General features: G+C 36.9%; 2 protein-coding genes across 3 annotated transcripts; one reads left to right on the forward strand and one right to left on the reverse strand.

Moving 5' to 3' along the window:
• Window positions 1-3748: 3748 nt before the first annotated feature.
• CASD1 (CAS1 domain containing 1) lies at window positions 3749-67885 on the reverse strand. Of its 2 annotated transcripts, none has more exons than XM_082633007.1 (18): window positions 67540-67885; window positions 60085-60181; window positions 59421-59541; window positions 42390-42434; window positions 41301-41363; window positions 36957-37001; window positions 36407-36530; window positions 34982-35196; window positions 32711-33133; window positions 31589-31678; window positions 25588-25707; window positions 24429-24585; window positions 22985-23064; window positions 20610-20711; window positions 17690-17830; window positions 17097-17174; window positions 14242-14334; window positions 3749-5220 (listed from the first exon to the last, which is right to left on the reverse strand). In XM_082633007.1, exons 1-18 carry the CDS (start codon window positions 67670-67672, stop codon window positions 4954-4956), a joined length of 2394 nt encoding a protein of 797 aa, XP_082489133.1. In that variant the 5' UTR covers window positions 67673-67885; the 3' UTR covers window positions 3749-4953. The 2 variants fall into 2 exon arrangements, with proteins under 2 accessions (XP_082489133.1, XP_082489134.1); XM_082633008.1 differs by lacking the exon at window positions 67540-67885 and adding an exon at window positions 66206-66236.
• Window positions 67886-105045: 37160 nt separating this feature from the next.
• LOC309810750 (large ribosomal subunit protein mL51-like) lies at window positions 105046-105540 on the forward strand (the record flags this gene model as incomplete). Its single annotated transcript, XM_082632973.1, has 1 exon — window positions 105046-105540. The coding sequence occupies one exon, from the start codon at window positions 105046-105048 to the stop codon at window positions 105538-105540; it is 495 nt and encodes a 164-aa protein (XP_082489099.1).
• Window positions 105541-144179: the final 38639 nt, after the last annotated feature.

Genomic DNA, 144179 nt, shown 5'->3' on the forward strand with positions numbered 1-144179 from the left:
ATGGTTGAAAAGGGAGGCATTAAATCAACTGTGTCAAATACTGCCCATAGGTCAAGTAGGGTGAAAACTCAGAACTAATCAATGGATTTAGCAATATGGAAGCTCTTGCTGATCTTAACAAGAGCAGTTCAGGTCTGGAGGAGAAGATAAATGAAGCAGTAGCTTTGGGAATGCCAGAGATAGAGGAATTTTGTTTCTAAGATGGGAGAAAATAAAGCCAGAATCCGTTAGCTGATGGTCAAGCCCCTCTATACCTACTTTGTGTATAGCACGTTACTATATCCATCTTGACTCTGGAGTTACAGTCTTACTGAAGGAATGGAAGAAATGACAACATAATGGCACCAGGTAACTAATGCTAGAATAGTTTAAAAGAAGATAAAGTATTGGTGTCACAGAAAAGGCGGAGTTTAAATTCTATGTTAAAGAAGTTGGATCTAGGTAGATGAAGAGTGGGAACAAAGCAATAGTATATTTGGGGAACAGTAAGATTGGTCTGGCTGGAATTCATATTAAAAAGACATAAACATGGAGAACTTTTACCATCTGCTAAATTCTAGTTTATTATTTTGGAAGTGGAGATTAAAAGAATTAAATAATCCATCTGTGGTAGCTATAGAATTTAAAAAATTTTGTTAAGTTTTATGATCCTTTTAAGTGATTTTCATTATTAAAAAATTCTCTTAAATGTCTTCTATATAATAGGACCACTAGGTATTAGTGAAGTAAATGCTAATACAATCAGCTGAATTTAAAAATATCATAAAAGTTACTTTTAAGGATGAAGATTTTGCCTGAACATGACAAACACTTCTAGGTAAGCATAAATTTCCTTTTAAAATGTTAAAAATTTTTATGCTTTGGAATGGTATTTTAAAAAGTATTTTGTAAATAATTGTGTACAGTATCATGTCATCTGCAAACAGTGACAGTTTTACTTCTTTTTAAATTTGGATCCCTTTTGTTTCTTCTTCTCTGATCGCCGTGGCTAGAACTTCCAGAACTATGTTCAATAAAAGTGACAAGATTGAACATCCTTGTCTTGTTCCTGATCTTAGAGGGAACGCTTTCAGCTTTTCACCACTGAGTATGATGTTAGCTGTGGGTTTGCCATATATGGCCTTTATTATGTTGAGGTAGGTTCCCTTCATGCCCACTTTCTGGAGAGTTTTTCTCATAAATGGGTGTTGAATTTTCTCAAAAGCTTTTTCTGCATATATTGAGATGATCATATGGCATTTATTCTTCAATTTGTTAATGTGGTGTATCACATTGATTGATTTGCATATACTGAAGAATCCTTGCATGCCTGGGATAAATCCCACTTGATCCTGGTTTATGATCTCTTTACAATGTTCTTGGATTCGGTTTGCTAGTATTTTGTTGAGGATTTTTGTTTCTATGTTCATCAGTGATACTGGCCTGTAATTTTTTTTTTGTGGTGTGTTTGTCTGGTTTTGGTATCAGGGTGATGGTGGCCTCGTATAATGAGTTTGGGAGTGTTCCTTCCCCTGCAATTTCCGGGAAGTTTCAGAAGGATAGGTGTTAGCTCTTCTCTAAATGTTTACTAGAATTCGCCTGTGAAGCCATCTGGTCCTGGACTTTTGTTTGTTGGAAGTTTTTTAATCACAGAAATTTAAGTCTCCTTAATCTGTTAGATGTATTATAGCTCATAATATATTCAGCTCTACTTTTGGAAAATAGTCTCGTTTATACTACCTTATGGATCTAACTGTTACAGAAGTTTTATAATTCTAATTCATATAATACAAGATGCTAGGAGGGATTTCATTAAAAGATCAATACAGATTTAAACGTGCTTTTCAAGCATGAGTATCTTAATATTTAGAATTTTTGAAGTTGTCAAGATCAATTCTGCAGGAAACTACCCAAGTTGTTGATGTTTTAATCAAGGAAAGCTGTTAGGTTGAGCCCTATGAAACTGCCATGTTTGTAGGTCAAAATGATAGCATATTAGCAATTTAATATTGTTCAACATAAAAATTCCAACTTGGCTCTCAAGTTTACTAGATTGTCCCTCCCCATCTTATCAATCTAAAGGGGGAGAGGCATTCTCATAGAAATTGCATGTTCCTTGACAAACTGTTTTTACTGAGTCTGTTTTATGAAGGTTCTGCCCTAGGTCCTATGGTTTATTTGTTTAGGCTTAATAGTTTATATACATTTTTTTTTTTTTTTTTTTTTTGTGGTACGCAGGCCTCTCACTGTTGTGGCCTCTCCCGTTGCGGAGCACAGGCTCCGGATGCGCAGGCTCAGCGGCCATGGTTCACGGGCCTAGCTGCTCTGTGGCATGTGGGATCTTCCCGGACCAGGGCACGAACCCGTGTCCCCTACATCAGCAGGCGGACTCTCAACCACTGCACCACCAGGGAAGCCCTATATACATATTTTTACAAGCTAGTAAAAAATATACATAATCAAACACAGACATGCTTATCATTAAAGTTAATTTTACCAAGCTTAAAAGCTTCCTATGCTAACATTTGAAATAATATTCACCCATCTTTAAAATTTTAACTGGCCAACTTATCTTACAATGGAATGGTAGGATATAAATGTTATCTTATACCAGCACCTAAAACAAATAGGATCCAGTTCATAGGTACAGAGAATGGTTTTAGGTGAAGGCTCTGAATTTTTAATGCTATGTTGGCTATCCATAAAAATGGGACCGTTTGACAAGGGAAACGGGGAAGGATTGGGTTAGACTGAGTCAAGCAAGTACCTTTTGGGGCCAGATGATAGATTTTTCAACATGATTTATATTACAGAAAATTTGAGTTTTAGAGAATCTGTGGTTTTATCTAAATTTTAGCATATCTAAATATTCTGTTAAACATCTTTTTTCTGAAGAATGGTATGACTGAGCAATGGAAATAATCACTGTGAGTCAATGCAGAAAAAATATTAAAACATACCACAGATGCTATCATTGTGGTAACTTATACCACAATAACCTCTTATCCATAAAGACTCATTAAGAAAATCAAATATAAATAGAATGTATTTTAATGACAAATGCATATTTTGATTTTAATTTTTATGTGCCACTCTTTTATTTTATACATATAAATTAAATGAGAACACGTGATAAAGAAATAGGGCTTACCAGTTCCAAGTTTTAGGAAAAAACTTTTCACTTGGCTTCACTATTAGAAGATGTAAGTACTTCTAAAAAACAAATGGTCATCTTTCTTTTTCAATTGTTTCATCAGGAGGAATCTTTCTCAGATGATAAAACTTACAAGCTAAATTAAAATGCACTCTACTCATTGGCAAGCCACACCAGCAAGAATAATGTGATCACAGTACTTGGAAGTTTTTGATTTATAACTATATTATTCTCTACTTATAAGCCTGCAGTCTAGGAGGCAGGGCAATGAATCATTACAATTGTCTATCTGGGAAATGTCAAAAGATTAAGTAAGGGCAGGAGAAGAGAGGAAAAAGAAAGACCACACATCTGTTTGAGAAATATTCCTCAATTAATGGAAATATATCACTAGCACATAAATCCAGTGCTAAAGAAATAAATTAAAAAAATCTTTAACATGACTAATAAAACAATGTTTTAACTCATGAGCAGAAAGGCAGATTATCCTCTGAAGCACTGATAACTAAATTATTCTTTAACTATCACAGTGACTTACCTATATACGCTAAGGGACTGAAAAAGTAAATTTAAGCTGAGGAAATGAATTAGACATTTGAACCAATCATTAATGGATCCAGCTTTAAAAAAAAGTTTAATTGATACTTTACAATACAAAAATAAGCATCCACAGAATGTTTATTTACTGTTTAAATTACTCCATATTTTTTATACCATGAACAAAAAATATTTTACCCCATACACAGTAACAGCAAACAAGTGCAATCTTTCAAACATTAAAATTTATAATCAAATCTGTACAACAGATAAATAAATTTATACCTCTAACACTTAGCTTGTAACAAAACCAAAAACATACATTGCCCAAGGTCACCAGTTTACTTAAAATTCTACTTATGGTTATACATCTCAAACATAAGTTGAATCTTTACTACACTGCACAAGTTTAGATTGATAAATATTTTTTAAAAAATAGGAGGGAGTAATAGGAAATACCAAAATGGTTATAAAGAGCTTCCAAACATTGGAAATAATATACAAAATTAATTAGATGGGGGAAAGCATATTCAGTGGATCCACAGGGTAACTGGTATTACACTGGTATAGCTTAAAGAAAGGAAACAGGTGAATGTTTGGACTAGAAAGAAAATTTGGCCTTTTTATAAAAAGCTACAACAGTATCAATGACAAAACCCTGTGATGGAGCCTAGAACAACTTTGAGACAAAGTGTACAAAGATTTTAGGCTTATATACCTGAAAACCATAGTTAGGAAGAAAACTCATGTCAGGAAACATAACAATCAGAACATGAACACAGAAGACATACTGTTTGTCATTCCACATCATTGCACATATAAGAAAACAATACTGCTGTCTTTCCAAGTAAGAAAGTTTGCAGCGAAATAGAAGTTCCATGATGAATATAGGTGCATACTATTTTATTACCACAAATTTAGTAAATATCAAAACACTCAGTGGTGTCACTAAGCTAATTATCTGTATTTTTTACTGGAAAGGTAATTATTTCCCTGCCTTCATATGTTAACTTAAAATCACTTATAAAAGGAAATACAGATCCAGTAGAAAAGACTTTTCACATGCAGTCCTATACAATGCACTCTGCTTCAATTTTCTTCAGTATTTCACATCATATATGTACATTTCCAAAATATACAACCACACACGTTGAACAGATGTCACTGAGCTATCTTCTTGTCACACACATTTTTATTTACATATACATTTGTATCTTCAGATAGATGCTCTTCTCCTCCACATAGACACAAAGTTCATATGAAGAGTTTAAGGTTTTAATATCCTAATGTCTTGATTTATCTTGAACAGATGATAAGATGAGGAGTCCACAAAAAAATGCAGCTATACATGCCAATCTTTTCAACAGAGATGAGTTATCTTTAGGAATAATAATCTGTGCAAGATCATTAGTGATCTGAGAAATTTCATGTGCCACACAAACAAATATGAAAGTGCTGACAATGATGTTGAGCATAGGGTTTCCAGGTATGAGTACCAAGATACCCCTTGTGTCTGCTGCCAGCCATATGTGATACTGGCAAATAAACAGCTGAAAGGAAAAATATGTCAAGTTAGGTATGTTCAGAGGGTCCATGAATATATTACAGATGTTCCTAATTTAAACATATGATAGCATAATTATGTCAGAGGGCTTTTCCAAAACCATTTAATTATGTTTCACTGTTGACCTTGAAAAGTCTATTGCAGTCTAGTGTCCTAATTGCTGAAGCACTGCTTCAAAGTCCCCAAGAAATGAACCACAGGAACCTTCTAACTTTAAAAACATTTCTTTGTCAGCTGTCTTCTATATCATGCAATGATATATGAACTTTTGTATTCAGACGCCAAATAAAGAATTACTGTGTGTGTGTGTATACACGTTTGTACTGCATATGTATATTTGTGAATATACTTATGTATATGTATATATGAATGGGAAATGGCATGTTTTTTAAGATGTCCTCGTGTTTGTTATGCACGAGACAAATGTCTTGAATTGCATTTGAATGTTTCAAAAGTGTATTTCAGGGCTTCCCTGGTGGTGCAGTGGTTGAGAGTCCGCCTGCCGATGCAGGGGACACGGGTTCGTGCCCCAGTCCGGGAAGATCCGACATGCTGCGGAGTGGCTAGGCCCGTGAGCCATGGCCACTGAGCCTGTGCGTCCGGAGCCTGTGCTCCGCAACAGGAGAGGCCACAACAGTGAGAGGCCCGCGTACCCCCCCCCCAAAAAGTGTATTTCAACTTCTATGTGAGTATACATATTAGAGGACACAATTACTACTTTTGATTGTGATTACAAATGTGGTTCTACCATCACATTGCTTCAAAATATCAAAGATTAGGAAAATGCTTAAGCTATTTCAACAAATATCAGCATGATGAAGAATGCTAAATTCTATACAATCTCTCTTTTAAAGGAGACTTAAAAAAATAGGACATTCAGAGACAAGATGGCAGAGCAGAAGGACCTTGCTCTTAGGAGAACATCAAAATCACAACTAACTGAACAACTATCAATTTAAAAAAAGACTGGAATCTTCCCAAAAAAGGTATTCTATATCCAAAGACACAAAGAAGAAACCATGAGCTAGTAGGAGGGGCGCTCTCATGATATAATCAAATCCCATACCACCTGGGTGGGAGAACCACAAACTGGAGAATAATTGTATCACAGAAGTTTTCCCACAGGAGTGAGAGCTCTGAGCTCCACACCATGCCTAGGGGTTCAGCATTGGGAGGAGGAGCACCCACAGCAACTGACTTTGAAGGCCAGTGGGGCTCGACTGCAGGAGCTCCACAGGATTGGGGGAAACAAAGACTTCACTCTTGGAGGGTGCACACCAGGACCCAGGGCAAAAGCAGAGACTCCACAGGAGCCTGGGCCAGAACTACCTGCTGGTCTTGGAAGGTCTCCTGGGGAGGGGGTGGAGGTGTGGAGGCTCTCTCTGGGGTCATAAAAGCTGGTGGCAGGCATAGCGGGGACCTACATGAACTTTGGCTAGAGGCAGACATTTTGGGTCCTTTGACTGAGACCTGGTCGCACCCAACTGCCTATAAGCTCCAGGGCTGGGACACCTCAGGCCAAAAACCAAAAGGGCAGGAACACAGCCCCACCAACCAGCAGCCAGGCTGCCTAAAGACTTCTTGAGCCCACAGCCACCTCTAGACACGCCCCTTGACATGGCCCTGCCCACAAGAGGGCCAAGACCCGGCTCCACCCACCAAGGGAAGGCACTGGCCTCGCCTCCCCAGGAAGCCTGCACAAGCGTCTAGACTGGACTGACCCACCAGAGGGGAGACACCAGAAGCAAGAAAACTATGATCCAGAAGCCTGTGGAACTGAGTCCGAAAACAGGTCAGAACTACCGTGGGACCAGCTGGTCCCTGGCCCTTGGGTGACGAGAGGGGAGTGTACTGCTGGGACATACAGGATATCCCCCATAGAGGGCCACTGCTCCAAGGTCAAGAAACATAACTAAACTACAACATATATAAAAACACAAATAGAAAATTAAAATGAGATGGCAAAGGAATATGAGGGAACAAGATCAGAATCACAACTAAGTGAAGTAGCAATAACCAGTCTACCCAAGAAAGAGTTCAGAGTGATAATGGTAAAGATGATCCAAGAACTTGGGAAAAGAATGATGTACAGAGTGAGAAGTTACAAGAAGTTTTTAGCAAAAGTTAGAAAGTATAAAGAACAAACAAACAGAATCGAAGAATACAATAACTTCAATGAAAAATACACTAGAAGGAATCAATAGTAGAATAAATGAGGCAGAGGAATGAATCAGTGAGCTGGAAGACAGAGTGGTGGAAATTATTGCCATGGAACAAAATAAGAAAGAATAAAATGAGTACAGTTTAAGAAACCTCTGGGACAATGTCAAACACACCAACATTTGCATTAGAGGGGTCCCAGAAGGAGAAGAGGGAGAGAAAGGACCTGAGAAAATATTTGAAGAGACAATAGCTGAAAACTTCCCTAACATGGGAAAGGAAACAGTCACCCAAATCCAGGAAATTCACAGGATTACAGGATTAACCCAAGGGGGAACACGGTGAGACAATAGTAATCAAATTGACAAAAATTAAAGATAATGAAAAAAGAAAAAAAAAGAAAAAGAAAAAGCAACAAATAACATACAAGGGAATCCCCGCAGGAGTATCAGCTGATTTTTCAGCAGAAACTCTGTAGGCCAGAAGGGAGTGGCACAATATAAAGTGATGAAAGGGAAAAACCTACAATGAAAATTACTTTACTGAGCAAGGCCCTTGTTCAAATTAGATGGAGAAATCAAAAGCTCTACAGACAAGCAAAACTAAAAGAATTCAGCACCACCAAACCGGCTTTACAACAAATGCTAAAGGAACTTCTCTAGGTAGAAAAGGCCACAACTAAAACAAGAACATTATGAAATGGGAAAGCTCAGTAGTAAAGGCAAACATACAGGAAACAGGAAATCATCTACACACGAACATGATATCTAAACCAGTAACTGTGAGAGGAGGAAACTACAGGAAAGTAATGCAGGATATTTGAAATGCATTTGATATTAAGATATCAGAAACTTAAAACAATCATGTATAGACAGGTATATCAAAACCTCATGGTAACCACAAACCAAAAAGCCATAATAGATGTACACACAAATAAGAAAAAGAAATCCAAACATAACACTATAAAAATAGTCATCAAATCACAAGAGAACAAATGAGGAAAGGAAGAAAAAAGACCTGCAAAAACAAATCCAAAACAACAAACATAATGGCAATAAGGACATACATACTGATAATTACCTTAAATGTAAGCAGAGTAATTGCTCCAAAGACATAGATTGGCTGAATGGATGCAAACACAAGGCCAGTATATATGCCATCTACAAGAGACCCATGTCAGACCTAGAGACACATACAACTGAAAGTGAGGGGATGGAAAAAGGTATTCCATACAAATGGGAATCAATAGCAATACTCGTATCAGGCAAAACAGACTTTAAAATAAAGACTGTTACAAGAGACAAAGAAGGACACTACAGAATGATCAAGGGAGCAATCCAAGAAGGAGATAGAACAACTGTAAATACATATGCACCCAACACAGGAGCACCTCAATATACAAGGCAGACGTTAACAGACATAAAAGGAGAAATTGACAGTAACACAAGAATAGTGGGAGACTTTAACATCCCACTTATATCAATGGACAGATCATCCAGACAGAAAATCAATAAGGAAACACAGGCCTTAAATGACACATTACCCCAGAAGGACTTAAATGCTATTTATAGGTTATTCCAATCGAAAGAGCAGTAGGATACACATTCTTTTCAAGTGCACATGGAACATTCTCCAGCACAGATCACATGCTGGACCACAAAGCAAGCCTGGGTAAATTTACAAAAACTGAAATAATATCAAGCATCTTTACTGACCACAACACTATGAGATTAGAAATTAATTACAGGAAAAAAGCTGTAAAAAACACAAACAGGTGGAGGCTAAACAATATGGTACTAAACAACCAGTGGATCACTGAAGACATCAAAGAGGCAATAAATACCTAGAGGCAAATGAAAAATGAAAACACAACAATCCCAAACCTATGGGAGGCAGACAAAGCAGTTCTAAGAGGGAAGTTTATAGGAATACAATCTTACCTCAGCAAACAAGAAAAATCTCAAACAACCTAACTTTACACTTAAAGCAACTAGAGAAAGAGCAAAACAAAACCCAAAGTTAGAAGAAAGAAATCATAAAGATCAGAGCAGAAATAAATGAAATAGAGATGAAGAAAACAATAGAAAAAATCAATGAAACTAAAAGGTGGTTCTTTAAAGAATCTAAAAAAAAGAGTAGATATATGTATATGTATAACTGATTCACTTTGCTGTACACCTGAAACTAACACAACATTGTAAATCAACTATACTCCAATTAAAAAAAAAACCCCATAAATGACCCAATGAAAAAATGGGAAGAAGATCTAAATAGATGTTTCTCCAAAGAAGACTTACAGATGGCCAAAAAGCACATGAAAAGATGCTTAACATCACAATTAGAGAAATGCAAATCAAAACCGCAATGAGGTAGACCTGGGGAGAGGACTGGGGTTGATTGCGCGGAGACAGCCTGAAGGGGCTGGAGTGTGGTACGGCTGCAGTAGTGGGTGTTCGAGGAAGATGCTTGGGCCTGCCACAGAAACAAAGGGCTATTGTTAAGTGGTGTGTGAAGGATGGGGCCACCATAGCAGCTCATGTGCTGGCCCCTGCCTCACCTCATTGGCCTCCAGGAGAGTGTGCCTCAGCCGCCGCTGCCTTGGCAGGCTCCCACACCAACCGCCACCTTGGCAGGCCCTGGGAGGATATGTCATTGTGTTGCCCACATGCAGAGGTGGGGCTGAAACCACAGCTGAGCCCCAGGGGCCATGCAACTCAGGAAGCAGGGCTGAAATCTCTCACCATGGCTGTGTGAGCCATGGATTTACACCTCTGCCACCGGCTTTGTAAATTCAGTGCCTGCGGGACATCTGAACAGATAACAGGTGCCCTGTGGCTGGGAGGTATCTGGCCTTAGCAGCTGTGGGCTTTGTGGGTGTGTGTGCGTGAGGGCTTGGCTGGGCCAGGGTGAACTGCCTGTGAACTGCCTCCATAGCTCCCACAGTAGATTCAGATGTGCGAGCACTGTGGTCCTGGGACCTGACTTCAGTCAATCTGTGCTGGTGGCCTTGTGAAAACAACACCTGTGGGACACCAGGGCTGACTGCCGGTATTCCCAGCATTGAGGAGGGGCCAAGGGCAGCACCAACAAGTTTACTCTGTGAACCCGCACAGTAGGTGAAAGGTGACACAACAGAGCACATTCACTGGTGAACAGCTCCAGCGGCCGCGGAGGAAAACTCAGTGGCTCCTGTCCCAGTGGGAGTGCTCCAATCCTGACTATCTTGCACTGTAGCTCAGAAATGCAGGTCAGAAAAGGATCGGGGGCTTCTACTCCCAACAATTAGGGAGTAGACCTTGTCCCAAACAGGGCTGTAGCAACCACAGAGCAAAGAGGAGGCCCACTCAATATCCAGTGCAGGTTCTGGTCACCACAACATCAGTCACACCTCCTATCAAAGGGATAACGGCCAGCATACACTGAGGAAAGAGACAGCAGGCATCCATACTGAAAAGAGCCCTTGTACCAAAAAATATTAAACCCATGCAGGCTACACAGGGATGTTCCCACATAAAAATAGCCCTCCAAGACCACAGCATGTAATTGTTTCTCCTAAACTCATAGAGCATGAGAAATATAAGTAAAATGAAGAAGCAGAGGAACCACTCCCAATTAAAAGATCAAGAGAATTCCCCTGAAAGAACAAGCAATAAAATAGACCTCTTCATTTAAACAGACACTGAGTTCAAAAAGGAGATAATGAAATACTGAAGGAATTAAGAAAGGCTATCAACAGAAATGCAGATTACTGTAAAAAGGAATTAGAAACTAAAAGGAGGAGCCAAGACAAATTAGAAAATTCATTTGCAGAGACAAAAGCTGAGCTAAAGGCAATGAAGAGCAGAATGAATAATGCAGAAGAATGAACAAGTGATCTGGAAGATAGAATAATGGAAATCACCCAATTAGAATAGCAGACAGAAAGCCAAATGAAAAAAAATGAAAGTAATATAAGAGACCTACGGGATAATATAAAGCATGCCAATCCACACATAATAGGGATCCCAGAAGGAGAAGAAAGAGAAAAGGGGATTGAAAATGTATTTGTATTGAATGTATTCTGAAATTTTTCAGAAATTATGGCTGAGAATTTCCCAAACGTAAAGAAGGAAGCAGATATCCAGGTACAGGAAGCACAAAGAGTCCCAAACAAGATAAACCCAAACAGACCTACACCAAGACATATAATTAAAAGGGCAAAAGTTAAAGATAAAGAGAGGATTCTAAAGGCAGTAAGAGAAAAACAAAGAGTTAATTACAAGGGAACACCCAAAAGGCTATCAGCTGATTTCTCTGCAGAAATGTTGCAGGCCAGAAGGGAGTGGCAAGGTATACTGAAAGTCCTAAAAGGGAAAAATCTGCAACCTAGGATATTCTACCCAGCAAGATCATCATTTAGAATAAAAGGAGAGATAAAGAATTTCTCAGACAAGCAAAAACTAAAAGAATACAGCAATACTATACCTATCCTAAAGGAAATATTGAAAGGTCTTCTCTAAATGGAAAAGAAGTAAGAATCTATAGGAAAGAAATAATCACAATTGGAAAGTAAATCTCTTAAATAAGCCTGTACACAGATTAAAAAAAATTTTTTTTAATTTCTGAGAAAGCGATGATAACCACAATGAGCAGCAAAAGGATGAACATGAAGATGTAAGAGAGGACATCAAATCATAAAGTGTGGTGGTGGACAGTAAGAAAATGTAGACTTTTTTTTATAATGTGTTTGAGCCTATATGACTACCTGTCTAAAGCAAGTAGATACAGGGAGGGGTATGACTACCTGTCTAAAGCAAGTAGATACAGGAAGGGGTTAACATACTTGAGAAACAGGACAATAGCAAATCAAAAACATACAACAGATTCACAGAAAACAAAAAGAAGAGAACGTAATACAAAAGAAAATCATCAAACCACAAAAGGAAAAACAAAAAGAAAAAGGGACAAAGAAGAAATATAAAACCAACAAGAAAACCAAGTTTAAAATGGCAATAAATATGTATCTATCAATAATTACCTTAAATGTTAATGGACTAAATGCTCTAATCAAGACACAGAGTGGCAGATTGGATAAAAAAAGAAGAGCCTACAATATGCTGTCTACAAAAGACCCACTCTTGGGCAAAGGACACTCATAGATTGAAAGTGAGGGGATGGAAAAAGATATTTCATGCAAACAGAAATGAGAAGAGAGCAGGGGTCGCAATACTCATATGAGACAAAATAGGCTTTAAAACAAAGGACATAAAGAAAGATAAAGAAGGACAGCATATAATGATAAAAGGATCAAGGAGAGGATATTACACTTGTCATATATGCACCCAATATAGGAGCACTCAAATACATAAAACAAATACTAACAGACATAAAGGGAGAAATTGAAGGGAATACAATAATAGTAGGAGACTTTAACACCCCACACATATCCATGGACAGATCTTCGAGACAAAAAAAATCAATAAGGCAACAGAGATCCTAAGTGATACAATAGAACAGTTAGACTTAATTGATATTTTCAGGACATTACATCCCAAAAAAGCAGACTACACATTCTTTTCGAGTGCCCATATGATCCTGCAATCCCACTCCTCAGCCTATATCTGCAGAAAACGAGAAGAAAACCGCAGCCAGAAAACCAGAGAAGATTCCACCCCAAAGTTCATTGCAGCACTGTTTACAATAGCCAAGACATGGAAGCAACCTAAATATCCATCAACAGGTGAATGGATAAGAAGATGCGGGGTGTGTGTGTGTGTACGTGTATAGTGGAATATTAGTCATAAAAAAGGATGAAATAATGCCATAGGCAGCAACATGGATGGACCTAGACATTATTATACTAAGTGAAGTAAGCCAGACAGAGAAAGACAAGTATCATATATCACTTATACATGGAATCTTATAAATAAATAAATAAATAAATAAATAAATAAACGAACTTATTTTCAAAACAGAAAGAGACTCACAGATATACAAAACAAACTTATGGTTACCAAAGGGGAAAGGGGGTGGAGTGATAAATTAGGAGGTTGGGATTAACACACTACTATATATAAAATAGATAACCAACAAGCAAGGACCTACTAAATAGCACAAGGAGCTATACTAAATATTTTGTAATAACCTATAAGGGAAGAAAATCTGAAAAAGAATTGTGTGTGTGTGTGTGTGTGTGTAACAATCGCAGAGAAATTTTCCCAATTTTAAAGACAACTTAATAAATATTATAACTCTATAATGTATCTTTTATGATTATAGTATGAATTCTTCTGTGTTAAAATGTTCTATTTCAAATAATAAAACTCAGAATACTCAGAATGTATTTCATAACCTACTTTAAACTGATTCTGTAGATAATTTCATATTAGGTACTGCACACAAAATAATGAGTTTAAAAATTTTCCCCAAACTTCCAATCATAAGAGTGAATTTTTTAATAAGCATCAATAAACTAAATTCCAGTACTATAATATTTAATTATGAATGAACAAATCAAAATCCTCTCAACTTGATTTCATTTATGTCTATTTACAAATTTCATTTATATCTATTTCATTTTCTCTTCTGATCTCAGCATCTTGTACTTGAAAGCTTAAGACAATGTAAAGAATATTTGAAAGTCATCTATGTCTAGCCATTTAAATAAGGCTTTAAATAATGTAATGTCTAGCCATTACATTCTATAATACTGCTGTTGAAGTTCTAAATTTCTTCCCTATAATTTCATAAATAACATAGCTTTGATTGAAAAAAAATGTCAGACTTACACACCTATATACTCATTCACATATACACCTGCATATAACACTTGGTTGAGTAAGACAGACCAAAATATTAATGTACCAACCTCTAATGAAATTTTTCCAAACCACGCAAAAAATGAACTGTAAACTGAACGGGCATATCCAGGGATATTCCTTATTAGGATGAAGGCTAAAATCTAAAGAAAAAACACAGAGGCAAATATTAGTAACCTGCTTATTAAAAGAATTTTGCTTTCTTTCAAGTGATAACTTTATTCTTTTTTTTTTTTTTTGTGGTATGCAGGCCTCTCACTGTTGTGGCCTCTCCCGTTGCGGAGCACAGGCTCCGGACACGCAGGCCCCGGACGCGCAGGCCCAGCGGCCATGGCTCACGGGTCCAGCTGCTCTGCGGCATGTGGGATCTTCCCAGACCGGGGCACGAACCCGTCTCCCCTGCATTGGCAGGCGGACTCTCAACCACTGCGCCACCAGGGAAGCCCGACAACTTTATTCTTGAACTTGATACATTGACACAATGGCCTTCTTCAACAGATAAATGGTTTTTTTCAAGTTATTTTTGATCCAGAGTCTACTCAAACTGGATTTCTCAGCATGTGGTCTGTATACTGCAAACAAGTGCAGGTTTTACACAGTATAGGGCTGAACAGTTTTATGTATATTAGAAAAAATATAAACTCATCTTGAAGCCCTTTGTGTAGAATGATATATATATATATATATTTTTTTTTTTAATTTTATTTATTTATTTATTTTTGGCTGTGTTGGGTGTTCGTTGCTGCATGCGGGCTTTCTCTAGTTGCGGCGAGCGGGGGCTACTCTTTGTTGCGGTGTGCAGGCTTCTCATTGCAGTGGCTTCTCTCATTGTGGAGCACGGGCTCTAGGCACGCAGGCTTCAGTAGTTGTGGCACGTGGGCTCAGTAGTTGTGGCTCATGGGCTCTAGAGCGCAGGCTCAGTAGTTGTGGCACACGAGCTTAGTTGCTCCGTGGCATGTGGGATCTTCCTGGACCAGGGATCGAACCCGTGTCCCCTGAACTGGCAGGCGAATTCTCAACCACTATGCCACCGGGGAAGTCCAAGAAATGATATATTTATGTAGCAAAATTTAATAAAATTCCATGATACAATTTTGCTTCTTCCATGAAGTATTTGCTTTTTTGGGAGCCGCCCACCCCCATCTTTTTGCTCTCTTCAAAAGTCTCCTTCTACTGGCAGCAATGTAAATGTGGGACAAAAATAACTCAGGAAAGATCAGCATGTGAAGTGGAGGGACTAGGAGAAGAGGTGGTGAGGCTCAGGAGTGCCTGTGTTAGTGTTATTCTGTGTGCAGTCACTCTCTCCCTTAGCTCCCCTTGCGTTGTTCGGTATTAGTGCACTGTTAGTGGAACAACCCCCTTCCTTTCATGTCATTACAAAAATGACATCAGATATGATACACAAAGTGTTGTATCTGGTTGTCTGAAGAAGTCATGAAAGTGTTATATGAATACAGTACAATGTTTAAAATGTCATTATCAATTGTGTTTGGAGAGTCTGTCATATGCTTGGTTCTACTGACTATATAGAGGTTTAAGAGGGATAAAATAGTTTCTTCATTGAAGAGAACTTAGAACCTAAAAGAAGATCCTCCAGAAATCCTCCCTGTTCCTCTTTGTTGAACTACTCATTTTTTAGGCCTCAGCTTAGACATACTTTCTCCAAGAACCCTGCGCTGGTATCAAGATGGGTTAGGAAGAAATCCCATGTGTTTCCAAAGTACCCTGTACTTGACCATCACTACACTAATCACAATACCCTATGATTACCTGCAACCAGAGGTATCTCTGTAAAAGGTAAATCTGATTTGGGTTGCCCCTAGCCTCTGCCCACCTCCCAGGCACTGCAACATACTTCTCTTGACCCTGGGTCTCTGAGCTCTAGCCCCAGTGGCCTTCATTAAGTTCCTTGAATATGCTCTTTTCTGTCACAGGGCCTAAGTTCTCGCTGCCTGCCTTCATTCCTCCATTCTCAGCTTAATCTTATGAGGGAAATCATCTCTGAACCCTAACTACCTTCACTCCAACTCCAACTAGGTTATATCCTTTATTATATTCCATTGTAGCATCATGTATTTCTATTTATAATTACATGGTGATTATATGATTATATGATTACTATCTCTAACAGAAGAATATAGGCTCTGTGAGGGTAGGGACCATGTCTGATTTGGTCACCACTATATCCCCCAGCATAATATCTAGCACCTAGTAAGTATCAAATATTTGTTAAATGAATTTTAAAAATTGTTAAATGAATGAATGAATGTTTACTGATCCATATCTCTATTAGACTGTAAGTTCTGTGAGGGCAGGAGCTACATGTACTTTTTACATGTAGCATGGTTCTTTTATTTATTTTTTTTGTGGTATGCAGGCCTCTCACTGCTGTGGCCTCTCCCATTGCGGAGCACAGGCTCCAGACGTGCAGGCTCAGTGGCCATGGCTCATGGGCCCAGCCGCTCCGCGGCATGTGGGATCTTCCCGGACCGGGGCACGAACCCGTGTCCCCTGCACTGGCAGGCGGACTCTCAACCACTGTGCCACCAGGGAAGCCCAGTAGCATGGTTCTTAACACATAGTCTCACAGTTTTTAATGATCTTCTAAGTAAAAACGTAAATGAAGAAATTTGAATAAATAAATGATGAAAAAGCAAACAGGAGAAAAGAATTAACATTTTCCAAGTGCTTATTAAGCGACAGACACTGATCATTTCCATACATTTAATAACCACCCTTTAAAAGAGATTTTAATATCTCTGTTACACTAGAGGAAGGTAGGCCTTAGAAAGATTAAGTGATATACCTACATTTAATAGAGTTTAATCTCAAATCTCGCTGCCTCTAAGGACTCTGTTCTTATCAAAAATTAAGAAGAAAAATTTCTCTAAATAAAGATAATTACCTGTACCACAGAAACAGATGGGTGGAGTTCATTGCACTCTGCTTTGTTTTTACAACTGCTAGCCCAGATGGAATAGGTCTAAAATAAAAAATATATGCATCAGTTCACAAAAATATATATGCCTTAAAGAGGCAGCACTCAACTTTAAAAATAGTTTTATTTATAACATTATACTTCATTATGCTATTAAAAAAGCTTCAGTAAAAACTGTCCACAGGTTTGCTCATCACTCTTTTTGGTGTGCTCAAATATCAGAAAGTCGAGACAGGGGAGCATAATTCTGTGATTTTCTGGAAGTAGTGATCATAAGGCAGTGATGGCTCTTCCTGTCAAACACCTTATGTTATATTTTTTCCAAAACTTATTACAACTTTTAAAATTCCTATTTCACTGAGATCTCAGTTATTCTTCATATTTAACATACATATATTTATATTCTCTTTAGAATTTATGTTCAATTAAAAAATGAGAAAAAGAATTTCAAAAGTAAAGATTTTATTACTAAAAACAAATGATTAAACTCCTATCTCTTAGAAGTTAATTTTCTGTACCATGGATTTTGGAAATTTAGAAAATTACATTTTGAAACTTACCAAGAAAGAAACTACTGAAATAAATAATAGAAAATTTGAAACTTTGTTTGAAAAAAGAGGTTCACCCTTTCCTTCAGAAAGTACTTGGCGCTTCTGTAAAGCCAGATAAATGAAAGCAAACAACATTCCATGAAAGACTACCTAAAAAATAAGGAGAGAAAACCTGTTTTAAACGGCTACTTTTCAATAAATAGCAAATGTAATTGGAAAAGGAGAACAGTATGTATAAAAGTATGTAGGTAAAAAGCTTAAAGGTCCAAAGTTTCTATGAAGAACTTAAACTTCAAGAAATGAAGTCAATGATTGTTGGAAACAATTTGCAATAGACAAGCAAACATCTCTTGCAATGACACAAGATAAGCTGGTTTTACTCCAAGCAGTCTCAGCAGCAAGTGAAGAAATAAAGACAATTTATATATCCGGAGAAAACCATAATTCGAAAAGATACATGCACCCCAACGTTCATTGCAGTATTATTTACGATAGCCAGGACATGGAAGCAACCATCAACGGGTGAATGGATAACGAAGATGTGGTACACATATACTGTGGAATATTACCCAGCCATTAAAAAAAGAACAAAATAATGCCATTTTCAGCAACATAGGTGGACCTAGAGATTGTCATACTGAGTGAACTAAGTCAGACAAAGACAAATATCATATGATATCACTTATACATGGAATCTAAAAAAATGGTACAAATGAACTTATTTACAAATCAGAAATAGAGTCATGGATATAGAAAACAAATTTATGGTTACCATGGGGGAAGCAGGGGAGGGATAAATTGGGAGATTGGGATTGACATATATACACTACTATATATAAAATAGATAACTGGGACTTCCCTGGTGGTGCAGTGGTTAAGAATCCACCTGCTAATGCAGGGGACACGGGTTTGAGCCCTGGTCCGGGAAGATCCCACATGCCATGGAGCAACTAAGCCCATGCGCCACAACTACTGAGCTTGTGCTCTAGAGCCTGTGAGCCACAACTACTGAGCCCACACGCCAAACTACTGAAGCCCATGTGCCTAGAGCTCGTGCTCCGCAGCAAGAGAAGGCACTGCAATGAGAAGCCTGTGCACTGCAACGAAGAGTAGCCCCCACTCGCCCCAACTAGAGAAAGCCCAGGTGCAGCAATGAAGACCCAACGCAGCCAAAAATAAAATAAATTAAATAAATTTTTAAAAATAATAAAAGAGATAACTAATAAGAACCTACTGTATAGCACAGGGAACTCTACTCAATACTGTGTAATGACCTATAAGGGAAAAGAATCTAAAGATTCTTTGCTGTACAGCAGAAACTAACACAATATTGTAAACCAACTATACTTCAATAAAAATTAAAAAATAAAAATAATGATAAAAACTATTCTGAAGACACATGATAAAATTTAAATGTACTCAACCAAGATAAAATATATTTTATATTGGTACTTCCAAGCAAATAAAACAGTAACATTACCAAGAGCATACTTTTAAAAAGCAGTATATGCACATAAGAATGAAAAAAAGGTGGATCAGAAAGCACAATAGCTTTCTTTTTTTAAAAAAATTAATTAATTTATTTATTTTTGGCCACATTGGGCCTTCATTGCAACGCGCAGGCTTTCTCTAGTTGTGGCGAGTGGGGGCTACTCTTCATTGCAGTGCGCGGGCTTCTCATTGTGGTGGCTTCTCTTGTTGTGGAGCATGGGCTCTAGGAACACAGGCTTCTGTAGTTGTGGCACACAGGCCTGTGTGGCATGTGGGATCCCGTGGCATGTGGGATCTTCCCAGACCAGGGATGGAACCCATGTCCCCTGCATTGGCAGGCGGATTCTTAACCACTGCGCCACCACGGAAGTCCCAGCTTTCTTTTTTAAATAAACACTTAACATGAGCTATCACAGTAGACTGCTCTAATGAGAAAGTTGAGAATTTAAAATTATTTTATGTCAAGGCTTTAACAAAGCTTTTTATTCACATATGGTTTTGAAATGCAATGTACAATTAGAAAAATAGAGAAAAGAATTTTAAAAGTAAATATTTTATTTATTAAGAATAATTGGAGGGCCCGTGAGCCATGGCCGCTGAGCCTGCGCATCCAGAGCCTGTGCTCCGCAATGCGAGAGGCCACAACAGTGAGAGGCCCACGTACCGCAAAAAAAAAAAAAAAAAAAAGAATAACTGGAAAGTGCATAGGTATTAGAAACCAGGAATGGCACAGAAAAGGCACTAAGAAAATATTTGTTGAATGAAAAAAGGGAAGAGTAAAAAATGGAAGTTAAAGGGAAAGAGTGAAGAGGGGTAATTAATATTTATTCAGTGTCTATTATTTTCCAAATGCTGTGCTAGATGTTTCACATTTTCTTGGCCAATTAAATCCTAACCAGCCTTCAAGATAAAATTCATGGAATAATCCATGACATTGCTCTCTTTTCTTTGCACACTTCTATTATAAAATCCATACTGCAGAGTTTAGCACTAATTATAAGTAGTAATCCAGAGTTTTTTTTTTTTTTTTTTTAGTAATCCAGAGTTTTAAACTAGATTATAAGGTTTAGAAGCCTGGTGGTATGTCTTCTTTCTCTAAAATATATCCCTCATAACACCAACATCTAGAGCATATATTGGAGCTTAATAAGTATTGTGTTGAATGGCTGAAGCACATATATGAGAGATCATCTCTAAGTCAAAATTATGACTCAAATAAAGGTCACTTTATAGATAACATTTTTATAGTATTTTCCTACTGATATATGTACATATGCATACCCTTTCTCCACTATAAAAACAGGGGAGGACTGGACTGCTTTGATTTACCAAATCAACATGTTTCCTTATTCCAAAACTAAATAAAAATAGATTAAAATTTTCCAAATTTTTAAAAGTATAATTTGAAATAGCAAAAGATCACAAGGTAAATACATACGTAACGATCTAACCTCCATCTGAACCACCATTCATATACATTGCCTTTCAGTTCGAAACACTTGGACAATGGCCAAAGAGAAAAGATCTTCTCAAATGCACCCTGAGAAGAGGAATCCAGAAAATAAATTAAGATGGTACAAGTGAATACTTGCCTTGCAATTCTATTATAAACTGTCATTTTCTAAAGTTAAGATTATATAAGGATCATTCACAATTTTAAAATTCTACTTAAATATTTCATTTGAAAATGCCATTTCATTTGAAATTCATTTGAAAATAAATATATTCTACTAAAGGCTAATAAAGATGATTTAAAACATTTTTGTTAACTTATTTTCACTGCATATGAAAAGCTACTGAGACTGCAAAATAAAACAAACAAACAAACAAAAAACCCAAGCTGGTAATTGGAAAATTATTCCATTTAAGGTTTTTAATCTAGTATACAAAAGAGTTAATATTTACTGATCAAAACACAAAAATACAAAATACTTCAGCCAACACAGTATCAATAACCTAAAGGATGATGGTTAAAGTTATAGTTTTTCTTTATCTAAATGTCCTTAATAATCTACAATTAACCATTTGAGTTAAAAGAATCCTCTGAATTAGTCACCTTACTCAATCAACCATACTAGCCTTTGAAACAAAGTTTACAATTTTACTCTGGTCGAGTTAGTGAATGTACCCCCTTATTAATCTGACAGCCTGGAAAATCTGGGAATGAAGGGGCAGAAGTCTTGGGTGCATTCCTGCACATTAATGAAGTCTTTCAAAAAAGAGAACAAAAACCTCAATTTCCAGACTAAAGAATGAAGACAACCTCTATTAAGGAAACTCCATTATTAGACATAATGCCACAGCATAAAAAAATGTGTAACATCACAATTTTTAAAAAGGCTAATAAAAATCAAAGCAAAATATGAAAATAGTATTATATTTTAGGTAATACCAAATCTTTAGGTCAAAAGAACTTTATTATTTTTAAAAAATGCAATATTCTCCATTTAACTGCAGAATTTAAAATGCTAATAGCTTATAAAAATAGGTTCTATCAAAGCCTTTGCCTCAGAAAATTAAAGATGATTATTACCAAGACTTGCAATGTAAGGTATATACCTATTATATATTCCTATATTTTATCTATATATATTAGAGATACATGGCCTTGTAGATCATATATCACATATATATTTATAATTTTAAAATTTCTCATTAAAAATTATTTTTTTATGATTAACCATCAAGTATTTAATGAGCACCCATTTTGTGAAAGACACTGGGCTATGTACTTTTTTTTCTTGTCCAGTGGTCAATACTGATCCTAAGCTGGGGAAATCTTCTTAATTCTTTCTATTGAACTGCTGGTCCGCATTCCTTTCTCTCCCTCAGATGAACCAGGGAGTGTTGGGAATTTTAATGAATAATTATCAAGTAATGTGGCAGTTACCTGGCTATTTCTTTATACATTTGCCTATTCCTTATTATTTTATATATTTCCTGCAAAAAACCTTGGAAGTCAGGCAGAAATAAGTATGCTTTATTTCTAAGTGTAAAAATAAGTAGGAAAGCCTATAAAACAAACAAAACAGCTTTACAGGAACACACACACACACACACACACACACACACACACACACACCCCACCCCACCCCCCCCTTATATGGCATTTTTACCTGGCACAGCCAGATACAAGACAGAGAGTGTTGGAGATGGGAGTAAACTACAGAGTATGTCAGAACTATAGGCATTCAAACAAAGTACAATATTTTGTTATAAATATCATGCTGACCAAATAATATGTCTGTCTGATGGACTGACCAGCAGGTAGCAATTTGCCATCCTGCTAAAATAGCTGAGAAAACCTCAACCATCATAATAGGGGGAGATAAGAAAATGACCAAAAGTTTTACTAAGTTAAATGTACTACATATATACAAACCCCTTCACTCTGAAGCTGGTTTTATTAACAGCCAAAATTTTACTCTGTGCAGTTATGGAAAAATCAAGTTACATTTCGGTGCCATGAATAATGCACAAATCAAGTTGCAAATTCTGTCAAGAGAATTTTGATCTTCACTTATAGTAGTGTCTTATAAGAGGCATTCAATAAAAGTTTGATTGATCAAAGTCAACTAAAATGGATTTTGAACAACTGCCAGAGGAAGAGCTTTAAATTGCTCTTACAACAAAAACAGTGGTAACTAAAGTAGATAGGTCTCCAAAGAACCACACTGAGTGGTCAGCTACAGAGTGACACTTTTATTACAGCCATTAAAAAATGAGGCTTAAAAAAAGCTCTGACTTCTCCAATACAGATTTGAACTTTACAATAAAATAGAATGAAATATAAACCAGAAAGACTATACAAACCTGAGAATATGCCAAAAAACATATACATAACAGCAAGAAGGCTAGTTTCAACAGTAAGCCAAAATGCCAGAAACAATTTCCTAAGAGAGAAAATGTTTAATTTACTACGAAATGTAAAGTTACATTAGAAAACACATTAAATGTCTCTATTTAACATATTAATACCCTGCATAGCTCTTAAAAATAATTTAAGGCTGCCTACAGGATACAAAAAATATATCTAAGTAGTATAAATTACAAGTAGGACATGAAGAAAAGGTGGAGGGTCCTTACTAGGAATGAGGCTACAACATTAATCTGATACCCCATATACCTGCTATTTATCCACTATAAATATATTTGAAAATACCCCCTAGATTCAATTATACTACACATTATTGAAAGTTACAACAAAATTTGGAACAATAGGTTCAATGTAACTCTAACAAACACTCATGTTTAATATAATTAGGTAATACTGCTTAAACATTACAGTTCTAAGGAGAGAGCTTAAGAACTCCCTAGTGGACTAATTTAACCATAAGATGTATTTTAACATATGCATATTTTAAATTATGTGTTCACAGTTTATACATACTGATTATCACTTTATTAATATGCTGGGTTTGTGTTGAGGAATGAAACTACAGAGCCTATCCAAAGACACAAATGGACTTTACTGAACACTTTCCTGAAGAATTATTTGATATTATAATAGAAGTCAACAGAAAATGTTTTTTGATATACAATATTTGGTTGAAAGATTTAAATTTAATACATTATTAAAGATAAAAAATTTTCTTTTTCCAAAAAAGGGAGGCTTTTATTTTAATGACATGATCTTGAGGGGAAAAAGCATTAAGATAAACGACTGTGACCTCACTTTGAACATTATCAGACCTGGCTATGTGAAATTTGAAGATGACACCTTCTGGGCACTTAGGTTTCCTTAAACAAAAAACAGGTTTATAATAACTGCTTAAAGGGTTGTCTCGAATATAAACTATATTAGTGATTTTTAAGCTTGTTTGACATAATGTTTACTCAAAATCTCTATATAAGAAATCAAATAAAGCAGAACTGCCAAGATTTAAGCAGGATGTATGGCCCTGGAGCCCTGTTTGGCTCTCCTCTCTTCTGGCTCTCTCCATTCTGACTCCAAACGAGATAGTCTGAAAATGGCTGCACTAGTAGATATGTAAAATGGCTTTGAAACTTTAACTTTAAAAAAGAGAAAACACATACAATATAAATGCAAACTATTGTTCTGCACTGTTATACTACTTGAACTACTTAACTGTAAAATTTTAAAAACATAATTTAAGAACAAAATTTCAAAATGTCAATGCTACACATAAATTTAACCTGTCAACATGTCTCAATAAAAATAATAGCCTTTAGCAACTGAAAAGGAACTTACATTGAAAGAATATATTTATTAACATTAGTAAGAGAGCATATTTACCGTTTGCTTTTTTTTGGATTATCTGTGGCCATAGTGCTAAAGTAACATATATGACCATGAACCATACAGTGACCAAGGGGACAAAGTAATAGAATTGATAAGGCCGATCCATTACTATACATAACACCACTACCAGGAAATTGAGACGAAATAAGACCTATTAAAAAGGAGAAGAGAATGGTTTTCATTCCAGGTATGCATGAAAAGCAGACAGATTCTGACAGAGTATAAATGTTTATTTAAGACTAAAATAATAACTGTACAAGTATGTTTTACTAATCCCTAAAATCACATTTGTTTTAAAATCATTGTAAAGAGTTGAATATAAAATATTTATGCATCATTATATTAACTGAATCCCAGCAAAGCACCAACCTGAGCTGTCCTCTGGCTACAACTGCCATCTTGTTAAATGCAGCAAAAGAATTATAAACCTCCTTCCTAGAGCTACAGTTCATAAACAGAGATTAGATTACCTCAACAAAAGGGTGTCCGTTTCATCTCTGTTTGATGCTGATTTACCTCATTTGGTATTAAATTGAACATTTTAATAGATACAAATAATATTACTCAAATTAAAAATTGTCTTTGAAAAACAAAAGTATCTTTGGGACTTTTGTAACAGTCATTTCAGACAGTGTGATGTCAAAGAACACAGAATTTGAGCAGATTAATATTAGAGCTTTATCACTTACAGTGTGACCTTAGGCAAATTATTTAACCTCTCTGAGCCTCAGTGTCTTTGTCTGTAAACATAAAGATCACAACTCAGGGTTGTAATGAAGGGTAAATAAAATAATGTTTACAAACTTCCTAGCACAAGGTAGAAACAAAAAATATTAATCCTCTTCTTAGAGAAAACATAGCATGTTTTAACAATCCCACATAACTGTACATTTTTACAAAACGAAAGTGAATCAGTAATGTTCTCCCTTTTGCTTTTATTATACATTCATCTAAATTCTATTTTTTCATCCCTCAGTAATAAATTATTTATCTTGATTATTAACCATAGAACATGGAAATAACAAAACTTTAAAGTGCTATTTCATAAATTCAAATTATCCATGGCCTTAAAATGGACATATTTATAGTTTCTCCACAGTTAGACAAAAAAGCATGTTGAAATGAAAGAAAACAAGTAACCGTGCATTCCTACCTGACAAACTCTATGGATTCCAAAGTCTCCTTTGATCCAAAAGTATGAGAAATGCCCATACCCTGTCTGAAATAGATACGCAGCAACCAGAACCCGAATGTGCATGTACACAGGCAAAAACTGTTGACAAAAATAAACAGGTGAAATACATGCTGACACTAACTATACCTAAATTATCATAACCAGTAAATTTAACCAAGATAATGGAGCATCATTATCATTCAGCATTGGCTCAATGAGATTTATTCTAAAAAATAAGCCTTGTAGCAGGGGTTAAAAAAAGTAGACTTTGGAATCAGAGACCTAGATTCAAATTCTGGTTCTGCCACTCATTAGCTATGTGACTTTAAACTTAAATTTGAGTTTCTAAACTGCAAAATGAGACTAACTTCTCCTTCCTCAAAGGGTCTTGTGAGGAATGAATGGGTTAATAAATGTGAGGCGCTTTGTACATTTCATCCAATTTGAATTAAATATATTATATCCATAATTATTAATCACCATATATATGCTGAATACAAGGTCACTCTGGAGTTCACATTTTCTCAAGAAGATAAAAAACAAAACAAAGGGCTTCCCTGGTGGCGCAGTGGTTAAGAATCCGCCTGCCAATGCAGGGGACGTGGGTTCAAGTCCTGGTCCGGGGAGATCCCACATGCTGCAGAGCAACTAAGCCTGTGCACCACAACTACTGAGCCTGCACTCTAGAGCCCACAAGCCATAACTACTGGGCCCACGAGCCACAACTACTGAATTCCACATGCCTAGAGCCTGTGCTCTGCAACAAGAGAAGCCACTGCAATGAAAAGCCCGCACACCACAATGAAGAGTAGCCCCCGCTTGCCACAACTAGAGAAAGCCCGCATGCAGCAACAAAGACCCAATGCAGCCAAAAATAAATTAAAAAAAAAAATCCTAAAGAATTAAACCCCCCCAAAATCCTACATTTTTGGCCCCCCTAAATATACAGAATTTAGACTTGTAAATAAAATCGTCACATGACTACTTAAAATATTTGATTATTTAGCAAAAATTACATTTAAAAAACATATGCAAACATAATTCAGAAATATTATTTCCCTTCTAATCTTATTTTATAAAACAATTTTATTTTACACTCCTGCATCAATGTTTCATCTTTACCATGAGTTTTCAGAGCATCACATCTTCACTTCTGTCTAAGCTGAAAGAAATATAACATATTTCTAATCTATATTTTATGGGAGTCACTGGAAATATTATTTCATTTACAAGTCCTAACTCTCTTAACCTTAGAACACTGTCATGTGTTCTCCCCACCACCTATTAGTCCTTTAGGTGTACAGTCATGATCTCTACAACACAGGTAGTGTACTGCTTTTTAAAATTATCTTTAACAGGCTTGTTTAGTGACATCCAACCTTTGTAATTATAAGGCCATTATTGTAGGAATAATTACTAAATCTATGTAAACATTTTTTGGATTCTATTTTATAGACTCATCTGATCACCTCTGTAATTATCCAGCATTAACACTGGTTACGGCCATTTTAGTTTAACATGTCTTCCCTAAGTGATACTTTGTAGGATAAAATAATTGAGCAGATGCCTTAAACAGATTTTATAAGGCCTCGAACATATGCATCTTTTGTATATATCCTCGAATGCATCCTTGAACACATCTTTTTCTTTTCTGAGGGATAACACTTTTTTCTGGAAGGAAAACCCCCTGAATTATAATGTCATAAATTCTTCAACATAGTTTCCACTCTAGCCAAACTGTTAGATTCTCTGTCTCCTAAACTGGTCTTTCTTGTACTTTCCTGTCACCACTTCTTTGTTTATCTGTTCTTTCTACCCTGGAATGTTCTCCTAATCACGTTTTGTTTATACAAAGCCTATCCTTCTTTAGAGACCTGGTCAAATTTTCCAGTCTTTTACTCTCAGATGAAAGTCATTTCTCCTTTTGAGTTCCTTTAGCACCAACAATCTATATATTAGAGTTTATATTTATTGCTTTTCATCATTAGTTCTTTTTAAATGTCTTATCTCATCATTAGATCAGAAATTTTCAATGAAGGTATAACATATTAGAATCACTGGGATGAAGGTGGGAATACAGTATTGAAATAGCCTCAAAACTTATCTAACCTAAACCTGTATCTTTACCTCATTCTTGAATGCACTCTAAAATATTCCCTTCAAGGGCTTCCCTGGTGGCACAGTGGTTGAGAGTCCGCCTGCTGATGCAGGGGACATGGGTTCGTGCCCCGGTCCGGGAAGATCCCACATACCACGGAGTGGCTGGGCCCGTGACCCATGGCCGCTGAGCCTGCACGTCCAGAGCCTGTGCTCCGCAATGGGAGAGGCCACAACAGTGAGAGGCCCGCATACCGCAAAAAAAAAAAAAAAAAAAAAAAAAAAATCCCTTCAAGTATTTGAGCACTTTTTAATAGCAGAAAACACACAAATTCCCAAGGCAATCCATTCCATTTTCAGATGGTCATTAATTGCTATAAAGTTCCTTTTCATGAAAAGTTGAAATCAAACTCTATGTAAAAGCTACCAAATTAAGCTCTCTAGGGCAGTGCTGTGTGATGAAAATAAAATGTGAGCCCCAGGTAAATTTTTAATGTGGCTGCCAGACATTTAAACAGTTAAATAAGTGAAATTAATTTTAATAAACACATTTTATTTAATTCAATATATCCAAAATATTATCATTCTGACATATACCATGATATTTCATATTTTTTCATACTAATATTTTGAACTTTGTATGCATTTACTGTAATTAATCATACTTAATCTCATATATATTTCACATTTACAGCACATCTCAATTCCGACTAGCTACACTTTAAGTGCTCAATGGCCACGTGTGGCTAGTGGCCACCAAAATGGACAGTCTAACTCTAGAGCCATATGCACACACTTAATCACTTTTACATCTGATAGTTCTATGAATATTTGAAAACAGATGTCAAACCTAGGCTAACCATTCCCAATTACTTGAACCACTCTCCATAACACATGCTTTCGAGTCCCTTCAAGACTGGGTCTGGGCCTACAATGTTGAGATTTGGTTATATTTAAACAGTAAATACAACCATTTAAATTGAATTAAACACTATCACAACAATTTGCCAAGTTTCTACCAATGTTGGATTATTACAAATTTCATGTAATACTTCTCCCAACTTTTTAAGATATTTTAAACCAACAGAGAAGTTGCAAGAATAGTACAACAAACAACTATTTACCATGCTGAACTATTTAAAAGTATTTGCAGACCATGTGTCTGCAAATTTAGACCATCATCCCTAAATATTTTAGCAAGTATCACCTAAGAAGAAAGAATAGTTTCCTGTATAGTTTCTTATATTATCATTATAATACCCATGAAATTTAATATAATAGTATCTACTGTATAATCCATATATGAATTTCCTTGACTGTCCCAGTGATATCCCTTATGATTAAAAAATTTTTTTTGATTTAGGAACCTTGAACCAAGAATCATACATTGCATTTAGTTTTCATTCCGCTTTAGTCTCCTTTAATTCGAATTGTTTTCCTTTTTGTCTTTCAGGAGTCAAGTATTACTTACAACAAAATTTAGTATTAAAAGTGTATTGAGAATCCAATTTCATTAGAATTAATAGGCTGAATGCTGGTTCTCTTCTTTTTCTAGCCCCACAAATTTTCCCTTAAGACCTTTTATTCAGGTCCTTTCATGGAAGTTATTTACAAACTCTCAAAGGAGAAAAAGCCACAATGGAACACAAAATCATCTACTGTATATACCTAACTTGCTTCACTCTCTGTATTTAATTCACAATATTTTATCCATATCTGATATGTTATGTTTAAAAGAATGTTTACACCAACAATTGCAATCTGACAGACCATCTGGATTATTTTAATAATTCTCTCTAATTTTTGACATAGTTTCTATTTTAGTATAAAAACATGGCACAACTAAAGTCTGACATATTTTACTCAAAATAAAAAGCATTAAGATTAGGTAATTAAAATACTCATGACCATTAAAAAGTTTTTAATGAGGGTAATCCCACAAATATCCAAGAATCAAGTCCCCAAATACATTATTAACCCATGCTAACAGTGCTTTGCCAGTGTAGATACAGGTAATTTTTAACCACAAAATTCTATATAAATGAACGGGGATATGTTAATTAATCATAACAACTGATATGTTAATGAAAAGTATGTCCTTCCAGAATATAGATGTTTATAAATTGTAACTTAGAATGTATTGGGATATAGTCTAAGATGTATTAGAATGCTAGCTTGGCAACTAATTATAATAGAATGCCAAATTGCTTTCATCCTTTTATGATCCAAATCTTTTCTGGAATCAATGAGTTGAAGAACTGAATCTGCCATTAATTCTTTCTGAATTTTTTTTTTTTTTACACAGTACTATTACCCTTTATATGTCAGCAATTAATTATGTCTTAAGTGGCATTTTCTTAAAACAAAACCCTCTCCCCACCCCCCCTTCAAATTAAACTAATCTTTCTTCATATGTCAGAGATATTTCTATGATTCAATATTCATCTTTACTTTTTAGAAAATCTGCTAAATTTATCCTACAAATTCTGAACTGGGCTTTTGAACTAATTCTTATTATCTTCATCTCTCCTTGCTTTGGATCTCTTTTATTGTCTTGGTTCTTCCACAGTTACCTGAATTCACTAGGTCCCCTTCAGCTGCAGTGTCACAGGAGTTTTACTGTTGTCACAAATATACATATCATAGCCATACAATTTCAGTAAAAATTATACTTCTTCCTCTGCCTTTTGCCCTTCAAATGAGCCATCCATGAAATCGCCAGTAATTTTTGAAAATGATAAAGAGACTTAATGAAGAATAACATTAGTATTTTCTAATTGTTAGAGATATCTGAAAAACCCTAGTATTATTTATCTTCTTAACTGCTGCAATGGAAATTTCAAAATACTCCTTTCTGGGCAACACTCCCCTACTATCTCAATTTAACATTGACTCAATGTTAAATGGAATCAGTGATTCTATGTTAAGTTACTGTTTATAGACGTGTGCTTTATATAAGCAAATAAAGCAATAAAAACCAGTTCAGTAGTTCCCAAATTATGAAAGAATTTGTTAAATTTTTAAAACATACTTTACAGAAATCAGTTTGTACCTTCCCTATAAAAACTTGTGTGAAAGTGGTTATTAGATACCTAGGTTTACTCTTAAAAGCTTGTTTTAAATGTATGCAGCTGTAATGTTACAATTCCGAACGCATTTTTTCTACCCCTACCAAAGCCAAGATGTCCCCATATCATGAGAATACAAAGTCTAAAAGACATAAAAAGACACCTACGGCTAAGGGAAAAATGATTTTGTCCAGGTACAGAGGGCACTAGGTGAGCAAAGGAAGGGTCCTCCATCTCATGGAAGTGGTAATACTTATGAAGTATGGCACATAATACATGGTCAACAACAGCAGAACATCGGTATCTGAGTACTCTGAATACTGGGGCAAGAGAGTTCTAAGTTTTTAAACTTTAAAAATATAAAAATGGTTGGTCAAACTTCCTAACATACAGTGAAGGATAGAATATAAAATATAATCATCTAATTTGATTTCTTTTAATAGTAACTTGCCTATTCTAAATCCTTTGCAATTAAGTATCATCTAGAAAGTTTCTTGGTAACTTTAGTTGTTCAGCAGAAGGACATGAAACAATACCCTTAGATTATTAGCTGTTCCTACTACCTTAAAATTAAGGCAAAGTAAATACAAATTATTGCTTTATCTTTTAAAAAATAATTATTTTGCTTTTAAGACTATACATTCTCAAAGAGTCAGATGGTAGGAGAAAAATGGGAAGACAGAAAAATTGGGTGGGAAATAAGAAGGGTCTCCAAATGGTAGAGAATATAAAACACAAAAGAACTGGTGCCCTTAAGGAAACATTAAAGTGACATTATTTCCTATATTTTCAGAACTTAAATTCAAAATACTTACTGTACTTGCTCCAGAGATATGATAAATCAAAATCACAAGTTGCATCCAGCCTTTCCATTCATCTGTTTGTTCTCTATTTAACACTTTAGTCTGTGTAAAAGAATCAACATTTGTTTTAAAATTCATCATGAAGCTATTATTTGGACAGTATACATTAAATATGTTAACATTTTTCTCATAGGATATAAAAGCTAATGCTTCTTTCAAAAGAACCTTGGGGGAAAATCAGTTAAAGATTGTCATTTTATTTCTTGATAAAAGAGATAATAAAACTAAAGTATAATATGAATTTGAAAATGAATATAGAAGAGACTTTAAATATTTAAGTTGATACTTATGGTTTTATATTAAGATTACTTTTAAACTATGACAGATGTGTTTGTAAATCTAAAAAAATGGCATTTAATAATTTTCTTTAAGAAAATCTTAGAATTTCAGTTAGAAAAGATCTTACAGTTCTTTTATACTTTATTGTGAAAAAAATCTCCCTTATTATACTTTATTTTCTCTAGAATATTCCCACTGGAAATGAAGAACTGATTAATCATCCTCATATGAAAGTTATATCTTACAATAGAATTTATTAATTCAAATAAATCATGACTTATAAAGGAGTTATATTAATATTCTGAGCAATTACAGCAATACTAAAATAGGAATTCAGAATATTGTGAACAGTGCCCACATTATTATGTAAGTTCTAATTTGTGTGTACATGTCTGACTATATAAACATATAAATGTAACAAGTGTTTATTAGTATATGTTTTTAACTTATAAATGGTAATAGTATCTCATGCTTGAAGACCATTACAAAATTGGGAGCACCTCAACTTTCTCCATCCTCAAGCAGGCAAAATGACACCACGTCATGATATCTTTTTCACAGGTCATTATTTTCCAACTTTTCAACAATCTTTATGAAACTATGAACTTTCTCCAAACTGTTTCAAAAAAGCAACAGTTAAGAGTCCACTAAGTGAAGTACAGCTGCAATATTCCTTCATCCTCTTCTATATATGTAAATGTTTGTATATTATGGCATGATAAATGATATTCTTTAATCTACACTTTGTAATGAGATGAAAAGGATAACATGAACTAAAAAGAAAATGACTCTTACCTCCTTAGTATTTTCATTGTAAAATACTCCCAAAACCAAGATGTAGATAATTGGAATAAAGAAAGTTGAGTGTGTATAAAATTTGTTTTCCTTCATAAATAGATTTGCACGGTCACACATATAGAAATAAGCCATGATCAGGCCAAGTTTGCAGAAAGACTGTAAAAGTATTCCTAATGGAGACACAGGGGGATTGATAATATTTTTCTTTTCTTCTCCACTTTCCAAATCAGTACAAGGCTTATTCTTCCGATGAGCATTATGATGAATTATATAAAAAATTAAATATCCAATAATAGATAAAGTGAAAAAACAAGCAGCTAGCTTCTGTAGGAGAGTAAGAGGAGGCCGAGGTTGACAACAGGAACCATCTATAGGCTTCAAAATCCTATTGCAATACACGTTCATAAGAATCATTGCACTCTGTGAACAAATCAAGTTATTTCGTTATTATCTTGTCAGTAATGTATTTCCCATTAGATTTTCTCCTGTGAATACTACCGTTTCAGCACTGAAACCAAAATGCTTTTGTACTTTTTGCTACCATTTCCCAAACATTCATGTAAATAATGGTATTCCTTCAATCTGTAAATAACTACTTCAGGGTTTTTCCAACTTCTTGGGTTATTAACCATAATGAAAAATTCATTTTATAATGTGACTCAGAACACATATATGGGAAACAATACCTATCCTTACTACTTGGAATGCATCTGACATTTTTCCATTCTATTCTTTAAAAAAAGAAAAAAATGCCGATTTCATGGCTGTTAATGGGCTGTGACCTTTGGTTACAAAAATACTGACAGATGTCAAGGACCAAAGAAATTTAATTAGCAGATTTTCAATACAAAAGATATCAAGATACTTAAGATAGAGTCCCAGTCTTTAGATGTGAAAAAAGAATATAAAATAACTGCCACCAAAAATAATTAATTCTTAGCTAACAGTATTTATAATATGCCCTTCATTTGGTTTACAGTTTATGGACCACTTAGGATTCAACAGTTTTAAGGTTTCTAATTTTAAATAAGGTGTAGAATCTTCAACATGGTTTCATTATAATAAAAATATTCTAGGCAAGCTGTTAAGTATTTCTAGTTGAAGGTTCAGTCAAATCTAGTTTATGAAAACTTTATAGTTTAGGTACCCCTAGAACTCTTAAGATGATTACATTATTTAAGCCTAAAACATTCAAAGTACTCAGTTATTTAGAAAATCTCATTCTCTTAGCTCTGAGACTTCAGGAGACTCTGAGCCTGGAACTCTTGCAGATACTAGCCTACAAACTCCATCCTAAGGTTCTTAACCAGTTCCAGGGAGTCCACAAAGCCCCTGAAAAAATATGGAGAACCGTGTGTATGTGTGCATGCAGACATGCATTTTTCTTCAGGAGAGGAATAGAACCATTACTTTTTATCAGATACAGGGTTATGTGATCCTCAAAAAGGTTAAGAACCACTGCTTTATAAGAAAACAATAACTCTAAGTAATATCTATTGTACTATGTGTGAAAATTTATAATTATGCAGTTCTCTTTTGTACTTAACCTAAAATCCTTTTCCACCCATCAATCTGGATTTGTTCAGTATCTGCTTTGTACATTGAATCATGCTTAGGGTATCAGAACTAGAAGAAAATAATAAAAATCATTCTACATATTAAAAAAATGTGCTCTTCACAGAAGTTGTTTTTTTTTTTTTTGCGGTACGCAGGCCTCTCACTGTTGTGGCCTCTCCCGTTGCGGAGCACAGGCTCCGGACGCGCAGGCTCAGCAGCCATGGCTCACGGGCCTAGCTGCTCCACGGCATGTGGGATCTTCCCGGACCGGGGCACGAACCCATGTCCCCTGCATCGGCAGGCGGACTCTCAACCACTGCGCCACCAGGGAACCCCTTCACAGAAGTTTAATCTTGTAAATTTAAGGTTCAAGGCAAAGAGAATATAAAGCAGTAGTTTTCAAACATGAGTGTGCTGAGAACTTATAAGCTTTATATGAAACAAGGGATATTAAGAGTAACTAGCACTCACTAAATGAAATCGCATTTCCTCCCTTCCATAACTTTCTCCCTTAGAGTATACTAAAACTCTCACTTATATATTCAGCTAGGTGATGGAAAGCAAAATTATTTCTAGATATATGTTTAGATAGAATAACTGCAAGCAATTAAGACTGCAATTAAATTAATTATTTATTACCACGTTAGAGTGACATACAGCTATAACCAATTAGATATTACGGTCTGTACTGACAGATACAAGAATTCTTACAGTTTCTCTGCTTGATTCAGGAAGATGTAAGCCATCCAAAGATTCCATGATGGTTTCTTGAGCAATTAATTTGGAAACACTGAACATCTTAACATTCGATTTAGAATTTCTGGTGCTGCTATTCAAAATACTGATTGCAGCTTCATTGTAGGCATCTATCTTCTCATTAGTGATCATTTTCCTATTTTCACTTAATAGATCTTCATAAACAGGATCTGCACATGAAACATATTTTTAAAAATACCCTTAAAAATCCCTACTGGTAGAAATTATAATCATGCAAGTCAGTTAACTGCATTTCACATTTTGTTGTTAAAGTTCAGAGAATTCCAAGCACTTAATAATTCATTTTAAAATAAAGTTGGCCAAGGTTTGCGATAGATTTCCTATCTTGTATTCAATTTTTGAATCCATAACCCTCTTAAAGTTAAAGAACTTTTATACCTCTTCTCTCTTAGGTACACAGCTTTCAGGAAACATTTTTATGTTCTAGCATGTCTTAAGAGTTTAAAAACTTTGGATGTTGGGTTATAGCAGGTAACTGGAGTTTAAAACTGGATTATGGAAGATGGCCTAATTAAGAATAGCAGCCAATCTTTTTTTCCTCCTGTTGCTGATTCATTTTGCAAACTTTGTTCACACAATTAGGAGGTAATATTATTAAGGATCGAGGTCTTTTATCACTTACCATAAATCATTTAAATTTAACTTTTTCCTCACTTTAGTAATAGAAAGGTTAACAATGAGTCTGTAAATGAAATAGTGATTTTGGAAGAGATTATCACCACCGTGTTGTTTCTCTCAGCTTGACATTAAACTTGGAAACAATCATAAGAGTTTCTGACAAACAACTTGAATTGCTAAAATACCCAAGGCATTTCATATTGTGCTAGGCATTAAATAAGGGACATTCAATAAACTCCTGAAATGACTTGATCTAATGTCACCTTTCTCTTAAAGAATTTCATTACTAAGTATAAACTAGCTGGTTTGAATTTAAATATATTGTCGATTCCAAAGAATATTTACTTCCAGTGAACCTAATATGAACCAGACAATTTTTTCTCTATTTCCCAATCACAATAAATATACTTGGTAAGAAATTAAAAAATCAGAGGCAAACATCTTATTTGCCTTTAGGACTTATTCTCTTTGTTATACTCTGCAACTGTTCTACCTGCTAAGGTTCCTTGGAGAATCTCTTTATTTATTATTAATTTTTTTTACTTATTATATTTATTAGTCTGTCTGTTCCTTAAGTTCAAAACAGGAAAGCAAATAGCTCAAATTTATTCTAATTTTTCAAACCTTATTTCAAAATTTATTCTCACAAACTAGTAATTCTGCTTCTTGAAATAGAAGATAATAGAAACCTATGCCTCAAAATATATACAAAATGACATTTTTTCATTACTTATCCCTTACCTTGTAAGACCCAATACACATCACTAGTCTTTGCCAATTTTTCTAAAAGTGGTGCTATGGAGGTAATGTTCATTTTATATTGGGAAAGTGCTTCGTTGCTTCCATTGTGAATTTTAATAGACCACTAAGAGGAAGTAAAAATTAAGCATTAATTATTTGTCACAGAAAAATTAAAGTATATAATTTCCTCTATTGTAACAAAGGTTATTTTAAGATAATTCCCATTCTTATTCAATATTAGAATAAAGTATGGTCAAATTATTTCATGAAACATATGAAAGCAGTTATAAAAAGCTGATATAAGATTAGACTTTCAATGTATAATGTTCAAGAAGAATGTAATTTTAGATATAAAATAATATTGACATTTACCATCAAATTTCCTAAGTTCCTTCAGATCTTTTTAAAAAATTATCCGTCTAATTAATTGAAATAGGAATTAAAATATAAGTATAATCAAGAATTCTATATAACATAAGTTAATTTTTTCTTAGTATGTTCTTAAGTATGAAACAAAAATCATTATGTAAGAATACAGATAATAACTTACTGTGGCAGCTCCTGCTACAACCACATGGGGCTTTGCAACAGAATCCTGAAGAAAGAAAAATCTTTATAATAGTGCTATATTCAGTTCAGGAAATTAATGCAAGTAATATCCCTTAATTTTTCCCCTTAAATTTAAGTTCTTCTTCCATTTAAATGCATTTTAATTTTCTAGGGTTCCTTATCATATTCTTGTTACAACAAGATGGACACCCCATGCCTAAAACCTTACATGGTTATATGACTATACAGGATGGCATGAGGCTTGTATGGCTAATTCTTTGGTGTTCTTTAAAACAAAAACAAAGACAAAAAAACACTACTGAAATCTAACACAGCCTAATATTATTCTGAATTCTGAGTAAACTGTGTAAAGCTCTAGTATATTATGTCAGCCAATTAAAAAGCCTTCTTGGAAGCCTACAGGGTATACAGTTTAAGTGTTAAATAAAATGCAGTGCTCTAAAGAAACACGATCTTTTGGGAAAGCCAATCTAGTATGTATTTAACAAAGTAAACTGATAATTATTATAGATCATAATGTGGAAAAAAATGAGAAATTTGGTAGAGATCCTCACCTAGTGCAAATTATACTATTAATAATACTACCAGTTATATAGTACTTAGTAATTTACTAAGTATTTCTCTTAAATTAGCTCATTTTAATATAGATTCTTGCCACCTGTTAGATAGGCAGGAAGATATTATACATATCTTATAAAAAAAGGCTATAAACTCAGAAAGGTTTATAGCTATTGCTGAGGCCTGGCAGGGACAAAGCCAGAACTTAAGTCTTCCGACTACTGGGTTCAGTGCATCTTCCACAACATCAAACATCTGATAATACAATCATGTGCACAAGAAACAATTAAAAACAAGAAATCAGAAAGAGTCCAACCCATATATAAAAATAGAAATGACAGTTACTGTCTCATTATGAAGGTAAAACATGCTCAGTGGAGAAAACTATGAAAGCAGAGAAAAGTAATAACAAAATTAATCTATTTCTCATCAGAGATATTCCAGTTTCCAGTCTAGCATGCTCCATTTTACATTGCTACTTTAGTGAAACTTCCTCCTCATCCGTAGGTGGCTCCCTTTCTCACTCTTCACAGTGGTTATCCCAAATCATTTTTTCCTTACACAGGTCCCTCCTGTCCTCCTCCTCACTTTCGGCATAAAGCCTAGTTCTCAAACTTCACAGAGAAAACAGAATTCATCCAGCTTGTGTGCTCTTGCCTTCCTTCCTCCATTCTTATAACTTTGTCCATATGCTCACCCAGTCTACCTTCCTCTGACAGGAGAGTAAACAGAATATGTTCCTATTCTGCTTAATGGCTAACCCACTGCTCTGCATTTATATCTCCTCCCTTTTTACTTCTGGAGCTATATCCGTAAGTTACCTCCTCAGACTCCTGAGTTATCCATTTCATCCTTCTCTAATCTTCTTTCTTCCCTCAATCCACAAAATGTTAAATCATCTTTATCCTCAAAAAATCCTCCTTCAGGGGCTTCCCTGGTGGCTCAGTAGTTGAGAATCTTCCTGCCAATGCAGGGGACACGGGTTCGAGCCCTGGTCTTGGAAGATACCACATGCCGCGGAGCAACTAGCCCCGTGAGCCACAATTACTGAGCCTGCGCGTCTGGAGCTTGTGCTCCGCAACAAGAGAGGCCGCGATGGTGAGAGGCCCGCGCACCGCGATGAGGAGTGGCCCCCACTTGCTGCAACTAGACAAAGCCCTCGCACAGAAACGAAGACCCAACACAGCCATAAAAAAAACCTCCTTCAATCCTGTCTCACTCTCAAATTCTTCCTGTTCACACTTTTTTTTGTTGTTGTTGTTGTTTTTTTGCGGTATGTGGGCCTCTCACTGCTGTGGCCTTCCCCCTGCGGAGCACAGGCTCTGGACGCGCAAGCTCAGCGGCCATGGCTCACGGGCCCAGCCACTCCGCGGCACGCGGGATCCTCCCGGACCGGGGCACGAACCCGTGTCCCCTGCATCGGCAGGCGGCCTCCCAACCACTGCACCACCAGGGAAGCCCCTGTTCACACTCTTGACCAACAGATTACTTGGAAGAGCATTCCGCTTTCACTATGCTAATTTCTATATCTCTCATTTATGCCTCAACTTATCATGTTTTGATTTTGAATTAACCATCCATTAAAACTGCCCTCAGAGCTCATTAATGAACTCTGAACTGCCAAGTCCTGTAGTTTCATTCTACCCTATAGTTCCTAAAATGACACTACTATCCACTTTTTAAAACTCTTTCCTTCCCTGTGTGTGATATTACAGTTATTCTTCTGCTTTTCCTCTTACCCCTTTTACTACCTTCTCTCATGTCTTTTTTATAGTTCCATTCCTACACTCTCTTCTTTAATCTATACTTGCTGCCTTTTCAATTATTTCTATTCAAGTCACCTCAAATACCAACTCACTCCATACCAAGACTCCCCAAATCCATCTAAGTAGCTCAGACTTAATGACTACCGTTCACCTACAGAATTAAATCTAAATTGCTGGTTTCCTTAATTACCTATATCTGCCACTCACCTAGAAGCTCTTTGAGGAGAGGAACTCCGTTATGTTAACCAGGGTATCAACAGTGTTTAGCCTGGTGCCTAAAATATGGCAGCTAATTTATAAATATCTGTTAGATAACAGTAGAGTTGTTTAAATTCAAACTTGCTTTTATGCCTGTAAGTATCTGTAAGGCTATTTCAGTTCATAAGTATATCTTTCTAATCCACTGTTCTTCTAGAAATATTATCTCCTCTGTAAAGCTTTCTTAGATCCTCACTACTCTAAACCACCCTCATCCTAAGTGCCTCTATCCATGGTGCTTTCATAGTTCTTTGCGCTCAGTTCTACTGTTACCCTTCATATTATCATATTTATTCATAAGAAAGTCACTATCTACTAGATTGCACATTCTTCACGGCCTGAGACTGGGGCTAATTCCCAGTCACATTCCTAATACCTAGAACAAAGCTAGTAATAGTACATACATAATAAAAATATAGAACTTTGTATTCTCAGGATCTAGCAGCTTATTATGGAAATATTAAAAAATAAATACATAAATACATGCATACATACATACTCTTTGATTGAAACCAATGAACTAATCAATCTCAGGTAATTACATGGCCATCTATCCAAATAAGTTGAATCTTTCCTCTCCCCCAATAATCATAAGGAGTTTTAACAACAGAACCTAAAGCTCCAAAAACTAGTGTTAGCAAATTATAAGAACAGAAGATCTGAATATGCAATGTATCTCCAGGTTAGTAAATAACAAAGGTTTTTTGTGATCTTGCCTGACTTATAAATTATATTACACTGATGTTTGTTTAACTGTGAATTTCTACTACTTTAATGGATATACTTTCAGGTCCAGCACAAAGGTAAAACACATGTTTAAATCATCTGAAATATACTCATAACATTATACTTCTGGACATTTAAAAACACATCAATAAAAACAAAACAAAATTATGTGAGATCCCAATTTTCCAGAAAGTTTAATTCTAGAAGTTGTCTGAATGTTTGTTTTTTGAAAACTTAAACATTTTCTTAAAGAAACAAAGTTAAATATGTTGACTAGGTTCTCACTGGATCCTACCAAAGTCTATTTGGTTGCCGTACTAAACACTTATTGTGAAAAGAAGCAAAGAAAAATATCATTGCAACACAAGTAATTAAGCAAAACAAGGTCAACAAAATTCAATATTGTTTTATCCATCCCAAATGCAAATACCTCTGGAAAAGAATACAGGTTTAAATAAAGGACTGACAAGGAGCTATATGGAGAGACTGTGGAAGTTCTAAAGTGGACTTGTGAGAAGTTAGGGGTTTTCTAAGGTTAACAGCATACTTGCCTTATATCTAATTTATCTCCAAACATTACAAGCAAAATCACATTAGGCTCGACTTTTAGGTCACAAATATAATGATAAAAGGGAAGAAAACAGGATATTAAAAAAAAAAAGTTTCCTGAAGTATCAGGACATGAGTTTGAAGAACAAAGTGGACAAATGCTCAAGAGAATGTATATAGTGCTAGAAAGATGATCTGAGTTTGAATTAACTGAGCTACAACAGTAACAGAAAGTTTTAAATCAGTAAAGTGTGGTATAAGCACAATCACCATAGGGTTAGAATGGTGATAACAGAGGCACTGAATCAAAACTTTGTTCTCTCAGTAAAGTGATAATCAACTCAGCATGGTCGAAATCAAAAAGGTTGGTATAAAGTACAGGAGAGTGGGACAGGTGAGTACGGGAGAATGAGCTTTCAAAATGTGATTGCTCAAAACCAGCAAGGCCTATATTTTCAAATACAGACCTCAGTCCACACTTTGATACACTGTTTCATAGAACCATTAACCTCTGGATGCCACAGAAAATCCTAAAAGAGAAATGTAAGAAAAGAAGTCAAAGAAAATATTGTATCCACCATTCAAAATAAACTTTACCATATCTCTTATAGAGTACTTAAAAGTAAAACACTACCTTATCTACAATATCTTCATCTCTCATCTCATTTTGGTAAGAGTCTCACAATAGTTCTCCTTATGTCCACTTTTGCTTTTCTCTAAAATATTCCCCACATTTTAGTCAGAGTAATGTTTTAAAATTTTAGATCTGATCTTGCCACACCCCTGCTTAAGTATGCAAGGACTTTCAATCAGTTGCCCTGAGAATAAATTCCAGAGTCCTTAAAATTCCTAAGAAGTTGCAGGATCTGGCCTCTGCCTAGACATTCTGTCTTTTCTCCTGCCATTTTCCCCCTTGCTAAGTGTCCTTTTGGTTCTCATTCAGCTCCTGCAATGCTCTATGTGCTCCTTTTTCTCCAGGGCTTTGTTCCTGTTCCTTCTGCCTATGATGCTAATAAATTCTCCCCCTAAGACTAACTAGCTTGAGGCCTCAGTTAAAACATTATTTCCTCAAGGAAAAAAACTACTTTTAATAATTCCTTGTTCTATAAATTTCTAATGCCCCACTTTTTTCCTTTTTGCCATCCTTATCCCATGTTTAATTGCACATAGAAAACTATAATGACTCATAAACTCCATTAGATCTAGGACATTGTTGTCTTGATCCCCATCTGTATTCTCAGTATCTAGGAGTCACCTGTGACTGGGAATTCAAGAAATTAATATATGTTCTTTTATGAACTTTGATCCTAAATACATACTGGTTTCAAATTAACGTACAAGATTATTTTTTCCTGGATAAAAATCTGAGAGACCAAATTTTCTATGTTATTACACAAAATAGTGCACACATTTATTAAATTATTTTACTCTACTTATCTGCTCCCAATACACTGAAGCACATTTAGCATGTTCAAAGCATTAGCTGATCTGCAAATAAATTAACCAATGAATAGTTTCAACATTATAACATTTAGCTTACTGTTATATGAACTTACCACTTTAACTGATGCAGTCTTGTCTTCAAAAGGAATGTTTTCATGCTGCCATAAAAAAGGGGGAGAGACAAGAGAAATATTAATGTGTAGATTAATGTATGTAAATAATTCCTCCTTTAGCTGCTTTTGTTGACTCATTTATACACCATATCCCAATTAACTACATTCAACCTGAAGGGGAAAAGACTTGCATAGACTGCCAAAAAATAAGTGATATTAAACTGTTTATGTGATCTTCAACATGTAAGATGTAGTTTAAAGATAAAACTCCAACTATGAATAAGCAGGTATGTGAACACGCCTATGTAAATTATCTTTTTGCCAAGCTTCCCATGATTCAAATTTAGTCCTAGTATTATTATCTATGGTAGAGACAGATTGCTGCCAATGTAATATGGCTAGATGTAATATGGGTCATTTCCAGGCTGAAGTTCCCAGGGCAATTCTAGTCTCTGCCTTAACCTGATACAGAGACTGACGAGGTTGAACGTCCCAAATGGTACAACTAGAAAATAGTAAAAATTCCAATAGCAAAAATCCCTGAATGACTGCATGGAGCAAAGCCCTTTGCCAAACCACCTAGGACAAGCAGTGCTAAGTATTAAGATTGTGTTGCTGCAGCAACATCTAGTCTATTCTCACCAATATACTAGTACAGGCCCTGTCTAAACAGGAATGGACATATATGACTCTAGGTTATTGTAGATTTCACTTAGAAGGCAGTAAATAGTCCAGTTGTAGAAAACAATTAAAATCCAGAGACTACAACTTCTTGTAACTAAGTGTTCCATAAAAAGAATAAAAATCCTTTCATAGTTAAATATCCAGGATGGAACAGGGATGGTTAATAAGAAGCTAATTCTCTTCCTAAAACCAAGGTTGAAATGTTTCCATTAATTTAACCAGACAGTATTTGTTTTTATAATGAAATAAAGTTTGCTTTTATCAACAAGCTAAATTTTAAAATTCTTATTAGTCCTGCTTAAGCATCTTTTCCCAAAATGACTTTAAAAAAAATTTTTTTTATTGGAGTATAGTTGATTTACAATATTCTATTAGTTTCAGATGTACAGCAAAGTGAATCAGTTATACATATACATATATCCATTCTTTTCCCATATAGGCCATAACAGAGTATTGAGTAGAGTTCCCTGTGCTATACAGCAGGTTCTTATTAGTTATCTATTTTATATATAGTAGTGTGTATATGTCAATCCCAATCTCCCTATTTATCCCTCCCCACCCTATCCCCTGGTAACCATAAGTTTGTTTTCTATATCCGTGACTCTACTTCTGTTTTGTAAATAAGTTCATTTGTACCCTTTTTCCCCAAAAGGACTCTTGAGGCCATTAATTCAACAGAACTTTAAGGTATGATGTATGAAAAGAGTTTTCTTGGTCAAATAAGTCTGGGAAATACTGGGACAGAGAAAATCATATAGGTGTTCTCTTCCTGCTCCATCCTAACCTTTAACAAATTCTTACTCAGAGAAATCGTGTGTCATGAAATTTTTTTCCTTTTTGCATAGCACAATTAATTCAATCAATTCAATCTTTGTTTCCTTTATTATTTTAATATAACATTTGCTATATACAAAATAATATATCACATATATGTAAGTCACAAGGCATAGTAAAAATAAATAAGCACTTGTGAATCCATGGCACAAATCAGAACGCTACCAACACATGGAATGACCTATGTGGCCCTCTCACTCTCAAATTCCTTGCTTTGCCCAAAAAGAACAACCATCCTGAATTTTATTTTGCTTTCTTTTTTATTATACAGTTTTGTCACATGTATGTGTATCTTCAAATGATATACTGTTCCGTTGTGTTGGCTTTCACTCCAACTTTTAATTTTGAAAAATTTCAGACTTATTATAGCAAAGTTAATACCCTTTACCAGTGGTTAATATTTTCTACACTAGCTTCACGTGTCTCTACGCACCACATGTATTGGGTGGGCCAAAAGTCCAGTTTTTTCCATTAGGTGGCTCTAGTAGCACTTAGTTGTCTTTAACTTCATTCGAAACAATTTTGTTAGATTGTATGTGACAGCTATCATTATCAGCGTGCATTTTAAAAAAAGACATCAAAATTGGTGAATTTTTGTATAGCCATCTTAATATTGAAGATGGAAGAAAAATGACGTTTTTGGCATATTATGCTTCATTATTTCAAAAAGCAAGTGAAATGCAAAAAAAGATTTGTGAAGCGTATGGAGGTGTTGTGACTGATCAAACATGTCAAAAGTGGTTTGTGAAGTTTCATGCTGGAGATTTCTTGCTGGCCGATGCTCCACGGTCAGGTTGAAGTTGATAGCAATCAATTCAAAACAGTAATTGAGAACAATCAGTGTTATACCACACAGGAGATAGCTGACATACTCAAAATATCCACATCAAGCTTTGGAAATCATTTGCACCAGGCCTGGTTATGTGAATCACATTGATGTTTGGGTTCCACTAAGTTAAGAGAAAAAGACCTTCTTTACCACATCTCCGCATGCAATTCTCTACTGAAATGTAATGAAAATGTTCTGTTTTTAAAACAAATTGTGACGGGCGATGAAAAGTGGATACTGTACAACAACGTGGAATGGAAGAGATCATGCGGCAAGTGAAATGAACCACCACCAACCACACCAAAGGCCGGTCTTCAGCCAAAGAAGGTGATATTGTGTATATGGTGGGATTGGAAAGGGAGTTCTCTATGATGAGCTCCTTCAGGAAAACCAAATGATTAATTCCAACAAGCACTGCTCCCAATTAGACCAACTGAAAGTGGCACTTGACGAAAAGTATCCAGAATTAGTCAACAGAAAAATGCATAATCTTCCATCAGGATAACACAAGATTACGTTTCTTTGATGACCTGGCAAAAACTGTTACAGCTTGGCTAGGAAGTTCTGATTCATTCGCTGTATTCACCAGACATTGCATCTTTGGATTTCCATTTATTTAGGTCTTTACAAATTCTCTTAATGGAAGAAAAATTCAATTCCTGAGAAGCCTGTAAAAGGCACCTGGAACAGTTCTTTGCTCAAAAAGATAAAAAGTTTTGGGAAGATGGAATTATGAATTGCCTGAAAAATCGCAGAAGGTAGTGGAACAAAAGGGTGAACACATTGTTCAATAACATTCTTCGTGAAAATGAAAAATGTGTCTTTTATTTTTACTTTAAAAACCGAAGGCAGTTTTTGGCCCACTCTATACATAGTTTTTCTCCTTTGCTGAACCATATGAAAGTAAACTGCAGACATAATAACAATTTCGCCCTTAAATACTTAAGTACACATCTCCAAAGAATATGTACATTCTCTTACATAACTGCAATACTCCAGTCCCACCTAAGAATTTGACATTGATATTATCTAATTTAATATACAGTGCATGTTCAACTTTCCCTAATTTCCCAATAATGTCTTCTCTATAGTTCTTATATTTTATTTTATTTTTATTTATTTATTTATTTTTTGCGGTACGCGGGCCTCTCACTGCTGTGGCCTCTCCCCTTGCAGAGCACAGGCTCCGGACACGCAGGCCCAGTGGCCATGGCTCACGGGCCCAGCCGCTCCGCGGCATGTGGGATCTTTCCGGACCGGGGCACGAACCCACGTCCCCTGCATCGGCAGGTGGACTCTCAACCACTGCGCCACCAGGGAAGCCCTATAGTTCTTATATTTTAATCTAGAATTCAATTAAAACCAGGTATTGTGTACCCGATTGGAGACAAGATGGTGGAGAAAAAGGACCTTGAGCCCACCTCCTCTCACGAGAACATCAAAATCACAATTAACTGCTGAACAACCATGGATTAATAAAAGACTAGAACCTACCAAAAAAGATATTCTACACCCAAAAACATAAAGAAGAAACCAACAAGACAGTAGGAGAGGCACAGTCATGATATAATCAAATTCCATATCCTGGGTGGGTGACCCACAAGAAGAATAATTATATCACAGAAGTTCTCCCACAGGAGTGAGAGTTCTGAGCTGCATGTCAGGCCCCCAGCCTGGGGGTCTGGCATTGAGAGGAGGAACCCCCAGAGCATTTAGCTTTGAAGGCCAGTGGGGCTTGACTGCAGTAGCTCCACAGGAATGGGGGAAACAGAGGGCACACACAAGGTCTTGTGAGGGCACACTTAGAGGGCACACATAAGGTCTTGTGAGCACCAGGACCCAGGGCAAAAACAGTGACTTCATAAGACACTGGACTGGACCTACCTGCTGGTCTTGGAGGGTCTCCTGGGAGGCTTGGGCATCTGTGGCTCTCTCTGGGGGTCATAAAAGCTGGTGGTGTAATATCGGGGAGTGTTCCTCTACTTGAACTCTTGCTGGAGACAGACATCTTTCTTGGGTAATTAGCATCAAGACCAGGTCCCACCTAACAGCCTGTAGGCTCCAAGGCTGGAACACCTCAGGCCAAACAATCAACAGGCTGGGAACACAGCCCCACTCATCAGCAGACAGGCTGTCTAAAGACTTCCTAAGCCCATAGCCACCTCTAGACATGCCCCTTGACATAGCCCTGCCCACCAGAGGGCCAAGACCCAGCTCCATTTACCAGTGCACAAGCACCAGCCTCTCCCACCAGAAGTCTGTACAAACATCTAGACCAGATTAACACACCACAAGGCAGACACCAGAAGCAAGAAAACTATGATCTGGCAGCCTGTGGAACCAAGTCTGCAAACGCAGGTCAGAACCTACCCCGGGACCAGCTGGTCACTGGACCTTGGGTAATGAGAGGGAAAGTGTACTGCTGGGACACAAAGGACATCCCCTATACGGGGCCACTTCTCCGAGGTCGAGAAACATAACTAAACTTCCACATACATAAAAACACAAATAGAAATTTAGACAAAATGTGATGGCAGAGGAATATGTTCCAGATGAAGGAAAAAGAAAAAAACCCAGAAGAACTAAGTGATGCAGAGATAGGCAATCTACCTGAGAAAGAGTTAAGAGTAATAACTGTAAAGATCATCCAAGAAATCAGGAAAAGCATGGATACACAGAGCAAGAAGGTACAAGAAGTTTATAGCAAGGAGTCAGAAAATATAAAGAGAAACCAAACAGAGATGAAGAATACAGTAATTGAGATGAAAAATACACTAAAAAGAATCAACAGCAGAATAAATGAGGCAGAAGAATGGATAATTAGGTAAGTGAGCTGGAAGACAGAGTGCTGGAAATCACTGCTGTGGAAAAGAAAAAAGAATGAAAAAAAACGAGGACAGTTTAAGAGACCTCTGGGACAATGTCAAATGCACCAACATTCACATGATAGGGGTCCCAGAAGAAGAGAGAGAGAAAGGTCCTGAGAAAATATTTGAAGAGATAACAGTTGAAAACTTCCCTAACATAGGAAAGGAAACAGTCACCCAAGGCCAGGAAGCACAGAGTCCCATATAAGATTAATCCAAGGAGGAAGGTGCCCAGAAACACAGTAATCAAACTGACAGAATTTAAAAACAAAGAGAAAATATTAAAAGCAACAAGGGAAAAGCAACAACTAACATACAAGGGAATCCCCATAAGACTATCGGCTGATTTTTCAGCAGAAACTGTACAGGCCAGAAGGGAATGGCATGATATATTTAAAGTGATGAAAGGGAAACACCTGCAATGAAGAATACTCTACCCAGCAAAGCTCTCATTCAGATTTGATGGAGAAATAAAAAACTTTACAGACAAGCAAAAACTAAAAGAATTCAGCACTACCCAACCACCTTTACAACAAATGCTAAAGGAATTTCTTTAGATGGAAAGAAAAGGCAACAATTAGAAACAATAAAATTATGAAATGGGAAAACTCACCAGTTAAGGCAAACATAGAGTAAAGGTAGCAAAACACCCACATGCAAATATAATACCAAAACCAGTAACTGTGAGAGAAGCAAAGTACAAATGCAGGATATTTGAAATGCATTTGAAATTAAGATATCAGCAGCTTAAAACAATCATGTATATATATAGACTGCTATCAAAACCTCATGATAACCACAAACCAAAAAACTATAATAGATATACATACAAAAAAGAAAAAGGAATCCAAACACAACGCTAAGGATAGTCATCAAATCAGAAAAGAAGAGAACAAAAGAGGGAAGGAAGAAAATAGACCTATAAACACAAATCCAAAACAACAGCAAAAAGAACATACATATCGATAATTACCTTAAATGTAAACAGAGTAACTGCTCCAACCAAAAGACGCAGACTGGTTGAATGGATACAAAAACAAGACCCGTATATAGGCTGTCTGAAAGAGACCCACTTCAGATCTAGAGACACATACAGAATGAAAGTGAGGGGATGGAAAAAGGTATTCCAAACAAATGGAAATTAAAAGAAAGCTGGAGTAGCAATACTCATATCAGAGAAAATAGACTTTAAAATAAAGAATGTTACAAGAGACAAAGAAGGACACTACAGAATGATCAAGGGATCAATCCAAGAAGAAAAGATAACAATTGTAAATATATATGCACCCAACATAGGAGCACCTCAATATACAAGGCAAATGTTAACAGACATAAAAGGAGAAATTGCCAGTAACACAGTAATAGGGGGACTTTAACACCCCATGTATGTCAATGGAAAAATCATCCAGACAGAAAATTAATAAGGAAACGCAGGCCTTAAATGACTCATAGACCATTGGATTTAATTGATATTTATAGAGCATTCCATCTGAAAGCAGAAGAATGCACATTCTTTTCAAGTGAACATGGAACATTCTCCAGGAGAGGTCACATACTGGGCCACAAAGCAAGCCTGGGTAAATGTAAGAAAACTGAAATCATAACAAGTATCTTTTCCAACCACAATGCTATGAGATTAGCAATCAACTAACAAGAAAAAAAGTATAAAACACACAAACACGTGGAGGCTAAACAATATGCTATGAAACAACAAATGGATCACTGAAGAAAACAAAGCGGAAATCAAAAAATACCTAGAGACAAATGAAAATGAAAACACGACGATACAAAACCTATGGGATGCAACAAGAGCAGTTCTAAGAGGGAATTTTATAGCAATACAAGCTTACCTCAGGAAACAAGAAAGATCTCAAATGAACAACCTAACCTTATACCTAAAGCAACTAGAGAAAGAAGAATAAACAAAACACAAAGTTAGCAGAAGGAAAGAAATCATAAGGATCAGATCAGAGATAAATGAAAGAGAGACAAAAACAATAGAAAAGATCAATGAAACTAAAAGCTGGTTCTTTGAAAAGATAAACAAAATTGATAAATCTTTAGCCAGGCTCATCAAAAAAAAAAGGGAGAGGGCTCAAATCAATAAAATTAGAAATGAAAAAGGATAAGTTACAATGGACACCACAGAAATATAAAGGATCATAAAAGACTATTGAAAGCAACTATATGCCAATAAAATGGACAACCTAGAAGAAATGGACAAATTCTTAGAAAGGTACATTTCCCAAAGCTGAACCAGGAAGAAATGGAAAATATGAACAGACCAATCACAAGCACTGAAATTGAAACTGTGACTAAAAACTCCCAACAAAATCCAGGACCAGATGGCTTCACAGGTGAATTCTATCAAACATTTAGAGAAGAGTTAACACCTATTCTTCTGCAACTCTTCCAAAAATTGCAGAGGAAGGAACACTCCCAAAATCATTCTATGAGACCATGATCACCCTGACACCAAAACCAGACAAAGATGCCACAAAAAAAGAAAATTACAGGCCAATATCACTGATGAACATAGACTCAAAAATACTTAACAAAATGGTAGCAAACTGAATCCAACAATACATTAAAAGGATCATACACCATGATCAAGTGATATTTATCCCAGGGATGCAAGGACTGTCCAATATCTGCAAATCAATCAGTGTGATACACCACATCAACAAATTTAGGAATAAAAACCATATGGTCATCTCAATAGATGCAGAAAAAACTTTTGATAAAATTCAACACCCATTTATGATAAAAACTCTACCGAAAGTAGGCACAGACAGAACCTACCTCAACATAATAAAGGCCATATATGACAAACGCACAGCTAACATCATACTCAATGGTGAAAAGCTGAAAGCATTTCCTCTAAGATCAGCAAACAAGACAAGGATGTCCACTCTTGCCACTTTTATTCAACATAGTTCTGGAAGTCCTAGCCACGGCAATCAGAGAAGAAAAAGAAACAAAAGGGATCCAAATTTTTTTAAAAAGCAGTAAAACTGACACCGTTTGCAAATGACGTGATACTACACATAGAAAATCCTAAAGATGCTACCAGAAAACTACTAGAGCTCATCCATGAATTTGGTAAAGTTGCAGGATACAAAATTAATACACAGAAATCTCTTGCATTCCTATGCACTAACAACAAAAGATCTGAAAGAGAAATTAAGGAAACAATCCCATTTACCATCACATCAGAAAGAATAAACCTACCTAAGGAGGCAAAAGATCTGTACTTCGAAAACTGTAAGACGCTGATGAAAGAAATCGAAGATGACATGAACAGATGGAAAGATATATTGTACCATGTTCTGGGATGGGAAGAATCAACATCTTCAAAATGACTGCAATACCCAATGTAATCTACAGATTCAATGCAACCCTTATGAAATTACCAAAGGCATTTTTTGCAGATCTAGAACAAAAAAATCTTAAAATTTGTACAGAAACACAAAAGACTCCAAATAGCCAAAGCAATCTTGAGAAAGAAAAATGGAGTGGGAGGAATCAGGTTCTCTGACTTCAGACTACACAACAAAACTACAGTTATCAAAACAGCATGGTACTGCCATAAAACAGAAATACAGATCAATGGAACAGGCTGGAAAGCCCAGAAATAAATGCAGCATCCATGGTCAATTAATCTATGACAAAGGAGGCAAGGATATACTATGGAAAAAAGACAGTCTCTTCAGTAAGTGCTGCTGGGAAAACTGGACAGCCACATGTTAAAGAATGAAATTAGAACATTCTCTAACACCAAACACAAAAGTAAACTTAAAGTGGATTAAAGAACTAAATGTAAGAGTAAAGAACTAAATGTACTAATAGCTCTTAGAGGAAAACATAGGCAGAACACTCTTTGACATAAAGTGCAGCAATATTTTTTGGATTCACCTCCTAGAGTAATGAAAACAAAAATACACAAATGGGACCTAATTAAACTTAAAAGCTTTTGCACAGCAAAGGAAACCATAAACAAAATAAAAAGACAACACATAGAATGGGAGAAAATATTTGCAAATGATGCAACGGACAAGGAATTAACCTCCAAAATATACAAACAGCTCATGCACCTCAATATAAAAAAAAAAAAACCCAATCAAAAAATGGGCAGAAGATCTAAATAGACATTTCTCCAAAGATATATGGCCAAAAAAGCACATGAAAAGATGCTCAACATTGCTAATTGTTACAGAAGTGCAAATCAAAACTACAATGAGGTATCACCTCACACCCGTCAGAATGGCCATCATCAAAAAGTTTACAAACAATAACTGCTGAAGAACGTGTGGAGAAAATGGAACCCTCTTATACTGTTGGTGGGAATGTAAATTGGTGCAGCCACTATGGAGAACAGTATGGAGGTTCCTTAAAAAACTAAAAATAGAGCTACCATATGATCCAGCAATCCCACTCCTGGGCATATATCCAGAGAAAACCATAATTTGTAAAGATACATGCACCCAGTGTTCATTGTAGCACTATTTACAACAGCCAAGACATGGAAGCAACCTAAATGTCCACTGACAAAGCAGTAGATAAAGAAGATGTGGTACATATATTCAATGGAATATTACTCAGCCATAAAAAAGAATGAAATAATGCCATTTGCAGCAACATGGATGGACCTAGAGATTAGCATTCTGAGTGATGTGAACCAGACAAAGACAAATATCATATGATATCACTTATATGTGGAATTTAAAAAGTGATACAAATGAACTTATATACAAAACAGAAATAGACCCACAGGCATAGAAAACAGACTTAATGTTACCAAAGGAAAAAGTGGGGGGAGGGATAAACTAGGAGTTTGGGATTAACATATACACAGTATTATATATAAAATAGATAACCAACAAGAACCTACTGTATAGCACAGAGAACTATACTCAGTATTTTTTTTTTTTTTTTTTTTTTGCGGTATGTGGGCCTCTCACTGTGTGGCCTCTCCCGTTGCGGAGCACAGGCCCCGGACACGCAGGCTCAGCAGCCATGGCTCACGGGCCCAGCCGCTCCGCGGCACGCGGGATCCTCCCGGACCGGGGCACGAACCTGTGTTCCCTGCATCGGCAGGCAGACTCTCAACCACTGCGCCACCAGGGAAGCCCTCAGTATTTTTTAATAACCTATAATGTAAAAGAATTCTGAAAAAGAATATATATATCTATTCACTTTGCTATACACCTGAAACTTACACAACATTGTAAATCAACTATACTTCAATAAAAAAGAAAAGAAAAAACAACAGGTATTGCATTTAGTTGTCATGTCTCTTTAGTTTCATTTTATATATCAATTTATTTTATCAATACACATCATATATTCGTTATTTTTTTAGAATCTAGGTTAATTGATAAAATGCACCAAATCTAGGTTATAAACAGCACCAATAGTTACCTTCTTGAACATCTCTTTACATGAGTCACTTTCTGTAATAGTTCTAAATGTTCATAGACTATACAAATGTTCACCCTCACATAATAATGCAAATTATTTTTTGAAGTGTTTGTAACAATGTACCCTCACCAGTGGTTTGAGACACAGCCTCTCTAATACATCTTGTTAGACTTCATACTTTTTGCCATTGTCAAACTTAATTTTGCCACTAAAGTAGGTATAAAATGCTATCTCACTATGGTCTTAATTTGCATTTCCCCTATTACTAATGAGGTTAAACATCTTTTAGATTTACACTGGGATTTATGTTTCCTTTTCTGTGAAATGCCTGATCATGCCTTTCCTCTTTTTATTCTACTGGGTTGTCTTTTTTATTAATTGGTTCCTTTTATCTCTTGGATATATGCAACAAATATCGTCTCCCAGTTTATAGTTGTCTTTTTTCTTTAAGGTATCTTTTGATGAACACGTAATCTTAAAGAGTGTGAATTTATTCATCTTTTATTTTATGGTTAGCATTTTTTGTTTCTTATGTACCAAACTTATCCCTACCTAAGGTACCAAAGATATTCTATATTTTTTTCTAAAGGTTTCAAAGTTTTGACTTTCACATTTAAGTCTAAATTCATCTAGAAATGATTATACTTGATGGTGTGAGGTAAGGGTCCAATTTCACTTTTTTCCGTTATATAACCAATTGACTCAGCATCATTAATTGAAAGACTTTCCTATCCCTACGGATCTTCAATGGCATATCTGTTAAGTTTTTTTTGTATATGACTGTGTCTATTTTAGAGTTGTATATTCTGCTCCATTGGTTTCTTTGTTTAGCTCTCCCAATACCACATTTTGTCAATTAAAAGATGTCTAGTTAAAATAGGTCTTGATATTGGAGAAGTCCTTTCTACCTTGCTCTTTAGATCTCTTGCAGTTATTTTTGGTCCACTGCCCTCCATATAAAATTTGGAATGAACTGGTAATGTTCTACAACAAATCCTGTTAGAATTTTTTGAACCTATAGATTAATTTGAGAATAGCTGACATGTTTACAATATTGAGTCTTCCCATTCCAGAATACAGTACATAACTTCCATTTAATTATATTTAAATTGTCTTTTAATAAAATTTCATGAGTTTTCTGCATATACACCTTCCTTAGTTACTATGTTTATTCCTATGTACTATGTGCTTTTTGTTATTATTTTGTTATTACAGTATATATATATTTTTTTCTTTTTTTGCGGTACGCGGGCTTCTCACTGTTGTGACCTCTCCCGTTGCGGCGCACAGGCGCCGGATGCGCAGGCTCAGCGGCCATGGCTCACGGGCGCAGCCGCTCCGCGGCATGTGGGATCCTCCCAGACTGGGGCACGAACCCGTGTCCCCTGCATCGGCAGGCGGACTCTCAACCACTTGCGCCACCAGGGAAGCCCTACAGTATATTTTAAATAACATTTTTGAACTCTATATTCCTGACAAGTAGATATGCAATTAATTTTTAACAGCTTTATTGAATTACAATTAATTTTCATATATTTACCTTATAATCAGCTATATTATTAAAATTTTTATTACATCTAGTAAATTTTCTATAGATTCTTTGGGATTTTCTGTGTAGATAACTGTATTATAAAATATCAAGTTGATTTCTTTCTAATCCTTACATCTTTAAATTATCTTTCTTTGGCTAAGGATCTCTAATACAATATTGAATAGAAGCAGCAATAATGGACTTCCTTGTTTTCTTCCTGAGTTTAATGGAAATGTGTCTAGCATTTTACCATTGGCACATTTACTGTAGGATTCTAGAATTTTTATCAGAATGAGTTAGAATACAAAGGAACTTACCTAACAGAGAGAGAATGATACCAGTTCTCTGATATTGTCAGGACTTGGTTAATGGCCCAATATGTGATCAAAAAAAAGATTTCATGTGTGCTTTGAAAAAATATATTCTCTGATGTCTTAGTGTATGCTTTAAGTACTGAACTATAAGTTCGTAAAATCAGCATGTTAACAGTCTACTCTATGTTTACTTATTTGCTTGCACTATTATTAATTGCATGAGCAGTAATTCTCCCACTGTGGTAGAGAATCTGTCAACTTCTCACTGTAATCATGTTAACTTTTGCTTTATAAATTTTAGGGCTAATTTATTAAATGCCTACAATTCAAAATCTCCCTAGTGATTTGAATCTTTTGTCACTAAAAAGTATCCCCAATAAGGCTTTTTGCCTCTTAATCTATTTTGTCTTATATTAATACAACTTATCTTTTTAAATAAATATTTGTCTGGTAAATCTCTTCTCATTTTAAATTAAATCCTTCCTATGTCCTTTTGTTTTAGGTATCTTTTTTTTTTTTTGCGGTACGCGGGCCTCTCACTGTTGTGGCCTCTCCCGCTGTGGAGCACAGGCTCCAGAGGCGCAGGCTCAGCAGCCATGGCCCACGGGCCCAGCCACTCCGTGGCATGTGGGATCCTCTCGGACCAGGGCACGAACCCGCGTCCCCTGCATCGGCAGGTGGACTCCCAACCACTGTGCCACCAGGGAAGCCCAGGTATCTTTTTAAGCAGCAGAAAATTCTTTTTAAAATCAATCTGAAAATCTGTGTTTAGCTGACATGTTTAGACTACTTACATTTATTTTGATTATAAATGTTTCTATTATCTTACTTTTTGATTTCTAGCTCCCTAACACATACACATATTTTTATATACATATGAAATGTAAACACTGATTTTTACATGTACATATAAATGTTCATATATATATGTATGTGTATCGGAATATATACATGCATGTGTGCATGTGTATGTACATGTGTGCATTTTATTTGGTATTAGATGAGTTTGGTTTTAATTTTTTTCTTCTTCTGGTTTAGAATTACCCACCTTAATTCTATCCTTTTAGTCCTTGCCCCTTGGACTAAAGGGCATCAACTTAAGTTCTAAAGTAAGATAATACCTGGGGACTTCCCTGGTGGTCCAGTGGCAAAGAATCTGCTTTCCAATGCAGGGGATGCGGGCTGGATCCCTGGTCAGGGAACTGAGATCCCACATGCCATGGGGCAACTAAGCCTGCGTGCCACAACTACTGAGCCCATGCGCTCTGGAGCCTGTTCACCACAACTAGAGAGAAGCCCGCGTGCCACAACTAGAGAGAAGCCCATGTGTTACAAGGAAGAGCCCGTGCACCACAAAAAAAGATCCCGCATTCTGCAATGAAGATCCTACACGCCACAACGAAGACCTGATGCAGCCAAAAATAAAAATAAATAAATAAAAATAAATAAACATTAAAGTGTTGTGTAGTTTGTTGATGAATTAAAACAGTAAAATAATACCTTAAAGAGTAAAGAGGACATTAGAACACTTTAATTGTGGTCATCTCTCTCTGATTTATATGCTATTGTACTGTCTTTTTGTAAAGTGTAAAAAGACATTATTATTTTACACAGACACTGTTTAGATTTATATACAAGTTTACTATTTTCTTTAACCATTGTTTCAGATCATTTTTTTTTCTGAATTATTTCTCTCCTTCTTGAAGTTTATTCTTTAGAAAACCCTTTAATATAAGTTTAATGTGGCAGTAAACCCTCATAGTTTTTGTTTATCTGAAAAATGTCCTATATTTCAAGAACAGAGGAATCTGTACGCTAGGGATACAATTCTAGGTTGAAACTTACTTTCTATCAGAACTTTAAAGTTATTAGTCTACTGTCCTCTGGCTCCCAATATTACTATTGATAAATATACTGGCTCAAAGCTTAGTTTTCTACATATAGGGTATTGCAGCCACTGGCATCTGTCTTTAGGGCAACCTGAATCTCTACTGCATGCCTACTGTTATTGTTCCCATCTCTGGTTTTGCCTCACAGTTTGTTCCTTTTGGGGGGTGTGTCTCCCATTTCAAAGTTTAGAAATACATCAACAAGTATTTTTTTAATCTAGGATCTAGTTGGTTTGAAGTGGAAGAGGCCCCCAGAGTATCTACCTTGCCCTCTGGCTGGAAGTAACACAAACAGGTTTCTTTACAGCAAGACTTCTCAAGTTTTTAATATCCTAGCCTAAATTAAAACCATCTAAGAGGGGGATATGGTATCTGGCTCTGCCCAAACTTATTTGACCAGAGCTTCGTACAGAACTAGTCTTCCACAAAATATAATTTGAAAAAAAAAATCCTGTTCTAAAGCTTCCTTTTTAAAAAATTTGCCCCAATACAGAAAAGAAATAAATTCAAAAAAATATTATCTTCAATACTCCTATTCCACCTAAAGAATCCCATTACCAAGGCTAAAAAAAAAAAAAAAAAAAAAAAAAAATTGACTTCACAACATGCCAGGCACAAGAAACGTATTCAAAAAATAATGATGATACACATGTCCTCAAGGTGTTCAGAAACAAGAGAATAAGTAAAATACAATTTGGCAAATGTTCCACTAGCAGTTTAATCTAAATAGTTTCACAATAACTGTCTCTTTAAGACTGTGACAAACTATCTTTATTTTTTAAATGCATATAAAATAAAATGTATCTTGTCTGATAATTGTGGGATAACTAGGAACCTCTAGAAAATAAAAATTGGAAACCTAGAGCTCAGAAACAGTGTACCATATTGTACCTACTTTTGGCTATAGACTAAACCATTACAGATTTTTTTCAACTGTTGCCAAATACATTATTCCAGTTTTCAAGAGTCACACTATTCTAGGCCTAGAAATACTAAAAATGTTTTTTTAAATCAGACATCTGTTTTTTAAATGTTTACTAAGTTTTTTACTTTAAACTATAAGAATCTCAGGTCATTAAATAGTTTCAACTCTTCTGTATAATTTTGTATGTATAAATACAAGTGGAAAATACATTTATAGATACCAAATAAAATGAAAGGTTGACTTTGTTGTTTTCTATTATTCAGCTTTAAAATCTACACTAGCTTTTCCTGGTAGACAAAATCTCTAATAGCCTATAGACTCTTCTCACAAGGAGTAGTTCCTAAAGACTTAGTATCCATTACCATCATCGCTGTGAAACTAGCTACTTAAGCTGTTAAGTCCCTGATTTTTCAACTCCTTGCCACTGGGCAAGCTGATGTGTACAGGTAGATTTTCATCGTAAATTCATGAGCTATTACCCCTACAGTTCTGAACTTTTTGTACTTTACTTTTTTCTTCTTGCCATTACCCACTCCCAACCACGTGCAATTGAAGGCAGGGATTAGAACCTTAGATCACTTAAAAATGTACAAACAAAGATATGATGAGGGCCTCCCTGGTGGCGCAGTGGTTGGGAGTCCGCCTGCCGATGCAGGGGATACGGGTTCGTGCCCCGGTCTGGGAGGATCCCATATGCCGCGGAGCGGCTGGGCCCGTGAGCCATGGCCGCTGAGCCTGTGCGTCCGGAGCCTGTGCTCCGCAACGGGAGAGGCCACAACAGTGAGAGGCCCGCGTACAGCAAAAAAAAAAAAAAAAAAAAAGATATGATGAGATAATTTCCCCCAAATTAACTAATTAACAAATTGATTAATTAACAGAAAGATGTTCATCCTTGTTAGCTTTTTAAAAAAGACATTTTTAAAATGAGAAATTAAAAAGCAGACATTTGTTACACTGTCATTTTAACTATATAGCATGAATGCTTAGTGCCAGAAAGGTTACAGAAAATTAGGTCCCAATGTACATTGCTACTTACAGTATAGATTGACACAGTTTAACAATATAATCAATAATTTTAAAAGCATTTATATTCTTTAACCTAGTATTTGCATTGTAAAGATTCCATCCTAAGGAAATAATTTAAAAAGCAAAGTTTTCACACAAAAATGTAATAAAAATGTCTTTTAAATTGTAAAATAAAAAAAATTAGAAAGCTACAAAAAGTTAAGAAAAGAGAAGATTATATAAAATCACATTATATCCATTCAATAATATGCTGCCATTATGAAGATGCATACATTGATTGTATAATATGGTAAACTGGGATAAGTGGTGGGGATAGAAGATATAAAATTGTACATGCTGAACTATTACAATTTTGTTTCCAAAAAAGAGTCTGAAAAGAAATATGTCAAATATTAAAAGGAGGATAAGGGATATTTCTTCTTTGTTCTTTCTACAATTTTTAAAAAAGTTTTCCATGGAAAGAATTTTAATATTTCTGAAAATGAAAAGTTTAAGTCAATAAAAAGCTTGCCAATACCTTACCCACCACCTCTTTTTCTTATGTTGCCCATTATGGCAAATTGTCCCTGTTTTCCCCCTCCACCTTTCCTAAAACCAAAGTAAAATTTTATAGTTCCTTTTGTTAATGTGAAAAGGCACATTCCTCCTATAACTATTTAGTTGGCAAACTTCTAAAACAATATGCTAATGAAATGAATAGACAAAATTTACCTTATTTCCTTCTTCTTTAAATTGGGGATTAATTATTTTTACAAAAGAGTAAAACAATTGACGAATTCTGGAATCTCCAATGAATGCAATATGTTTATCTACAAGGCAGTTCTTCGCTTCACTGAAATCAACAAAGACATCAATTAGAATAAGGAAAATCAGCATACTGGCACTTTTCAAAGCACATAATTTGTGAAGAAAGTAGTACAGCATTATTACATACACAGTTATGTTGCTTTAGAAGGTGGCAAGGTTTAACCTACCAGTCCGTGTATGATCGACTAATTCTCGATAATAACAGCCCTCATCTAATAAGTGTTTCAGATGTACTCTAATCATAGTAAGTGCTTTATACCTGTTGTCTCAGAATAACTCCATGAGGTAGCTATCCAAGTCCCAAAGCAAGAGTCCTTCATTCATGGGCTATTGCCCTGGGCCTGGTTATCTCTCACCTGAGACAAAGCAGATTGGTCCAAAGCTTTCCCTAATGCTTTAGAGCAAGAATATTCCTTTGGACTCACCCCCAACTCCTACCCTGTCAGCAATTCTCTACCATCACACAGAGAAGTACCATCTATCACTTTCCCTGATTCACCAACGCTTTTCTACCAGATATTAAGACCCATCTTAGAAAAGAAAACAAACAACAAAATGAAGAAACTACCTGATTTTGTACTTATGCATCATACAGCTGTGAGGTTGCCAAACTTTCTCTCCAAGAAATCTGCCACTTGAGAGAAGGTATTCACATGAATCATTTCCTATAGTAATTAAACACAATAATGTTGTAAACAATAGTTAAATTCTTATATGTTGGTTATTTGACCCCATTTAAGCCTTTGAGATGAGGGAGTACAGAGTTTTCTATACTTCACTATACCTTCTAGGTACATATCACTCATCCATGAGAAGCAAATATTAATATATTAATATTCAAGAGGATAAGAGCCACTAATGACAGATACTTTACCTAGAAAATACTTCATCCCCAATGCTACATTCACTGCTTTGGTAGTTCCTTCTGCTTCAGGTTTTCCTTCCAAGGACATCACCTTGCCTCAAACTAGCCTTTATATCTGTTTATCACTCCTACTTCTAGCTGGGAAAGAAAAGTTTAAGGATAAAAGAGAAGACTTTGGAAATGACTTCCTATTCGATTATTATAGTACTCAGTGCATTAGCATATCTGGAAACCGAGTAAATACTGAAGTATTTTATAAATCTACTCCCTAATTTTCACAGCTTCCCTGGAAGTGGGGTATTCCTATTCTGTAAATGTGCAAAGGAAGACTTATGCAAGAACTTCTGAAAAAGCTCAATAAAATTTCATCCTAAATTAAGGCAACTAAAAAAAAAAATTTCATCCTTTTGCAATCTCACAAAGATAAGACTTAAAACTCTGTTAGTCAAATGGTGGCTGAAGATACACATGATCAGTATCAGTAATGAATGCTGTTGTTAATATTTAGCCCCTCCACTTCTCTCGATTGTCTCTTGCCTCCGTTAGGATGACCAGCCAACTCCTCCCAGTGTGGTTGGGACTGCCACAGTTTTAAACAGAAAATTCCACATCTGCAAAACCCCTCAGTCCTGTGTAAACTGGGACAGATGGTTACCCTGCTTCCTTTGGCCATTTTACCGTACATTAGCTTAATGTACATGGTCAATGTACGTGGTTAAAAAGGGGACTGGAGACATTAAAAAAGTTCAAATATGTCAAATGGATGAGGGAAAAAGAGATGTGTACATTAACTGTGGGGTTATGATAAAATACATGTGTTTTTAAATTTGATCTCTAGTTCTTTATTAACAGTCAACAGCGATCTCTATTTGTTTTACAAATAGTTAAGGTCAGGATAGGGCATCTGGTAAAAAGAATACTACAGAACAAAATGGTGGGGATAGGGAAGACCCAAAGATTGTTAAAGTAGAAGAACACATCTCTTTTCTCAATCCAGTTATCCATTTATCTGGTCAACATACAGATAATGGTGATACAAATACAAGACAGGTATGCATAAATAATGAAAGTGTTGATACCACAGTGTCATAAATTCTAAAACAGAACAGGAAGGAAAAGTGAAAATACTGCATTATTCTGTTGGTGAAAAACTAGATAAGGAAAGTAGAATACCAATTATTACATTTTTGCAGTTACATATGTAGCCTGAGCAGTTTTTTCTTTATTTGAAAGATTTTTTAATAACATCTAAGGAAACTATAAATAATCAGTTCTTAATTCTTTCCAATTCTTAAAAACTAATACTAGTTCTAAAAAATTACGCTATATAAACAATCAAGGAGTAAAAAAAAAAAGGACTAAAGGAACACACAATTATTTCCTAAAAACAGCACTCCTGCTGCATTCTTTTATAATGGCCATATAGTAAAATCCTATTAAAAATCTAGTAAATGTTTAAAATTAGGATGAAAATTCCATATTTATAGCATTTCTACCTCTCTAAATACATCTATTAAACCAAGTGAAAAGTTAGTAACCCATCTATTTTCTAAAAAAGTTATAAGAAGTTGTAAATAACTGGTATTAATTCTGTGAAGTTTTTCTTTCTTCTTTATCCCTTCCTTTTTTTTTTTTTTTTTGGTGTTGTTGTTACTTGATTTTTGTTTTTTAATAGAAGCCTAAACAGGAACACACCTTGATCAGTCTTCAGTGTGTGGGACTATACTCTTTGTTAATCATGTCTATGGGTTATCAATATGATTTTGCGGAGACTGAAGTACCACACCAACGTCTTAAAATAACCAATTTTCTCCACCAGAAAATGTGTTTTAAAATGCCAAACTCTTCTTCCTCTCTTCAATATTACTACTCAGACATTATTTTTCAGTAGTTCAGCTAGTAGAAAACAAAAGCTCTAATCTCAACCCACATTAGAAAAACCTCATAGCAAAACAGATTTGAAGTTGTCAGTAACCAAGACACTATAAACCCAGTATTGTAGAGACTACTGGTCTTTCCAGGGAAGAAATTCTTAACCTGGTAATGAATGCTAGTTAATGGTGACTCTTCATAATATATTTTATGATGCAAATTAAAAAAAATAATCCTTGTATCTGAAATTAATAGTCTCTGTATCACATCAGTTAAGGTCCATTCAAAAGACAAAACTACACCAGCTATTTTAATAGAGAGGATGTAATATGACGAATTGTTAGGAAAGTAAAAGAACTGCTAATTAGATAAATGACAAGGCAAGAGGAGACTGGCTTTCATATATTTGTCAGCAAAATAATGAAAGTAGTAGTAATAATAAATACTATTATAATCTGATTTTTAAAAATTAACTGGATCGGGCCTCCCTGGTGGCGCAAGTGGTTGAGAGTCCGCCTGCCGATGCAGGGGATACGGGTTCGTGCCCCGGTCTGGGAGGATCCCATATGCCGCGGAGCGGCTGGGCCCGTGAGCCATGGCCGCTGGGCCTGCGCGTCCGGAGCCTGTGCTCCGCAACGGGGGAGGCCACAACAGTGAGAGGCCCGCATACCGCAAAAAGAAAAAAAAAAAAAAAAAAAAAAAAAAATTAACTGGATCTAAAAAAGAAAACTCCACAAAATTCTATACTCTAAAACTAGTTCTCTTTTCCTGGGAAGGAAATATTTTTAAAATCAAATCACTAAATGTAAATCTAAATGTTAAAATGTTAAAATAAGTTAAAATAAGTTAATGTGCCACATTTTTATTATGCATACTAACTACATGTAAACATCTGCTGGCACATTATTTTCCTTTCAAAATTTACCCAGAAGAACCCCAAACAAAAGAAAACAAAAAAACCGCAGTCATTATTTTCAATTGCTTCATATAATTTTGATAGCTACTTTAATACAACCAGCGTGAAATCAAAGTTGCCAAGTGCTCAGATAAATCAAGCTAGGAACACAATTAAAAAAAAAAAAAAACAAGCAACTAAAGGGATAGAATTATCTACTTCAGCTATCTCCAATACAAAGATTATCTAGATGAATAGCTGTCTTCCTTTTCATTCTGTTATCTTAAGCATAAGCATTCTGGTTTGTCAATCTAAAGTCTCAGGTTTTCATGCATGATTTTTCTATAATAGAAAAATACTAGGAGCAAACAAAATAAGTAAAAAGACAAACAAGTTTTAAAAAACCTGAAAAACAAAATAGAACAACTAAAGAAAACATCTGATGTGCTAAATAAACCGTAGCTTTTATTTTCCTTTGAATAGAATACCTCTGGCACATTGAAACTTTAGACTTAATCATCCTGCCCAGGCTGTGCGTTTCTTACTATCCACCATGAAAATACCAGATCATAGAGTTTACAATATGATCTGCAGAATATTTTATTTGCCTAAAATTCAGCAAGTTATACTTTCCTCTGTGCTGAAAAATCACAATTTACATTTTTCTTTAGATAAGCTAGGAGTGCCTCATTACAAGTGGTGTCATGTAGATCAGGATCTTTCTAGCAGTCAAAGAAAGAAAAGGCTGAGAGACCTAGAGCTACTTCTTTCTTGCTTTAACTTCTGAAGTTTTGAACTTATTTTTCTCCAAAACATGCAATAATATTTAACATTTGCATTTAATATGCCTAGTGATAGAAAGGAATTAGATTTCAATAAAATTAAGACGTTTGAAGCAAGTTAACTTTAACAATTAAAAAATTTAAATTCATCCAGGTTGGAATTACCCTTAAGGCTACAGATACTGGCTTCTTGTCACAGAAGTGATGTTTTTAGTCTGTAATCACAGTATTAATGGACATTTTGTGATTCAGTAATGTTAAAATTTAGAAAAAATAAAATTAAAAGAATATTTTTTAAAAGGTCATCCTATTATATTTTGTGAAAATAATGTTAAGAATGCAAAAAACCCCCACAAAACTCTACCTTCTAAAGTTGAGATCAGAACATGCTATTTGAACACGAAATTAAAATAAAACCAAAAGGACAAAATGCAAGGAGGAAAAGAGAAGGAAATAAGGACTTTGAAAATCTGTTTATTCAATAATTGTTTATGGAGTTTCTACCATGTGTTAAGCTCTGATGATTTAAAAGATGAATAAAATACCCTTGGAAGCTCAAAGTTTGTGTGGGGCTGTCAGATACAAATTATTATAATACAAAATGATAAGTATGTACTAGTATGTACTAGTTACTGAATTGAATTCCTAATTCCTACTTCTGTGCCGGTGACATCCAAACCAGGACTTGAAAGAAAAATCTGTACTTTCTTTCAAGGAGAGAGACAGGTTATTGCAGGCAGAGAAAATCAGATATCTGTGAGATATGCAAAAGGGCAAAGCATATTTGGACTGTGAGCCTGGAGTTTAGGAAGAAGGAAAAAAGATAAACATAGGTAATAAAAAGTAAGCTTTACACACGCAACTTTTAGAAAATCACCATTTACTGGAAAAAGAATAAGAAAACTCTTGGCTGGCACTGTGTGGCTGAATTGGTATTTTTAAATGGTTTAACCCATGTCCCGCTGGAAAATGCTTTCTCACTCCACCTTTTATACATCACCACTGTCTAAGAGGCTCTGAGAAAGGCAGAATATAACATAATGACATGAGGCAGACTAACTGGGTTTTAAATCCTAGCTCAGTCAGACTAACTGTGTATCTTTAGGCAAATTAACCTCTCATGCCTCATTTTTAAAATGTAAATAATACTGTAATTCGCTGAATCTAAGACCACTGATTATAAAATACACCATTATTTTATATAACAGTAGATAAAAATGTTATCAATTAAACTTTGACATGCAATTAAAGTTTTAAAAACTCATCTTGATTACAGAGATATTAAAAATGGTGGGGGGGAAGAAGAGGGGAGGATGAAATCTGGTAATTGTATCTACCTCATAGACTGGTTGTAAAGACAAATGAGTTAAAAGATGTAAAACCTTTAGTAGAGAGCACCTGGCATATAATAAAGTGCTCACTGATAGCATGTAGTTTTGCCAAGGCTTACTTCCTGTAGTATGTAATGTTTTACTTTCTGTAGTTTGTAAAGCAAGAGATACTGAATATGTGTATTCCAACTGCATTCAGTCTACCTTGCCTGAGGCAAACTCATAAGCATGCATTGAAGATTTTAATATATAGCCTAAACCTCTATATCTAATATAAGATCCTTTCTTATTCTAAAGATTTATGATACTATGATTCAAGCGTATGGTTATCCTTGTGTGAAAGGCACTGCATCTGACTCAGTTTCACACTGCCAAAGCATGAGGTTGGCTAAAAAGTGCCTGGTACGATCGTTATTTTTCCCAGTCCCTGGCTCAAGTTCTTGACATTCAGTATGGGCATGTACACACACCAGGTGTACTGCTTCACACTCAAGACACTGAAGCACCTACGAAAGCTGATGACTAGCTTCTGGGGGAGGCTTTATAAACAATCCCAGATTGCTACACTGACTCATAAGGTTCCATCTGACTTCTATTTTCCCTGCTGATGAGAGAACTTGAAAGGATGAAACATATAATCTAAATACAATAATTAGGGTCCAAGCTTATCAAAAGATAAAAGCACAGTTTTAAAAAGGGAGGTGAGGGGCACTAGATGTTTACATTTAGGACCATAGCATCACAGTTATAAAATTTATCTCCACTACCACATACATAAAATTGAGTTAATTACTGTCGTCTTATACCAAAATAGCATAAAATGATAGCAGTCAGAAAATTTTTTTTTAATTACCACAAATTAATGCATCAAATTGCTAGCTTTATTTTGTATATGAAAGTGTTGGACTTCTGTTACAGCAACTGCAGATGAAACAAAGTCTTACCAGGTCATGTGGCGGTGATCTATAGGAGGCTGGAGGAGAAAGGCCAAAAGGGTATAAATAATTTATCTTTTTCAATCGATTTAGTGTATTTATATAAAGGGCTATTCATCCAGTACAGTACTAGAGTATAAGAATTTTAATTCCCAAGCACTGCAGAAACAAAACAGCAGAATTGATCAAAATGTCCTTCACTTTGAAAGATTCCCTAAAATGAGAAGAGTTTAGATTCCAGTGGCCCCTTTACTGGATATTTTGCCAAAGTAGGTGTGAAGTTAAACGGGAAATGCGTTAAATGCGCACCTGTTACATATTACATCTTGACCAATTAATCTCACAATCACCAAGAGCTGTCCAGATAATGGCTTCGATAATACTAAGCCACAAATAAAAGATCCTATCATTATTAATTTCCCTCAGCCTGTCAAACTCTAAACTAGTAACATTTTTACAGAGAAAATGAAGAGAAAAATCAATCAACAAGGACAAGTAAATGCCCCTTGATGACTGAAGAATAATTCGTTCTGAAACAAGGAGGTTATATTTCCTTTTCCTCTTTACACCAGTCTCAAAACCCACACCGAAGACCTCCTCTCAAACTGCTTCCAACTTTTCATTGCCCAACTCAACTCCTGTCAACCTGTAACTTCTTTTCAAATATCTGCCCCAATGGCTTTACTTTGTAAAAAGTGTGCAACCAGAACGCTTTAAACGTCTCTGAATCGCAAAGCCTGGGTGACACCTCCTCCACTTGGCCAAGAGCATCTTTTGCCAGCTGTCACCCGGCGGCAAAGGAAAATGGGGCGGCCCATGCCGCTGTCAAACAGCTTGGCCCCGCTGTTCCAGGGCAGAGGCCGGATAAAACAAAGGCTAAAGAGTTGAACCCCTAGGGCGCAGAATGGGCGACACTACTTGGGGGCGGAGGTGCCCCCTTGCAGGGCGGCGCCCGGGGCTGGCCCCCGAGGGCCGCCTGCACGCCTCCTGCACGCGAGACACGGGCCTGGCGCGTCTCCCCCGGCGCAGCCCGCGCAGGAGCCGGGACCCCAGCAGCCACTGGGCCAGGCCCGGGTAAGCGCCCCCGTCCCCAGCGCAGGCTGCTCGGGGGGCGCAGGACCATGGGCTCTCGACCCGTGGCCACCTGTACTGGGGTCCGCTCGGTCGGTCGGGGGCGCCTGGCCCGCCGCCCGGGCCACCTGGGGGCACCTCCTCCCCCGCGGGCTGGGCGCGCCGGCGGGCGGCCGCGTGAGCGTGGGCGTGTGTCGGGCGAGGGGGGCTGCCTCCAGCCTCCGCGTCGCCTCCTCCCCCAGCCGGCCCGGGCAGGGGGAGGGCCCGCTCACCTCGGTAGCGGCGGGAGGCGAGGTGACACAGTGCGAGCAGCAGCACGGCCACCAGCGCCAGCACCTTAGCGCTCCTCACGCTGAAGTAGTGGTTGATCTCCCGCTTGCCCAGGTTGTAGGCCAGAGCCGCCATCTTGGTTCCTCCATGACAACAGCGCGCGGCGGAGCGGGGAAGGGGCGCCGCACAGGGGCAGCACTGGAGCTGCCGCCGCCGCAGCCAGGCGAGGAGCGGCCGCCAGCCCCCGCGGCCGCCACTCGCGCCGCCCGCCGGGGAGCCTGACCCCGCGGTGCCCCCGGCCTCTACCTGCCCCTCCTCGGCCGCGACCGCCTCAGCGGCCTCCCCCCAGCCCCGCCGCCGCTGCTCCGCCGTGCCGTTTCCCCAGGCGCCCTGGACGCCTGTCTCCTCCCCTTCCTCCTCCTCCCCTTTAGCCTCCTGCCTTAATAGCGGCTGCGCCTGCGAGGGGGGTCCGGATGCCCGGTGCTCCGGGGTCACGGGCCCCAGACGGACCTCCGGGGTCACCGGGTCACGGGCTGCGGCGGGCGGCGGTGGCGGCAGAGACATGGGGATGTGAGGAGAGGGGAGCAGGGTTCCACCCCGACCTGAACGCTGAACGCGAGCCTGGGGCAATTAGCTTACTGGCCGCTACCTGAGCCCAGGTGGGGGCAATAAAAGTACTGTTCCGGAAGACAAGTACACATCACTCCACTCCCTCCTTCCGCAACACACCTTTTCGTGAACTTTCTACTCCCCGAACCTGCCCAGCAGGATGCGAAGACCACCCCAGTGTCACCGAGGCTTATCGTCAGGTTATCTGGTCAGTCTGGCTGCCCCCCATGCTTGCCAGGTGTAGAGACTGCTGGTAGCCTTAGCACCCAACCCACGGGTAAGACCAGTCTTAACTTTTTTTTTTTTTTTTTTTTGCGGTACGCGGGCCTCTCACTGCTGTGGCCTCTCCCGTTGCGGAGCACAGGCTCCGGACGCGCAGGCTCAGCGGCCATGGCTCACGGGCCCAGCTGCTCCGCGGCATGTGGGATCTGCCCGGACTGGGGCACGAACCCGTGGCCCCTGCATCGGCAGGCGGACTCTCAACCACTGCGCCACCAGGGAAGCCCCAGTCTTAACTGTTAACTCGTTGCTTTGAAGCCCATTTCTCTTGAAACTTGAAAAAAAGTCCTCGGTTTGGCCAGTTCCAGTGGGTGAAACTCTACCAAAGTACAGAGTAGAAGGTACAAAGAGTACAGAGTAGAAGCTTAGCTTAGTGTAGGTGTTGGTGAGAAAAGAACCCCACTCTTAATTTTTGTTTACACAAGGGTTGGCTAGGATGGGCCAAACATGAAAAAGCGTCTCAGGATAGTCATTCCTGCTCCCGAAGTTGGTTAATGTTCCGTGGTTATCAAAACAGGGAGCACTCCTTTGCCTTGGTTAAGAGCTTGTTATTCCCCCATGTTTTGTTTTCTCCTTTTGGTTTCACCTTTGCTGCCTTCCAGGTGGGAGTGGTTATTTGCATTGCTTCCCTTTCTACTTGCCTTGTTTAGAGTGAGTTATTGATTAGTTAGGGTGTTTTCAGGTGTTCTTTGCAACTTTCCCATTTAGCCATTCCTGAACTTGTGTTTATAGGCCCCTCTTAAAATGATAGAATGTAAGATATGAAGGGACTATACAGATCTTGTCATCCCAATTCTTTTCATCTAAGGACTCTTTTTATTATGTTTTTATCCATGGACCCCATATCTTGAAAGATTTTGTCACTTAAATGAAATCACATACATCACTGTCATGGAAGTAATGCTAATAAGCAATAAAGCTAAATAAGTGTACAAACACTAGGCACTGTTCCCTGGAAATGGTCGCTTAATTTTGGCTGTCATTCTTCTGATCCAAGGTTCCACATGCTGGAAGAATTAAATCTGATATTGTAAAAAACAGATAAATAACTCTGCTAACAGTATATGGTCTACCAATCACATCCTAGAAATTTCTATGATGTCATCAACAGCAAATTAGAATTTCTGATCAGCGTATGATAACCAATGTTAGCCTGCAGGGTTGATTTAATGCCTGCCAAAAGTAAAGAAACTTGACATTTTATTTAATTGCAATTTCCAGAAGGCTTTCTGAAATATTGTAAATAGCTTGTGGACCTCCTTCCTTCCCACTAGTTTAAAGCTAATCCCTCTCCTCTGCTCTGAATCTCTTTCTGTCCCCCTTTCTTGGGGGTGTTGATGACTCCATCAGTTATCCCTATGTCAATCATCCTCTCTCTGTCTTCTTTAAACTTTCCCTTTCTCTTGGATGTTTCCCTTCCACCAATAATTCTATCTTGTTAGTAAAGCTCATCCATGGACTGTGTTTCTGTGTGTTTACCTCTCCATCTCTTTCCTTCTCTGACAAGTTCTAGAAAGAATAGTGTTGTCTTTTCAGCCTTCACTTGTTCCACTTCCATTCTCCCTTCTAAATAACTCTCAAATATGTTGCCTCCTCTCCATTCCCTTGTTGTTGCCTTGATGAAAGCATGATTTCTTGCCTGAATTTTTTTTTTTTTTCCTTTTTGCATTACGTGGGCCTCTCACTGCTGTGGCCTCTTCCGTTGCGGAGCACAGGCTCCGGACGCGCAGGCCCAGCAGCCATGGCTCACGGGCCCAGCCGCTCCGCGGCATGTGGAATCTTCCCGGACCGGGGCACGAACCCCTGTCCCCTGCATCGTCAGGCGGACTCTCAACCACTGCGCCACCAGGGAAGCCCTTGCCTGAATTTTTTATCCCTTAAATTCATCTTCCTCATGTTTGTCTCAAAAATTCAATCTTACAGCTCCCTGCCATTCTCTAACCAGACGGAACTTTCTTAAACTCAAATCTGATGATGCTAAAAACTAGTTAGTGGCTCCATGTTTATTTGTCTATCCCTAAACCGTCCAGAATGTTAACTAATGCTCAGCAGGTTACGTCAACCCTAATAATCAGATAAAAAGAGAAACCATTTGATAGGAAGTATTTCAACCATGCATTACTTAAAGCAAAACAAAAATAGACAAAACAAACAAACAAAAAAACCTGACTACACTTTATTCCTTCCCTTCTTTTTTTTTTTTAACCAAACATCTATTTCCTATTGTACCACAGGAGGTCATGGGGATAAAGAAGACAGGAAAAAGGACTGAAAAGGACCAGCCAGCACAATAGGAGGAGCTCAGTTTTGAGGTGAGAATCTTTTGGTATAAACTGTTCCTGCTCCACTGTGTTCATTTCATTACTGTTTATACTGATGGGATTTTAAAATTTGGGTATAATTGACATATAACATTACATTAATTTCAGGTGTACAATGTGATTTGATATTTGTATATATTGCAAAACGATCACCACAGTAACTCTAGTTAACATTGGTCACCATGCATACATACCTAGTTACAGAACTTTTTTCTTATGATGAGAGCTTTTAAAATCTACCCTCTTAGCAGCTTTTGAATAAGCAATATGGTATAATTAACTATAGTTCCTTTCTGACTTGAAAAATTCTTCCTCTTCTTTCCCAAAGCTGTCTCTTTCATCTGTGTCCTTGATTGTGTCAATAAGATTTCATTTGAGAACCTGGTATCATAAGTTTCCCTTCTTTATTTCTACTTTCAATTTCTCCCTCTTCATTGTTTGCCCAACACGTAAGCTCAAATGCTTCCCATTTAAAGCACCTTCCTTAATTCACCACACAATCTGTCTCCTCCTTTAACTATCAGACTTCTTGGAGGAACAGTCTGTGGTTACTGTTTCTATTTTTTTGTGTTGTTTTGATTACTTATTGGTTCTTTAAATACTTGAAAACTGACTTCTGCTTCTATTCCGTTACCTAAACCACTGTTTCAAATGTCAACCACATCCTAAATTACCATATCCAATGTCTTTATCTTAGCTTTATCCTTCTTGACTGTGCAGCATTGTTGAAATATTTGCTTTCTTAAAATCTTCTCTTTTGACTTCCATACCACTACACCCTCTGGCTCTCTTTTTTTTCTTTCCCATGCATCTCCAAGAAGAGTCCTCTTGCTTTTTCAAACCCTTATATGAAAGTGTTTGCCTGCTTTTCTTCTTGGGAAACCTACACTACAGCTATCACACTGCATCCATGCGTGTAACCTGGATTCCTGTTATGTACTCCAGACCTCTTTCACGTACCTCAGAAACTGCTTCATTGAGTGTCTCATGGTACCTGACACTCAGTGTGTTGGAAACCAGTTTTATTTTCCTTTCAAAACCATTCATCTTGTTATGTTTACCATTTCATTCCTTGCCACCACTATCCTTCAGTTCATTTCTGCTACTCTGACTCACCTTCTTTCTCCTCTGCCATATCTAAAGTATGGGTTTCAGTGGGGAGGTGTGTTCATAAGGTAAGCCAGTGGATAGTGAGAACAAATTACCAAAGCTTCTATTTATAGTTAATTCCTGTTAAAAAATGATTAAAGAAGACATTTTAGGTGATACAAACTTTATTTAACACTTCATGAAGTGGATAGTCTCCTTTCAGAGAACAGTAAAACGGGGTGGAAGCTTTTATAGGGTAAAGAATAAAGAACAAGGAAGAGAAAAACAGAAAATACCTGGTTGGCTGGGGCCACATAGTCAGCCTCGTTTGGGATGAGAAGAAACAAGGAAATAAGGATAGAGCTTAGAGTTGGCTTGCTCTTTGGGGGTTGCCTGACTGGATATACTGCGTTTCTGCTCAAGCAGAGCATTTATAGAGATATGAAAGTTTTCTAAGTTTTGGTTTGCTGACATGGCATGGCTCAGCAGGAGCAGATCCATCGTGAGCCCAGCAAGTTATTTCAGCATTCCTAGATACAATAAAATAAGGCTTCATTAATATTTAATATAAGGACCTCCCCTGGTACTCTGACTTGGTCTATATGTAGAGTCATGTCAAGTGCACTTGAAGAGGAATTCTGAGGGGAGAGTGGGAGTTCACACATCGGGGAGAGAGATGGACAAGAGCTCCCTTATTTGTTGACTTTCAGCATACTGTGCCTATGAGCCTATCAAATGGATTCACAGATTGTATTATCTACTCTTACTTCAACTCACAAAATGGAAAGTGGCTTTAAAAATCCCCATGGGGAATGTGAATTAAAGATGATTCTAACCATATAAGCACTATCAAACAAGAAGAATATACAGCATGGCATCTTCTCCTAAAATAAACTCTTCATCAGCTGCATTACATGGTTAAAAAAAAGAAGTATGTGTATATATCATAATATATACCTGACACAGATTATATACAGCTTATATAACATACAAATATCATACCTGGCATATACATATATGAACAACGTAAATCTGTAATAAATCAGGAAAAATTACAAAATTATCAAGATTATTTGAAATAAGAATTTACATCCACTCATTGTAAACCACGGATCTTGCTTGTAAGTGTATAGTGCTTTGAGATGAGAGTTACTACAGATATGAAGTATCTGTATACCATCAAAATTAACAAGCCATTTATAAATTAAGCATCTGAACATGAATTAAACCTCTCTCTCTTTGAGAGAAAAAAATTTGTGAATATGTATGACTGTTTCAGATTACATGGATTAGTTCATTGGTAGAGCAGTGCATATTTTATAACTAAATAAATATGCTCTAATTTTTAACTGATATGAGTGCACAGTCAAAAGCCTAGAATCACTTAGTGAATAACTGTATTCTGTTCATTAACTCTTTCCTCAAAACTCTTTCCTTCTGCCCAGAATGCTCTGGTTTAGGCTCCAACCTGATCATTGCAACACATTTCTACTGGCCTCCTTACCTTTAATTTCTCACTTTTTCAATCCCTTTTTAACCAATTGACTCTAGAATTATTTGTCTAAGGCTTATATTTGATCTTGTCATTTCCCTGCTTGAAAACTTGGTGGTTCTCTATTGCAACAAAATGAATTCCCAGCCTCTTAATATGTGTAAGGTTGTCTGTGATTTGGCCTAAGTCTCCATTTCTTCTCTTTAGTTCTCATTTTATCCAACCATGCTAGAGTACAAGCCAGGAACATTATATATCTGTTGCTTTTTTTCTTACTATTGCCTTAGCTTGAATACTTTCCCCCCTGTACCTCATATGCTACTTATTTAAAATCTCTCTTCTTTTTTTCCCCCTCCAGCCTTAATAAGGTATAATTGACAAATAAATTGTTTATAGTGTACAACGTGATGATTTTTCACATATACCCATACTTTGTGAAATGGTTACCACCATCAGAAAAACTTTCTCCTTTAAAGACCTGCTACATTTTTCCTCTTCCATGAACTAAGCCCCATGGCTCCTTGTGGGAATGTAACTCTTTCCCTCCTCTGATTTGTCACAGTACTTTGTTTCTGTCTATGCTAAGTATGCCTTCAGCACAAGGCAGCACCCAATCAGAACAGATATCTTCCTTCCTTGTGCATATTGTGTGTATTGGGAAACTATCAGTTCTTTTGGGACATATCCCACTGTGCCTTGTAATCTACTCAGTTATTATGTTTATCTTCCTCTTCTTCATTCCTCTCCCTCCAGATTTTATGCATTGGGGCACAGGGAATTAATACTTTTTATATTATTTGTAGGGAAAACTTGTGAAAGACTTAGAAATAGACCAAGATATTATGGTTGTCTTTGGTGGGAAACTGGGCATTGTCCAGATTATCAGATTCTATCGGGTCTCTGAATCTTTTATTGTCTTTGAGTTATTTTACATTGCTGTAAATTATATAATACTTATAGTAATGCAAATGATTCTTGTCCATAGAAATGCAAATTGTATCTCATTGGGATTCAGTTGATTATTGCTCTATGGATACTGAGCAGTTTTGAAGTTTTACATTTGTTAAGCAAATTTATTTCACCATTCCCAATGCCCGTATATATGTGATTCTTTGAATTCTCCTTTGAACCAATTGTAATATCTTTCTGGTTCCCTCATTAATTAATGAATTAAATAAAAGCTTTGACACATGTTCATTTTATATCTGTATGAAAGTCATGCCATATCCTTTTCTAAAAATTATCTTTTAATACATGAATGTGCCTTGAACTGAATAAATATTAATATTTCTTAAGTTCAGATTAAAAATCATTTAATGAAAAACACTGGAGAAAATTGAGACACTTTTCTTCCTAGAATTTTTAAGATTGTGGGATAGAGAAATATTTTCCAAAGTGAATTTGGCTTGTTTGAACAAGTGAACAATTTCCTCTACAAGACTGAAAAAACGTGTTTTTATTACCATGAATTTGAATATTGGCCTTTGGATTTTTTGATCAAGTATACCCAAAACAAAACAAAACAAAAACCAAATATCTGATTTGTATGTACTCAAATGTCAAAAAAACTGATACCAAAGAGTAAGAAATTATAAAGTATTACTCAGTTATTTTATTATATGCTTTTAGTTTTTAGTTTAGTTTTTTTTTAATCTGGAAGATTTCACCTTAAAACATGATACAGAAATCTCAGTAATCATTTGGAAGTTGTATAAAGTTAAAGTTTATACATGATATTATAGTCTTCAGTATAAGAAACACATCCTGAATTCACAGTCTGTTCACACCTGTCCTTCTTGTCTTCAGATTGGGAAACACTTGGGAGTCAACCTTAGGTCTCCAGTCCTTTCTGTCTAAATTCTCTGCTTATCCCAATTGTATTCTTCTTCTCCCACCTTTTCAGCTTCTCTTCTATGTCCTTTCCTTCTGCTACCAATTGTAGTTTTTCCCAAGTATCTGTACTTTTGAGAAAGCTCTTCACTCCCTACCCTCATTCACTTTACTGTTTGGACAAAGGTGAAAGCAGAAGAGATGGGGAAAAAAAGTGGACAGATTAGAGACAGGTTTTAGTAATAAAATGGACAGAATATGCTGATGGAGTTGCATGTGGGAAGATAAGGGAGAAGGAGAATCAAGGGTGACTTCTGTTTCTGGCTTGAGCAACTGGTGGCTTCAGGGACCACTTACTGACATGGGAAAGACTGGAGTGGGGGTAAGCTTGGGAAAGATTATCCTAACAGTTCTTCAGTTTCTTCTTGTTTACATCAAAATATGTTTAAAAATTAAAGCCCAGACAATCTAACACATATTTAATTTTCACATGAGAAATTCTGCCCCACCCTGCCACCCTCAGTACCCTTTCTCCAGGACAGAAAAATTCATCTTCCACTTTAATTCCCAAATTACACAGTTTTTTTTTTCAGGTGAAATCAACATTTCCTGTCAACAGTTAACAAATCAAGGGGGGAAAGGGATAATAGAGTAGCAATTATTTTGCCCTGGGTCTTCCTCAACGGCTGAAACACATTCTCCTTTCTGTAGAATAGTTGTTTTAAATTAGCTGGAGGGCCTCCCTGGTGGCGCAGTGGTTGAGAGTCCGCCTGCCGATGCAGGGGATACGGGTTCGTGCCCCGGTCTGGGAGGATCCCATATGCCGCGGAGCGGCTGGGCCCGTGAGCCATGGCCGCTGGGCCTGCGCATCCGGAGCCTGTGCTCCGCAACGGGGGAGGCCACAGCAGTGAGAGGCCCGCATACCGCAAAAAGAAGAAAAAAAAAAAAAAAAAATTAGCTGGAAATTCACAGTTCACAGCTTTTAAAAAATCCCTTAGGGAAGGCAAATATGAATATCTCCCATTATTTCTAAGGTGAAGGATGTTAACCATTGATCAGATCAGAGTGGGGCAACTTGAAGGGGAGAAAAAAATTCTAAATGACCTGTCTGGTTTCAGCAGCCCTCTGGCCCAAATGGTACTGACATTTTCATTAAACAGGTTAAGGAAAACAATAGAGGTTAATTGACTTAGTGGTGTTTCAGCTGAAATGGCCAAAACTGCCCAAGGCCTCAGGTAAGTCTAATGTTGTTAGCAGCATCTTGGCCTTCCACTTTATACTCTGTCACCTTTGAACGATCGTAAACAAATTAGGATTGCTTTTTGTATAACACTGTGTAGCTCACAGGGGTGTGTGAAAATGTATTAGGTAATGTCTGTAAAGCACTTTAAATGATTTATTCTTTAGCCAGTTTTTCCTGAGGGATACTTTGTCTCACAGGCTTCTAATTGCCATCTAGCTAGATGATAAAGAGCAATCTTCAACTGAACACTTAGTGGGTTGCAGGAGATGACTCACAGATCTTTTACTCTATGCGCACAGAACATACACTTATATTTCCCATCATGAAATTCTGCCTTTCTAACTAGCATATTTTTCGGGGGTGACATTTAGATATCATTTTCGGTTTGCAGAAGTGGCAGGTATAGCTTTGTGGTCATTAATAAAAAGTTTTTACTGCGGGGGTAGAATAATGTAGTAAAAAAAAAAAAGCGTAGGCTTTGAAAGAACATTCGGGGTTTGACACCTGGATCCACCATTTACTAGCTAAATAACGTGGCAAATCATTTCACCTGTTGAACTTCAGCTTTCTTTTTTTTTTTTTTTTTTTGCGTTACGCGGGCCTCTCACTGTTGTGGCCTCTCCCGTCGCGGAGCACAGGCTCCAGACACGCAGGCTCAGCGGCCATGGCTCACGGGCCCAGCCGCTCTGTGGCATGTGGGATCTTCCCGGGCCGGGGCACGAACCTGTGTCCCCTGCGTTGGCAGGCAGACTCTCAACCACTGCGCCACCAGGGAAGCCCCAGCTTTCTTACTTGTAAAATGAGGATAATAAGACCTATCACTCAAGGTTGTTTTTATGACAAAATGAGTAATGTATAGTTTTTTACACTTAGGTGATGCTTAATAAAAGATTCTTTTTTCCTTCGGAGTTCACTGTCACTGGTAAATTCACCAGAAGTTTTCTTAAATTTGCTCTCTACTGGTTAACATGTGTGTCATGGAGACTGGGTGTTTAATTAATAGAAAATAGCCAAGTCAAACATAGATACATTCCTTTAGATAATTAAATAATCCTTGGTTTAGTCTGTTAAACAATACTCTCGTATGATATTGAAATGTCCTGTCATCCACCTTTTGCCTTATTTACAAGTTTTAAATAATTTTGCTTAACAGCCCATTCTTTTGATGGTAAATAATCTCTAGAGATTTATTTATTTGTTTGTTTGTTTAAATTTCAAAAAATTTTGGCTGTGTTGGGTCTTCGTTGCGGTGCGTGGGCTTCTCTTGTTGCAGAGCACGGGCTCTAGGTGCACGGGCTTCAGTAGTTGTGGCATGAAGGCTCTAGAGCGCAGGCTCAGTAGTTGTGGCACACGGGCTTAGTTGCTCCACAGCATGTGGGATCTCCCTGGACCAGGGCTCGAACCCGTGTCTCCTGCATTGGCAGGTGGATTCTTAACCACTGCGCCACCAGGGAAGCCCCTCTAGAGGTTTATTTTTGATCACACACACAAAAGGCTGGTTTCATTATGCTTTGGAGTGATTGTTTACACAGTTCAGCAAAAGTTATTAACAGTCCGGATATGCCTCCTTGAGCATTCAGTACTGAGCAACTGTAGAGCCCAAAGAATTAAATTCTGCTGAGTATTGTCATTAAGAAGTATAAGATTCAATAATTTAAAAGGATCTATTATTTTTTTCTATCCCAAGATTAGGAAACCAAGCCCAAGAAAATCTATGCACCAGGATTTCATCTCATTTCTTATAGATTCTGGTGAACTCCTTTTCACTTCAAGTCCCCAACATGCTGAGGTTCCTGGCCAGCCAGTAAGTGATGTTGCTTTTGACCTGTGAGGCTTTAACCATAAAACAGGTACCAGGCTAGTTTTTTTAGGTGGGATTTGTAGGCATTGTTTTCACATATAAAATACAACACTTGCTTGTTAATGATGGTATTTCCTTATCTGATTAAATGTCATTTATTTTCAAATATGACTCCCAGGTGTAACCTTTTATGACGATGTCAAAATCTTCTCTGTTGGGGTGCAACACACAATTTTTTAAGTAAGAATTGGATACCTGGTGAAAGGAAGACAGCTTCTTTTTAACCCTATGCAAGTAACTTTGGAGACTCCTTAAAGATATTTGGTTCTAAATTCTGAAGGAGACACTGAGAGTTAGGAGCCTTTTTTTTTTTTTTTTTTAGCGGTACGCGGGCCTCTCACTGTTGTGGCCTCTCCCGTTGCGGAGCACAGGCTCCGGACACGCAGGCCCAGTGGCCATGGCTCACGGGCCTAGCCGCTCCACAGCATGTGGGATTTTCCCGGACCGGGGCACAAACCCGTGTCCCCTGCATTGGCAGGTGGACTCTCAACCACTGTGCCACCAGGGAGCCATTTTTTAAAATGTTTCATTTGTTGTTGAGAGTTACATTTGATGTTGAGAGTTAGAGATAAATTACCAAGTAGAGGACTTCTTAATCAAGCATCAGAAAATACACAGTTCACAAATAAATGCCATCAGTATTCCAAACCAAATAACTATAATTAAATTTTCCTTATCAATTTATTCATTTATTTATTTATTTATTTATTTACTTTTGGCTGTGCACGGGCTTTTTCTAGTCGTGGCGAGTGGGGGCTACTCTTCGTTGCGGTGTGCAATGGGCTTCTCATTGTGGTGGCTTCTCTTGTTGCAGAGCATGGGCTCTAGGCACGCAGGCTTCAGTAGTTGTGGCTTGCAGGCTCTGGAGTGCAGACTCAGTAGTAGTGGCGCACGGGCTTAGCTGCATGTGGGATCTTCCCGGACCAGGGCTCGAACCGGTGTCCCCTGCATTGGCAGGCAGATTCTTAACCACTGCACCACCAGGGAAGTCCCCATTCAGTTTTATGTATTTATTTCTTGTTCTACTGAATCTTGGGTCATCAGCCTTCTTTCACGAAGTCATCTCCTTCTGAACTAAGAAGAGTCCTGAAAATCCCAAGTCATTCCCAAATATATCTGACAATTGTGCAAGCAATGTTATCTTTATGCTGCAAAGTTGTTATTCATGAGCCTATTCACTGAACTATCAACAATTAAGAGTACATGGTATGGTCCTTTCCATGAAATTCTGAGATTTTCCTTTGTAGAAGATTAAAATTTTAACCTGTGAGCCTTTTGACAAGCACTAAATGATTAATATATTGTGGTAACTAACAATGTCAAAGCAGAAGACAGTAAAGTTCTCTATTGAATGCAGTACATAATTTTTTGTAAGAATTTGATCAGTGTTTTTCCTGGGAGTAAGAACATATTATGGACAATGAGAGCACTGACAAATCTCCAGGGCCTTCCAATTCATTTTATAATGTGTACAATCTCCAAAACGTATATGTAAATAATATTTTATCTATAAAATTTACCCTTTAATTTGACCACTCTTTTGATCAGTGCTTACACTAGAGTTGAGCTAATCTAGAAATATGACACATGTCAAGAAAACAGTTATTTGGGGCATCACCTCTTTTATAAGGCCAAAGAACAAATTTTCATGAATTTCCAGGGGCCTTAGGGGAATTTCAAAGAAGTTTTATGTGTAAAGAAAATCCTGAAAATTTTATTTTTCTGAATGTAAGATATGATGGTGGAAAAGCAAAATCAAGAGAGTTAGAGTGCTTTAGATCATTTATTAAGACAGGATCAGGTGTGCCTGAGAAACAGTAAATTGGCTACCTGTTAATCAAAGTGACAATACAGTATTCTAAAGAAGAAGAAGGTAACAAAATTCAAAGGAATTTTAGCTTTTTCAGAAATGAGGAACTTTATGTTTTTGTTGCTTAGTAATAAAGTGCTCGACAAAGTTGTCACAAAACACAGAAAACAGTTTTGTTAGGATATGGAATTTCCAACATGCAGACAGGTCACACAGAATGTAAAAGAATAACTATTTACTACCCCTTGTTAACAGAAGACAAAAGAGTTCAAGATAAACTATCATTTTAACATATAGAAAACCAAATTCTAGATTTGCATTAATATCACATTTAGCAGTAAAGGGTTCATGAGCTCCCTGCCCTACTTTTTAAATTATCTTATAAATAAACCTATCAAAATGGAGTGAACTTTGTCAAAATTTGAATCCATCTCATTGCTTCTTTTCAGGCTTATTATTTATACTTTGAGGCAAATACAAATTTTCCTGCCAATCTATAATTTTCTATATTTATTCAAGATTTGTCTTACACAATCCTTTTTCACATTCAGGAAGAACCAGAATCTTTAAGAAAAGACTACTCTCCTTTCCTTGAAAACAAAAATACATTCCACTATCTTGCATTCACCATTGTACTTTTCTGCTACTATTGCTTTAGCAGTCTTTCATTACCGGTATGATTAATAACTTTCAGTCAAATTAATTAACTTCTATTTCATAGAGAAAACTAGAAAGGAGTGTAGAAGAATCTGTCATACACAGTAAATCAACAAAACTCATAAATACACACATAAAACCCTCTATGGTCACATGCATCCATTTTTCACCTTTTTAAGTTAGCAAAATGAATACAATCATTATCATGACCAATAAATATATCCACGATAAGAAACACCCACACGCACACACACACATATATATAAAATATGTTGGGTGACCACATTTCAGATTTATATTTCACTTAGAAATCATCTAGGTGTCCAAGGTTCTGCATTAAATAACTAGATTTAAGAATAGTCCAAGGTTTTACTACTAGAGCTAACCAATGAGTTTGGTAAAGTTGCCAGATACAAAATTCATACACACAAATCTCTTCCATTCCTATACACTAACAATGAAAAATCAGAAAGAGAAATTAAAGAAACAATCCCATTTACCATTGCAACAAAAAGAATAAAATACCTAGGAATAAACCTACCTAAGGAGGCAAAAGACCTGTACTCAGAACTATCAGATCCTGGTGAAAGAAATCAAAGATGACACAAACAGATGGAGAGATATACCATGTTCTTGGATTGGAAGAATCAACGTTGAGAAAATAACTACACTCCCCAAAGCAATCTACAGATCCAGTGCAATCCCTATCAAATTACCAATGGCATTTTTCACAGAATTAGAACAAAACATTTTACAATTTGTATGGAAACACAAAAGACCCTGATTACCCAAAGCAATCTTGAAAAAGAAAAATAGAGCTGGAGGAATCAGGCTCCCTGACCTCAGACTATACTACAAAGCTACAGTCATCAAGACAGTATGGTACTGGCAGAAAAACAGAAATATAGATCAATGGAACAGGATAGAAAGCCCAGAGATAAACCCACGCATATATGGTCACCTTATCTTTGATAAAGGAGGCAAAAATATACAATGGAGAAAAGACAGCCTCTTCAATAAGTGGTGCTGGGAAAACTGGACAGCTACATATAAAAGAATGAAATTAGAACACTTCCTAACACTGTATACAAAAATAAACTCAAAATGCATTAAGACCTAAATGTAAGGCCAGACACTATTAAACTCTTAGAGGAAAACATAGGCAGAACACTCTATGACATAAATTGGAGCAAGGTCCTTTTTGACCCACCTCCTAGAGAAATGGAAATAAAAACAAAATCAACAAATGGGACCTAATGAAACTTAAAAGCTTTTGCACAGCAAAGGAAACCATAAACAAGATGAGGAGACAACCCTCAGAATGGGAGAAAATATTTGCAAATGAAGCAACTGACAAGGGATTAATCTCCAAAATATACAAACAGCTCATGCAGCTCAATATCAAAAAAACAAACAACCCAATCAAAATATGGGTCGAAGAACTAAATAGACATTTCTCCAAAGAAGATATACAGATGGCCAACAAACACATGAAAAGATACTCAACATTGCTAATTATTAGAGAAATGCAAATCAAAACTACAGTGAGGTATAACCTCACACCAGTCAGAATGACTATTATCAAAAAATCTACAAACAATAAATGCTGGAGGGCTTCCCGGATGGCACAGTGGTTGAGAGTCTGCCTGCCGATGCAGGGGACATGGGTTCGTGCCCTGATCTGGGAAGATCCCACATGCCGCGGAGTGGCTGGGCCCGTGAGCCATGGCCGCTGAGCCTGCACGTCTGGAGGCTGTGCTCCACAGTAGGAGAGGCCACAACAGTGAGAGGCCCATGTACCGCAAAAAAAAAAAAAAAAAAAAAAAAAAAGTGCTGGAGAGTGTGTGGAGTAAAGGGAACCCTCATACGCTGTTGGTGGGAATGTAAATTGATACAGCCACTATGGAAAACAGTATGGAGGTTCTTTAAAAAACTAAAAATAGAATACCATATGACCCAGCAATCCCATTTCTGGGCATATACCCTGAGAAAACCGTAATTGAAAAAGACACATGCAGCCCAATGTTCATAGCAGCACTATTTACAATGGCAGCAGCCTAAATGTCCATCAGCAGAGGAATGGATAAAGATGTGGTATATATATATATATATACAGTGGAATATTACTCAGCCATAAAAGGAATGAAATTGGGTCATTTGTAGAGATGTGGATGGACCTAGAGACTGTCATACACAGTGAAGTAAGTCAGAAAGAGAAAAACAAATACCATACATTAACGCATACACGTGGAATCTAGAAAAATGGTATAGATGACCTTATTTGCAAAGCAGAAATAGAGACACAGATGTAGAGAACAAATATATGGATACCAAGTGGGAAAGAGGTGGAATGTGAGGAATTGGCAGATTGGGATTGACACATATACACTATTGATACTATGTATAAAATAGACAACTGATGGGAACATACTGTATAGCACAGGGAACTCTACTTAATGCACTGTGGTGACCTAAATGGGAGGGAAATCAAAAGGGAGGGGATATATGTATATGTATGGCTGATTCATTTTGCTGTGCAGTAGAAGCTAACACAACATTGTGAAGCAACTATACTCCAATAAATATTAATTTAATAAAAGAGAAAAATATAATATTGCTTATATGTGGAATCTAGAAAAATCATACAGATGAACTTATTTACAAAGCAGAAATAGAGACACAGACATAGAGAACAAATGTATGGATACCAAGGGGGAAGGGGGTGGTGGTAATAATTGGGAGATTGGGATTGACATACATACACTACTATGTATAAAATAGATAACTAATGAGAAACTACTGTATAGCATAGGGAACTCTACTCAATGCTCTGTGGTGACCCTTATGGGAAAGAAATCTAAAAAAGAGGGGATATATGTATATGTATAGCTGATTCACTTTGCTGTACAGCAGAAACTAACACAACATTGTAAAGCAACTATACTCCAATAAAAATTAATTTAAAAAAAAGAGTAGTCCAAGGTTTTAAAGTTAAATAAGGATCTTGGTTAAGTTGACATATAACAACTTAGAAAATCATTTATCAGAATTATAATTTAAGAATTTATTTAGACCATTTGTATTCACATAGCTTAATTATTGGGACTGAGAACTGAGATCCCCTGTATGAATTTGACTTAATATTTGTTCCAGGAAATTCTTGCCCAGGAATATAAAGCTGTGGCCAATCAACAATTTCACTATTTGCTTCTTATCCATATAGTTTGTCCTTCTGGCCAAACAGCTCTATCTCCGTCAGGATGATAGATTTTTCACTTGACCAAATAGGTAGCTTATTAAAAAATTTACTTATGAAGACTCATGTCAAGAAGCTGACTTTTCTTTGTCCCTCAATCCTCAACTATTATGTCAAGGACTGTCCCCCATCACAATTAGTTTTCTTATCTTGACAAACCTACCTTCAGCCACTTAAGCCCAGATCCCCAAGCCCTTCCCCAATCTTCCCATTTGAGACATTACTAGAATCTCTCAAGGTAGTGTTCTCCCTTAACTGCAGTAGGCCTAATAAAAGTAGCTTTGATTGATCAACAGAAACTCTGAGTTAATAAATGTGTATTGCTTTAAGCTGAGAAGTTTGTGCAATTATTGTTATGCAGCAATAGTAAACTAATAAGAGCATATTGATAAAACCAGGGAACAATCATTGCTGTCTTCACACCAAAAGTTATTAAGCCAGCCTAGTTTGTAAAAGATTAAACTTTATTACATGAACTTATGTTTCATACAGACCTGCTTCTGATCCTGAGCTTATGTTTGATTTCTTTATTTCCTGAGAAATTTGGGAATATTAGAGTTATATAAGTGCTTATTTTTCTTTATGAATCAGTTAGAATGGAGCTATTTGGATTTGAGAAACCATTTTATTTTATTTATTTATTTATTTATTTATTTATTTATTTTGGCTGCGTCAGGTCTTAGCTGCAGCACGTGGGATCTTCATTGAGGCATGCGGGATCTTTTGTTGTGGTGCGTGGGCTCTTCATTGCAGCACAGGGGCTTCTCTCTAGTTGTGGGGTGTGGGTTTTCCCTCTCTAATTGTGGCACACAGGCTCCAGAGTGCGAGGGGTCTGTAGTTTGCAGCACGCGGGCTCTGTCGTTGAGGCCTATGAGCGCCTTAGTTGTGGCACGTGGGCTTAGTTGCCCCGTAGCACGTGGGATCTTAGTTCCCAGAACGGGGACCAAACCCGCGTCCCCTGCATTGGAAGGCAGATTCTTTGCCACTGGACCACCAGGGAAGTCCCGGATTTGAGAGACTTTATAATTTAATTAATTTATATATCCTAGGATAGGAAAACATCAAACACAATGAGAGGTAAATATTTTTCTCAATTACAGATAAACAGACTTGCTAAGAGCTTGCAGCTTTAGTTCTACAACCTCAATCATAGATTAACATTAAATGCAGAACCATAAACACTCACTAAAGCAGATCTCAAGTGATGTTCTACTTTCAGTGAGCATAAAGTGTTTTCTTGACTGAGTTGTGTTTACATATAGTCAAACAAACAAAGGCTAACAAACCAGATTTTTTATCATCTCTCACCTAACTGATCCCCATTATATTCTGGCAGAGATCACCTAATGATTAGATCATAAAACCAGATTCCCAAATAGTCCCGTCACCAATGAGGAAAAAATTTTGATTGTGCATAAATATACACAAGATGCCTTCCTGACTATGAAATCAAGACTGTCCCAGTGGTCCAGTGTATCCACTGGTCCATGGGTCCAGCTGTGGAGTTAGACAAGACATGAATAGATGAATAGACTTGGCGAAGAACCAGAAAAAAGAAACAAAAGCTTCTACGGTTTACTCAGAGAACAATGATTTAGGCTGTTTTGGTATCAAAGAGTGGGGAGTAGGATGGCCAAGCGGGCCATATTAACTGATGACCTTGAATGTTAAAAAGTGCCATTGTGGGGAGGACCTTCAAGATGGAGGAGGAGTAAGACGTGGGGATCACCTTCCTCCCACAAATACATCGAAAATACATCTACATGTGGAACAACTCATACAGAACACCTCCTGAACACTGCCAGAAGACCTCAGACTTCCCAAAAGGCAAGAAACTGCCCACGTACCTGGGTAGGGCAAAAGAAAAAAGAAAGCACAGAGACAAAAGAATAGGGACGGGACCTGCACCAGTGGGAGGGAGCTGTGAAGGAGGAAAGGTTTCCACACACTAGAAGCCCCTTCACTGGTGGAAACGGGAGGTGGGCAGGGGGGAAGCTTCGGAGCCACGGAGGAGAGTGCAGCAATGGGTGCAGAGGGCAAAGTGGAGAGATTCCCTCACAGAGGATCGGTGCCGACCAGCACTCACCAGCCCAAGAGGCTTGTCTGCTCACCTGCCAAGGTGGCTGGGGGCTGGGAGCTGAGGCTCGGGCTTCGGAGGTCAGACCCCAGGGAGAGGACTGGGATTGGCTGTGTGAACACAGCCTGAAGGGGGCCAGTGCACCACAGTTACCCGGGAGGGAGTCTGGGAAAAAGTTTGGAACTGCTTAAGAGTCAAGAGACCATTGTTTCGGGGTGCGCAAGGGGAGGAGATTTAGAGCACCGCCTAAATGAGCTTCAGAGATGGGCATGAGCCGCGACTGTCAGCGTGGACCCCAGAGATGGGCATGAACCACTAAGGCTGCTGCTGCAGCCACCAAGAATCCTGTGTGCAAACACAGGTCACTATCCACACCTCCCCTCCCGGGAGCCTGTGCAGCCTGCCACTGCCAGGGTCCAGGGATCCTGGGACAAGTTCCCTGGGAAAACACAGCCTTAGGCTGTTGCAATGTCATGCTGGCCTCTGCTGCTGCGGGCTCGCCCCACATTCTGTACCCCTCCCTACCCCTGGCCTGAGTGAGCTACAGCCCCCAATCAGCTGCTTCTTCAACCCCATCTTGTCTGGGCAAAGAACAGACACCAGAGGGCGACCTACATGCAGAGGCAGGGCCAAATCCAAAGCCAAACCCCAGGAGCTGTGCAAACAAAGAAGAGAAAGAGAAATTGCTCCATGAAGCCTCAGGAGCAGTGAATTAAATCCCCACAGTCAACCTGATGTACCTGCATCTGTGGAATACCTGAATAGACAATGAATCATCCCAAAATTGAGGGGGTGGACTCTGGGAGCAACTGTAGACATGGGGTTTGCTGTATGCGACTGACTAGTTTCTGATTTTTATGTTTATCTTAGTATAGTTTTTAGCACTTGTTATCATTGGTGGATTTGTTTATTGGTTTGGTTGCACTCTTTTTTTTATAACGATAATTTTAAAAAAATTTTATGATATATATACTTTTTATTTTAATAACTTTATTTTATTTTATTCTTGCTTTCTTTTTTTCCTCCCTTTTCTTCTGAGCCGTGTAGCTGACAGAGTGTTGGTGCTCTGGCTGGGTGTCAGGCTTGAGCCTCTGAGGTGGGAGAGCCAAGTTAAGGACATTGGACCACCAGACACTTCCCGGCCCCACCTAATATCAATCGGCAAGAGATCTCCCAGAGATCTCCGTCTCAATGCTAAGACCCAGCTCCACTCAACAACCAGCAAGCTCTACTGCTGGACACACCATGCCAAACAACTAGCAAGACAGGAACACAACCCACCCATTAGCAGAGAGGCTACCTAAAATCATAATAAGTTCACAGACACCCCAAAACCCACCACCAGGGCTTCCCTGGTGGTGCAGTGGTTGAGAGTCTGCCTGCCGATGCAGGGGACATGGGTTCGTGCCCAGGTCCGGGAAGATCCCACATGCCACGGAGCGGCTGGGCCCATGAGCCATGGCCGCAGAGCCTGTCCATCCGGAGCCTGTGCTCCACAACGGGAGAGGCCCGCATACCACACACACACAAAAAAAACATAAAAAACACACCACCAGACACAGTACTGCCCACCAGAAAGACAAGATCTAGCCTCATCCACCAGAACACAGGCACTAGTCCCCTCCACCAGGAAGCCTATACAACCCACTGAACCAACCTTACCCACTGGGGGCAGACACCAAAAATAACGGGAACTGTGAACCCGCAGCCTGTGAAAAGGAGACCTCAAACACAGTAAGTTAAGCAAAATGAGAAGACAGAGAAATACGCAGCAGATGAAGGAGCAAAGTAAAAACCCACCAGACCAAACAAATGAAGAGGAAATAGGCAGTCTACCTGAAAAAGAATTCAGAGTATTGATAGTAAAGATGATCCAAAATCTTGGAAATAGGATGGAGAAAATACAAGAAGCATTTAACAAGGACCTAGAAGAACTAAAGAGCAAACAAACAATGATGAACAACACAATAAATGAAAATTAAAATTCTCTAGAAGGAATCACTAGCAGAATAACTGAGGCAGAAGAACGGATAAGTGACCTGGAAGATAAAATAGTGGAAATAACTACCACAGAACAGAATAAAGAAAAAAGAATGAAAAGAATTGAGGACAGTCTCAGAGACCTCTGGGACAACATTAAACACACCAACATTTGAATTACAGGGGCCCCAGAAGAAGAAGAGAAAGAGAAAGGGACTGAGAAAATATTTGAAGAGATTATAGTTGATGGGCTTCCCTAGTAGCGCAGTGGTTGAGAGTCTGCCTGCCAATGCAGGGGACACGGGTTTGAGCCCTGGTCTGGGAAGATCCAACATGCTGCAGAGCAACTAGGCCCGTGAGCCACAACTACTGAGCCTGAGCGTCTGGAGCCTGTGCTCCGCAACAAGAGAGGCCTCAATAGTGAGAGGCCTGTGCACCGCGATGAAGAGTGGCCCCCGCTTGCCACAACTGGAGAAAGCCCTCACACAGAAACGAAGACCCAACACAGCCATATATAAATAAATAAATATTTTTTTTTAAAAAGGATACAAAATTAATGTACAGAAATCTCTTGCATTCCTATACACTAATGATGAAAAATCTGAAAGAGAAATTAAGTAAACACTCCCATTTACCACTGCAACAAAAAGAATAAAATACCTAGGAATAAACCTATCTAAGGGGACAAAAGACCTATACGCAGAAAACTATAAGACACTGAGGAAGGAAATTAAAGATGATACAAACAGATGGAGAGATATACCATGTTCTTGGAATTGAAGAATCAATATTGTGAAAATGACTCTACTACCCAAAGCAACCTACAGATTCAGTGCCATCTCTATCAAATTACCAATGGCATTTTTCACATAACTGGAACAAAAAATTTCACAGTTTCTATGGAAACACAAAAGACCCCAAATACCGAAAGCAATCTTGAGAAAGAAAAACAGAGCTGGAGGAATCAGGCTCCCTGACCTCAGACTATACTATAAAACTACAGTTACCAAGACAGTATGGTACTGACACAGAAATAGAAATATAACTCAGTGGAAGAGGATAGAAAGCCCAGAGATAAACCCACGGACATATGGTCACCTTATCTGTGATAAAGGAGGTAAGACTATACAACGGAGAAAAGACAGCCTCTTTTTTCCCTCTTCTTCTTTTGGTGCTGGGAAAATTGGACAGCTACATGTAAAAGAATGAGATTAGAACACTCCCTAACACCATACACAAAAATAAACTCAAAATAGATTAAAGACCTAAATGTAAGGCCAGGCACTGTAAAACTCTTAGAGGAAAACATAGGCAGAACACTCTATGACATAAATCGCAGCAAGATCCTTTTTGACCCACTTCCTAGAGGAATGGAAATAAAAACAAAAATAAACAAATGGGACCTAATGAAACTTAAAAGCTTTTGCACAGCAAAGAAACCATAACCAAGATGAAAAGACAGCCCTCATAATGGGTGAAAATATTTGGTAACAAAGCAACTGACAAAGGATTAATCTCTAAAATATACAAGCAGCTCATGCAGCTCAATATCAAAAAACAAACAACCCAATTGAAAAATGGGCAGAAGACCTAGATAGATATTTCTCCAATGAAGATATACAGATTGCCAACAAACACATGAAAGGATGCTCAACATCACTAATCATTAGAGAAATGCAAATCAAAAGCACAATGAGGTATCATCTCACACCAGTCAGAATGGCCATGATCAAAAAATCTACAAACAGTAAATGCTGGAGAGGGTGTGGAGAAAAGGGAACCCTCTTGCACTGTTGGTGGGCATGTAAATTGATACAGCCACTATAGAGAACAGTATGGACCTTCCTTAAAAAACTAAAAATTGAACTACCATATGATGCAGTAATCCCACTCCTGGGCATATACCCTGAGAAAACCATAATTCAAAAAGAGTCATGTACCACAATGTTCATTGCAGCACTGTTTACAATAGCCAGGACATGGAAGCAACCTAAGTGTCCATCGACAGATGAATGGATAAAGATGTGGCACATATATACAATGGAATATTACTCAGCCATAAAAGGAAACGAAATTGAGTTATTTGTATTGAGATGGATGGACATAGAGACTGTCTTACAGAGTGAAGTAAGTCAAAAAGAGAAAAATAAATACCGTATGCTAACACGTATATATGGAATCTAAAAAAAAAAAAAAATTGGTTCTGAAGAACCTAAGGGCAGGACAGGAATAAAGATGCAGATGTAGAGAATGGACTTGAGGACACGGGGAAGGGGAAGGGGAAGCTGGGAAGAAGTGAGAGAGTGGCATGGACATATATACACTACCAAATGTAAAATAGATAGCTAGTGGGAAGCAGCCACAAAGCACAGGGAGATCAGCTCAGTGCTTTGTGACCACCTAGAGGGGTGGGATAGGGAGGGTGGGACGGAGATGCAAGAGGGAGGAGATATGGGGATATATGTATACATATAGCTGATTCACTTTGTTATAAAGCAGAAACTAACACCACTGTAAAGCAGTTATACTCCAATAAAGATGTTAAATTATTTATTTATTTTTGGCTGCATTGGGTCTTCCTTGCTGCGTGCAGGCTTTCTCTCTTTGGGGCGAGCACAGGCTACTCTTTGTTGTGGTACACAGGATTCTCATTGCAGTGGCTTCTCTTTTTGCAGAGCACAGGCTCTAGACGCGCGGGCTTCAGTAGTTGTGGCACATGGGCTTAGTTGCTCCATGGCATGTGGGATCTTCCTGGATCAGGGCTTGAACCTGTGTCCCCTGCATTGGCAGGCAGATTCTTAACCACTCACCACCAGGGAAGCCCACTATACTTCTTTTTAAAAAGGTAACATTACAACTTAATACGAATATGAAAATGAATAGATGTTAAAGATTTAATTTAACTCATTAATGAGGAAACCGGTGAGGTATTGCAAGTTCAAGGGAAAATTAAAAAAAAAAGATATTTGCAAATCAGGAATATTGAAATAAATGTGAAAATCGAAGTAATACTGGCCTCAGGGGTGGTGGGTGGGAAGGAAGAAAAGTTAATTGACTCTCTACCAAGCAGAACTTACACATTTATAGACAATAATTATTGTGCATTGTTATCAGTTACAACTTACAGAGCTGTAAAGTAACTCAAGACTAATGAAAGAGTAGAATCAGATACTTGGAAAGGTGTGATCTAAATAATACATATTCTTTTACACTGAAGCATAATTTTTTCTCTACAGTGCACTTGACTGGCTTAATAGTGGGAAAGAGGCAGGGCAGATTTGAGGACTGCTTTAGGCTTAAAAACTGTGCAACTGTTAGTTGTTCAGATGTCGTGAGTGGGAAGGAGAGGTCAAAGGTCATTGATTACACGTGTGGTGTTTGCCATAGTGTTTAGTGGTTACTCCATGTGGGCCAGGATAATAACCTGCAGAGTGTTGGGGGCAATGAAGGGAAAAGTGAGGAAATATTTTAAGAATGGATCATTTTAGAAACTCAAGCTTTGTGATGGTAAAAATGGGTCTTTTTGTGGTGAGGGGGAGGGTTGCCATACACTGCATTATCATTAGACCCCCCTTTTAAGGTCACATCAAATAATCATGCAACCTAACTGAAAATGGTATGCTTACTTTGTGTGAAAGCTCCTGGGTAAGTCCTTTGGTTTTCTCTTTTGGGATTAGAGTATATTGCCTTTTTTGGTGCACTTGATCAGGAATCATTTGTGGACCTACAGAAAAGCTTCAAGAGGGAATTTAGGAAAGTCCTAAAGGGAACCATGGGAGACATTGCTCAGTACTTTTCTTTTTCCCCAGCGTGAATTTGATAAGCGAATATTCTGACTAAGGAAAAAGAAGTGGGAAAAGGTTTGTGGGAAAAGGCAATTATATGACCAGGAATCTTTTTCATATTTAAAATATGAAGAACACTAGGTTCTTTGTTTATAGCTATATTACTGTTTGCTTAGCTTAAGGTCCTTTGAAACTCAGTTTTATATCCAAGATCTGCTCTAAACTAGTCAACTTGCTGTTCTGGTTTCCCAACATTTCAAAATTTCACCTTAAATAAATATATCTTTTCTGTTTACCCTATGTATGAATATGAGGTACTACATATTTTTGTTCCGTGTTTAAAGAAGGAAGGAAGGGAAGGAGCGAGCAAGGACAGTAATGGAGGAGGAAGGGAAGAAAGAGAGAGAGAAAAAAAGGAAAAGTTGTGGGGAACCCTGATTCTCACTGCAGTTTGATCACTAGCTTGTTACAGTAGAGTTAGTCTGGTCACTCTTGTAGATCTAGGATCTCCTTTTCTTGTTTTGGGCACTGGGAAGTAGTAAAACCCCCAAACCACAACTTTCCTTAAACTTCATTATTTTTGCATTTATACCATCAATCAATCAATATTATTCAGTGCCTCATATGTATCAAGTCGTATACTGGAGGCTGGGGATATGGTAGTGAATTAAGGCATCTTTGCCCTGTTTAGAGTTTTGCTCTAATGGGAGGTACTAAAAAATAAACACACATAAGTAAAATAAAGTTTAGTACAGGATGCTAAGTAAAAGAGACCTTTTTTGTTACTCGTATATTGATGACTTAGGAGCTAAATCTGAGGTTAAAAAATGTGTTGAGTGCTTCAGCTTCTAAAGACAACAGCAAAGAATTGGGGACAAACATCCCATGGAGGCTTGGCCAGCTCCCCTTTCTTCATTTCCATTCAGTCTCTCTTAGAGGGGAGTAGAGAGGGATGGAGAGAGAAAGAGCGAAGCAGCTCTCTAAAGTGAGAGTGCTTGGCATTTTCTCCTCTTCTGCTTGGTGGAGTTGAGGAGGTGTCTCCTAAAAGTCAAGTGAATGTTTGTTAACTCCAAAAGCTAAGTGAGAGAAGCTGCAAGAAAGCCACCCATAGAGGTTGGGGGTATCTGCAAGAAAGTGAGACTGCATCTTATTTTCTATTGGATCATCGGCTTATGCATGTACTTGCTGATCAGCCTCTATGCCATTTTAACATAGAGGGGAAAAAAACCTGGAACCAAATGACAGAACAGAGAGAGGAAGTGGCCTGTCCTTGAAACTTTGCATGGCAAGGATATGAGAGTTCTGCAGTTCAAGTAGACACTATAAACTGTAGATGGACTCGAGCTGACCTTCTCTTACCTCACCTGGTGAGTAGGTTTTGACACTAAGAGCTTTGTGGTGTACCACTAGGGCAGCTGCTGTGGGAAGGTTGGAAGACATGAGCCAGGGTGACACTGTCTAAGTGAAGGATCTCTCTGGGTTTTCTGAAGAGTCAGCAGTTGGAGGCTTGCTGCAAGCAGAACATGAAAGGCCGGGGGGTCTTACCCAGAGAAGGCTCAGTGACCAAGAGAGAACTATTGACAGGCACCTGGTTATATAAGATCTTGGCTATTTTTCCTATTTTTTCCCTTTTCATCCCCAATTCCAGAAGCCCTAATATTGGTAGGAATGGAGAGGAATTGAGAAGGAACATGCTGAGAAAGAGAATGAGACTGAGGTTTAAAAATGAACTAGACTAATTTTTAATAACTGAAAGTGACCAAACATCTTTGAGAGCTGCCTGAGTTATTGTTAAGAGGCAGGAAAGGAAAATTGAACTGTGCAAGGTTGAAACCAGTGATTGGAAAAAAATAAAACTGTTTCATGCTCATTCCTCCATAGATTTCAAACTATAAATAAACTGATTACAAATAAGTGGGATAATTTTATTTGGTATTAGTGCTGTGAAGAGAATAGAGTAATAAGTAGAAAGTAATTATGAAGATGGGAGTGGGTAGGAGGCTACTTTAGCTGTGGTGGTCTAGGAAGCCTCTTTGGGTTGAGAATTTCCATGATGAGAGAGAGCCACTCATTCCAAACTCTGGGGCAAAAGTGTAAAATGACCCAAGGTAAGATCAAGAAAAATGGTCAGTATGGCTGGAGTTTAGTTAGTTAGACAGGCAGTGATAGAAGATACTTCTGGTAAAACGGGCAGAAAGCCAAGTAACAGAAGGCCTTGTAGGCCATGGTAAAATATTTTGATAGCAATTTTGCTTTCCTCAAAAAATTTTCAAACAGTTTCTTGGCCCTACCCTCTTTGTAGAAGACTCTGAATTTGTTAATATAATTTTATTTAATGGGTCACACATATCATATAATTCTAAATACTTCTGGTCTCAGAGGTAAAAAACTATTAAGATATCTTACATTTGTTCTCTTATGACCACAATGCTACTCCTATATCAAGCTAGTTATACAAAATTCATTTATGCTATTTGATTTTTCATCTCACGCAACTCTGCATTCCTGAGGATTAAATTCTTGCCCATCACAGGGGTGCACATACTTAAGTAGTTATAACTGACATCTAGATTCTAGATGGTATATCTGTTTGCTCTAAGACTGAAATGATGGGTCCAAGTGTTGTTGTAAATAATTCATATTAATCATGCCCAAAGAAAGAAGAACAAACTATTAATTTGCTAGCAAATAGAAAATGTGTGGAAAATTATGAAAGCATGGCAGCTAAAAGTTCTGCTCTTTGATATCTATGATTTAACTCCCAGAAGAGTAAACCTTTCCTCTTGGACTTAGCTATAAACTCCAGAGATGGAAATCTCTGGCAGGAGCAGTGCGTGTTGTCTCTCATTAGAGCCAGTTCTTCCATAACCACGTTGAAGAATGCATAGACTGCAAGGGACGTGTGCTCCGCCCTCTAGCAGCAATGTTCCTGGCTTCTTCTTTAATATGAATTACACCATCTCTCAGTATAATCCTTAAGCTTCTATCTCCCACACTTATGCAAATAGTCACTCTGAATCCAACATGATACCTTTTAGTTAATCCTGGAACATTAAGTATTGCAGCTGTTTCATGGAAGAAACTGAGAGAAAACTTTCTGTTCAGTATGGAAATAACTCTATAAAGCTCATGACAAATGAAGACTTGTGAATAGTATATCAGTTATTGAAGTCATCATTATAGCAGTATATTTCCTTGGGTTCTTATGGGGAATTACTTTCTTTGGCACATTCTTGGGAATTCTTTCTTGTGTTCCGTTAGCTCCGTGGGATGATGTCCTAAAATGACGGACGCAGTTCTATTGTTTTGTTAGAGTGCTGTATAACTGCTCTTAGGGCATATTATATTCTCTTTGTCTATTATCTGAGAATATGATTCATAGTTTAGTGTTAATGTTTTCCAAAAAAAACCACTTAATGAACAAGAAGGAAGTTTGTTCTGGTGGAAAGAGTAATAAACAGCAGAGCAGGTAATCCTTGTTCTAGTTGGTGATTCCACTGCTAAGTATATGACCTGTGGCAAGTTACTTTAGCTATAGTGTCTGTTTCTTTATAACTTATTTAAAAAATCTTCTTTAGTTTATGTTTTCTATTATTGTAAGATTTTTCAGCATTTAGTAAATATTAACTCTGTAACTAAAAATCCTGTTGGGGAGACAAAATTGAAGTACAGAAATTATGGAAAATATATAATCAGTTACTGACATGTATGTTAATAACGGATATAGGTTGCAAGCAACAGAAGTCCACTGACTAAGCAAAAACTGAAGTTGTTTCAAAAGCTATCAGGGACTCTCACAATCAGTTGGAGGCTAGGTAGGAGACCAGGCTTGCGAATGGGGAGGATTTCAGGTAGCTCTGAAGAGCAAAGAAGCCGGAAGTACAGTCTTGTCAGGATTCTGCTGTTATGTTGACACCCAGTATATGATTATCAACCATTTGTTTTGTTCTTGCCTCACTTGTTCATAGTGTAGGATGAAAGTGTTCAGTGGGCTGATACGCCCACCCGCAGGCGGGATTTAGAGATGGGAGCCTGACAGGCCCAACAGTTACTCTCCAACTGTGATAATACACAAAGAAGGGAAATCATTTCCTAAAAGGATGTTAGAGTGCTATTAAGAAGTAGAATGGCTAATGACAAATGTCCCCTATGTATTAAATTGCAGAGGCTAGAGAAACTAGTTCAGTTTACACTGGAATGATTGAGAGACTTTGTGAAAAAGGCTGGATAAATAGAAGTTGAGATGAAGGGAGATTAAAAATTCTTCACCAAAGAAAGCAACAAACAAACAAAACAAAGAAAAATGTATGAAAGCCACCAAAATTCAGTCTGTGAGACTTTCAGTATTGTTTCTAGTCAGCTACATTGCATCTTGTAGTTCTCAGAGGGGCTTTATGGTTGGTCACTCATGGGAAACAGAACAGCCTAACTGTTTGCATAGTCTATTCTTTAAACCTAGCAAAATTGTATCTTCACATCAGAGATCACTCTCGCTCATTTTCCAAAGCTATCCTAAAAATGCATAGTTACATTCCCCAGGACACTGAGGAATTTATGGTTCCTCAGTCTCCTCATCCATTCAGAGGATATGTCATCCCCTACATTATTAAAACAAGCACAGAAGTATATTTAAAAAGAGCTAATACAAGAGGTAAGAAATCATATACATTTGTTGTGGTTATCATTTATTATTGTGTAACATTTTTTTTTCTCCCTTTTTACCAAGACTTTGTTGATTAATTGGAATAGGGTGGTTTATATCATAATATTGCTTGTCATTTCTAGTGACAGAAGCATACATACTCTTTCCACAAGACTCCATCGTTGTGCATGGCAGCAGCCATCCCTTGATTAACCAGTCTCAAAGACTATTAATGACAAATAGCACTACACCTAAGACTTCTGTGGCTAAGGTGTTTAAGTTAAATTTTAACTCTCCTTTGACTGTAATATGGTTAGATCTTACTTCATTTTTCACAGAGAAAAATGAAACTTTTTATGGTAGCAACATGAGAACAAGTGAAGACCCCACTTGTCTCTGTCTCCTAAAACCTATTTCAAATATAACATTTTCATGACTATAAACTTGGGGATACCTCTGTGCTGAGCACACAATTAGGGACTCAATAAATATCAGTTGATTTAATTCAAATTTACACCTGGAAACCGATAGAGAAGTGCTTCTTCCTGTTGGCTGTCATGAAATTACATTACGGTTGTTTGTGATAGTCCTGTAAAGTAGAGCTCTCACTTTTCCCCAGAAATAGTCAGAAAAGCAAACAACTCTCTAGATAACATGGTAAACATGAATAAAATATATTCACAGTATCCTACCTTGATGATGGATGTGCAAATCTGTCTGCTCTTAGATGTTCAAGAAAGAGAAAAAAAACCCTTGTATTTCCTTATCAAAACTGGTGAAAGTAAACAAGCAACCATGTAAATTGGAAAAAGTCTGTAAGTCTGGAATATTTTTTAAAAATATCTTTTATGTATTAGCTTGTTCTTGGTGGCAAAAGGATGGCAGTGATTATTGACTTTCCCTTGTTTAATTTCATTTTTCTTGCTGAAAGTGATAATTGACAGTTGACACAAGTGGATGAGAAAGCAACGAAAGTGCATTTTCCCCCAATTAGATGTGAAGAATATGTGCTGTTTGTGGTAAATTTCTGCCCATAAGGCTGGCTAGGATGCCAGGAGTTAGTGGGCTGCTATGGTTAATACTGGTGCACAGAAGGAATAGAAATGTGAAGACAGACCCAGTCTGTGAGAGGTGTGTTGTCAGGGCCAAGCCAGCAGCTGGCTTTGTAGACACCTCACAGAACCCTGTGAGGGGGCTTTATTTTGGTGAATTTATCACAGTAAGTGATTTGGCCCTGACTTGTCTAGGCTTGAAGCCCTGAAGCTTTAGTCAGCTCAAGAAATGGATGCATTTCTCAGTGATGGTTTCATGTAAACCACGTTTACAAGGTTGATGTCCAAAATTTAGTGCCAATTTATTAATTTTTAATGAGAAGTACAGTTGTCACACTAGTCAGGAAACCGTAGTCTGTGATCGGTCCATTCTCTTTCTGTAGATAATTGAACATGAGATGTAAAATTATAACCTGAAACTTACTTGATGAATGTGAAATCAGAACTAAGGGAATTGGTTAGATAAACATTTCTTAACTGTTAATGCATTCAGAACACAGTCAACTTAACTGACCTGAGAGCTTTTCTTCTCTCTTTTATATCTCTTGTTATCAGTCATTGTGTCCTAAGCTTAACCATTTAAGGTTCATATTCCCTCATTTCCCAGTCTCAGGGAAAAACTGTAATCCTTCATGTACTGACTTCAGGGGAATTTTACTTTAAACTTTTACTGTAACTGGTTATCATTTATAAAGTATAAATTAAGATTACAAGTGCAGTTTTTAAAATGTGTATATGGGCAGCACATAGAAATCACAAGTATTCTCAGAATACCTGAGAGTTCAACAAAGTTGAGTAATACTGAGAAAATGAGTTGACTGTTATCCACTGTTAAAGAAAGCTAGGAAGGGATTTGTCCAATTGCAGACTAGAGGAGAAACAGCAGATCTGAAGGACAGAAAAATTCTGGTTTCTAAAGAAGTATCCTGTGGTGAGAATACCTTGTCAAGCCTTTTTTATGACCTGGACAAAATAGCCATTACACCGTCCATGTAACTCTCCTTGGAGTCTACCTCCCCACCCCCCACCCTGCCATATACATTATTTTGGCCTCAAAACTGTTAAGAAAGTCATATTTAATATGCAGTTTCAAACCTTTTACCCCACACTCACCTTAATTTTCCCTTACCTGTTCAGTAAGGTCTGGTATGAAGACAAAGAAAGTAAAGGAAAGAACTTGAGGATTGCTCAATGTCCATTTCCACATTTCCCATCCCTGGATTCAGAGATTCTTGTGGGACAGAATCCCCTGAAGAGGCCTGTAGTCTAGGCCATCACTAGCACTTGGGTACACAAATATCTTTTTTTTTTTTTTTTTTTTTTTTGCGGTACGCGAGCCTCTCACTGTTGTGGCCTCTCCCGTTGCGGAGCACAGGCTCCGGACGCGCAGGCTCAGCGGCCATGGCTCACGGGCCCAGCTGCTTCGCGGCATGTGGGATCTTCCCGGACCGGGGCACGAACCCATGTCTCCTGCATCAGCAGGCGGACTCTCAACCACTGCGCCACCAGGGAAGCCCCACAAGTATCATTTTGAGGGGTGATCTAGAATAGACCTAAACCCAATAGTTCATTTGTATTACAAACAAAAACAATGTCCATTCCTTCCATTTCAAAAAGCACATTTTGAAAGGATTTTGTCCTTTTGTCCTGACTTTGCTGGTTCCCAGACCACTGTGTTTTTGTAAATGGGATTTCCTAAAGATGTTCAAGGTAAAACGGTTGATTAAAGAGGAGACTCTGTTTGAGGGGAGGCAACGATGGTCCAGTTGGAAGGAGAATTCTTGCCTCAGGTAGGGAGGAGGGAATGAGCTTATATTTCTGCGAAGAGAAGCAAGAAGGAGGGAACCTGTTTGTTGGGAGAGAAAGTTTTCCAAAAGCAGTGGGAAGGGCACATATTTTGAAGTCACACAGCCTTACGTTTGAATCCTGTCTTATCCCTTACCAATAGACTAATGGTGGACAAGTTACCCAGCTTTTCTGGTTTAGTCTCATCAGTATAATGAAGGAAGAAGACATCTAGGTTACAGAATTTATTATGACATCAAATGAGACCACATGAACAAAGTGCCTAGACCACTGTGGTGTTCAAATGCTAGTTTCCTTCTTCTTCTTAACCCATGATGTTTAATTGTAACCAAGTAAAAAAAGAGGACTTCTGGGATAATAACCTTTTCATTCTAGTTGATTGAAAGTTTCTCTTCCCTTAATGTGATTGCCCTGGTAAAACCTAAAGAAGAGCTCTTTCACGCCTTGTCTGCAGACATCCCTGCTGGCAATCTCTTTCCCTGATTCGCTTAGTGTACTTACCCTCGCTATGATCACCCATAAGAGAGGAGATTGGTTCAATTTGGCAATGAGGAGGATATTTCACTGTCCCTCAGTGGCAGTAATGACCCTTCTGTCCTTGGCGAGAGAGATAATAGGGGCTACTGAGTTGTTTGAAAGTTTCATCTATATAGTTTTGTCCTTTTCCACTTTGGCCCATTTGATCTAAAGCTTCTTCTTTTTTTCTTTCTTTTTTAATACTTGATGACATCCAAGGCTGGGGTCTGGAGGTGGTTCATTTCATATATTGTTATATTCTCATTTGTTTTTTGGATCTTTCAAGTTGGGTCCAGTTATCATAGCTTTTTCATTTTTTTTTAAGAATTAAGCAACTTGTGGACCCTTTGGTTCTTAGACTTCTTCACCTTCTGTGTGTACTCTAAACACCATAAATACAGTATTATAGTGAATCAACATTTTAACCAAGGAGAACCAACTCTAATCTCACTAAAATTGTTATTCAAATGTGAGAGCCAACACTATGATTACCTGTGGGCCCAAGGCATGAAATGAGAATAGGAAAACAAGAGTATAAAATAAGGCAGATTGTTTTCCAACAGGAGTATAGACATATAATTAAAATGGTTTTCAACTTGCAGACACAGCCTAGATTTGACTATATCCGGGTTGGCAAGGGACACAATGAATGCCTTGTTTCTTTGACTAACAATGAAAACATTTCATTAAAAAAGTACATTTTCAACAGTGATGTCCTAGACTGCAAATCCAATCACCTAAACAGAAGATATTTGGACAGAATATGGTTACTAGGTACCTATAAAGAAATCTAATTTGGAAAATGCTGATTACTTGATTTTCTGCAGTTACTAAGGAGACCTCAAAGAATATATGTTTGTAGTTGAATTTAAGTTGCAGAAAATTCTGGTAAAGTTTTTCAAGTTGTTTTTAATACATTGAGTGAATCAGAGGTAAGAAATGTTCTAAATCAATAACCAGCGTTCGAATGCGACTTTTATATAATTTCTCAAGAGGAGTTCTAGGAGACCCAAGGCATTGTAACTTCTAGTCAAGCCCAGACAACTTGCCATCTTGTTCTCTTAAGAGACGGCTGAACACATGGGAATGACAAAAGGCTACCCGCTTGGGAGTCTATTGATTTTCACATGTTATTTTCCCTTCTGCTTGCCTCTCCCACTAATTTCTCACTCCCTGCTATTTCTTTCACTGCCAGCATGGCAGAGAAAAAGAAAATGTGGTTATTGGTACATATTGGTGGGTATTGTACATATTGGAACTTTGAGTAAGATTTTCTATTTCCATTTACAGTGCAAGAGTGCATACAGAGCAAGGGCATTCTTCTACAGTCCTAATGGTCTCTGGCCAGAAAATGACTGATATCCAGGTGAATTTTGAAATTGTTATTTAGAATGACCTTTAAATGTGTTGCTTTGCAGGTAATTAGAACTTAAATTAGATTCAGAAAACCAGCAAAGCGAGTTGGTAAAGGAATGAGCTCTGGAACAGAATCTTGATTCTACATCTCATTAGGTATGTAACTTTGGGTAAACTACTTAACTTCTTTGTGCCTTAGTTTCTTCATTTGTATAATGAGACTAATCCTAGTATCTACCAGGTAGGTTTGTTGTGGATCAAATATATTGATATATAAAGCATTTAGAACATGCTTGGATCATGATAAATACAGTTTAAGTGCTTGCTATCACAGGTCCACAGTCCCTTATTTGCAATTCTAAAATTGAAAACCTGAAAAAAATTGGCACATATTGTAGCAAACTCATTAAGTGGTTAAGATCTGACTGAAAATTATCTGTGGCAATTTATAGCCTCACTTTACCCCACTTTGTGTAAATACAGTTGTCCCTTGGTATCTGCAGGGTATTTGTTTCAGGCCCCCCTGCAGATACCAAAATTCCTAGATGCTTAAGTCTCTAATATAAAATGGTGTTGTACTTGCATATAACCTACACATATCCTCCCATATACTTAAAATCATCTCTAGATTACTTATAGTACCTAACACAATGTAAATGCTATGTAAATAGTTACCAGCCTCTGGCAAATTCAAGTTTTTTTTGGAACTTTCTGGAATTTTCTTTTTTTACAAATATTTTTAGTCCGTGGTTAGTTGAATCCCCAGATGCAGAACCCGTGTATATGGAGGGCCTATGTATTAATGAATCATTAATTAATGATTCTTTATTAATACATATTAATTATGTATTAAAGTCATGACATAGTCATGACTTTCTTAAATCCAAGACATTCTGAATTCCAAAAGACATCTCGTCCCAAGGGTTTTGCAGTGGGATAGTGGATCTGTGTTGCTACTATTTCAAGTGATAGGATAGTAGATCCAATCTTGTTTTATATTTGTTGGAAACAAAACAAATGATTTGAAAATGTGGGAGCTCTCTTTTTTTAAAAATTTTATTTTATTGAAGTATAGTTGATTTACAATGTTGTGTTAATATCTGCTGTACAGCAAGGTGATTCAGTTATACATACATACACATTCTTTTTCATATTCTTTTCCATTATGGTTTATCACAGGATATTGAATATAGTTCCCTGTGCTATACAGTAGGACCTTGTTGTTTATCCATTCTATATATAATAGTTTGCATCTGCTAACCCCAAACTCTCAATCCATCTCTCCCCCACCTCCCTCCCCCTTGGCAACCACAAGTCTGTCCTCTATGTCTGTGAGTCTGTTTCTGTTTCATAGGTAAGTTCATTTGTGTTGTATTTTAGATTGAAAATGTGGAAGTTTTCATAACAAGATAGAGTTACATAACACATAACACAGTGATCCACCAAGATTGGGGAATGGATGTTCTGGTTAATCAGATGTTCTGATTAGTACAGAGTTGACATACATATATATATATATATATATATATATATATATATATATATATATACACACACATGGATTACAAATTTTTAAAGAGTTTGTATTAGGTATTGTCAACCCCAAAACTTCCTTCAGTAAGTGCAGCCTATATTTATTGAGTACTTTCTTTGTCCCAAATACCGTGCTAAACAATTTACATGAATTTTTATTTAATCTTCTCAACAGCCCTATAAAGCAAGTTTGATCACCATCTCACTTTAAACATAAATTAAGAGGTCACCTAGGTGGTTGGTGAGACTCTAACCTAAGTCTTGGCACTCTAAAATCTGTGCCCTTATCTATGAATTGATTACTCTTTGATGATTCAAAATTTGTGACCCATGACATTATTGTGTTCCAAAGGCATCGTTAGGAACACATAATAATAATAATAGCATTTATTATGCCTTTACTACATCCAGTTGTGCTAAAAGTAGAATCATAACTCAGCTGTGAACAAGTGCCAGTTAAAAGGGTCGATTCAAAACATCTCAACAAACTGTTTCACTATATTTATTCAGTCATTAGATTCATTACTCAATGGTTTATCATTCAGGATGAAAGATGAATAAAACACAGGTCTTGCTTTTTTTTTTTTTTTTTTGGTGGTACGTGGGCCTCTCGCCGTTGCGGCCTCTCCCGCTGCGGAGCACAGGCTCTAGATGCGCAGGCTCAGCGACCATGGCTCATGGGCCCAGCCACTCCATGGCATGTGGGATCCTCCCGGACCGGGGCATGAACCCGCGTCCCCTGCATCGGTAGGCGGACTCCCAACCACTGCACCACCAGGGAAGCCCCAGGTCTTGCTTTTTAAGAGATTATAATCCCAGGTTAAGTGGTTGCTCTGAAGGTTAATAGATATACTTAACTTTTTATTTCAATTTAGAATTAATAATGAGCTAGTTCACATAAAATGTAGAAAACTTACAACCATAAAGGTCTGTTATTCCACAAACAATCTTTATGCAATAATTTTCATATGTGTTACATCTATATGTATTATAAATCCCACAGAAAAATTTTATAATTTTTGACCTAAACACCTAGATATATTTTAATATATATAATTTTAAAGAGATTAAGTGGGGAGATAATATTTTATATTAGCTCATGTATTTACATTTACATCCAAGTATTTTTATTCCTTCTTGAAGATCTGGGTTTTCATTTTCCTTTAGCCTGAAGAATTTTATTTAGTGTTTCAGCAGATCTGTTAGGTGACAAGTTTTCTTAGTTTTCTTTTATTTGAAAACATTATTTCACCTTCATTTTTGCAAGATGTATTTGCTGCATATGAAGTCCTGGATTGACACAGTTTTTTCTTTCAACACCCTGAAGATATTGTTTCATGAATTTCTGGCCTCCATAGTTTCAGTTGAAAAGTCTGTGATCATTTGAACCATTTTCTCCTGTGTAATTGTGTCATTTTTTTTCTGACTGCTTGCAAGATTTTATCTTTTTCTTTGATTTTCAGCAGTTAGATGATGAAGTGTCTACACATAGCTCCTTTATATTTATCATGTTCTGGGTTCACCAAGCTTCTATGTTTATGTGTTTCACCAAATTTGGGAAAATTTTGGCTATTTCTTCAAATACTTATTTTTCTTTACCACACTGAGTGTAGTTATAATAGCTGCTCTAAAGATCCTTGACTGTGTTAAAATTAAATACAAAATGGAGCCCAGACTTGAAAATTCCCTGAGCAGACAAAACCACTTAAACCACATAAGTGTAACTTAATTTAGCTTATTTTTCAAAACAAGTGAAACTTAACTTGGACTGCTTCTTGTAAATGCTTCTGATAATCATAAAAGAAACTTAAGTTGTCTTCCTAAAAATGGTATCAGATAATCACTTTTAACCAATCCCCTGCAATCTGGAAACCCCCATTATAATAATCAACCATTTTCACTTTATAAACCATCCTGTAATGTCATCCCCCTGAGCTTCATATTAGTTTTAAATCTGAAAGCTCCCAGTTCACAAACTGTTCTTATATGCACAATAAACTCTTACTAAATACTATATTTTGGTTTGGTGGTTTTAATTTTCTTATTTCTAGATTTTTGACATCTAGTAATTTCAATTTCTGGATCATCCAGGGTTGATATTTATATTGTCTTTTCTCTTGAGAATGGGTAAAATTTTCCTGTTTTTTTTTTTTTAAAAAATATATGTTTAGGAGGTAGAGCCCAAGATGGCTGCATGCACGTAGTACCCTTGTGAACCCAGCGGGGATGGTTCTTGTTATCTCCTTGAAGCCCACATCTGGCCCTCCCTCCTGTGCTTATGATGTGAGCTGTTGTAGTGGGGGAGACGAGAGCAATGGCAGGGAGCCTCACTTGGGTGGCAGGCAGGAGCCTATGGGGCCAGGTGCTGCTGGCCTGCAGAAGCTTCTCTCTGGGTGTTCCTAGATTGTTCCATGTAAGGGTCACCCTCCCTCCCCACAAAGTGGTTGATCATTGGAATGAGACAAGGGCCATATTTTGGGTATCTGACAACATCGGGATCCTGGGAAACTTTGAAAAGCACCCCAAAGAACTGATCAAGAGCCCCATATGTCTTCGAGGCTGGAAGGGGAATGAATTGCAGCATTGTATCCGAAAGAAGAGAATGGTTGGAAATCGGATGTTCATTGATGACCTGCACAACCTGAACAAACGCATCACCTATCTCTACAAACGCTTTAACCGGCATGTACAAGTACCGGTAGAAGAGAAAGCTGGGAACTGTGGAAGAGGCATATCTCTCACCCAAGAGAAGGGGAAAGTACTCTTCCTTATGAGGAAAGGGATTTGTATGCTTTCAAGAATAAAATGAGACTTCTTTGTAAAAAAAAAAAAATATATATATATATATATATTTAGAAAATTTAGATTATATCGTGGACATTGTCAGTGTTATGTTGTGGATTCTGTTATAGTCTTCCAAAAATTCTGATTTTTTTGTTCATTTTGGTAGGTAATAAACTTAGTTGGACTCAAACTTCAAACTCTGTCTCTTGTGTGGAAGCTAAAATCACAGTTAAGTTCTTTCATCTTTATCTGAATTTTTCTGACATATGTATGATTTGGGAGCCAGCTAAAGATTAAAAGTATATATTGAGATGTAATTTACAATTTTGTATAGCATAAGTGTACAGTTTGATAAATTTTAGTAAACCTAAGCATTTGTGCAACATCATCACAATTCCACTTTAGAACATTTCCATCACTCCCAAAAGTTTATTCCTGCCCATTTGTAGTTAATCTCCATTCTTACCTTTAGCCCTAGGCAACCACTGATCTGCTTTCTATCACTATAGCTTTGCCTTCTCTAGAAATTTCATATAAATGGAATCATACATTATGTAAACATTTGTGTCTGTCTTTTTCACTTAACATAATATTTATGAGGTCATTTGTGTTGTTGCAAGTTTCAGTAGTTTGTTCTTTTTTATTGCTGAATAATATTTCATCGCATGGACATACCATATTGTGTGCATCCATTCACCAGTTAATGGACATTTGTATTGTTTACAGTTTTGGGCTATTTTGAATATTGCTGCTATGGACATTCATGCACAAGTCTTTGTGTGGACATATGTTTTTTATTATTTATGGATAGATACATGGGGTGGAATTTCTGGGACATATGATAATTTTACACATCCAAGAAACTGCCAAACTGTTTTTGTCTTTTCACACTCTCTCCAACAGCATAAAAGTATTTTAGTGTCTCCACATCTTCAGTGATACTTGCTATTGTTAAATCTTTCTGATTTCAGTCATTCTAGCAGATGTAGTGGTAGCTCATTGTAGTTTAATTTGCCTTTCCCTAATGACTAATAATGTTGAACATTTTTTCATGTGCCATCAAATCTTTTACTCATTTAAAAAATTGAGTTGTATGTCCTCTTAGTCTAGAGTTTTAATTGTTCTTTATATTTTTGGGGTATGAGTCCTTTATCAGATATATGTTTTGTAAATATTTTCTCCCAGTCTGTGCTTTGTCTTTTTATTTCCTTAAACAGTGTCTTTTGAAGAATAAAGTTTAAAAGATACTGATAAAATTCAATTTATCATTTTTTTCTTATTGATTGTGCTTTGGTATCATATCAAAAAATCTTTTCCTAACCCAAGGTCACAAAGATCTTCTTCTACATGTTCTCTAAAAGTTTTATAGTTTTAAATCTTATATTTAATATTATGATCCATTTTGAGTTAATCTTTGTATGTGATGTAAGATGTGTCTAAGTTTATTTTTATTTTATTTTATTTTTTAACATCTTTATTGGAGTATAATTGCTTTACAATGTTGTGTTAGTTTCTGCTGTATAACAGAGTGAATCAGCTATATGTATACATATATCCCCATATCCCCTCCCTCTTGCGTCTCCCTCCCGCCCTCCCTATCCCACCCCTCTAGGTGGTAACAAAACACTGAGCTGATCTCCCTGTGCTATGTGGCTGCTTCCCACTAGCTATCTATTTTACATTTGGTAATGTATATATGTCCATGCCACTCTCTCACTTCGTCCCAGCTTACCCTTCCCTACACCCCATGTCCTCAAGTCCATTCTCTATGTCTGCATCTTTTAAGTTTATTTTTAACGTGGATATTTTTTCTGGTTTTTTGAAAATATTATTTCTTTCCCATCAGATTATCTTGGTGTCTTTGCCAAAAATCAGTTGGCCATAAATGTGAGTTCATTTCTGGACTGCCTGTTCTGTTCTATTAATCTGTATGTCTGTTCTTATGCCAAAATCTCATTGTCCAGATTATTGTAGCTTTATAGTATGATTTGAAATCAGGTAGTTAGTGTAACTTCTCTAGCTTTTTTCTTCTTGTTTGAAATTGTTTTAGCTACTCTAGATATTTGCATCTCTATATAAATTTTAGAATCACTTGTTAACTTTTTTGGGGGGGCACTGCGTTGGGTCTTTGTTGCTGCATGTGGGCTTTCTCTAGTTGCGGCAAGTGGGGGCTACTCTTCATTGCAGTGTGCGTGCTTCTCATTGTGGTGGCTTCTCTTGTTGCAGAGCATGGGCTCTAGGCGCATGGGCTTCAGTAGTTCCAGCACGCGGACTCAGTAGTTGTGGTGCACAGGCTTAGTTGCTCTGCAGCATGTGGGATCTTCCCGGACCGGGGATCAAACCTGTGTCCCCTGCATTGGCAGGTGGATTCTTAACCACTGCGCCACCAGGGAAGTCCCCACTTGTTAACTTTTACAAAATAAAACTACTGGGATTTTGATCGTTATTTTGTTGGTTCTGTAATTCAAACTTGAATATTAGCTCAAACTTGAATTTGTAGCTCAATTTATTATTAAATTTATTTGTAAGTATCCTATTATTTTTAATGTTATTGTGATTGAAATTGTTTTCTTAATTTTGTTTTTGGATTGTTTTGCTAGTATAGAGAAATACAATTGAGTTTGTGTATTAATCTTGTATCTTGTGACCTTGGTAAACTTGTTTATTAGTTCTAGTAATTTCTAAAACATATTCCTTAGGGTTTTCTCTATAAAAGATTGTATTGTCTGCAAATAAAGACTTACTTCTTACTTTTTGACCTGTTTGTTTATAGTTTCTTTTTCTTGCCTTGCTATGTTGGAGGTCATAGCTAGTTCAATGTTGAGTAGGAGTAATAAGAGAGGACAGGACATCCTTGTAATGTTGTTGATATTAGGAGGAAAGCTTTCAGACTGTCACCATTAAGTATGATGTTGTTAACTGTAGGCTTTTTATAGATGCCAGTTATTAGGAGGTGGAAATTCTTATCTATTGATAGTTTTTAGAGTTTTTATCATGAATGTGTGTTGGATTTTATCAAATTCAACTAGAAATTTGAACAGAGTTTATACAGAAAATTTAGAGCTTCCTGCTTTTCTTCTTTCTGAGATCCCCTAGCACTTACAAACAGCTATGATCATTTTGAACTCTCCTCTGGTTCTATAGCCTAAAAATCCTAAAGTTTTCTATTGGAGTTTTAACTAACCTAAAACTCTATTGGAGTTTTAACTAACCTAAAACTCATGGCATGAATATATCCTCTTACTCTACAAATTATAAAAATGGGAAATTCACCCCATTGCTATCCCTCTTCCAAGTTTAAATTGCCTCCAGAATTGGCTTACTTTTGTTTGTTCTCCAATGCCTATAGTTAGTTATGGTGTTTTGTCCTGTATTGGCAATTTTTATCTCTGGGTGGATTGATCTGGTTGGAGTTTACTCACCAGACGGAAAGTAGATCTCTCATTAATTGAATTTTATATATTAAATGAACTTTGCATACCTTGAATATATCCCACTTGGTTTGTTGACCATTATAATATCTATTTTGTGAAATGTTTCATATGTCCTTGAAAAGAATATGTATTCTGTTGTGTTGGAATTACTGTTCTTTATAGGTCAGTTAGGTCAAGTTTGGTAATACTTTGTGATTTTTTTTCTGTGTGTGTGTCTTTCTGATTTCATATTTTCCTGGGTTCAATTTATTACTATTTTATTTAGGGTTTTTGCACCTACGTTCATAAGATATATTGGCTTATAATTTTCCTTCCTTGTGTAATATCCTTGACAGATTTTGGTGTCAGGTTACATTGGCCACATAGAAGAACATGGGAGAGTTCCCTCTTTTTCTCTTCTTCAGAAAAATTATTGTTATTATTAGTTTTTAGTATTTGTAGTAGTTCACCAGCGGATCCATCTGGACTTGGATTTTTCTTCATGGGAAAGTTTTTCATTACAGATTCAGTTTCTTTAACAAATATGCAACTATTCTAATTTTACATATATATATTCTTATATAAGTTAAGGGAAGGTGTGTTTTTCAACAGTTTTTTTCATTTCATCTCAGTTCTCAAATTCTGTGACATACATTGTTTATAATATCCTCCTATTATATTTTGAATGACTGTAAAATCTTTAGCAATGTTCACTTAAATTTCTCATAATGGTAATTTGTATTTTCTTTTCTTATATCTTTTTGTTTTGTCTTCCTAGAAGTCAATCCATTTTATCACTTTTTAAAAATTTCTCTGTATGTTTGTTTCTATTTTATTGATTCTGTTCTCATTTTATTATTTTCTTTCTTTAACATCCTACTTTTGAGGTAGAAACATAGATAACTGTTTTTCAACTTTTCCTCTTTCCTAATATATACACTTAAGCCTTTAACTTTCCCCAGAAGTTTTGATATATTTTTATTATCATTCAATTAAAATATTTTCTATTGTCAATCATTATTTTTTAACTTATGAGTTACTTAGAGTTATATTGTTTAATTTCTGAAGTATTGGAGGGTTTTCTAGTTATCTTTCTTTGTAATTTCTAGCTTAATTACATACTTATCAAAGAATTTATTCTTTTTAACTCAATCCTTTCAAATATATTTGAGATAATATGCTTTATTTTGATAAACGATTCATACACACCTGAAAAGAACGTGAATTCTATTGTGTTGGATGGAGTTTTCTATGTAGTTCAATCAGGTCAATTGTGGTAACTGTGCTGTTCAATTCTTCTATATATCCTTACCAATATCTTTGTCTGCATTGATCGTTACCAGAATTTTGTTAATATCTCCAACCATAATTGTGTATTAACTATTTATCCATTTAGCTCTGTCCAGTTTAGCTCTTAAAGCAATACATATGTAAAGCAATATGTATTGCTTTACATATTTTGACGTTCTGTTACTAGGTGCATACAAATATAGATTATTATAAAACACTTTTGAATTGACTTTTTTAAAATCATATTTTCACATCTCTTTATTTCTAGTTATTAATTTTTTCCTTAAAGTTTTCTTTATCTTATCTATCTATAGTTACAACCCCTCTCTTTTGGTTAGTGTTTGCATATAATCTCTTTTTCCATACATTTCTTTCAACTTTTGTTTCCTAACATTTAAAGTCTTGTAAGCAGTATATAGATTTTTAAAAAATCTATTTGAATAAGTTTGTCCTTCAATTGAAGGATATAGTCCATTTATATTTGATATAATTACTATTGTATTTGTGTTTAAATTTACTATATTAGGCTTGATTTTATTTTATTTCTCCTTGTGCTTGTTTCTTCCTTTTTCTTTTTTCCTAACTTACTTTGAATTAATAAGTATATTTTATTATTCTCTTCTACTTCTATGCCTGATAGTAATGCATCTAAAATATTCCTTTGTGGTTAATATAGAGATTACTTCATGCATTCTTGAATTATTACTATCTACATTAAATTAGAATCTACCTTGAATTAATGTTTTTACTCCTTTCTGGACAAAGTAAGGATCTCATAAACATTCTCACTCCATTAACTCTCACTTTTTATGCTGTTGTTGTTATATGTCTTAGTTTCCATATATTTTAAATCACACAAGTTACTTAAAAAAAATCAACTAATATTAATTTAAATTTACTTACATTTTGAACTTTTGGTGCTTCTCCTTAGTTCCTATATCACAAGATTTCCAGCTGGATCATTTTCCTTCTAACTGAAGAACTCTTGCTAGTATGTCTTTTAGCATATATTTACACATACATTTACATTGAATTCTCTCAGTTTTGTTTTTGTTTTTTAACTTAATTTATAACAGCTTTATTGATATGTAATTTACATGCCATAAAATGCATCCTTTTAAAGTATGGCAATTCAATGTTTTTTAAATTATATTTATAGAGTTGTAAATATACTGTCTAATTTTATATTTACAGAGTTGCAAATATTGTCTGATTTTAGAATATTATCATCACTCCTGAAGAAACCCTGTACCCATTATCAGTCCATATTCCATTTTCTCCCTAGCCCTTGGCAGCTGATAATCTGCTTTCTGTCTCTATAAGTTTGCCTATTTTGGACATTTCATATAAATAGAATCACAAAAATATCACCTTTGTGTGGCTTCTTTCACTTAGCATAATATTTTCAAGGTTTATCTATATGAACATGTATAAGTACTTCATTCTTTCTTATGGCCAAATGCTACTCAATTGTACGGATACACCACATTTAATATTTTTTTAATAATTTTTACTGGAGTATAGTTTATTTACAATGTTGTGTTAGTTTCAGGTGTACAGCAAGGTGAATCAAGTTATACATATACATATATCTACTCTTTTTTAGATTCTTTTCCCATATAGGTCCCACATTTAATATTGATTCATCACTTGATGGACATTTGGGTTGTTTCTGCTTTTTGGCTATTATAAATAATGCTGCTCTGAACATTCATATATACATTTTGCTATGGACATATGTTTTCAATTCTCTTGGGTACATACCTAGGAGTGGAATTGCTGGGTCATGTATTGATACTATGTTTGACTTTTTGAAGAACTGTCAAACATTTTCCCTAAAGTGGCTGGAAGATTTTATAATCCCATCAGAAATGTAGGAGGGTTCCAATTTCTCCACAAACTCACTAACACTTGTTCTTGTCTTTTTCTTTTAGCAACTTTAATGGCTTGGAGCTGGTTTCTCATTGTAGTTTTGTATTTGACTAATGATTTTGAACATTGGGTGCTTATTGGGTATTTGTATATTTCTTTTGGAGAAATACCTTTTGAAATCCTTCGCCGGTTTTAAAATTGAGGTATTTGTCTTTTTATTGCTGAGTTTTAAGAGTTCTTTATGTATTCTTTATATATATCAAATACATGATTTGTTGATATTTTCCATTCTTTGAGGGTTTTTTTTTTCATTTTCTTGGTGGTGTCCTTTGAAGTGCAGATATCTTAATTTGATGAAATCCAATTTATGTATTTTTTTTCTTTTTTAAACTTTTCTGTCACTTGTGCTTTTGGTGGCATGCCTAAGAAACCATTGCTAAATCTAGGTCTTGAAGGTTTATGTTTTCTTCTAAAAGTTTTATGACTTTAGCTTTACTTTTAGGGCTACAATCCATTTTGAGTTAATTTTGTATATGGTTCAACTTTATTCTTTTGCACGTGCATTTGAGGTTGTCCCAGTGCCACTTTTTTTTTCTTTTTCTTTTTATTTTTTTGCTTTATAACAAATTTAATCAGTTATACATATACATATGTTCCCATATCCCCTCCCTTTTGCGTCTCCCTCCCACCCTCCCTATCCCACCCCTCCAGGCGGTCACAAAGCACCGAGCTGATCTCCTTGTGCTATGCGGCTGCTTCCCACTAGCTATCTACCTTACGTTTGGTAGTGTATATATGTCCATGCTGCTCTTTCGCTTTGTCACAGCTTACCCTTCCCCCTCCCCATATCCTCAAGTCCATTCTCTAGTACGTCTGTGTCTTTATTCCTGTCTTACCCCTATGTTCTTCATGACATTTTTTTTTCTTAAATTCCATATATATGTGTCAGCATACAGTATTTGTCTTTCTCTTTCTGACTTACTTCACTCTGTATGACAGACTCTAGGTCCATCCACCTCATTACACATAGCTCAATTTCATTTCTTTTGATGGCTGAGTAATATTCCATTGTATATATGTGCCACATCTTCTTTATCCATTCATCTGATGATGGACACTTAGGTTGTTTCCATCTCCGGGCTATTGTAAATAGGGCTGCTATGAAAATTTTGGTACATGACTCTTTTTGAATTATGGTTTTCTCAGGGTATATGCCCAGTAGTGGGATTGCTGGGTCATATGGTAGTTCTATTTGTAGTTTTTTAAGGAACCTTCATACCGTTCTCCATAGTGGCTGTACCAATTCACATTCCCACCAGCAGTGCAAGAGTGTTCCCTTTTTTCCACACCCTCTCCAGCATTTATTGTTTCTAGATTTTTTGATGATGGCCATTCTGACTGGTGTGAGATGATATCTCATTGTAGTTTTGATTTGCATTTCTCTAATGAGTAAAGATGTTGAGCATCCTTTCATGTGTTTGTTGGCAGTCTGTATATCTTCTGTGGAGAAATGTCTATTTAGGTCTTCTGCCCATTTTTGGATTGGGTTGTTTGTTTTTTTGTTATTGAGCTGCATGAGCTACTTATAAATCTTGGAGATTAATCCTTTGTCAGTTGCTTCATTTGCAAATATTTTCTCCCATTCTGAGGGTTGTCTTTTGGTCTTGTTTATGGTTTCCTTTGCTGTGCAAAAGCTTTGAAGTTTCATTAGGTCCCATGTGTTTATTTTTGTCTTTATTCCCATTTCTCTAGGAGGTGGGTCCAAAAGGATCTTGCTGTGATTTATGTCATAGAGTGTTCTGCCTATGTTTTCCTCTAAGAGTTTGATAGTGTCTGACCTTACATTTAGGTCTTTAATCCATTTTGAGCTTATTTTTGTGTATGGTGTTAGGGAGTGATCTAATCTCATACTTTTAAATGTCCCTGTCCAGTTTTCCCAGCACCACTTATTGAAGAGACTGTCCTTTCTCCACTGTACATTCCTTCCTCCTTTATCAAAGATAAGGTGACCATATATGCGTGGGTTTATCTCTGGGCTTTCTATCCTGTTCCATTGATCTATATTTCTGTTTTTGTGCCAGTACCACACTGTCTTGATTACTGTAGCTTTGTAGTATAGTCTGAAGTCTGGGAGCCTGATTCTTCCAGCTCCATTTTTCTTTCTCAAGATTGCTTTGGCTATTCGGGGTCTTTTGTGTTTCCATACAAATTGTGAAATTTCTTGTTCTAGTTCTGTGAAAAATGCCAGTGGTAGTTTGATAGGGATTGCATTGAATCTGTAGATTGCTTTGGGTAGTAGAGTCATTTTCACAATGTTGATTCTTCCAATCCAAGAACATGGGACATCTCTCCATCTATTTGTATCATCTTTCTTTCATCAGTGTCTTATAATTTTCTGCATACAGGTCTTTTGTCTCCTTAGGTAGGTTTATTCCTAGATATTTTATTCTTTTTGTTGCAATGGTAAATGGGAGTGTTTTCTTGATTTCACTTTCAGATTTTTCATCATTAGTGTACAGGAATGCCAGGGATTTCTGTGCATTAATTTTGTATCCTGCTACTTTACCAAATTCAGTGATTAGCTCTAGTAGTTTTCTGGTAGCATCTTTAGGATTCTCTATGTATAGTATCATGTCATCTGCAAACAGTGACAGCTTTACTTCTTCTTTTCCAATTTGGATTCCTTTTATTTCCTTTTCTTCTCTGGTTGCTGTGGCTAAAACTTCCAAAACTATGTTGAATAAGAGTGGTGAGAGTGGGCAACCTTGTCTTGTTCCTGATCTTAGTGGAAATGGTTTCAGTTTTTCACCATTAAGGACGATGCTGGCTGTGGGTTTGTCATATATGGCCTTTATTATGTTGAGGAAAGTTCCCTCTATGCCTACTTTCTGGAGGGTTTTTATCGTAAATGGGTGTTGAATTTTGTTGAAAGCTTTCTCTGCATCTATTGAGATGATCATATGGTTTTTCTCCTTCAATTTGTTAATATGGTGTATCACGTTGATTGGTTTGCGTATAATGAAGAATCCTTGCATTCCTGGAATAAACCCCACTTGATCATGGTGTATGATTCTTTTAATGTGCTGTTGGATTCTGTTTGCTAGTATTTTGCTGAGGATTTTTGCATCTATGTTCATCAGTGATATTGGCCTGTAGTTTTCTTTCTTTGTGACATCCTTGTCTGGTTTTGGTATCAAGGTGATGGTGGCCTCGTAGAATGAGTTTGGGAGTGTTCCTCCCTCTGCTATATTTTGGAAGAGTTTGAGAAGGAGAGGTGTTAGCTCTTCTCTAAATGCTTGGTAGAATTCGCCTGTGAAGCCATCTGGCCCTGGGCTTTTGTTTGTTGGAAGATTTTTAATCAGAGTTTCAATTTCAGTGCTTGTGATTGGTCTGTTCATATTTTCTATTTCTTCCTGATTCAGTCTTGGCAGGTTGTGCATTTCTAAGAATTTGTCCATTTCCTCCATTTCCTCCAGGTTGCCCATTTTATTGACATAGAGTTGCTTGTCGTAATCTCTCATGATCTTTTGTATTTCTGCAGTGTCAGTTGTTACTTCTCCTTTTTCATTTCTAATTCTATTGATTTGAGTCTTCTCCCCTTTTTTCTTGATGAGTCTGGCTAATGGTTTATCAATTTTGTTTATCTTCTCAAAGAACAAGCTTTTAGTTTTATTGATCTTTGCTATCGTTTCCTTCATTTCTTTTTCATTTATTTCTGATCTGATTTTTATGATTTCATTCCTTCTGCTAACTTTGGGGTGTTTTTGTTCTTCTTTCTCTAATTGCTTTAGGTGCAAAGTCAGGTTGTTTATTCGAGATGTTTCCTGTTTCTTAAGGTAGGATTGTATTGCTATAAACTTCCCTCTTAGAACTGCTTTTGCTGCATCCCATAGGTTTTGGGTCGTCGTGTCTCCATTGTCATTTGTTTCTAGGTATTTTTTAATTTCCTTTTTGATTTCTTCAGTGATCACTTCGTTATTAAGTAGTGTATTGTTTAGCCTCCATGTGTTTGTATTTTTTACAGCTCTTTTGCTGTAATTGATATCTAGTCTCATAGCATTGTGGTCAGAAAAGATACTTGATACAATTTCAATTTTCTTAAATTTACCAAGGCTTGATTTGTGACCCAAGATATGATCTATCCTGGAGAATGTTCCATGAGCACTTGAGAAAAATGTGTATTCTGTTGTTTTTGGATGGAATGTCCTATAAATATCAATTAAGTCCATCTTGTTTAATGTATCATTTAAAGCTTGTGTTTCCTTATTTATTTTCATTTTGGATGATCTGTCCATTGGTGAAAGTGGGGTGTTAAAGTCCCCTGCTATTATTGTGTTACTGTCAATTTCTCCTTTTATGGTTGTTAGTGTTTGCCTTATGTATTGAGGTGCTCCTATGTTGGGTGCATAAATATTTACAATTGTTATATCTTCTTCTTGGATCGATCCCTTAATCATTATGTAGTGTCCTTCTTTGTCTCTTCTAGTAGTCTTTATTTTAAAGTCTATTTTGTCTGATATGAGAATTGCTACTCCAGCTTTCTTTTGGTTTCCATTTGCATGGAATATCTTTTTCCATCCCCTTACTTTCAGTCTGTATGTGTCTCTAGGTCTGAAGTGGGTCTCTTGTAGACAGCATATATGTGGGTCTTGTTTTTGTATCCATTCAGCCAATCTGTGTCTTTTGGTGGGAGCATTTAGTCCATTTACATTTAAGGTAATTATCGATATGTATGTTCCTATTCCCATTTTCTTAATTGTTTTGGGTTCGTTAATGTAGGTCTTTTCCTTCTGTTGTGTTTCTTGCCTAGAGAAGTTCCTTTAGCATTTGTTGTAAAGCTGGTTTGGTGGTGCTGAACTCTCTCAGCTTTTGCTTTTCTGTAAACGTTTTAATTTCTCCATCAAATCTAAATGAGATCCTTGCTGGGTAGAGTAATCTTGGTTGCAGGTTTTTCTCCTTTATCACTTTAATTATGTCCTGCCACTCCCTTCTGGCTTGTAGAGTTTGTGCTGAGAGATCAGCTGTTATCCTGATGGGGATTCCCTTGTGTGTTATTTGTTGTTTTTGCCTTGCTGCTTTTAATATGATTTCTTTGTGTTTAATTTTTGACAGCTTGATTAATATGTGTCTTGGCATATTTCTCCTTGGATTTATTCTGTATGGGACTCTCTGTGCCTCCTGGACTTGATTAACTATTTCCTTTCCCATATTAGGGAAGTTTTCAACTATAATCTCTTCAAATATTTTCTCAGTCCCTTTCTTTTTCTCTTCTTCTTCTGGAACCCCTATAATTCGAATGTTGGTGCGTTTAATGTTGTCCCAGAGGTCTCTGAGACTGTCCTCAGTTCTTTTCATTCTTTTTTCTTTATTTTGCTCTGCATCAGTTATTTCCACTATTTTATCTTCCACCTCACTTATCCGTTCTTCTGCCTCAGTTATTCTGCTATTGATCCCATCTAGAGTATTTTTCATTTCATTTATTGTGTTTTTAATCGATGCTTGATTCATCTTTAGTTCTTCTAGGTCCTTGTTAACTGTTTCTTGCATTTTGTCTATTCTATTCCCAAGATTTTGGATCTTGGAAATAGAATCTTGGATCATCTTTACTATCATTATTCTGAATTCTTTTTCAGGTAGACTGCCTATTACCTCTTCATTTGTTAGGTCTGGTGGGTTTTTATCTTGCTCCTTCTCCTGCTGTGTGTTTTTCTGTCTTCTCATTTTGCTTATGTTACTGTGTTTGGGGTCTCCTTTTTGCAGGCTGCAGGTTCGTAGTTCCTGTTGTTTTTGGTGTCTGTCCCCAGTGGCTAAGGTTGTTTCAGTAGTTTGTGTAGGCTTCCTGGTGGAGGGGACTAGTGCCTGTGTTCTGGTGGATGAGGCTGGATCTTGTCTTTCTGGTGGGCAGGTCCACGTCTGGTGGTGTGTTTTGGGGTGTCTGCAGACTGTTTATGATTTTAGGCAGCCTCTCTGCTAATGGGTGGCGTTGTGTTCCTGTCTTGCTAGTTGTTTGGCATAGGGTGTCCAGCACTGTAGCTTGCTGGTCGTTGACTGAAGCTGGGTGCTGGTGTTGAGATGGAGATCTCTGGAAGATTTTCGCCATTTGATATTATGTGGAGCTGGGAGGTCTCTTGTGGACCAGTGTCCTGAAGTTGGCTCTCCCTCCTCAGAGGCACAGCACTGACTCCTATCTCCTCAATTTGGGATGATTTGTTGTCTATTCATGTATTCCACAGATGCAGGGTACATCTAGTTGATTGTGGAGCTTTAATCCACTGCTTCTGAGGCTGCTGGGAGAGACTTCCCTTTCTCTTCTTTGTTCTCACAGCTCCCGGGTCTCAGCTTTGGATTTGGCCCCGCCTCTGCCTGTAGGTCGCTGGAGGGCATCTGTTCTTCGCTCAGACAGGACAGGGTTAAAGGAGCAGCCTCTTTGGGGACTGTGGCTCACTCAGGCCGGGGGGAGGGAGGGGCACGGAGTGCGGGGCGAGCCTGCAGCGGCAGAGGCCGGCGTGACGTTGCACTAGCCTGAGGCGCGCCGTGCGTTCTCCCAGGGAAGCCGTCCCTGGCTCCCGGGACCCCGGCAGTAACGGGCTGCACAGGCTCCCGGAAGGGGGGCGTGGACAGTGACCTGTGCTCGCACACAGGCCTCTTGGCGGCGTCAGTAGCAGCCCCAGCGTCCCACGCCCGTCTCTGGGCTCTGCGCTTTCAGCCGCGACTCGCGCCCGTCTATGGAGCTCCTTTAAGCAGCGCTCTTAATCCCCTCTCCTCGCGCACCAGGAAACCAAGAGGGAAGAAAAAGTCTCTTGCCTCTTCGGCAGCTCCAGAGTTTTCCCGGACTCCCTCCCAGCTAGCTGTGGAGCATTAGCCCCCTTCAGACTGAGTTCTCGCCGCCAGCCCCAGTCCTCTCCCTGCGCTCTGACCGAAGCCCGAGCCTCAGCTTCCAGCGCCGCCCGCCCCGGCGGGCGAGCAGACAAGCCTCTCAGTCTGGTGAGTGCCAGTCGGCACCGATCCTCTGTGCGGGAATATCTCCGCTTTGCCCTACCCAGGTACGTGGGGAGTTTCTTGCCTTTTGGGAGGTCTGGGGTCTTCTGCCAGCGTTCAGTAGGTGTTCTGTAGGAGTTGTTCCACGTGTAGCTGTATTTCTGGTGTATCTGTGGGGAGGAAGGTGATCTCCGCGTCTTACTCTTCTGCCATCTTCCCCGGAAGTCTCCCAGTGCCACTTTAAAAAAGATTGTTCTTTTCCCATTGAATTGTCCCCATTGAATTTTCTTTCTGACTTTTCAAGTGGATGTTTCCTAGTTATTCTCTTGCAGTTTACTGATCTTTACTTTGCCTTATCTGCTATTAAACTCATGTATTGGATTATTAATTTCAATTACTATCTTTTTCATTTATACAATTTCTGCTTGATTCTATTTAGTAGATAACTGTTTTCTTGAAAAATTTCCATCCTTTTCTCTGTTTTAAAGAATACATTATCTGGGCTTCCCTGGTGGCGCAGTGGTTGAGAGTCCGCCTGCCAATGCAGGGGATGCGGGTTCGTGCCTTGGTCTGGGAAGATCCCGCGTGCCGCAGAGCGGCTGGGCCCATGAGCCATGGCTGCTGAGCCTGCATGTCCGGAGCCTGTGCTCCACAATGGGAGAGGCCACAACAGTGAGAGGCCCGTGTACTGAAAAAAAAAAAAAAAAAAAAAGAATACATTATCTAATGATAACTCCAATATCTGCATCATCTTTAGTTCTATTTCTATTCTCAAATTTTTCCTATTTTTATATGTTCCAATTTCTTGTTTTCTCTAGTAATATTTGATGGAATATTGATATCCTGAATGAAAAATTACAGGGGTCCTAGGTGATGATGTCTTTCCCCAAGATAATTTAATTTAATTTTGACAGGGAGAGATATGGCAGATCATCTTGATCTAGTTGAAGGTGGATTCTCTACTCTGATTGGATTGGTTTTGTCCAAATTTGTCTTCATTCTCAGCACACAGTCCTTATTTCTAGGGTATAACTTTTCTATGGTCTCAAGTGCAATCATAAGGGTGTTTCCTACATCCCTTCTACTTTTTGAGCCCTGAATTATGTTCTACATGTTCTCAGTACTACCATACTGCCAAGATCTTTGCTTAACTATCTGGCATACTACTAATTTTGGCTAGGTTTCTGGGAGTCTTGCTTTTTGTATGTTCGGTTTCAGAGCTGGAAAATTATTTGCAGGGAAGTTGCATGCCGAATTTCAGGTACACTTTTTTTTTTATGTGCTTATTTGTCATCTGTATATTTTCTTTTTTTTTAACATCTTTATTGGAGTATAATTGCTTTACAATGGTGTGTTACTTTCTGCTTTATAACAAAGTGAATCAGTTATACATATACATATGTTCCCATATCTCTTTTTATGTGCTTTCTCATTTTCTTCAAGTCTTAACCGCATTGGCTACCCTCAACTCTGAATTCTGTCTCTTCAGCCCAATGAGAGTGTTACAAGCAAGGTTTGTCTTTGTGTTTAGCCTCTGTTTCTCTGCTGCCAATCTGCAGGTGCCTTGAGGAAAAACACAGTGCAGAGGCTCACCTCAGTGTGCTTGCCTTCTCTCCAGGACTGCTGCTTCTCAAGTTCTGCCTGCCATCAGTATTTTCTAATGTGTCAAACTGTTGTTTTATGCATTGTATGATTAATTTTGGCAAGAGAATTACTCTGATATATACTTTTCTATAATAGCTGGAACCAGAGTTTTCCCAGCTTTCTTTGGAAAAATATACACAGAAAATTCCTACTTTTTATTGTAATATAGTTCTGTTATATCAGCAAGTAATATTCTTTAAAAAATCAGATACTTTCCTGGTGTTATAATTCAGGATTTTATTTGTGATTGAAAGCCTTGGCATTAAATAAATTCTAAGGAGAGTGCCCTAAAATTATATATCAGTGCTACAACATTAAACAGAGATATGATAATTCAAAATGTATAAAAGCAGGCTGGGGTTCTTTGTGTTATAATAAGAGACCTCAATGTATGTGATATGTAATATGTTAAAGAAAACCTTTTTATACCAATATTTTGATCCATAGTTAATATGTCACTTATCCTTAGCATTTAATTCACTGTATTTTTGTTTGTCTTAGAGTGTAAAACATATTTCAAGAATGACAATTTGAGTGGCCCAAGTCTCTTTAAAATGTCTCTAATAAAATTTGAGCTACTTGCTATATTTTCTCTCAATAACCTTTTTCTGAGAATTAACAGAATCCTTCTATTGATCTTAGTTCTACCCAGAAATATTACAGTACATATAAACATATTTATTGATATTGCTTTTGATGACTATCAAGATGTTTCTTCTGCTGAATATTATTTTTAAAGTAATGATTGACAAAATATTTTTCTCTCTCTTTATCCTTGCCTAAGTTTTTGCAAACTGTAAGTATATCTACTAAGTATCAGAATAGGAACTAATCATTTCTGCCTACTCACTGTCATTGATACTTTGACAATTATCAAAAATCTTGACATTTTATTATAATCCACATGAATGATGAACATTTCCTTTAAAACAGAATCTTCAGCTTGGCTTGGAGAATTGAGGAAATAGCTGTGACATTTAAAAAATTGTATTCAAGTAATATTTGTAATGGGGAAATTTATGACTTCAGGATAAGCAAAGGAGATTACTGTCTATATATTCAATGTAATGTTAGAGCCTTTGGGGATTATCTGAACCTTTAGGGATATGCAACTTTGTCTCTAAGCTATTTTACAACTCTGTACAGTGTGAAGTTAAGTTGTAGAAAATGTATAACAATGCAAATAATTCTTGTCTGTAGACATGCAAAAAAAAATTCTGTCTAATGGAAGGAAAACATTTTTCCTCCTATGGGAAAACCAGTTTTGCAAATTCATCTCAGTATTACAGACTCAAAAGTATGTCTTCTTTGAGGTCCCCTTTTAAACCCATTGAAATGGGTCCCTCATTTAATTAATGAGTTAAATAACATCTTTGACAGGTGTTAATTTTATATTTATATGAGAGACATTTTATCTTCTTTTGAAAATTATCATCTAACCTAATGCTCCCTTGGGCTTGTCATTTATGGAACCTTTTAAGGGAGAGATGAATTCATGTGTGGATGGAATTTAGGCAGATTTGAATGGGCATAATGATGGTCAATGAAAGTGTGAAAGACAAGAGCTTGCTTCTTTCTCCAGGCTTGAGATATAAACCCACTCAACACAGGAAATCGGTCTTTAAGGTTACAGAGATTTCTCAGGGTTTTGTTGTTGTAGTTTGTTTACTTTAGTAGGGCCTATACAAAATCTATTTTTGCATCAGATTTGTTACATACGCTGCAATTATTTTTAATACGATTTTTGGTTGTACTCTTTATTTCAAAGTCTGGTTTACTTCTTTACTTTGAAGATTGGTTCAGTAACTAAAACTGCCCACACTTCTAATAGTAACTACCAATAAAGAGGAACATGAATTATTATATATTTACAAATCATTCAGATGTAGGACAGTCTCTTAAGCCACTTACAAAATAAAATCTTGTTCATTTCTGTACCCCTTCACTGGCAACAGAAACGCAAGGAGTGATTTCCCCATCATTACTACTACACTAATTGTCCAGGATTTCATCTCTCCTATCTTCAGTTTGAGAGGGCCTAAAATATTATAATCAGGAGGATTTCCTCCATGGGTTATTCAGACAGTAAAATCCTGTACCCCAGAAGGCATCCACTGCTCAAAATCAATAGGTGAACCACTGGGTTCTAAAGTCCTTTCTTGTTGCTAAAGAGAGGATCAACTGGAGTAGTGTGACATTCTCACTCGTGAAGGCTCCTGCTTTCTCAGCTTCCATTCATCATCTGAGCACTTGAATAGTGCTCTTGGCAGTGGTCCTTAATTAGGTCTACCTACTTGTTTCTTCCCAGGTAGCAAGCTCTCTTGGGCTCCAAAGCTCCCAGGTTCCTTCTGGTACCCTCTTTCATTTACTCACCTCTTTCTAACTTCCTTTTTGCCAGGGATAGGGGGAAGGTGGAGGGAAATCTATTCCTCTCTATTCAGACTTCCTTCACAGGCACTTTTTCTTTCCTCAAATTTAGTTCTCCTGTTTTTTTTTTCTCAATAAATTTTGATGGCTCATTACCCTTAGAGGCTGAATCATTAACAATCAAAATATTAGTTCTCTTTCTTAATATTCAAACCCTGCTTCTAGGCAAGGGAAAATATTTACATTCCATTATTCTCCGCATGAAAGGAAAGAAAGAAAAATTAAATAGTTTGTATATTATAATAGTCATAAAATTGGAGTCTTGCCACAGAAAAATATTTGATTGAGGTGCATTTAGGAGGTGGAAAAATAGATATTAGAGCTGACAAGCTCCCTTCATTATGCTTTTTCTTAGGTTCAGAATACAGAAGAAATACTGTACCAGTCTACAATCCCTTTAGAAACCACTTGAGATTTGATGTCTGTTTTGGAGTTGAAAATTTTTTAGATTTTAGAATGGTAACATGAACTCATATGAATTTATTATGTAACTTCTTCCAGAGGGGCCTGGGGCAGTACTGATTACTCAGAAATTTTTTTTTTTTTTGCCACCAACATATGAATATTCACACTCTGTAGAATATAGTCTTTAAATGGTCTCCTGTCAGTTCACAATAGCTTTTCCTACTAAAAAATTTCAGATCAGATTATGTTTTAATGCCAAACAAATTAAAAAATTACTTCAGATTTTTCGTAGCTTTCTGGATTTTGCAATTTTGAATAAAAGATTTGGGCTTGTATTTCTTCAGTTTTAAGGTGCCATCAATTTAAAATGCACTATCCATTTAATGATAGTTTTGAAAGCCAAAAAATAAATGCTCTATTTACTATTATTTCATGTGTTTTTACTTTTCTTTTTTGCTATCTTAGTTATATATCCCTAATTTTATTGTATTGTGGGTAGTGAACATGATGTGCATAATATTAGTTTTTTGGTTTTGTGTGTGTGTGTTTGTTGAAACTTCCTTTGTGGGTAGCTTGTGGTTATTTATCATAAATTTCTTATTTATATTAGAAAAGAATGTTTATTTTCTGAGTGTGTGTGTATATGTATTCATATAGATGTATACATATATATACTACACTGATGTATATATATGTGTGTGTATGTATATAAGTGTATAAGTAGATACACATGTATATATTTATGTTATGTTGATTGCGGTTATATATTTTATGGCTTTTGTATGAATGACGTCATTCCCTCATTTCTTAATGACTTTTGCCTTCAATTCTTTTTTTTTTAATCAGGCACTATCAGGTTTCTTTTTTTTTTTTTTTTTGGGGGGGGGTAGGAGTTTATTGATTTATTTATTTATTTTTGCTGTGTTGGGTCTTCGTTTCTGTGCGAGGGCTTTCTCTAGTTGTGGCAAGCGGGGGCCACCCTTCATCGCGGTGCGCAGGCCTCTCACTATCGCGGCCTCTCCTTTTGTGGAGCGCAGGCTCCAGACGCGCAGGCTCAGTACTTGTGGCTCACAGGCCTAGTCGCTCCGCGGCATGCGGGATCCTCCCAGACCAGGGCTCGAACCCGTGTCCCCTGCATTAGCAGGCAGACTCCCAACCACTGCGCCACCAGGGAAGCCCCAGGTTTCTTTTTATTATAACTAGCCTGGTATTTTGTTGTTGCTGTTTATAGAACTTGATTAGTTTAAATCTATTTTGAGAATTTAATCCATTCATATTTATTATGATTACTGATATGTTTAGAATTATTTCTGCTCTCGTATATTGAATTTTCAATTTATTATGATTCTTGTTTCTTTCCCCCCCCATTTCCTCTTATGTTACATTAAATAAAGGGTTTCCCATTTTTTTCTTCCTGTTACATTTTCTTCCCCAAACTGAGAAATAAGGCAGAAGGGAATGAAGCTTATCCTTATATGTCATACTAGGGGATACCAAGGACCATCCATAGATTATTTAATAATATATAGGAGTGTACCAGTGCTTAACTTTGCTCTTTACTATTTGATTAGAGTGTGGACACTTTGAAGACTTGTTAATTTGTAGATATCCTTCCATTAGAAATGATAACTCTACCCATTTTTTTGTGTGTCCTGTAGGACACTTTGTATTGCTAAACTTTACTTTTCAAAAAGGTAAAATTATATCTCACATAAAAATGGTTACATGTCAAAGATTTTATTCAACTTATTTATTAATGAGGGACCCAAGAAGATATCAAAACAAGTTCAAAAAACATTTAAGGAGATGTGTATTTATACCTTTTTAATAAAACGTTGTTAGAATAAAATTTCTGGGTTATATATAAAACTGGTTAATGTTCTACAGTGCAACAAACCATACCTTTGAGCTTATGTTTTCTAACAAAAGAAATTATTTACCTTTCCACCTGGGGGGAAAAATGGGTTAATATGTAAATTCACTGATCTGGAACCTTTAATCAATAATAGTGAGTCAAACAAAGTATATTTCTCTAGATTAAGGCTTGATAAACTACAGCCTGCCAGGCAAATCCAGCTCACTATGAGCCAAATTTAGCCATTAGTTTATGTATTGGGGGGGGGGCGGTATCTGTAGCTGCTTTAGTGTGACAACAAAATGGTTGAGTAGTTGTGACAGACACCCTGTGGCTTGCAAGATCAGGAATATATACTCTTCAGTACCTTACAGAAAAAAATTGCAGAACTCTGTCTTAAATAATTCTTGGGTAGATCTTTGCTCTTTAATAACATTGAAAGATGTGCTGCCTTATTTCCAAGTTCTGAATAATTTTTCTTAATATTGCCTAAAGTAAAAATTTTTTCTAACATTTTTTGATTACTTACAAATAAACAGTTTACAAATCTTTGATGTGTGTTCTTTCTGTATTTCTATGAAAGTCATGTTTTTAACTTTTTAAAAATAAATTTATTTATTTATTCATTTACTTAATTTTTGGCTGCATTGGGTCTTCGCTGCTGCACACGGGTTTTCTCTAGTTGCTGAGAGCGGGGGCTACTCTTTGTTGTGGTGTGCGGGCTTCTCATTGCTGTGGCTTCTCTTGTTGTGGAGCACGGGCTCTTGGTGCGCGGGCTTCAGTAGTTGTGGCACATGGGCTTAGTTGCATGTGGGATCTTCCCAGACCAGGGCTCAAACCCGTGTCCCCTGCATTGGCAGGCGGATTCTTAAGCACTGCACCACCAGGGAAGCCCTGTTTTTAACTTTTTGATGTTGACCCTGATCATGTTGGTTTCCACAATATTTCTCCATTATAAAGTCTTCATTTTCCCCTTTGTAATTGTTAGGTAGTTTGGAGGAAGATACTAGATTATACCAATATCCTGTTCTTCATCAAACCCAGAAGCCTTAGTATCCATTGACTACCCCCACCTGAATCAATTACCACTACGATTGTTGCCATATGGTAATTTTCTATTTCTGTTTTTCAGCATCTGTTAACAGGAATTCTCCTAAGAAAGAGTTTTCCTCTTATCACCCCTTTTATGTATGTGTATATGTATCAACTCAGAGATTTCTGTTTTATTCACTGGGTTTCAATCAAGTGCTATCATTATTTTAATGCTCAAATTGTTTAAGGTTTGGCCAGTATGAGCTTCTTCAAAGCTGGCACTTATGACTTTGGACATGCCCAGTTATTCTTCTGATCTGTAACTAGACACGTTATCCATTGTGCAACTGGCCTATGCCCTGCCCAGTTATTCTTTAAGTACCTTCTTATGTTCTGGCACACCAAGATATTCCAGGGTCATCTTGTACTTTTCTTGTCCCCATCCTGGAATCAGTTTTTTCCCCAAGGACCTTGAGTTCCTTTAGAGGAAGATGGAATCTTGAAACTAAAATCTGGGCACTCACTTATGCTCATTGTTAGCTACTAGGGTGTCATTGCTTCTAGACTCTCTCAGTAGAAGGTACAAAATATACACATATGTATAAACATGTACACACATATTACGATATATACATGTCTATGTCTACATGTACACACATATTACAATATATACATATCTCTGTCTTTATATATCTACCCATAGAAATATATAAAACATGTACACACTTATTACGATATATACATGTCTATGTCTACATGTACATACATATTATGATATATACATATCTCTGTCTTTATATATCTACCCATAGAAATATATAAAACAAACATAAGTTCACACTGATATCTCCAATTCCAATTTAACAGCTCAGGCCTCTTTCTAGCCTTCCTCCTTTTCATATTTGTAACTCACTTCTCCAACACTGAAGAATCTAGCTCCCATTGTCTTTAATATAGTTACTTCTTTTCTCAGTCCTTCTGTATATAACTAATCTCCTGACCACAGGAGCCATATGTTTGGCCTTTAGCTCCATCATCAGCTCTTCCTCACTCCCCTTTCCATCCTCCCCCGTCATGCCTACTTGGCCCTTGTCTCCACTGCCACCTCCTTGAATCTGTTGCTTGCTGCATGGCCCAACCACCTCTTCAGCTCCAGGCCCACTACTGCCTCCTGTGCCTTCTGCCATGCTACCATCACCAAAGAAAGAGAAGTGGAAGAAAGGAAACCAATTAGGTAGAGGAAGAAGAGGAGAAATAGAGAATTTTCTTCTTAACCTTCATGGTCTGAAATTTTACTCTGATGTTTCTAGACCTGGATTTTTTCTTATTGAATTGTCTTTCTGGTAGCATTTGATGAACTCTTTTGACAAAAGAATCCTGTCACTTAGTTCTTAGAAATTCTTTGCCTCTATTTCTCCAACCATAGATCTTCCTTTTTGTCTTTCTTCTCCTCTTAGGGAAATTCTTTGTCAGATATTAGAATTTCTGAATCTATTTTCCTTGTCTCTTAAAATTTCCTCCAGAGTTTACATCTCATTACCTCTGTATTATGTTCTGGAAGAATTCCTCAGCAATATATTCCAGCTCACCAGTTTACTCTGCAGTAGATCCAATATGTTATTTAGTCTATATATTAAGTTGTATATATTAATGAGTATATTTTTCATTTAAAAAACTTTTAACTGATTATTTTATTACTATTTATTCTTGCTTCATAACCACTTGTTTTTATGTATTTTATTGAATTTCCTGTTTTATTTCTCCTATAGTATTAAGTATTCTTTGAAATCCTTTCTGTTAACTCATCTCCTTAGGTCAAAGTTCTTTCTTGTGAGTTTAAAGACTGAGCTTGTTGACAGTTTTTCATGGTGTTGCCATGGGATTCGTAAATCTTATTTGGACATTTATCTTCTGTGACAGAATTCTTCTGCATATATGCCAAGCAGTGGCAGTCTCCTATGTGGTGTCCAAATTGACTTCCAGTGGGGATGATGTGTAAGTCTCCTGATACTGCATGACATAGCTATAGCAAAGGCAGTATTTTCTTTCAGGATGGCTGTCTTGACTTCTTAGCTCAGCAGCTGTGACATGCTCCAGATATAAAGGCCCCAAAGATTTCCTGCCTATAATGACTTCCAATTGCGATGGCTTCCCACACAATGGATGCCTCTTAAACTTACGCCTGTGATTTTGGCTCACTGCTATGGCTGCCAGTCTTTCTTTCAGTTTCATGCCCACCAAAAGTTCCCTTTCTTAGTAAGAATCAATTTCTTTCTTTTCTCTCTTCCTTCCTTTCTTTCTTCTTTCCTTTTTACCTTTCTTCCCCCCTCCCTTTCTGCCTCCCTTCTCCCTCCCCACTTCTCCTCCTCCCTCGTCTTCTCCTTCTCTCCTTCTCCTTCATTTTTTTTTTTTTTGAAGATGTTGGGGGTAGTTTAGTCATTTATTTATTTATTTATTTATTTTTTGCTGTGTTAGGTCTTCATTTCTGTGCGAGGGCTTTCTCTAGTTGTGGCAAGCGGGGGCCACTCTTCATCGCGGTGCACGGGCCTCTCACTATCGCGGCCTCTCTTGTTGCGGAGCACAGGCTCCAGACGCGCAGGCTCAGTAGTTGTGGCTCACGGGCCTAGCTGCTCTGCGGCATGCGGGATCCTCCCAGACCAGGGCTTGAACCCGTGTCCCCTGCATTAGCAGGCAGATTCTCAACCACTGCGCCACCAGGGAAGCCCCTCTCCTTCTCCTTCTTATTCTTCTCCTCTCTCTCTTTCTTTTTCTTATTCTCTGGTTTTGTTTGTTAGTCTGTATCTTAGGCCAGAATCTATAAATGAAGTTTAGTACCTTTATGTTAAAGAATGTATGTAAACAGTGACATTTTATGTCTTTTGCTTCATAAAGTCTGAGTATAACACTTCTTCGTATTTAGAGTCTAAAGGCTTTTCTGAATCATTCTCATCAATGGGCACTCATATGTAGCACCATATGGAAAAGACACTTCCTAGGATAGTAACGTCTTTAGTATACTTAGGATTGATACACTGATACTATAACATGGAAGAGCACTGGGATTTTGTCTGTATTTCCTGTTTGATTAAACTCATATTTTCTTTTTATCTTTAATTGACTTAAGTATTTCTAGAAGTTAAATAGCTTCTCTTGAAAGTCAGTCAAAGATTTTTGACAGATAGCTATTTGGGGGCCTGACTGTGGTTCTTTCTAAGGATGTATTGTTTGTACCAATCTCTCCTAGCTTTGAAAATTTGATGATCTATTGAAAAGATTTGGCAACTTCCAACACCTTTAACTGCATTACTTGACTTCTGCCAGGTATCTTTACCTTCTTCTATCACAATACTATTTCATTTCAGTGGTGTTTCATAATGTAACCTTTTTTGTGTGTGTGTGGTATGTGGGCCTCTCACTGTTGTGGCCTCTCCCGTTGCAGAGCACAGGCTCCGGACGCGCATGCTCAGCGGCCATGGCTCACGGGCCCAGCTGCTCCGTAGCATGTGGGATCTTCCCGGACCGGGGCATGAACCCGTGTCCCCTGCCTCAGCAGGTGGACTCTCAACCACTACACCACCAGGGAAGCCCCATAATGTAATCATTTTGAAAGCAAGTTAAGTGAATATTTGAAATTTGAATTTAAGTCTATGTGTAACAGTGTAGTGTATGACATCATTACAAGAAACAGAATCACAACTCACTGACAAACTCCTTTACTTGGATGTTTGTCTATGTACGGACAACAGCATCACAACTTATTCATCAAAGTTTCTTGGTACACAAAGTATGAAAAAGGTATGCTTTAGTCAAAAAAGGTATTTTTGTTAAATATCTAATATACTGAATTAGAGAATAGAAACAAGTAGGATATAATAGTCATAGGGTAAGAGGAAGCAACCGAATTGGTCTCTATTTCAGATAGGTCTCCTCTGATGACATGGAAAAGGAAAGTTAATTCCAAATAGCTTAAGAAAAAGAATATATTGACTCATGTAACAGAAAATCTAGGGGTTTGATACAGGACTTAAATAATATGACCTGGTTTTGCCATACTGTATCTCTTCATTTTGCTATCCCCTGTGTTTTCTTCATTCTCAGGCTGGCTCTAAGCCTAACTCCTCCAATGTTCAAGTCCAGAGGAAATGGGAGAAAGTGTCTTCTCACAATTTCCACATAAATCCTGGGAGCCACTGTAGTGGGACCAATTTGGATCATATGGTCCCCGACCTAATCTCCTGGGGGATCTTTTGCTCTGATTGACTAGGGATCAGAATGGCATGCACAGATTGAGACTTGGAGGGTAGATAAATAGTTGCCAAGGAAAACTGTGCAATTTAACTTAAAGAAGTATGAGATGGATATTAGGTAGTTAAGAACAACAACAAAATGTCTTACAGATATGGTTGGATATCGAAGACAGAGAAAATAGGAGAATAGGCTAAAAACTCCCACTTGTAGCAAGTAAAGGTGGCTGTGAGTTTCTATTTGATTACAGAATTTATCAAATTACACAGATTTTTAAAGGTCTCTAGTATTCTGTCATCAATCTTACGTATTATTTCTCTTCTTATGTATAGACTAAAGAAAATTTATTTAGGATCAAACTAAAAAAAGAAAGAAAGGAAATATAAATATATAGGAGTCAACTAGAAAAAGTAGATGTTTCATTAATTGATCCAAGTACACTTAAGACTCTAGTTATTATGATGACCTGGAAAACTTTAATTGCATTGCTCCACTTGGCTCTGGTGTGTAGGTAAATAGTAGTAAAATTTCTGTTTGCTAGCAAACTAGAGGTAAACCAAACTATACTGTTTGCTGTTCCCATAAATCCTGGATACTGTGCTCTGCTTCTGGTCAGAACTCAATTATTCTTGTTTACTGACCTACCCAGTAGTATAAATAAGTGTAAAATGTGATTGCAGTATGGTATTCTAGCCTCAAAACTGATTTATTACACCTTCCTCTGAGAGCTTAACACAGATAAAAATAGAACAGCAAGAAAATAAGCAGCTACTGCCTTTCATAACCAACAACACTCTTTGCCTTTCCCTTTCACTCTGCCTCCTACACCCACACTGATGGAACCAGATGAACACATAGAGCTGAATTGTTCTCCCTTTGGGTCATAACATCATAACTGTGCTTGAATGTTATCTGTCTTTCAGCTTTACTAAGGCTTTTGCAATAATAAATGTAAGTTGTGGTCTGTCTTAAGGGTATTTGCATTATGAAAGGAAATTCTTGAGGACTGTAAAGAAGCCCTAGGATCAGTAACTGGAATTGTGGGAAGAGAGGTTCTTTTGGGGGGAATGCCCTGTCCCCACATTTTTGATGGAGCAGCAAACATAAACCAGTTGTTTTTCATAGTGTTTCTGGTTATAGATTTAACCTAGCTGTCTCCAAGTGCATCCACTTCTGGGCATGTGTGTGTGAGTGACCTAAAGATACTAGAACCCTTCCCTCTTCCAGTTCATGAGAGAGTGAATAAATAAAGACTTGGCAGCCATCTCACAGAGGCTGCTGACACCTGCTCCGGACAAATCCCAGGGCAATGTGCTTTCTATCTTCATTGCGTGTTCTGCGCGAAGGACTAAACTGTTTATCCTCCATCCAGCTAAGGAGATTATATTTCATGGCCAGCTGGTTCCCTTTGAGGCTGACTTTGGCTCCTTAAATATGATACTTGTCTAGATAAATGTTTAAGTTATTTAACAAAGGACATAAAAATCACTTTTTCTTGGTAGCTTTTTTTCACTTTTCATTAGTCTAATAGAGATTATTCGTTTGCTGACAAATTTTGTTTTGTTCCCCCTCCCCCAAGAACAGTATTAAAAAGACTAATATTTTATTACTGTAGAAAGAATTCTTTCTACTTTATCATTATTCATAGCCTTGTCCTCCTGAGGCTGTGAATATGATCATAATTGGTCTAGAGTTATTGGCTTTCATTTAATATAAATATTCTCAACTAATTTTGTGGGTAGGATTTTTTCCTTTTGGGGTATTTCCCTTTGGTGGTATGTAGTACTTTCCACACTCACCTCTCCCACTAGACTTGTGTGCTTGGACTAAAAAACTTAAGTCATAATAAAAAAGATGTTAAGAAGTATACCTGCTTCCAAAGATCCACAGAAGTTTTCCAAACCCTTCAGTGAATACCCATAATGTCTATTGCAGCGCATTACACACAATTTGCATTCTGTCTTGCTTGTTATTTGAGTGAAAAAGATGTAAATAGTTTGACTTATCTTTGTTACTATCCCCAAATCAGAAGTGGATCATAATATCAACACTTGTCATAAATCTTCTGTTATGGGTTATTTTGATGTTTATGCTGCTCATTTTCATGAAGCCCTAACCTGTCAGTGTGGGCTGGATCCTCATGAATGCAGCGGACTCAGATGTGACAAAGATTCAGGCTGTTTCATTACAGCCAGTTTGCCTGTTTTCACATAAAAAAGGGAGCCTAGAAGTGTAAGTCCCTGAAGATCAGAAAGCAGCCACCATGAACTAAGCTCAATGAGACATCTTTGATTTTTTTGGGCATGACTGAGAAACCAAAGGTGCAACAGCTGTGTAGGGAGAACGCATAGCAGAATGGAGTCATGTTATCTAGGTTTAAGAACCAGATCTTCCCAATTACTAAGGTGTACTTTTGGATAAATTACTTAACATCTCTAAGCCTTAGTTTCCTTGCTTGTAAAATGGAGATAATAATAGTATCTAACTCATAGGGTTGATGTGAGGATTAAATGAAATCATACTACTAAGAGGACATGGAACAGAGCCTGGCACCAAATAAATACTCAGTGAATGTGAGCCGTTAAGTCCTGTCTGCCACAACTACTCCTTGACTCTGAACTACTAAAGCTCTTGGAATCTGCAATGCCCATTTTGGCACTTGATCATGCATTAATTCATCTATCACCATCTATTGAGTAACTTTAATCCCCCTTAGATTGCTGAATATGGCTCACAGTGTTTAAGATAGAAGATTGCCTATTTTAGTGCTGTTCACATTTAACTGATCTCTGATAAATATTTACTCAAAGTTCTAGGTCAATACTAAAAAAGCTAAAGGAATGTGGTACCCTATTAATGGAGAAAAAGTGCCTAGCTTATAGAAGCCCTGCTTTATTCCTCATCGCTAGAATATTGGGTTTAATTATGGGAATCTACACCCTGAGAATGACACTGATAACAAGAAGCAAGTAGAGAAGAGTCTAGAAACCTTACATTATATGAGGAATGGTTGAAAGGAATGGATGGCGCAGTGGATGAGAATGTCTCTTTTCTTGATGTTAGGTGCTATTGGAGAGGTTTGCCGTTTTTGGATTTTCATTTATAGTCAAGTTTTAATATGAGTTCCTGAGGTTGAATTGGGGGTAGTTACCATCAAGAGTCACCCATTTTAGAAGCCCTTACTCTTGAAGCTACTATGACTTTGTTTCTAAGTCAGTTTTATTGTCCTTGACATTTATTTTTCCCCAAATAGTTCTTCCTAGAGGTTCCTAAGTCTTCATGAGCTTCTTGAGGGAGTGCCTACCAGTTTGCCAGAGGGCTTCAGCATTGTTGAATCCTGAGTCAGACTCTCACTATGCCTTGTCCCCTAGTCTTAGTAGGCTCTAGAGCAGTGGAATAGAAACAGGTAGAAAATGGGAACTAACAAACTATAGATAGCCGAGCGGGGTTCAGAGGGAACTGGGTTGAACAGAGTGGATTCAGAGCTCTGTCTCAGAGCATGTACTTGGTTTGAAGATCAACTCTACAACTGTGCTGCTAACCCTACCCTCAATTTTAGACTGCCCTATACTTTGAGGACTCACTCTCTGTCTCTCAAGTGATTTTACTATTAAATTTATTTTAAATTACCAGTGCAAAAGACCATGGTGTTTTCTATAAAATAAAAAATTTGCCATATTTATACTATATTTGGTTTGGAGACTGAGTGTATAAATATGTGGATCAAAACTATCAGTGAAAGCACCAAAAACTGCTTTTTCTCATGATCCGATGTTTGGGATTACTGAATTTTGCACTTAGAAACCAATTACTTTGATTTTATGTTCATTTTTGTTTCTAAAATTGGAGATAAGTGCAATTTCAGACTGTTATTTGCAAGTATTTCCCCATGTGGATTTTCCTGCCCTTGCAAGCTTTCTACTAGCCTGACTGCCTTTAACTATAATGGTGGCTCAGCTGTGTGTTTTGGATGTTTTGCTAACAATTCAAACTTGCTGTTTTCCCATCACAGTTATATTCTCCATTACTTTTCATACTGTTTTGTTTTTTAGCAATAGCTGCAATTCATGTAATTGTAGGACATTTGTTTGATATAAACTCTTAGTCCTATCTGGAAATATTTAAAACACTGTGTTCTTTGGGAGCACATGAGGAATAATATTTTAACACATAGCTTTTATTTTCACTGAGCTGACATTAAGCTAAGGTAATTTTGTTCCATGTTGTGTAATGTTCTCACTTGTGATTATTCCTGCAGGTTTCTCATTTTCTTTTTTTAATCACAACTAAAGGGCAAGAAACAGCTGCTGGAGTTACGGTTGTCAGACATTTTAGGTAGTTTTTCCCTTTGCATCAAACAGTTCTGTTGAAAATACTAAACTGTGTATATGTTGAGATTGCCACCCGCTGGTGAAATAGAGAATTTCCATTTTAATGAGTAATTAAGGAAAACTTAATTTGTTTTCTGTTTCGAGAGTATGAATTTACATTTTTAGGTTTAAAAAAATATATTTTAAACTTTACTAGAAGAATAAAGAATTTTATTATTATGGAACACTTTAAAGCTCTACTGGAAAAAAAAAAAAAAAATCATCATTTTGAAACCATTAAAAAATCTTTATTTACATCTCTCATAGCCCCTACAAAGGGGAGAAGAGAGAAAAAAAATCTCAATTAAATATGCCTAAGTGTTATCAGTGGTTGCTGTTGAGTACTAAGATTAAGAGGGATTAAAATAATTTTTGTTGCTTCTTTACACTTTCATTTAGTAACTTTCTTTTTCCTACAGAAAGCTTATATTGCTTTAAAAGAAAATATAAATCTGAAGAGGAAAAATAATTATATGTGTGTATATAAATCGAAATGTAAGTCTTATAACAGCACTTCATAGAGTGTTAAAAAAAAAAAGCACTACCCTAAATCAGTGCCACATTTAACTAAAAAGATACAAAAGGAACAAAAGCCTGGAGATTGAACTGCAGCTTTCATCACTCCACTAGCACACATTTTAAATTCAAATGCATACATAAGAATTTATTATGAGATAAAGATGCCATTTCAAATTCATGTGCAAGGATGCTTGGTTACCTTACATCATTTACCAAATATATTCCAGATGTGAAAAATTAAAAATATACAATGAAATAAATTTTTAAATTAAAAACATATAAATTAATATTTAGGCTAAGCAAAAAAGCAAAAGAAAAATTATAAAGGAAAATATTGGAAACTTCTGTGTATAAATACAGAAAAGCAAATGATAGACTGGGAAAAATATTTATAGCGTATAGAACTGACAAAATAAATAAGACTTTAAAAAAAAGGCCTATGAGCATTTGAAAAGAAAATTAACCTCATTACTAATCAAAGAACTATACATGTTTTTAAAACTGAAAAGTTTAGCTATAAAATGGCCAAGATTTAAAAAATGTTGTAGTATTCAGTGTTTTCTGATAAATGTTTCCCTTTCTGATAAAGCTTTCAAATATCTGGCATGTTAAAAGTGTGTTGCTAGGTACATGAAAGATGATACAGACAAAAGTACTCCATATTATAAAACTATTCTGCTATTTAAAATTATTCCTTAAAAGGATATTTAATAACACAGAAAAATGCTCATATAGAATTTAGATTACAAATAGGGTTTAAGTAATAACACAATTTTATCTATATCTATCTCTCCAGAAGGATGTTATTCCAAAGTTTTAATAGTGATTATCTATACTACCAGAATTATTGATGATAATTTCCTTCTTCGTTCACTTCTGTATTTTTAAATTTTTTTAAAACAAAAAATTGCAAATGTATAAAATATTAAAATTCCTTTAAAATTAGGGTACAAAATAGTACATGTAGTTTTTTTTGTTTTTTGGGTTTTTTTTGCCATACGCGGGCCTCTCACTGTTGTGGCCTCTCCCGTTGTGGAGCACAGGCTCCGGACGCGCAGGCTCAGCGGCCATGGCTCACGGGCCCAGCCGCTCCGCGGCATGCGGGATCCTCCCGGACCGGGGCACGAACCCGTGTCCCCTTCATCGGCAGGCGGACTCTCAACCACTGCGCCACCAGGGAAGCCCTACATGTAGTTTTATTACTATTTTAATAAAGATAAAAATATGTTATATGTACATATGTATATTCATAATTCATACATGTAGATTAAAATTATTTGAGAGTGTAACCATACAATTATTTGTATGGTTATTTCTATGATTATATTTCCTAGTTAAAGGTGATTATTGTCTTCATCATTCATTTTGTAATAATTTTACTACTGATAAACAAAAATGTACATTTCATATATAGATATGCACATATATATGTAATCTTTAGGAAGATATTTATTGATGTGGAAAAATATTCATGAAAACTTTAGTTAAAAAGATGAAAAACTATGTGAAGTATAAGTAGTTTGTTCCCAAATTGATTGAAGTAGAAGCCTATATCTATTTTATTCATACATGTATATGAATAGATTTTTGAAAATGTGGAAGGGCATGTCCTAAAGTTTTAATTGTGATTATCTATAGTACAATGGATATAGCTGATAGTTTCCTTCTTCATTCATTTCTAATTTTTTAACTAGAAACAGTAAAGTATTATACATACATACATATCAAATATGTACATTGATTTGTTTTCTTGAAGTATGTGCAGTTTATTTTGTATTGATTTTACCTCAGTAGAGCTGTTACAAATATATAGTAAAAAACTGTGCTGTACAATAAAAAATACATACAACTCTTTTCTTTCTAAAAAGAAAATTTAATATTTAAAATTTCAGAGTGTTCACATTTTACTAGCTCAATGTTTATTTCATCCATTTATAGGTGTATAGAATACCCAAGACACTTAAAAAAAATCTCTTCACTGGCATTTGGCATAGTAATGAATCAGCATTTTAAACCAGTTTGCACAGATTTGGATCTGCACATCCTTTTCTAAGGTGGGAGGGTGTGGGGAGGGGGGTAGAATATTTCCACTTACCAAGATATGTTAGTCCCTAAAAGGAAATTAACACCATGTGCAAAGAGCTGACTACTTTGTGGAGACATTCAACTATTATTTATCAAAAGAAGGTAGCCTCTTATGATTAACAAACAAACAAGCAAACATGATATGACTTTTCAGAGGGAAACCACTTACCCAGATATTAGAATATCTCATTAACACAAGCTTGGCTTCAGCAGTAATTTTATTGATTATGTGAACTGTTAAATAGTCCATCTGCCATGCAAATGTAACTTTAAAATTAGAAACCTCACATCAATTTATTTTCCTCAAGCAACTTCAGAACGAAATTACACCCTTGATTTGATGCAGCCATCCTTTTCTGATAAAGCTTTCAAATATCCGGCATCCTAAAAGTGTGTTGCTAGGTACATGAAAGATGATACAGACAAAGGAAAACACTGTCTCAATCATTTTTTAATAAAGGAAAATATACAGCTCTCCTGTGTAGCTGCACACTACCTGACTGGCAGGCAATACTAATACATGTCCAGAGGTACGATGATGTATCTGCTAGTCTCGCTGAGCTGTATGGACACCTTTTACACAGATGCTCCTTTGTGACAGCTGGCTGTGTAGTCTGTTCTGCCTTACTTGCAAGGCTCTCACTCTAAAACCCTAGCAGCTAATTTTAAAATAGTAATGCATGGCACAGGCCTAAAGAATGAATGAAAGTACTTGTCCCTGAGGCATGTCATGAGTTGATTATAATAAAAATTGCTTAATTATTTATTAGCAGTTGCTTTATAAATTACTCACTCTGGTTTTGCTGAAGGGTATAAACTGTGAGATGGGAGAGAAGAGCTAGAGAAGTAAAATTGTCAGGGGACACCGTGGTTAAGGGTTTCATAGACCACACAGATGCCTTTTGACTTTATCCTGTAAGTACTGTGAAAACAGAAATCTTTTAACAGGGAATTGAAAGGTCAGATTTGTATTTTCTCTGTGTGATGGAAGATGGATTTGAGGGGGACAGGAAAAAAGACAGGTAGTAGTTAAGGTGAAAGACCATGAAAGCCTGAAGTGAAAGGTTGCAGCACAGGTGAAGAAGAGTGGAGGAAGCACCAAAATATTTAAAAGGTAAAGCATGTTGGAAAAACATTTAGAAGGATTTGGTTGTTGAGTGAATATGGGGGCCAGAGGTAAAGCAGAGGAAAGAATTGTGTTTTCTTCTTTATATAACTGGGTAGATAGTAACATTCTTAACTGATATTGAAATGACAGGTGCTGATGTCGATTAGAAGGGGAAACTAAGTGGCTGGTTGACCTACTTTCCTAATGGATACATGCAGTCACTCAGAAATTTTACAAGAGCAAATTGTATGGACAGACATACAATAAACAATGACAGTAAAATTACAGACAAAGTCCTCTGACTAAATCACAGAAAGCCAGGAAAACATAAGAACCTTTTTATGATGCTGATGTCGGGGATGTGGACAAAGATGGAACAATTAAATTGCATTAATTGTATTTGTTATGTTGCAATGGTAATGATTTTGCTTGCCATAATAATGAGCCCTGTTATACTAGGCATTCGCCTTGCATCTCACCTATTCATTCATTAGAATGAAGTTTTATTTTTTTCCCTTTTACAAAGTAAATACACAATAAGATCAAATAAATTTTGATGATTGCCAACAGATGGTGAGGGGCTCAAACTCAGACCATCTGATCTTTCGCTTTTCAATTCTTTCCGGCTGTTCTTTCTACTTAATTACCTTCCCCTCACTTCCTAATCCCTTCCATGTAATTTTACACCAAGATGGGGTCTAGCACTCTCTATTAATTTTCCACAGCCTATACTGCTTTCTGATAAGATATTCGGTCTTTGTAGCTGTGTTGCTAATGTATCTAAACAGTCTGGTTTTAGCAGAACCTTTCAATCCTACTTGAACCATGTCTTTGCTCAATTTATTAATTCAATTTAATGTTGAGAATTTAAAACTTACTCTTACAGTTTGATCTCATTTCACATCTGACACAATGGATCAACCACCAGTAATTTTACGTAATCAAAGAACTATTTTAATTGACCTGTCTTTTAAATCCTTCTCATATGAGACATTTATTTTTTTCAGTCACTGAAACAGCCTTCCTAGAGTGATATATGTGTTTCAGTGAGAAATTTCCTTTATTACATGAGTGCATCTATGCATCTTTTATGAATGAAGGAGAGAAAGTATTGCTGTAATAGGTATTTTAATGATATTTTAGGGAAGTGCATAAAGGATAGGAATTTATGGAAGCTCAGAAGGCACCTCCTAAGGTAATTTACTGTAGACTATGTATATTTATATAATCCATGTCTAGATAGAACCTTTCTTTTCTTTCGACAGGTACGTTTGAATGTCCAGTTCAACATAAGGAGGCTGTTGTATAGTTCTGTTCAATAGTCCCTAATAGCACTGCTTTACTGAGGTGAACTAATAGAATTCTGTTGATTGAAATTCCTGAATTATAAATGTGTTCTTGTGTTTCTGTCATGTTTAGCAGTTTGTTTAACCAAATCCTTGTTCTTTGGATACAGAAATTGCACACCAAAAACTACATATTTTTAAGCATTTGTAACAAAATAAGGCTTAGTTTTAAAGATATCATCTATGTTTTTTGAGTATCATTTAAAAATAATCAGTTTTCTTATAATGGAAATATTAAATGTTCATTTACATTTTTTTTTTTTTGAAAAATTCAGAAAGAGAAAGGAAAGAAACCTGACAATACTCATGTCTCATTAAGGGTGATGGCTATTAAGATGTTTACATATATCCTTTCTGGATTTTTTTATGCATGTCTTTATAAAATGAAAAATTTTAAACAAACTTGGACTTATATAATGATTTATGTAGATAGTCACTACTTTTTAAAAAAATATTTATTTATTTATTTGGTTGCACCAGGTCTTAGTTGTGGCAGGCGGGCTCCTTAGTTGCAGCTCACCAGCTCCTTAGTTGTAGCTTGCGGGCTCCTTAGTTGTGGCATGTGAACTCTTAGTTGTGACATGCATGTGGGGTCTAGTTCCCTGACCAGGGATCGAACCTGGGTCCCCCTGCATTGGGAGCGTGGAGTCTTAACCACTGTGCCACCAGGGAAGTCCCACTACTTTTAACTTATGTGAATTTTAGTCTGCCTGTGTGAGAGAGAGAACAATTTAAATTTTAAAAATTTCCTGTTCATTTTGTTCATGAGTGTATGCCCTGGAATAAGCATGAGATAGGGGATAGGAATTTGCTATTTCCTCAATCATTCTCAATTTCTCTGTCTCTTATAGTATGTGCATCTTGCTACACTGACTATGATTCCAATGGTAAAAATATATATTTTCCTACAATGTGGTCAAAACTTAAGCCAACTGCTTTGATGCTCAATCACAGAAACAATTATCTATTCTGATACTAAAAAGAAAAACTGTGTTGAAGTTATAGTATTTGGTGTCCAAACTGGAGATTTTCAAGGGTAGTCTTAACCACATGAGATTTTTTTTAACATATGCTGATTTAAAACCTGTCTCCTGTATGAGATGCAATGTCACTGTAATCTACTTGTTTTAGTATATGGTTATTAATTTTTTCTCATATCATTAAGTATTCTTTGAGAACATTTTAAATAACTGCAATGCAATCCATTATATGGATGTGCCATATCTACTTTAACCAATCCACTATTTTTTAGATATTTGATTACTTTCCAATGTTTTGCTGTAAATAAGGCTATGATGACTGTTGCACCCAAGATATGATGTGATGGTCAGTCATTGTTTTTGCACATGTACCTACTGCTGTTATAGTGTCTTTCCTTCAGGCATTTTTAACACTTTCATGCTGGTGAGATATAGAAGCTAGGGGAATGTGACTTTACAATAGCCAATTGGAGATTGCCTCCAATGGAAGAGGGGGCAATAAAACATACATTTTAAATACAATCTTTGGTATTTTTTGGAGACTTCTTGCCATGACATCTCCTGTTCAGAGGATTGGATTAGCACTTAGTCAGGTGAGCCAGTTCAAAGAGTGTATTTGCTGTGGCTTTTTTGAGAGCTGCAGTGTTCCAGTTCTTTCTGTTGGCTTCATTCTGCGATGAAGAAGGACATGGCATTTCTCGAAGACTTCTGTGATTCATGTGCTTGTCCTTCAGACTGGCATAGCTCTCCTTCAAAGCTTAGGTTGCTCTGAACAGCTGCATTGAAGGATAGCTGTGCGTTGCTCTGACTTGGACAGAAGAAAGAAAACCAGGGTCTCACAGCTTTATGAGAAACTCTTCATGTAGACTCTCCTTGTCCAAAAATCTTTAGAAAAATCAAGGATTCATTTCCTAGGATAAATTCCTAGATGTAGAATAATGACTTGTCAAAAGTGTAAACATTTTTAAGGCTTTTGATACATATTGATAAACTGCTCTCTAGAAATTTTGTACCAATTTATATATGAGAGTATATATGTCACAGTCATATCATGTCACTATATATATCATTGTATATAGCATGTCAACTATATATGAGGCTGACCTTTTGACTAAAACATTATTATTTTCAAAAGAAGCCTAGCCATAGACCATGTGAGGTTTTACTTTGTATTTCTTTAATTGCTAGAGGAATTGAACAGTCTTTTTGCATGTTTAATGACCTTTAGTCGTTTATTTTTAAACTCACATTCTTTGTCCCCTCTCCCACAAGGTTTTTGGTGCAAGCATTTTAAAATAAAAACTAATGTGTAAGAACACTTTGTATTAAAATAATACTCAAACCACATGAAATAAGATACATATTTTTCAAGAGAAAGAAGTGATAGGAAGAGGGTGAGAAGGATAGATAGGCAACATACATTCAAGTAGAATAGCCTTTCATGTGCTCACCCCCTTTAAAAATTACCCCACCCATGGCTTCTGGTGCCTAGGTGGTCACCTGTTATACCACATGACTTTAAAGATCATAGTTGATGGGATGTCTACTCAAAGGTCACGAGTTAATAGTCTGTCAGGGGATATATGAACTGCACTGGAATGTCTCCCTAGGGAATTAGAATAGCAAGTTTAAAAAAAAAGATTGCCAGTTAATAGCAGATCTGAAAGGACAAACATGCAGAATATGAATGAGCCAGATTAGTGGTGGAGCTGTAGAGAAAAGAGTCACAAATTCCTGCTCCTGAGATCTCTAAAGCTACATTAAACAGCCACATTCCAGCTCCAGTTTCAGCAGTGCTGTTTACCTTTCCTGCTCTTATTCCTCTATGCATCACCCTGTCTCTTAAACTTCCTTGAGTGGACCTCTATTATTTACATTTAAGTGAACCTGAAGAAACAGAGTGATTCTGAGGAAAAGTACCTATGATACAGATTTTAAACTATCTTATTTACTACAGCTCTATACATATCCCAGCAGAGTTATTTTAATAGTCAATAATTCTTTCACTTAACAATTTGTTCAACATAAAATCATTGAGCATGCAGTCTATATTAGGTATCGGGCTAGGTGGTAAAGGAGATACAGAGATGAATCAGACAATCTCTGTCATCTAGAAGCATATAGTTCAATCACACTTTTCTACATAGCATGGTCTTTCATTACTGCAGATTGTCAGATCAATGGTGACCAACTAGTTGCTAGGCAACTTGAAATACGGGAATACAAAACTGATGCACCTTCATTATGATATGAATTCTTTGAAATGTTTGTCAAGAATTGTGAAGGGTCTGAAATTTTCTCTCCTTTAAGGCTACGATGTGAGCCTGCCACGGTTTAATAGATGCTGGCAGAAGACGTGTGACTTCTGGGTCAGAGACAAAGGACTTTATTACTCATGGCAAGGCAAGCAACATGATTTTTTTGTTTACTTCTGGTCCTCTTGCCCCCATGTCCCATGGGGGCATGCAGGGCAACTTGATGAATGTGTCACAAATGAGGAACACCAAGCATAGGGAACCCAAATCTTTTAAGCAAAGCTGCCTGACATTTGCCTTGTAGGGAAACATCTTTATTATACTGGATAGTAACTTGCCCTCCACTCTGGAGGGAGACACTACCTCTGTCTTCCAAGGCTGTTCACTATGACTATATAAACATCCTTGAAAAGATAGTCCAAAACAAAGATAGTCAGTGCTTTTGCTTGCAAGACATTTTGCAGAAACACCATAAACCCTTAGAGAATTGTATTCCAACAGTGTTCTTTCTCTGGATACTTTCTAAAACCATTCAAATGTTTGATTCTTATTTCTATTAACTCTAAATATCTACTTAGAATAAGTAAGATTGTCCCATATTCCCCCATTTTTACCGTATTCTTTTTACTAGGTGTATTAATCAAAACTGGTTTTTTTGTTTGTTTGTTTTACATAACAGAAACCAATTTTCTCTAACTTAAACAAAAAAGAAAGTTTGTGGAAGGGTACTCGATTATTTCATAATTCAAAGAACAACCCCAAACTAGTACCGTTCTGGGACCTCATCAGCAGTAGTTCATAGTTGTCTCTAGAGTATTATCATTAGCATGCCTCAACTTC

This window comes from Mesoplodon mirus (genome assembly GCF_964341445.2).
Source record: "Mesoplodon mirus genome assembly, chromosome: 9".
NCBI lineage: Eukaryota > Metazoa > Chordata > Mammalia > Artiodactyla > Ziphiidae > Mesoplodon > Mesoplodon mirus.

Excerpts from the sequence above, each read along its gene's own strand:
- CASD1 (XM_082633007.1), bottom strand. The coding sequence starts at position 67,672 with ATGGCGGCTCTGGCCTACAACCTGGGCAAGCGGGAGATCAACCACTAC. Across the intron at positions 37,002-41,300 it reads GTATCAAAGTGTGGACTGAG|GATTCTGTTGCAAAGCCCCA; the intron begins GTCTGTATTTGA and ends TTCTTTCTTCAG. Across the intron at positions 25,708-31,588 it reads ATATCTCTGGAGCAAGTACA|TTTTTGCCTGTGTACATGCA; the intron begins GTAAGTATTTTG and ends TTTTGTCAACAG.